Here is a 121,896-nt window from a genome sequence, read left to right on the forward strand (position 1 = left end):
CTTCTGGAAAGAACTCTTAGTAACAATAGATATTGTGGTGACTTCGTTCCATGTCAACTTAGCTCACTGACACTGTTTTCCAGAATCCCCTTTTCTGTATAGTTCTAGATATATTTGAGCCACAAAGATATTTTATAACAACCAGTCCAAACTCCTCTAGATACTGTCAGATCCCCGCCTTCAGTTTCTTCCCCTCCTAAGCTAGGTGCCTCTTTTGCTCTGTGATGAAGGGTGCCAACGGCCCTTACATAGGCCATCCTCCCCAACCAAGTTAGAGACTTGGAAGCAGTAAGAGGACCATGTGGGTTCCATTTCATCTACAAGTACTTTAGACCATTCCTGCAATTCCACTTTGTGCTTATCCTCACCTACTGCTTACCCCTCTTTCCTCCTAACTGCATAGTCTGCTGGATTCAAGCTGCAGCCTCCAACACAGGAGCCATAACTGCACACAAACTTTTTAACACGATCTCTCAATTGTCTGAGGTCAAATCCCTACAATTCTATTCTATACCATTAACTACTGCTTGTGTGCCAGGTATAACAACACTATAAATTATGTATTAGTATCCTTATTTTATAGTTGAGAAAACTGAGACTCAGGATGACTGATTCCACAAGGTCTTCCTTCCATTTAGTAAGTGGCAGACAGAGTCTAAACAAGATCCACCTCCTTTAAAAGCCTCTCTCCTTCTACCATACCACTGCAACGTTATCAGTTATTGGCTTTATTGAGGTAAGGAGGAGTAAAACTTTAATTTATTGACCTGACCTATTGATAAATGACCCCATATTGTATCCTAATAATGGTGTCAAATGAATAAAAGCCCTTTTCAAGATAGCATTTAATGATGTTTAGAGGTAGGAGGAAAAAAACTTAAAATTTGCTTGTTTTTCACAGATATAAAATAAAGAGTTTAACTTTTCTACTTTCTAGTACTTCATAATGTTTTTAAACTCTAACATTTAGTGGCAGCAGATGTCCTTGAAGTTTAGAAGGGACCTTAATCAACTTATCAACACTCAATTTAATCAGGACTAGGAGAGAATGATCAAGGGTTTTATAGTTATTGCTTGTGCCACAGTCAAAGTCCTGGCTCTCCCTTCCTGCCTCCCACCACCACAGATAGAGGTTTGAGCCTTTCCCTGCTCTCATTATACTCAGAGTAGCAAAGCAGCCATGTTTGCAGTATGCAAACTATGGCAATAGACCAACATAGACAAGACTTTTTTTTCCCTTGGGTGTTGTTCAAAGCAGCAGCACAAGTACCCAGGCATTGATGAAAATATAATAGGTTACCTGGGCGAACTCTTAGGTGTTCATATCTCTTATGTTCACTATAGAGAATAAAGTCCTAAGGTACAGGAATCAAATTTATGAATTAATTTCCAAATAGGGCTAGAATCATAGGATACCAACATTGGCAATGGATTTCGTTTGGCAGGTCACCTAATCCATTTTCATACCAATGGATAAATCTACTCTAAGACTAACCTAGTACTAGTCCACATTCTTCTTTTACACTCCAAAATCCTGGAGCAAAGGGAGCACATGGTATCCTCCCATAACTAGAAGCAAAGATACACTTCTATGCCTGTCCACAATTATGACTCATAGAAGAGTCACTTTTCATCATCCAGAGAATGAACCTAGAATATGCCAAATTTAGTGTTTTGTTTAATGCATGCTCTGTTATTATAATAAGAGCAATGGAAATAAAATTGATGCTAAAGCAGCTTATTCTAACAGTAAAATTTTTGTTAGATTGATTATTGGAAGCATAAATAATTATTGCATTTGCCATGGTTTTTTTTTTTCATTTTATACCACAGCAGCACTGTTGTGGACCACTCTGCCTGGTTCTAAGAATTGTAACTCTATCCCCTGTGGCTAAGGACCTCTGGAATTCGAGCAGCAGGAGACAAAGCTTGTCTCTGGTAGCAAATGCTGCCTCAGTTTCCTCCTGGCCCCAAAGCATGGTCTGACAGGTAAGACCCCTCAGAGGAGGGGCAACCTAAGCCAGACTTGATCACATGGGTGGCCATCATGGAAGGACTCGGTGTGGGGAGGGGTACAACAAAGAGAGAGCAATGGACTCTTGCCCCCCAGCTCTGACAAAGCCTGAGTCCCCATGTTCTCTGGGAGAAGCACTTCCTGGCTCTAATCCCCTTAAACCTAAATACCTGATGGGGAGGGGTGCAGCTCCTTGCCTTGCTAAGAGTGTCCTGGGGAACAATCTGTCATCACAAAGACTTCCTGATAAACCTGTGAAATCTGCTCTGCTAAGAGTGCTTTCATTCATATGATAAAGGTCCAAGAGGAAATGAGTATGTCTCCCCAAAGTTCTGCAACCCCCTTTCCTGATGACAGACACTGAGTCACACTAAGCCCTCAGATTTCTTTGAAATGTTATCTATTGTTTGATCCTTACCGCCCTGTATTCCTGTGTATTACAACCCAATAAAAGCTCTTGGAGGAAGGGGCTCAAGAGCCTTTTTCCCCTGAGAAACTGGCCACTGCTCATGGCCTGTTTCCTCTGGGAAACTGGATACCTCTCCTCCCCAAGCAGATCACATCATGCCTCTGTCATGTTTACTCTTATCCGTGGCACACGGGGGGACTTGCAAGGAAAGTCGCCCCTACACAGAACTCTAGTGATATGAGCACAAAAAAGGTAATAATTATTCTACTAGTCAGTTTGAAAAGCCTCTTTTCCATTTTAGGCACAGAAAAATATTCTCTTGAACAAAATTTTATTTTTACAGTTATAGTAAATGTAGATTATGGGTTTTTTTATCCTATAAAAATAAGCTTAGCATTCAAGCCCACTTTAAGATCCCAATTTTATTATCTGAGAACAAGCTACAATTTTAAAATAGAAAATCTTCATCAAAATTTAAGAACAATTTCTACAGAAATTATCAATTAACTCTTGCAAATTATCTTCAGATTTCTATCGGTGAAAGATGGATTTTTATACATGTCAAAGCCCTATCTGAAGAATTGGAGAAATCAAGTCACAAGAGCTCTTACTCTTTCTGAGATCTCATAGCCATCTGCCAAAAATAGAAGGAAGGGCTTCTGAAGGCCAGTCTTCTGCTTTGTATGTACCTAGAACATAGTCTCTCCAGGGATACCTTCTATTTCCCCTGATCAGAGTCTATCTCCACTAAAGGAAAAGAGATAGTGCAGAGATGGACAACATATATGAACTTAAGAATTAAAAAATTTACAGACATGGTCAACACATGTTAAAACAAAGATTTTAGGTGCTTTCCCTCTCCGGAGCACACCTTCACATTTCCCAATCCTGTTTCTTTCCCGCAGGCACCTTGCTTTTGCCTTTCCCTCTCCTAAGCTCCAAAGGCCCTTCTTTTGCTTCTATAACTTGTTTCCTGAACCTATGCAGCCAGCTGGCTCACTTCTACCTCTGCAACTTTCTAAATAAGCTTTCTCTTATAATTTGAGGAAAAAAAGACCTTATCAGGATTAAGAACTGATTCATCAGTTTAGTTTCTCAGTGACTGAATTAGTACCTGTCTTCTACATAAATCTACTGCTAGAATGACTGTGTTCTGATTAGTTATAGGTAAAAAGAAGTTTAATAAGAAAATTGAAGAGCAATTGCTTCCTTCAGATCAAAGAGCGAAAAGTCCTAGAGGGAAAAGGCTAGAAATAATAGCAAGCAAAGTCTGATGATTCAACACTATATGGCAATACTCTGTGAGAAAAAACACAATTTAGTAGAATTCAATAAATAGTTATTTTAAATTAAATTAATTGCTAAAATTAAGCTGTGCTCTGGGTTTTTTAATCAAAATGAATATACTGTAGTAATTGAGAATATGAGAAAAATAAATTAACACTACCTGGAACATAGTTAATGTGTCTGAATTTATGCCAATACCTGTTTGTGAGAAGAAACAATATTCTAGCAGATGAAAGTTGCAAATTATGTTTTAATAGGTTCATATACAGTGGTAGGCGAATTGTTATACTGATTTTCTTCTGAATACTCCAATTTACACTGTTTCCTCCAATAATTTCTTCTTCAATGATTGTATATTGATCTTCACTGTGTATTATTTTTCTTAAATAACTCTCTTTGTAAGTGGGTGGGGGAGGAGACCCACATAAAGACTAATCCCAATTCTGGTGAAGCCACCTGATCTTTTATTAATACACCATATCATTTTTTAAATAATTCCTGTGATTATTTTTGCCTTGAACATTTAGGAATTGGCTACCCATATGTATTTATGAATCTTACTTTTTCTTCATATTTGATCTTTGTATCTGCCTTGAGGTATTTCACAGCTAATTAATTTCTCTACCTTCCCAGTGAGAGGAAAGACATATCAATGTAAGCTATTTGAGTAGTGTCCATGGAGAAAAAATTGAAAGAGACTGAACTGTTGTTCTGAATGTCAGTGCCAGCTGACCCAGCTGTATCTACTTCCTTCAGCACTGCCCCTGGGCACGAAAAGCCCTTGACATGACGCTCTATTTCTGCCCTACTCAGAGACTGCCAATTCTGGGGAGCCTGATGTATACATGGACATAAACGTGCACCAGCACCATGCCTGTGAGGTTGCCAATAGTCTTGCTTCCCCCAATGCAAGAAAAGCCTGAATATAGCACACTTACTGAGCATTCCCTCCATCCCCTTCAAATCAATTTCTTCTAAGGGATACAGCTCTACCTTCTTTTCCTGACTGATATTCTGTCTTGCCTGGAAGTTCTAGAGTCCTCCTCACTCTTGTTCTCATGTGGATAGATTGTGAACAACCCACCCAGACAGCTCCTTCTTTCATCCTTGCCTGCTCCCTTCTCTTAGGGACCAGAATTTGTACCTGTAACATCCGCCACTGTTTCACAAAAGACACACCCCTGAGAAATCTGTTTGCACCATCCATTTACTACAAGTATTTCCACCACCTAGAGATCCGAACAAAGCAGCCCCATGGAGCACCATAGCTGGCTAGGACTCTGCTCTCTTCATCTTTTTCTTCATGTTTTGGAGACTTGGCTACTTAATTTGAAGACACTTCGACCTTCAGTCTGTCCATTAACTTCCCCTTTCCTTTTCGTTGTTCTCTCAGCAACCCCCACCAGCCAAGGTTCAGAGTCTTATAACAGATTATATCCATTGAGGTTGATTTAATGTCATTTTTTTTTGCCCTTGTTTCTTACTCCAGATAATCAAAATTTGTTAGCAGTTATAGTAATAGCTGAGAACCGATGTTAGGTTTCTCTACAGTAAGTTTCTTTTAAAGCAGGATTGATAGAATATGCAATAAAACTGGGTAAAATATTGAGTCAGCTTCCCTATAGGTCTGTGAATGCTTTGATGAATATAAAAAAGTCCTGGAGAGACACCAAGAAACTAAAAGAATTAGCCACACATTAATGCTTCACTTTACCCTGTGTTTAAAAACTTAGAGGTCAAAAAAATGCATATGGTCACTCTGTTATAATACTCCTACATCCCTAGTATCTATCATACTACATTGTCATAGTGGATTTCTAAAACATCAGTTGAATAAATAAGTGAATGGATAAATCTAGGGTCTTTTGCCTTAATTCAAGTCATCAAAAATAATAGACTAAGCCCTGGCTGGTGTGGTTTAGTGGACTGAATGTCAGTCTGTGAACCCAAAGGTCACCAGTTCCATTCCTGGTCAGTTTCCCATGCCTGGTATGCAGGCCAGGTCCCTGGTTGAGGGCATGTGAGAGGCAACCTTACTATTGATGTATCTCTCCCACATCAATGTTTCTCTCCCTCTCATCCTCCCTCCCCCTCTCTCTGAAAGTAAATAAATAAAATCTTTTAATAAAACTCAGTTATGAAGGAGTCATGCAAAAAATAGTGAGATGCGCCCTGGCTGGTGTAGCTCAGTGGATTGGGCGCAGGCCTGTGAAACAAAGGGTCGAAGGTTCAATTCCCGGTCAGGGTACATGCCTGGGTTGCGGGCCAGGTCCCCTGCTGGGGATGCATGAGAGGCAACCACACACTGATGTTTCTCTCCCACTCTCTCTCCTTCCCTTCCCCTCTCTCTAAAAATAAATAAATAAAATATTTTTTTAAAAAATAGTGAGATGCTGACTATATACAACTACTATAAAAGTTGAAAGGAAAGAGAGAATAGAATGTAGTGAAAAGTTGGAAAAGACTACATGGCAAATTTAGAACTAATTCAGCCTTGGTTTTGGGCAAGGTTTAGCACCAGGAAAGGAAAAAGGCATTCCTGGCACAGGGAACAGAATATATGAATACCTACAGGTGCATAAGAGCTTGGACCAATGAGGAGAGCAGCTCTATTAGAGTGGAGAGTATGCAGCAAATACAGTCAGATGGATGGACTTGGGCCAGAGCAGTGGGATCATTAAACCAGGCTGAGGATGACTTGGAAAAGCACCAGGAAAGCTTAATTCTGGTCAAGCAAGATGTTTTTTGGGTGCCAGGACTTTAACTTCCTCTCCATTCACTGAGTCTACTTTTCAAAAAGATGCATATTTCTTTCTCATGCTGTTTTAGACATAAGACCTGAGGACAGGCAGAGTAGTGAAGAAATAATCATTGTCCTCAAGAGTTCATAGTAAACTGAATCCTTGTATTTTATCAAATATAAGATAAAGTAACTTGGTCTATAATCTTGTCAAATACTAGTTCCCCAAACTATCATCAAGCTATCTGTTAATATAACAAAGCTCAGGCAATTGCTTACCAGGGTAAGGGTGAACACCAGGTCTATGGAATTTTAGTAATGTCCTGGAAAAGGAAGGACAAAGTTGGGATGTTTGTTGAGAATTCAAAGTCCGCTTTAAGACAGGTCCTTCAATGTAAAGGCTTGATTACTATTGGGTACGGATCAGGACATAGTAGTTTAGGATTAGTAGACATAGCAATGTAAGAATTTTCAGGAAAGAGGTTCAAAGACTCTGGTATAAACAGTCTATTGATGCTTTCTATAAATGAGGTGTTGGGACTCTCTAGAAGTCCTTAGAATAAAAAGGTGAGTAGGATACAACTTGTATCTTCCTGGGAAGGAGTCGCACAAAATACTAGAGTTATGTTGAAGACAATGGAATAATAAAATCATGTTAATGTAAATGGTAAGCTGCCGAGATGGTTTTGATTCTCAGTGTACATGCATGCAAAGACCAAAGGAAGCAGGACTAAAGGAAGAGGGCCTGAGATCTGCTAAGCAGATTTGAATTTAGAAGATGTGGCCTCTGTGCCAGAACTTGAAAAATAAGAAGGAATTTAACTTGTATACAAATAAAAGAAAGGACTTAAGGGATAATTTTGTATAACAAAAAGTGTGAAAGAATACGTCTGGTCTAGGGACTCAAAGTAGTTTCCATAAACAGAAGGCTTTTATGATGGTTCTAAAGTAGAAATAGATGCACTTCTACTTATTAATTTTAATGATTCAGAGTATGTTGTTGAATATGAACTTTTTTCTGAGTTAAGGTTGATCCTAAAAATTATTCCTGAAACCTCTTTTTTGCTTTAAGGTTAGTGAAAAACAAGTATGATTTGTGAAATAAATTTAAGATCATATGATCCTTGGCTGGTGTGGCTCAGTGGGTTTAGTGCCAGTCTGTAAACCAAAAGGTCTCTGGTTCAATTCCCAGTCAGAGCCCAGGCCTGAGCTGTGGGCCAAATCCCCAGTTAGGGGTGTGCAAGAGGCAGCTGATCAATGTTTCTCTCCCTTTCTTTCTACTTCTTTTCTCCTCACTCTAAAAATAAATAAAATATTTTTTAAAAATAAATACACACTTCCAGTCAAAATGGAGGTGTAGGTGGAAATACTGTACCTCCTCCCACAACCAAATTTAAGGACAACAAAGATTTAGAAACAAAAACACAACCAGAACAGACAGAAAGTTGAACTGTACCAAAGTCTGACAACATAGAACCATTCATCCAGACTGGTAAGAAGGGCAGAATCGGCAGCTGGTGGAGATGAGTCCTGGAAGGAAGAGGCAGTGCAGACCTGGGACCTGGGTGCAGGGAGGAAAAGAGCAAACTCAGTGAAGTGTGCAAGGCAGCTGGCGGACACACATGCATGTGCAGATAAACCAGGCAGGTTTAAAAATGGTCAGTGAGACAGACCGCAAAACCCAGGGCCCAGCAATGGGAAACAAAGCCTAAAAGCACTGATTGAAAAAATTTCTGGGGTTAAGGTACCGGGACAGGCTCCCAGCCTCACAGAAAAGTTCACTGGGGAGACCCACAGGGACCTAAAACACACACAAGCCCACACACCCGGGTGGTTCCAAAAGGGCCCAATTTGCTTGTGGGAAGAAGCAGAGGGGACCAAAATCTGAGAGAGAGCCCAACAAATGCCATTGCTCGCTCTCTGACCCCACCCCCAGTCACAACCCAGCAACTGGATTGCCCTGCCCTGGTGAACACCTAAGGCTCTGCCCCTCATACATAACAGGCGCAAACAGACCAAAACATTATGGCTCAAGCAGCAGAACAGCTCAAAGCCCCAGAGCCAATACGTCTAAGTGACCAAGAGATAGCCAACCTATCAGATGCACAGTTTAAAACACGGGTGATCAGGATGCTCACAGAACTGGTTGATTTTAATGGCAAATTAGATAAACAAATGAAGGCTACACTAAGTGAAATGAATGAAAGTGCACAGGAAACCAATAGTGATGGAAGGAAAACTGGGACTCAAATCAATGGAGTGGACCAGAAAGAAGAAAGAAACAACCAACTAGAAAACAATGAAGAAACAAGAATTCCAAAAAATGAAAAGAGGCTTAGGAACCTCCAGGACATCTTTAAATGTTCCATCATCTGAATTATAGGGGTACCAGAAGGGGAAGAGGAAGAGCAACAAGTGGAAAACTTATTTGAATAATAAAGGAGAACTTCCCCAATCTGGCAAAGGAAATAGACTTCCAGGAAATCCAAGAAGCTCAGAGAGTCCCAAAGAAGGTGAACCCAAGGAGGAATACATCAAGGCACATCATAATTACATTACACAAGATAAAAATGAAGGAGAGAATTCTAGAAGCAGCAAAAGATAAGGGGACAGTCACCTACAAAGGAGTTCCCATCAGACTGTCAGCTGATTTCTCAAAAGACACCTTACAGGAAAGAAGGGGCTGGAAAGAAGTATCCCAAGTCATGAAAGGCAAGGACCTACATCCAATATTGCTCTACCCAGCAAAGCTTTCATTTAGAATGGAAGGACAGATAAAGTGCTTCTCAGATAAGGTCAACTTCAAAGAGTTCATCATTACCAAGCCCTTATTATATGAAATGTTAAAGGGACTTATCTAAGAAAAAGAAGACTAAAAATATGAACAGTAAAATGACAAGAAACTCAGTTACTAACAACCACACCTGAAACAAAAGCAAAGCAAACTAAGCAGACAGCTAGATCAGGAGCGGAGCCACAGAAATGGAGAGCACATGGAGGGTTAGCAACAGGGGAGTGGATGGAGGAGAAGGGGAAAGAAGGTACAGAGAATAAGTAGCAAAGATAGTAGGTAGAAAATAGACAGGGGGAGGGCAAGAATAGCATAGGAAATGTAGAAGCTAAAGAACTTGTGACACATGAACTTGAACTAAAGGGGGGATATGGGAGGAGGGGTGTGCAGGGTGGAGGGGAATGAAGGGAGGAAATGGGACAACTGTAATAGCATAATCAATAAAATATATTTCTTTAATTAAATTAAAATAAATAAATAAATAAAATCATGTAGGGGGTTTTAATACACGTCTTTACGAACAAACTGTGGAGATACATAGAAACTCACTCCCACCTAGGGAGACTAAAAGAGAAAGGAAGCAGGGAGCTTCCAGCTGGGTTTATATTTTCTCTGAAGTGGTGCAATGGCATTCAAATCCTCCAGGAAAAGGAAGAAAATATTCTATACTACTGAAAGCCAGAGTCGAGACCATTTAGATCTCTCTCCCGCAGGTCAGAAAATTTTTGGTAAACTAACTTAGAAATAAATCCAAATGGATTACGATTGCCATGCTGTATAATAGAAGAGATGACCTTGAAGATTTAATCAGAAAATAAATTCCAAAGTCAGAAGCATGCTTTAGTGCAAGAACATCAAGAAACCAATCAACATTTCTTTAGAAGCCTCACCTAGAAAACTGCATCCTTATCCCTTTGGTGCTCTTGTCTGACAAGAGCCAGGGTACCTTCTATGAGTTGGTCAAACCCAAGTCCTCCAGTCGGTGATGAGCACAGCTCAGATTCAACAAGCTGCAAGCCTGCTAACCCACACCTGAAAGCCCAGACAGATTCAAAACAACCAGCTAATTAAACCTGGAGCACCAAGCTATCATCATCTGAGATTCATGGGCATCCAACAAGCAGAAGAACTAGCAACATGGCATTCAGCAACAGCTGTCACCTGCTATAATGTTCTTTAATTATCTTAAAATCTCTAAGAACTGACAAATGGGTGACAAAATGCAATTTTCTGTGTCAGGAAGCTAGAGACAAGCCTGTGTTACTTTGATGAGAGAAAATACTGTAAAATCATCTCTCTCAGCTCCTCTTATTGGGGAAGGGGGACTATTACCACTCAATTTTAGTCTGTAAACACACTCATTACAGGACTCCTAGAGGGACATGTTTCCTTCTTTATAAAGATTGAATATGAGAGGCTAGAATGAGCACTGGACTGTGCCAAGCTCTCTCTCACAGGCTCAGCACTTCTTTCAAATTCAGTTCCAGCTCTACTCCTAAGCCCTACCAGGGTAGTTTTTGCACCCCACAGAGATGCACTTATCGGGTGGGCCATTAACAAAGGCCCATTCAAGTTACCTGGAAATACATCATGACTCTTGTCATAGATTCTTCCAGGTGCCTGTCCAAATTATGACCTATTCCTAATCCTGATGTTTATTATGACCCCCATAAAGATTTCCATTAGTCCCTAATGTCTATTGGTCATTATATACTCTACTGAACATACACGATAATATCTTTTGTTCCTTTGGGGGCAAGTTTACTTCTATCATTTGCACAATTTTGCCAGTCTTTTGGGGTTAAAAATGTTCACCAGGACACACAATAAATTGCAGAAAAGTCACTGTTGTGGTAAACATCTCTTAACAACATCAGCTAGAAAATCACACCGTCTATATAAAATAGGAGGGCACCCATAAGCCAAGAGCATTGTATCACTCACAGACCCATAAAATAAGGAAAAATATGAGCTAGCTCACATTGTTGAGAGTGTATGATAGTCCTTAGAGCTTGAGGAAAACATATATTAACAGTGTGCTGCAACAGACTGCTATATACAATTAAAACTGACTGTCATTTTTGAGTTTTTTTTTACTATTTGGGAGATAAATAGCATAAACAATCAACATGTTAGTATCTCTTATCAGGCATTAACAATCTAAAAGGATCACTGATAATTCTCAAAATATACAATATCTGTGAATTATTCTTAAAATGTATATAAATATATTAACATACATAATAATGATTATAAACTCTGATTATATTTTGAGACATCAGAACAAAAATTTTTATATTAAGATTTAAATTAGAGTGTCAATAGCTGATCAGTGAATATCTGCCCACTAATTATAGCATAACCATTTAAATTTTGTATTTAAATAATATACAATTAGCACATTATTTTTAATGTCTCTTAAGAGTTAAATTAAGCTGTTTTTGTGATCTCTGAGATGTAAGTTCTCTGGGGACAAGGCCAAGATCTGTTGAGTGGTTTTGTTCATGGTATATTGATAATGTTAATATTATCAATATTTGGTTTTTGATAATAGGGATAAATCAACTGTTATCTCCAAAATCATATAGTCAATTTCATTCACTTTTTTCCTTTTCTCAATCTCATTAGCCATTCCATCAGCGCATCTCACCTTACCACTTCTGGGCCCGCAGGCCCAGGCATCTTAGTGTCCAGTACAAGATTACACCAGTTCATTGAAATGGCATCTGAAATGAACATGACACTAATCTAAAGAGATAAGAAAAGATAATATTTTCTCCAATCAGGTTTCACTGAAACTCCAGGGCAGTGTATGTGGAGTTGATCCAGAAGAAGGTCAGAACCAGAATGCTTCTTAAGCAATCACAAAATTTACATTCCTAATTTATCATTTTACTTAAGGAAGAAAAAATTTCTTTGTAATAAGCATACCAATTTGCTATATTTAATATAATTTGAGAATGTTAAAGCTAGGAGGAACCATTGTTTTCTGTTGGTCAGAAAAATAAGAGTTAAACTACAAAAACCCTGAGTTCCAGAAAAACAAAATTGATCTGAGTTCATAAAATGGATGAGGGACTCATACTAAATTCACTGGCATTTGCATTGAAACATTGCTTTGCATTGCAATTTGAAAACATGGAAATTTAAATTACATATCACAGCCCCTGTCCTCCTTACACCTTGGCTCCTTTAAAAATAGAGTAAATAAGAGGAATTTGACAGAGGTCACACTTCCCCTTCCCCCATCTCTGCAAGGGTGGCCTTCAGTGGAGTTTGGCCATGGACATAGATCCCAGACAATCCTGATAATCTAACAAGTTTGAAAAAAGATTAGGTGATGTATTATAGGTATTCTTTTACCATGTGTTAAGTCAGTCCCAATAAATTTATTTTCTACTTTAATTCATTTACATTTGTAAAATAACAATACCAAAAATTTGAAAAGCACTTCACAGCTTACCAAACACATCCATATACATTCTTTGGCACTGACAGTGACCGGACAAAGACTATGGGTTGACCAACAGAAATCTATGCTTCTTTTTCATGGTCTAAAGTTGTTGGTAGAAAGAGGTGCCCATAACAGGGACCATATGACTGGTTCTCACTGACAGAGTGTGAGCTAGTGTGCATCACTTCTGGGCTCAGATGTTTGTTAGGTACTAGATGTTCAATCCTCCGCTTCCTCCCCCTTCACCACATGGCCAATTAAACACAAAAGATCCAATGGAAGACACTAAGGAAGTCTTCAGAGATGGAAAGTCACAGCTTAAAGGAGATTCACATAAATATAGGGTATAAGTGAAAAACTACTGAGATCTGGGGACTTTTTTTTTGTCTCATTAGATAGTAGAAATAATACTGACCAAAAAAGTGACAACACATGTACCAATCAGTACCTAGCTCCCAAAAGGCATTCAGTTAATATGGATGGACAGATGGATGGGTGGGTAAATGGACAGACAGGTGGATGAACAAGTGGCAACAGCAGTATATCCTAACCTAATAAATATGGAAATCATAAAGCTCTGACACAAATGCAACACTACATAGTGATGTGAATTTCCAATGCATGTACATAGCCCAATAAGTAATCTGTAAAATAGTAATATACTACTGACAAACTTTCATAGAAGAATATCAGAAAAATTATAAAACGTACTAGTTAGAGACTAAGCAAGTTAAATAATGTGATAATATCAAAATGTTTGAAGACTTGTAAGCCTAACTTTCCCAAATCATTTAGCAGCATGAAGGCAGGGGTACTAGTACATAGGCTTAAGTTTAAGAACATTAGGCTTTGAAATTAGGAAGATATTAATTGAGGTCCAGGCCTTGGCACTTCCTAGCTGTGTGATGCCATATGGGCCACATATCCTCTCCACGCTTCATGCAGTGGAAGTAGAAAGCTCAGCACAGTGCTTGGCACATAGAAGACACTCAATACATATTAGGCTATCATTCTTGTTCTTGAGGGTGAAGCTATACATTATTATTGTTAATTAAAATACATTTAAGTTGCCCTGGCTGGTGTAGCTCAGTGGATTGAGCACAGGCCTGCAAACCAAAGGATTGCAGTTCGATTCCCTGTCAGGGCACATGCCTGGGTTGCAGGCCAGTTCCCAGCAGGGGATGCACAAGAGGCAACCATACATTTATATTTCTCTCCCTCTCTCCTTCCCTTCCCCTCCAAAGATAAATAAATAAAATCTTTAAAATACATTTAAGTTACTCTGCCACACTGGTGGATATTTCATAGATATTAAAGCATAGAAAATTTTAAAAGATTCCTCCAATATTCAAGCATGCTAATAAAGAGAATCAATAACTAACCCTCACACTGCAGAATCTGAAGCATTTCAAGGATGCAGTAATCAGTGGCTGCAGTATAATTTATGATTACTGAGCTATTCTTTCTAAACTACAATTTTAATCTGTCAATCCAGTGGTTGCTTACCATTGCTGGTTATCAAGGTCCATTCTCATCCTCACTGGTTTGCTTCTCCTCTGTCTAAATGGGCTTCCCAATGCTCCTACAAGTTATAATTTCTATTTTTGAGCAGTTTTTGGACCTTCTCAGTTCAATGAACCACTTTCCTCTTATTTTTAATCTCCTGGGCAAGTATTAGACCTAAGGTCACACAGATAAAGCCCCTTACACACTTTATACACTCAGCACATGCAAGGCTCTTACCTCTTTCCATTTCTACTGCAATGGATCTCTTCTCTCTTTGGATTGCTCTAGCTATATAATCCACATAAAAAGAGCACTTACTCCTCTACTCTTGCACATTACTATTTAATTATTTAAAGTTTTATTTTTTTAACCCTCTTAAATAAGATTGTAAATTTCTTGGGGCTTCAGTATCCTCATTTGTGACATGAGGGATTTGTCTTTGCTTCTTCTTGCTCTAAAATTCTCATATCTCTTTGGCCATCTGTCTGTGAACCCCAAAGTACTGAACACAAAGATGGCACATCTTAGCCACTAAAGAGGTAAGAGAAAATATGTCATCCCTACTACAATTCTATCAAGATCAAGTCTAAAGCAAAACTTCTCCGTATGCATCGGCATACAGAATCATGTTCACTGGGATTATCTCTTTACAGATTTAGGGCTAAGAAAATTTATAGGATAGATATGTTTTCCCTTATTTTTGTGCAATTGAGAAGCAAAAAAGGGTCAGGAAGCCTGGGAGAGCCCTTCTTGCTTCTCCAGGAACGAGCCTCTCTTTATTTTCAAAGGCTGTTCTCAAATGTTCCAGGATATCCGCTGCCCTCACTTAAAAAACTGACTCACACAGAATTCCATGTTCTTCCACTTTCCTCATCCTCAGAACTGATTTACCATGAAACTAATGACATCTATCTTTCAGGGCCACTTATTTGACAGGATGCCAGCAATTTGTCCATGTGGTGCAGTGTTACAATGTTTGCTCATGTAAATTATTTTATTCATCACTAAGTGACTTCTGTCTCTTTCCACTGATTTTCCTGCCTTTTACTTCCCTTTGTTAAAGTGCTGGTGGAGTGACCATGGGCACTTTTGAAATCTAGGTAAAAGGATATAAGGTTGTGGTAGCTGGGAACATATTTAGCTTTTGTTTAGTCAGATGTTTTCATGCAGTTCACCAACATGGTCATAAATTTAAGCTATTGCCCTGGCTGGTGTGGCTCAGTGGGTTGAGCGCCAACCTATGGACCTAAAGGTCACCAATTTAATTCTCAGTCAGGGAAGATACCTGGGTTGCAGGCCCAGTCCCCAGTTGGCAGCATATAAGAGGCAATGGATCCATGTTTCTCTGTTTCCCTTCTCCTCTCTCTAAAAAATAAATAAATAAATAAATTTAATCTGTTGCTTGTCCAGTAAGTGGCAAAGCTAGAATTCCAACCTAAGTTGTCTGATTCTACTGCTATCATATCATATCATCTACTGCCCATTATATTCTGGGGGATCCATGAACAATTCTTTGGTTTCTTAATTTAAATATGCAGCTCTATATTCTCTACTGGGCAACATTTGATACCTCTTCCCACCTCCCAACCTGATGCCACCCCACTTTCCTGGCCCTGATATCCACCACTCTCCCACCTGTACAAACAACTCTATCCAAATAGAACGAATGTCTTGCCTTTGTCAAACTGTGGTTTCATTCATGCTCTTTTCTGTATCTATAGTGGTCTTCATAATATGTAAATCGTATTAGTATCTTCGTAAACGGGCATAAAGCATTGACATAAATGAAAATAATATATAACTCATGATACACCTCTACAGCACGGGCATCAAGGAAAAACTGATGATTGCTGTCAAATAAATTTAAAAGTTCTCCAGTAAAAAAAAATCTAGAAACAAAGATCAACACAGTAACTCTAAACACCACTAGCACCCAGGTTTTGCTCTGTAAATATAAGTAAAGGTTATTTTTTACTTAAAAATTAAAGCACCTTGAAAAAATGGCTATATACAGAGAAGAAAGCCTTCCTGCTGAAATTAAAGATGCAGCCACTAACAGGGCACCATAGATGACAACTCAAGATAAAACTCAAATCACCAAATCACCAGAGTGGAGCTGAACCATAACATGTAGCAGGCTCTGAGAGCTTCAAGAAATATTTTCAGACTTCTGACAAGATGGGGGCATAGGTGGAAGCACTGTACCTTCTCGCACAACCAAGTTTAAAAACAACAAAGTTTTAGCAACAAAAATGCAGCCAAACCACAGAAAATTGAACTATACGGAAGTCTGACAACAACAAACCCTTCAGCCAAACCGGTAAGAGGGGCAAAGCCAGCAACAGACTGAGGTCGTGCAGGAAAGATCCACCAGACCAACCCAGGTGCGTGACCCAGGTGCGCCAATAGCCGTGGGTGGATCCCAGATGCGGAGTAGCGGGCAGACCCACCGAGGGCACAAGGTGGTGGACCCACTGAGGGCTGACCGAGGTCACAGATTCCTGCACAAATAAACTGGTGAAGGAGTGAGCAGTGAGATGGATCGGGCAGGCCCCAGAGGCGGGAAGTGGCAGGGGGAACCACCATTGTCCCTCTTTGACCCCACCCCCACATACATAATCACAAACCAGCGACCTGGGTGGCCCCACCCTGGTGAACACCTAAGGCTCTGCTCCTCATACTTAACGGGCTCGAACAGACCAAAAATGGCTCAAGAAGAACTCAGAGCCCCAGAGCCAATAAATCTAAGCGATGAAGAAATAGCCAAACTTTCAGATGCACAGTTCAAAACACTGGTGATCAGGATGCTCACAGAACTGGTTGATTTTGGTCACAAATTAGAGGAACATATGAAGGCCAAACTAATTGAAGTGAAGGGAAATGCACAGGAAACCAATAGTAATGGAAAGGAAACTGGGACTCAAATTAAAGGAGTGGACCAGAAGAAGGAAAAAAATGACCAAACAGAAAAGGATGAAAGAACAAGAATTCGATAAAGGGAGGAGAGGCTTAGGAACCTCCAGAACATCTTTCAGTGTTCCAACATCCTAATTATAGGGGTACCAGAAGGGGAAGAGGAACAGCCACAAGTGGAAAACTTATTTGAACAAATAACAAAGGAGAACTTCCCCAATCTGGCAAAGGAAATAGACTTCCAGGAAATCCGGGAAGCTCAGAGAGTCCCAAAGAAGTTGGACCCAAGAAGGAACACACCAAGTTACATCATAATTACATTACCCGATATTAAAATGAAGGAGAGAATCCTAGAAGCAGCAAGAGATAAGGGGACAGTCACCTACAAAGGAGTTCCCATCAGACTGTCAGCTGATTTCTCAAAAGACACCTTACAGGCAAGAAGGGGCTGGAAAGAGGTATTCCAAGTCATGAAAGGCAAGGACCTACATCCAAGATTGCTCTATCCAGCAAAGCTTTTATTTAGAATGGAAGGGCAGATAAAGTGCTTCTCAGATAAGATCAAATTCAAGGAGTTCATCATCACCAAGCCCTTATTATATGAAATGTTAAAGGGACTTACCTAAGAAAAAGAAGATAAAAAAGATGAACAGTGAAAAGACAGCAAAGTCACAGTTATTAACAACCACACCTAAAAGAAAAGCAAACTAAGAGGACAGCTAGATCAGGAGCAGAACCATAGAAATGAAGATCACATGGAGGGTTAGCAACAGGGGAGTGGGAGAAGGAGAAGGGGGGAGAAGGTACAGAAAATAAGTAACATTGATGGTAGGTAGAAAATAGATAGGGGAGAGGGCAAGAATAGTAGGGGAAATATAGAATCTAAAGAACTTGAGACACATGGTCATAAACTAAAGGGGAGGAATGGTGGGGGAGGGGTGTGCAGGGTGGAGGGGAATGAAGGGGGGAAATAGAATAACTCTAATGGCATAATCAATAAAATATACTTTAAAAAAATATTTTCAGCCATTAGTCAAAGGACACCTCCATTAAAATAGAAATACCTAAAAGAAAAATTATCAGTGATACTGGGGAAATAATTTTATAACATTTACCCAAAGAGAAACACTATTCTAGATGCTGCCTGGCCATGGGATGTGTCCATCCTGGACAGCACTGAACTCAAAGGGTTCATTCTCACATGTAGCTGTTCCTGCTTTAAAAAAAAACTCTAGAGGAACACTCATGTGTGTGGGTCTTCACATTTATAAAATTTATCAGGCAGTGGATGGCGAGACCTATCAAAATGAAAATGTATGTTATAACTTGGAATTTCAATTGAGAATTGAACAGAGATAATAACACAAATATATGAACCTATTTATAAGGGCTTTTTAATTAAATCAATACTCTTAATAGCACAAAACAAAAGGAAAGAACCAAACTAAATTGCATACATAGAGTATTGGCTAAATACATGGGGATAAAATATATCCATAAATAGAATCATAGACATCCACTGTGCAGAAGAAATGATGTTATACAGAACAAGCACTCATGGGTAAGCATAGAAAGGACATCACCAGAGATGTAAGTGGTTACTACTGTAAGCCACTTACATTCTAGACATATATGGAAACGTTTAGAAAGCTGAATAACAAATTGTTAATAGTCTTATCTCTGCAAGTGAGATTAAGTAACAAAGTCACTTTGGATTTTGTGAAATAATTATTTTATAAATCTAATTTTACATCACTTTTTTTACACTTTTACAACCAACAAAAAAATGAAGATGTTTTGAAAATATAAAAAGCAACATAACAAAAAACAAACTTAGTTTACTCACGATATTATTACCCTAACAGGGAGATTTTTCTCCTTGACAGAATTATTCACCAAAGGATAACTTAAACAACAAATTGTGTCTGTGCATTTAGTCACAGATTACAGTGTCTTAAGAACAGAGAAATTCAAGATTGAAGTCTTAAAGGCTACTTACTGTTATTTGAAGACCTAACAGTAATAAGAGAAAAGTCTGTACATTTATAATTCACTGCAAGTATTATAAATTGGAAAAAAGTTACAAACTTGTAAAACTCCCATTTAAATCTAACTTATACAAGCCTCTCTGTCTATGGGGTCTTAAAAATGTATTCGTGCCAGCCCAGCTTCCTGCAGGTCTCTTTGGAATCCAAGTCACTGCTAAACATCGTCAAGGTGAATTACACTCTAAAACACAGCAAAGAAACAGCACCAAAGAGCAAAGGCAATGGATCTGAGTCCTGAGGAAGGTGCACAGGAGGCATAGGCAAGATGTAGATAACCATCATGCACGTTGACTTATATTAGGGCCTTCTGTTTTTTCGTTCTATTAATTCTATTATTTAACTGTCTTTTGTATAACCAAAAAAGATATCTTTGTAAGCCTTTGGCACCCTCTTTTGGACAAATTGATTATTTCAAAACTAAATTTGTTTCAGCGAAATATTTCTGAGTATACGATAGGAAAACTGACATCAGACACATTATTTTTTATATTTTTGGTTTTTATAATTGAGTTTACTTTTAGAGCAGTTTTAGGTTTACAGGAAAATTGATCAGATAATACAAAGTTCTCAAATACTCCTCTTCTCCACAGTTTCCTCTATTACTAACTAACTAGTTGTATAAGGGGGGTGCATTTGTTAAATTTATGAAACAGTAGTATTATATTATTATTAACTAAATCCTGTGGTTTACAATAATGTTCTACATTTCTCTACAACCAATGGGTTTTGACAAATTTCACAAATCCACAATTAGAGTATCACAGAGAATAGTGTTGCTGCTCTAAAAATCCCTATGCTTTACATCTTCATCCTTTCTCCTTCCCCCAAACCCCTGTAACCGCTAATCATTTTTTACTGTCTGTATAGATTTTTATGTCTCTATAGTTTTCCAGAGTGACATGTAGTAGAATAATAAAATACAAATCTATTTCAGACTGGCTTTTCTCATTTACCAATACACATTTAAGAGTCTTCCATACCGTTTTGCGGTTTGATAATTCATTTATTTTTGTCACTGAATAATATTCCATTGTATAGATGTATGAGTTTGTTTATCCATTCCCTACTGATGAAGATCTTCATTGCTTCCAGTTTGGGCAATTATGAATAAAACTGGTATAAACATTTATGTGCATAAAAGATTTGTGTGTGTGTGTGTGTGTGTGTGTGGACATTTACAACCCATTTTATTAATTACCAAGGACTGTGATTGCTAGATCATATGGTAAAACTATGTTTAGCTTTTTAAGAAATTGTCAAACTTTCTTCCAAAATGATTGCACCATTTTGCATTCTCACCAACAATGAATAGAAGTTTGTGTTATTTCACATCTTCACCAGCTTTCGGTGTTGTAAGGTTGGGGTTTTTTTTAAGATTTTATTTATTTATCTTTAGAGGGGAAGGAAAGGAGAGAGGAAGAGAAATATTAATGTATGGTTGCCTCTCGTCCATACCCTTCCAGGAACTGACCCACAACCCAGGCATGAGCCCTGACTGGGAATCAAACTGCGATCCTCTGGTTCACAGGCCCGTGCTCCACCCACTGAGCCACACCAGCCAGGGCTGTAAGTTTTTTTTAATATTAGTCATGCATATGTGGAATAAATCTTACCTGGTCATGGTGAATAATTTTTTATTCAGTGTTAGATTCAATTTGCTAATATTTTGTTGAGGACTTTTGTGTGTATGTTCAGAAAATATATGGGTGTGATGTCTTCCTTTCTGATAATGTCTTTATATGGTTTTGGGTGTTAATGTAATGCTAGTCTCCTACAATGTGTCAGAAAGTGTCCCCTCTGATTTTTTTTTTTTGGAAAGGATTGTAGAGATTAGTATCATTTATTCCTTAAATGTGTGGTAAAAATCCATCAGTGAAATCACCTAGAACTGGTGTCTTTATTTTTGGAAATGTGTCAAAAATTGACTCAAAATCTTTAATAGATATAGTCCTATTCAGATTATCTGTTTCTTCTTATTTGGGCTTTGGTCATTTCTGTACAATTAGTTAATTTTATGTAAGTTATCAAATTTGTGAGCACAGAGTTCTATATAATACCCCTTTATTATCCTTTTATTGTTTATGAGAGGTGTAGTGATCAGTTCTATCAGTTTGTTACTTTGAATTTTTCTGCTCTATTATTAGGAACATGCATATCGGGGATTGTTAAGCATTCTTGCCCTGGCTGGTGTGGCTCAGTGGATTAAGTGCTGGCCTACAGATCCAACCAACAGATCACCAGTTTAATTCCCAGTTGGGGCACATGCCAGGGTTGCAGGCTGGGTCCCTGATTGGGAATGTGCAAAAGGGCAACCAATTGATGTGTCTCTTGCACATTGGTGTTTCTCTCCCTCTTTCTCTCTCCCTTCTCTCTCTAAAAATAAATAAAATCTTTTTTTTAAAGAATTCTTGGAGAGCCCTGACCAATGTGGCTCAGTTGGTTGAGAGTTGTCCTGCAAAGTGAAAGGTCGCCTGTTTGATTCCCAGTTAGGACACATGCTTGGGTTGTGGGTTTGGTGTGTATTCAAGAAGCAAACCAATCAGTGTTGCTCTCCCTCTGTTTCCCCTCTCTCTAAAAAGACATAAATAGAGTCTTTTAAAATTGTATTTGAAAAGAAGAATTCTTAAAGAATTGACTCTGTTTTTATGTAATATCTCTCTTTATCCCTGATCATTTTTCTTGTTCTGAAGTCTACTTTGCCTAAAACCAATATAGTTATTGAAGTTTTGTTTTGATTGATATTAGCATGGTATAACTTTCTACATCCCTTACTCTTTATCAACCTGTGTCTTTATATTTAAAGTGCTTTCTTTAGACAATATGTAGTTGGGCCCTCTTTTTTATCCACTCTGACAGTCATTTAATCTGTATATTTAGATCATTCACATTTAAAGTAATTATTGATAATTCAATTAAAATCTATCTGCTATAACTTTTTTTTGGTTGAACTTTTCTTGTTCCTTTGTTTTAATCTTCCCTTCTTTTTCTGCCTCTCTGATCCTAATTGAGCATTTTATATGATTCTATTCTCTCTGTCCTCTTAATATAACAATTACACTTAAATTTTTTTCCTGAGTGCTGCAGTATTTATTTACAACTAATTCAAATACACTTCCAAATACAATGCCACTTCATGAATAGTGCAGATATCTTATAACAGAATATTCAGTTTTTCCCCTTCCATTCCTTATAATAATGCTGTCTCTCATTTCATTTATCTATACTTATAATCATCTAATACATTGTTGCTACTACTTGAACAAAGTTATCTGTTAGATCAATTAAGAATAAGAAAAATGAAAGATCTTAATTCACCTTCATTTATTCCTTCTCTGATCCTCTTCCATTCTGTATATATAGCTGAGTTTCTGACCTATATCATTGTTATTCTCTAAAGAACTTTTTAGCATTTCTTATAAGTCAAGCCTACTGTCAATAATTTCCTCACTTTTTTTATTTGTTTGTTTGGTTTTGCCCAAGAGTGTCTTTATGTCTCTTTCACTTTTGAAGGATAATTTACCTGGCTACAAAATCCTAGGTTGGTGGTGTTTAAAAATATATATTTCACTATACTCTCTTCTTGTTTGCATGGTTTCTGAGAAGTCCAACGTAATTTTTATATAAGTTCCTCTACAGTTAAAATCCCCCACCCTCTTTACTTCTTTCTCTTTGTCTTTGATTTTCTGTAGTTTGAACATGACATATGTAGATGTAGATTTTTTGGTATCTATCCTGCTTGTGTTATCTAAGCTTCTTGGTTCTGTCACTTGGTGCCTGCCATCAATTTGGAAATTTTTCAGCATTGTTACTTCATTTCTTCTGCTCCTTGCTCACTTTTTTTTCTGTTATTCTGATTATTTGTATAGTGCCCCTTTTGTAACTGTCCCACATTTCTGGAAATTTCTGGGATATTCTGCTCCATTTTTTCATCCTTTTTTCCCTTTATATTTCAGTTTGGGAAGTTTCTGTTACTTCAAGCTCTGATTCTTTCCTCAGTCATATGCTCTTCAAAGGAATTCCATTTTCCATCTGTTGTTGCATGTGTCTTCTTTTTCAATCAGATCCCATAACATATTAATTATAGTTGTTTTTCATTTCCTATCTGATAATTCCAAAATATGTGTCATGTGTGAGTCTGGTTATGATCCTTGCTTTCTCCATTCAGGCTCTGATTTGTCTTGCCTTTTGGTATGCCTTGTAAATTTTTTTGTTGAGAGCAGAATATGATGTATTTGGTAATTAGAACTGAGGAATTCAGGCTTTTAGAGTGAGATATTAGATTAACCTGCCTAGGAGTTGTTCTGGGTTTAATGTTTGCTATAGCTGTATGTGTCAGAGGCTTCAGTTTCCTCGTTTTGTTCTGCTTTTTACTTCTCCTTCCTTACTATTTTGTATTTTCCTAAAAGCTCCTTCTTAAATGGGGTGTGTGTCTTGAAGCTCTATCAGTTGTAATCCACTGTTATCATACTGGAGCCCTGTTGATGTGGTGGTGTTGGGGAGAGGGAAAAATTCTATAATCTAATGAAAATTTTTTTCGTGCTTTGGGGGTCTAAGTTCCTGGGCTGAGACTGACAGAAGCATTTCTTAGCTTTTTTTCTCACTTTGTGTGTGATGAGAACACTACAGGAGCCTGGAGTTATCCAACTGCCTGCCCTCAAGACACACAGGGAAGGCTCTAGGTAAAGTAGTTTCCCTTCAGGACAAACCTTGTAGAAAAATGCTCTGGGTATATTTCAAAATGATAACTTTTACTCTCTTCCTTCATGACCCACCAGAGAACTTCTCTACAGTCTTCATTCACTGTGAGAACCTGGTTGGGTGCCAGGAGGTAAAACCCACAGAAGTGTGCCTAGCTCCCTGAGCTACTCCACACTCAGCCTCTAAGTAATTTATCAATTACTGTCTAAGTGTTCCTACCAGTTACTGGCTCCAATAGCTTCTACTTCCTTTAAGCTGATATTTGCTGTGATTCTCTGTATTCATCTGGTTATCCAGCTTTAGGGGGTTGTGATTTTCCTTGTGATCTCTATTCTCTGGTGGATCTAAGAAAAGTTATTGATTTTTAATTTGATTAATTTGCTTCTTGTAGTGAAGATGGGATGATGAATACAAACTCTTTACATATTGTATCTGGAACCAGAGTCTTCACATGTTATTTTTAATTTTTACATGAATATATTCTTTCTTTTTTATATTTCTATTTATTTTTAGAGAGAAGGGAAGTGAGGGAGAAAGAGAGGGAGAGAAATATCAATGTGAGAGAGAAACATTGATTGGTTGCCTCACACACATCTCCAACTGAGGACCTGGCCTGCAACCCAGACATTTGCCCTGACTGGGAATTGAACCAGCAACCTGTCGGTTTGCAGGCAGGCGCTCAATCCATTGAGCCACACCAGCCAGAACTAAATATATTCTTGCTACCAACTCACCGCAATCCTAGCTCTCATTCCTTCAGAAGAAGCTAGTTTATTTCTCAAGGTGATCTAATCTACAAAAATGTATATAGCATTCAAGCAGTGCTATATTTGAAAACCAGCTTTAAGCAGGAGGGTGGGTGATCAAAATCAGCAATATAGGTTTTGCTGATTTCCATGGTGCAACTACTCCAGTGATGGTCAATTTCAGGCTACCAACAATTTACCAACAGCCTTGCAAACTTCCTGAATATTTAACAATTGGCTCTAATAATATCTGTGACAAGTCTGAGTGGAGAGAGTATGTTATTTGCTTTACTAGTACCCTATTTATTTTTTATGAAAAAATGATTTATAGATTTCAAATTCATGTGCTGAAGTCCTAACCCCCAGAATCTCAGAATGTGGCTCTATTTGGAGACAGGGTCTTTAAAGAAGTAATTAAGTTAAAATGAGGTCATTATGGTAGACCAAAATCCAATACGACTGATGTCCTCATAAGAAGAGGAAATTAAGACACAGATGGTTACAAAAAGAAGACAATTGAAATACACAGGGAGAAGATGGTCATTTACAAGCAAAGGAAAGACCCCTTGGAAGAAACCAACACTTCCAACACCTTAATCTTAGAGTTTTAGGCTCCAGAATTCTGAGAAAATTAATTTCTGTTGTTTAAGTTTCTCAGTCTGTGGTACTTTGTATGGCAGCCCTAGAAAACTAATACAAACATTAATCAGAAAATAGTCCCGTAGGACCTTAAAAACAAGGGCGTCGAATGTATAGCATTTGTGTAACTACATTTCAGCACAAATTTTTATTTTGAAACCATTGTTTTCTCTTTGACTATACAGAAGCCAGTCTTGAGGCTGTCTGACTAAGCATGATGCAGTAAAGACCAGGGAAAGTTAGACAGAAATGTGTCTGCTATCACATAGGTTTCACACAGTTCAAACTCCTGGCTGCTTCTTGGAAACTAGGAATCTTTTTAATCCTCAAATCATACCAAAGTTAAAAGCAAATCCATAAGAATATATATGGGACTGTGAATGGGCCTTATGATATCTCATCATTTTCAAAGTCTCATAGGGACTGGCCCATCTGCCCAGGCCAAAAAAAGAAAGAAAGAAAATGATGTATAGAAGGCCAGGTGATAAAACTCAGGAAAATTGCAAACAAGAATTCATACTAGGTATTTCTGTTACAGCTCTAATCTACAGTCAGAAAACTTCCATTCCGCTCCAGGATCAACTACCAGCTAAAGGAAGAAGCCAAGCAATTTGCTTTACTTCACAAGGGGTACCAGTTTTCTCATGTGTGAATCAATCCATTAGCCAACTTATAAATTATAAAAGTAGAAGAGGATGATATCTAATGAGAAACTCTGTGACACTGGACTAAAAGGAAGCTTTCTACGACTGGACAAGGCTGCATGAAAAAAACCAAAGGCAAAGCAGTCATCTCACTGTAATACGATATGAAATTGAGGTGATATCAGTGAAAATGTCAGAATAAGAACCTCCAACAATTTACCTCCAAATAAAAGCAATGGAAAAAAACTGGCAAAAATTATCAGAGTCACCTTTGTCAGAGCTCCAGATATTAACCAAAGAAATGCAGTAATCAAAGGAGGATTTATTCAAGAAATAAAAAATGGCTTAAAATTCATAAAAGCAGCAAGGTCTGTGGTGTTTTAATTTACCCTAGTATCATTCGCCATCTCATCAGCAGCCTTGGACACTAACAGCCTGTATACCTGGTGCCAGAGAGGACAGAGAAATACAACCCACAGAATGGGAGAAGATATCTGCAAATCATAGAGCCAAATAAGAATATAGCACCCAAAATATATAAAGAACTATTACAGTTCAAAATAAAAAGATAAATAACACAAATTTAAAAATGGGAAGGAGTTCAGATAGACATTTCCATAGATAGATAGATAGACATGATAGATAGATAGATAGATAGATAGATAGATAGATAGATAGATAGATAAAATAAGCACATAAGAAGGTGCTCAGCATCATTCACTAAGGAAATGAAAATCAAAACCACATGAGCCCTAACTGGTTGGCTCAGTCAGTTGGGCATCATACTGCAAAGTGAAAGGTTACTGGTGTAATTCCCAGTCAGGGCACGTGTATGGATTGCAGGTTCAGTCCCCAGCTGGGGTGCAAGCAAGAGGAACCAATCGGTGTTTCTCACACTAATGTTTCTCTCCCTCTCTTTCTCCTTCCTTTCCCCTCTCTCTTAAATAAATAAATAAAATCTTTTTATAAAAAATCACATATGGTACCACTTCGCACCCACTAAAATGGCTATAATCTTAAAAAATTGAAAAGTAACAAGTGTTGACAAGGATGTGAAGAGACTGGAATCCTCATACATGGCTGATGAGGATGAAAAATTGCACAGCTGCTGTGGGAAGCAGTTCGGCTATTCCTCATAAAGTTAAACATAGTTATCATATGACTCAGCAATTTCATTCCTAGGTATGTACTCCAGAAATGAAAACATATGTTCACGCAAAAACTTGAACACAAGTGTTCATAGCAGCATTATTCATAATAGCCAAGAACTGGAAACAAAGCAAATTCTCGACTTGTAAATGGATAAATAAAATATGGTACAGCCATACAATGAGATATGACTCATCCATAAAAGAGAATGAACTACTAATACTTGCTGTAACATGGATGAATCCTGAAAAGTTTTGCTAAGTGAAAGTACTCAGACACAAAAGAGAAAAATTATATGACTCAGTTTATATGAAATTTCCGGAATAGGCAAATCCACAGAGATAGAAACTACATTAATAGTTTCAACTTTAGGGATTAATAAATGTACTCAAAACCACTTAAATGTATACTTTAAAATGATAGTTTTATGACATGCAAATTGTACCTCAACAACAACACAAAAGACGTGCATTTAAACTAACTACTGCCACTGATTGCAAAAGTTTGGCCTTTCCCATGGAAAAACAAGCCACGTCAATGAGAATGAACACCAGCACTGTGGCTTCTCTGATTTTGACACATATTCTCAATCTTTCAAAAGTCCAACCATGTTGCCAATAAAGCATTTTCCTTTTAAGCTTCATAATAAGCTGGTCTATTGTTGTCATCGTTCCTTGCCTAACATGTGATTATATTTTATTTCCACAACATAGTAAATTCTGATAGATCACAGTGATTTCAGTCCATGAGGATGTTTCAACTGTAGGCATGAATTAGAAAGATATTTTTATATTGCCTATTTGATATAATAAGTCCTAGCACCATGCTTCAGGCAAAATACATCAAAAGAATGAACTGAAGGTTAAGTTTCCTTTTAGATCTCAATTTTTATAACATTGCAAAAATTCTTGCCTAAAAGCAATCCAGACTATTCAACTGCAAGATATTCTATGTTCACCTCACTCAGCCTAAGGGAAAGAAGAAAACTCAGTAGCTGGAGACACTTCTAAGGTCAAAGCACAGTCATCTCATTATGCCCTCCCAAGTCACCAGTCCTTGAACAGAACACCAATACCCGTCACAGAGAAAATGCAAGTAAAAGCTTTTTGAAAAGCATTTTGTTATGTCATATTTGCAAATATACTTCCCATGTAAAAAGAAGCAATAAGAAATTTAGGTAATGAAATTTAAATACCACATCCAACAATTATTTCCATTTTATCCTACCCAAATCAGTCAATTAAATTTAACTATCTCTGTAAATTAGTGTTAGAGCGCACTTAATCCAAATTTGATTGAACAATGACTTTGTGTATATATTTGTTTCTATGAAAAAAAGTTGCTTACTGGGGTTATGAATCTTCGAGAATGAAAGGGCTACTGCGCTCTTTACCTGCAATGCTGTTTATCATAAAGCAGTGTTTGTACTAAGGACTCCACGGTAACTTCACCCTGAGAGGTTGTTTAGTGAATTACTCCAGGGACTCCAAATATACAGGAACCCACTGATGTATTACCTAGGAGCAACTCTGATGATGAGTTTACATTTACTCAGGGTCCCTCCTGGCTCAGTCTGTTTTGTGCAGGGCCTGATTTTTGACATATGCACAGAACCCACTGGGGTTGCACAACACTGTGGTCCTGCTTAACAAATCTTTCTTTTAAAAAAGAAAACCTAATTGAGATATAATTGATATATTTTTAAAACTGCACACATTTAACGTATACATTTTGATGAATTTGGATATGTGCATACATATACCTATGATACCATCACCACAACCAAGGCATTGAACATGTCCATTACCTGCAAAAGTTTCCTTTATGTTCTTTTGTGGGGTTTGTTTGTTGCTTTTTTTGGGGGGAGGGGTAAGAATACAATATGAGATCTACCCTTTTTACATATTTTAAACTGTTCATCTCTGTATTATTCACTCTGTGCTTCATGATATTGATGATGGTGACAATGGACATAGTATCAGGTACTATTACACATGTTCATCTATTCACATACATAATAAATGATTTTGTATTGATTATGCAAGTTCCGCCAGGCTCTGTCTTGGCACTGGTGACAGGATGATGAGCAAGAAAAACAAGGCTGCTGAACTCGTAGTTTTGCATTTTTGTGAAAAGAAAGAGGAAGCAAATGTACCATAAGAGAATAAGAGCACTTCAAATACCTATAAATACTATGGAGAAAATACGGTTAATTACGGATAGGAAGTGACAGGGCAGGACAATTTACTAACATGCACAAAGAGAGTAGGTCAGCTCATCAAGCCATCCAGAACCTGCGAAGATCAGTTAAGACCCTATATTGAGGACACCATGGGAACATGAAATATTCCAGTAACAGATGTTTGAGGCCACGTAAGAAATCAGCATGCCAATAAAAACACTCAACTCACAACAGGTTTCACTGGGGTCTGCTTTGATAAGACTCCCAATAGATTCAGGGACCTCACCTTTCTACACATGGTAGCTCCATCCTATTTCAGCTTATGAAAGGTATTCGCCTAAGCACTGGCCACAATTCTGATATTTTGCAATGGGAAAAGAAGCGTGCCTTCAACATTGTCTAGAAGATAGAATTCAAGAACTGTGAATCCTGAAATATCCCACTGAATTGCTGATAATCACCATCACACTTAGAAGTAAGAAAAAGGATGTGATTTTCCAATCAACAAATTAACTAGGCCAAAATGCAATTTGGGAAGGAAAAATTAGCTGCAAATGGTCTAAATATGTTATTTATAACCATTACATTAAAGATACCTATTTTAATACTTAATTTAATATTAGGAGACAAACCTTTGTTGAATTTATGTAATATCTTTCAATTAGTCAATGTAATTTAGAAATAGTAGTTTATAAATTCACACAATAGATATACCTGCAAAAGTGAAGCCAACCATTTGATACTCCAGGCTACACTTAGGCAACTCAGTATACTGAGTAAAGAAGGCACATTCATTTGAAGGACTAAGGGCTTAAAGTCTATTTCTTTAAGTTTACGGAGATTTACAGAGATGCTCACATTTCTTGAACAAGAACATACCAAGACTAAAATATTTTCTATTCCACTCAAATCAGCTCCATTATGACATAAAACAGTCATGTAATCAAACATGGCATATGATCTGCAAAAAATTCAAACTTGTCAACACTGTTTCTTTATATCCACAAACTCCATAGTTTTATATATTTTGTAATCTACATAATATATTTGAACAGTACTACATATGTATAATTAATGAATAACCAGATGTAAATATATTGGATAGTTACTAGGACAGCATTTTATTATAAAGCCTGTGTAGTCAAAATAGTTTTGAGACCCTAAAATATTTTAATCACATCAATTACTTAATTGAAAACACTCATTTAATCTTCACTGGCTACAAAGTATTGTCCAAATTCTTACTGTGGTGAATTTGGCCTGTTATAATGTGGCCCCAACCCCTTTCTGACCCTTGTTTCCTGCCATTCTTCTTATTCCTGGTAACCATACATTTTGGATACCTATTTGTCTCTTTCTACATATTTACACTGTTGGGGATGAGCTGTTATTGGTCCCTTCCTCGAGTGGAAAATTTCTACACATCTTTCAAATATTGATAAATCGCCACCTACTCTGTGAAGCTGCCCCCAAGACTCCCCCTGAACACCCCCAACAGGGTTACAGAAAATACTACTTGTGCTGTCACTGGGGGTCCACATCTGTCTCTCCCGGCAAGGACGGGAGCCCTCTGAGGCCGAGGACACATATTATCATTCTTCTCTGTATCGGTCTTATGTACCAGACATACATGAATATTAGTAAGCACCCTCATAAATACACTAAAATTCATTTAAAGATGGAAAAATTACCCTAATGACTGTATTATTCCTACTACAGGGTCCTAGGTTAGGAAAATGTCATAAATCACTTCAATCTATAGCATTACCATTTTAGGAAAAACATCTTCATAAATTTTACACTGAAGTAAAAATTCCGCAATAATATATATAGTGATAAAGTGGAACTCAACAAAATAGACCGATGTGCCCAAACTAATACCAAATATATTGTTTCTGTTGTTATTATCAGAAAAATAGAGCACAAAAAGATCTGCATTTATTTTCCTCAAAACTAAATGCTAGGACATACTTGTATTTAAAACTAATCAATGGCATCAGACATTCAATTTGATGGACAATTATCTACAATAGCCACATTTCACAAATCTCTATCTACATGAACAATCTAAACAGTTACCCCTAAAATCATGCTAGACAAAGCCTGCCTGCCTGGAATAGAGTCGGTGCAATGTACAGAAAGACATGTATACCCCTCTCTAGTACAAATTTTTTCAAAAAACACATGAAGAATATAATGATTTATAAAGAACCACTGTATATATGTACATAAACACTTTTACAAAGAACAAAACAAACTCAGAAAAAAGTAACTGGAGTATTACTTCTTACACATTAGGCAACTAATGCCCTAGTATCTCAAAATCCTTAACAAAAGAAGATAGCTTAGTAAGTTCTAGTTTGTCAAGGAGTGGGCAGTTTGTACATGTGTGTATTACTTGTTTTTTCTTTTCTTCTGCTTCCATTTTAAGCTTAGCTTCTTCAGCTTTAAGAGCTCCCAGTTTCTTACTCTTTGCTTTACTAATCATTTTCTTGATAGCAGCCATATCGATTTTAGTTTCAGCAGAAGATTCTTTAGATTCCTTTTTAGGAACCTAAAGAAGATTCCTTTAGGTGGAATAAAAGCTGTTTCTTCTTGTCTCTTAGTGAAAGCTTCTGCTTGTTTAGCCATTATTGCTTCCACTTTCTGTCACTACTTTTGACTTGTCTTCAGAAAGTAATCATGACTAGACATTTTTTTTTAATTATAAGAGAAAGTTTATTTAGAAAGTTATGGAGGTAGTAGAAATGAGCCAGCTGGACAGCACAGGCTCAGAAAAAAAGTTACAGAAGGAAAAGAAGGACCCTTGCAGCTTAGGAGACAGAAAGGCAAAGGTAACACACCTAGAGCGGGGAAGAGGGGGAAGGGAAAGGCTCAGATGTGCTCCCCCAAGGGAGGGCACGCTGAGCCAATATTTTATGTGTTATTCTGAGTTTATTAAAATTTAGAAATAGCCCTGGCTGGTGTGGCTCAGTGGATTAAGTGTGGGCCTGCAATCCAAAGAGTCACTGGTTTGATTCTCAGTTGTAGCACATGCCCAGGTTGTGGATTGGGTCCCCAGTAGGGGGCGCAAGAGAGGCAGCCACACAGATGTTTTTCTCCCTCTCTTCCTTTCCCCTCTCTCTAAAAATAAATAAATAAAATCTTTGAAATAGAAAAATAATAAGTAAAATTTAGAAATTAATTGCATTTCTTTTAGGGCCAGACTCATAGCATATGAAAAATGAAACATCATTTGATACATATTTTACTTATTTACTATTTACCGTTTTTTGGCTTTTTTCTCTTATTGAGTTTATTGGGGTGACATTGGTTAACAAAATTATATAGGTTCCAGGGGTACAATTCTATAACTCATCATCTGTATATCCTATTGTGTTCACCACCCCAACTTAGGCCTCCTTCTATCACCAATTTACTCCCCTTTATTTTCTCCTACCTCTCACTCTGGCAATCACCATTTTTTGCTTAATCTTTTCACCATTTTCACCCAGCCCCTCCACCCCCACCCTTCTGACAGCTGTTTGTTTCTGTATCTGTGAGTCTGTTTTTATCTTGTGTGTTCATTTATTTTGTTCATTAGATTCCAAATACAAGTGAAATCACATGACATTTGTCTTTCTCTGGCTTATTTCACTTAGTGTAATACCCTCTAGGTGCACTTATACTGTTGCAAAGGGTAAGATTTCCTTCCTTTTCAGCCAAGTAGTATTACATTGTGTAAACTTTTTTTAACTGCTCCTCTACTATTGGGCACTTGGGCTGCTTCCAAATCGTGGCTATTGTAAATAACACTGCAGAGAACATAAGGGTGCATACATTCTTTCAGATATAGTCTCAGAAGACTATGGAATCACTGAGGCATAAGGCAGATCCATTTTTAACTTTTTGAGGAAACTACATACTGCTTTCCACAGTGGCTACACCAGTCTGCATTCCCACCAACAGTGCACAAGGGGAGTATTTCATTTGAACAATATAAATTCTTCCAGATGATGTTACATGTGACATCATTAAAACAGGCTCTTTAGTAAGAAATAAAGACAATTTGTAAAAAGAAGACAATGGCTTACTGGTCCCAAAGGATCTACATTGAAAGCACTGGTACTCTGAACAAACTTACATTATGTTTCAGGGAAACACAGTTTCAGTCATTGGGCCTTTTAGAGGCTTAAACGAGGTTTGAAAAATAGTTCTAGATACTATGGAGACTATTCATCCAATTTATAATATTAAAATCTTAATGATTAGCCCTGGCTGATATAGCCTAATAGACTGAGCGTGGGCTGCGAACCAAAGGGTCTCCGGTTTGATTCCCAGTCAGAGGCAACCACACATTGATGTTTCTCTTCCTCTCTTTCTCCTTCCCTACCCTTCTCTCTAAAAATAATTAAAAATCTTTTTTTTAAAAACCTTAACAATTAAACAAGAGTTGAGAAAATACAATGATTAAGGTTTTAACGAACCTATTTTAATGATGTCACATACAAAATCATCCTGAAGATTCCATACTATTCAAATGAAACGCTCCTTATTAATAGTTTTGTTAGGTCTCTGGCCCAAATGATGACCCATGGATCAAAAGTCTTCTTTGTTGTATAGTCAGTCATGCTGCCCTCGATCAGGTCCAGGGTTGCATTAACATGCTCCGTTCTCCAGTTTCCCCTTCTGGTTATGAATCCACTTTTCCAAGCCTCTGTGGTAGCCCATTCAATTTGGGGGATGCCATCTTCCCCAAATATATAACTTCATATATCTTTTAAAAGCACCTAGAAATGCTTTGTGTGGTGCCTTTTCTAAACAGCATCTTTGCTGTCTCATACTGCCACCTAATGGTAGATCTCAAAATACAGTAACAAAATAATCCTGTTACGGAACAGGACCTTAACTTCTGGCCATGATGGAATAACAGGAACCAATTTTCCCACCCACCAGGGAAAAAAATGACAAAATAAGCACACAGTGGTGTGAAAGACAGTGGAAAACAAGCAACAAAGGACAGCGGTTTTGGGAAACAGAAAACAAACAAGGTCAGCCCTACAACTGTCTCCAGATTACTGCCCTCAAAGAGATCCCAGGCCACAGTGCAAGGAAAGGAATGTGGGGGAGCTAGTGGACTCTTATTGATCATGTGTCAATATCTGCTCATCATTTTTAAGAAATGTGCCATTCTAATGCAAGATGTCAATTATAGAGGAAACTGTATGTTATAAACTGTGTGTTTATAAAAACTCTTTGTACTTTATGCTCAATTTTTCCATAAACCTAAAACTGCTGTTCATAGCAAGGCATGCAGAGCACTGGGGGTCCACCTGGGCCAGCTGGGGGTGGGATCTGCAGTGAGGTGTTCCTAGCAGCTCATGGTCAGGCCTGTTGATGGAGTCTGGTATGTAGTTATAAGATCTGCATCCCTTTAATGCCCTCTGAGAGTCCCATCTCTCTCTCTCCCAGATTCTTTCCACCTCCCAGTCACTTGGCTTATGATTTTGTCCTCTAGATGGGGAAGGAGAAAATGAGCCTCTCTGGCAACATCTCACACAGCTGAAGAAGCAGGTGCTCACTCCTATACCCTCCTTTTCCTCCATGGGAGAAATCACAGGCCTAAAAAATATCTCTTGGCCCTAAACTGTGCTGCCTTGGGGAAGGAGTGATATGAGTAAAGTCAAGCTATTCTTATCCACTCCAGTGCATCCAAACTTGTAATTTTTTAATCTTTTGTTCCAATGGTGTGCTGGAACTTCTGTTCTGGAACCTTGGACTTCCACAAAGGCTCTCTCATCAGTGTTTGCAGAGGCGCCTGGACTACAGCCCAGAGGGACTGGGGCTGGTTCACAGGCCACTGCAATGTCCACAACCAGGACCACAGTCAGTCTGCCTATTACCTGATGCACAGTTGTGTGAGACTTCTCCTGAGTCCCTTAGCATATGGTGCTGGATCCCACAAAGGCACTTTTGCCCATGGATGTGCACCAAATTTTTATTGTTTGGAAGGACTAAAACAAGGGACATCTTATACAGCCATGATGCTGACATTCTAGAGACATTTTTCATTGTAATGGTAGGGAAGGATGCTACTGGCACCTACCAGACAGAGAAGAAGATGCTGCTAAACATCCTACATGGTCTAGATAGCTCCCATAGAAGGTGACCCTGTACAGATATCAACAGAGACAAGGTTGAGAAATGCCTGTTTTATATCCAACTGGTTTTGAAAAGGAAGAACAAAGTTGGAGAACTTAACCTATTTGATTTCAAGACTTAATACAAAGTCACAGTGACCAAAACAATACAATTGGTATAAAGATAAATAAATAGATCAACAGAACAGAATACAGAAATAGACTCATACATATAAATTGATTTTCCACCAAGAATGTTTGATGGGGAAAAGATAACCTTTCAACAAATGGTACTGAGACAATAAAATATATGTATACAACATATACAAAATTCAATTCAAGTTATATCATAGACCAATTTTAGGAGCTAAATTTATAGAAGGTATAGGCAGAGGACATCTAAAGTCAAGTAGCTGCTACTGGTGCTGATTCTTCAAAATCCATCAAGAAAATGAGTAGAAAAGACAAGAGACTTCCAGCCAAGATGGAGGCATAGATAGACACACTGTGCCTCCTCACATAACCAAAAGAGGGACAACAACAATTTAAAAATAAAAAAACAACCAGAACTGACAGAAAACTGAACTGTGTGGAAGTCCGACAACCAAGGAGGTAAAGAAGACACATTCATCCAGACCAATAGGAGGGGTGGAGATGGGCGGCCGGGTGGAGAGGACTGATGCCAAGGCAACTGTTAGAGGACTGGGGCAGGTGAGGTAGCAGCGGTGGACCCAGTGATGTGACAGATAGTGGAGCGGGGCACACAAGGTTGCAGCTGGCTGGCAAGGCAGCAGCGGGTGGACACAGCCACACGGCCCACTGCAGACTGGGCAGTCCCCCAATCACGTGCAGATAAACCAAGAGAAACAACTGAGGAGCCAGACAGACCACACAACCCAGGGTCCTAGCTCGAGGAACTAAAGCCTCAAACCACTGATTGAAAACACCTGTGGGGGTTGAGGCAGCGGGAGAGACTCCCAGCCTCACAGGAGAATTTGTTGGACAGACCCACAGGGTCCTAGAATGTACACAAACCCACCCACATGGGAATCAGAGCCAGAAGGGCTCAATTTGCTTGTGGGAAGCAGGGGAAGTAACTGAAATCCAGCACAGAGCAGAGCAAGTGCCATTGCTCTCTCTCAGACTCCTCCCCTACAGACAGTGTCACAACACAGCAACGTGGATTGCCCCGCCCCAGTGAATACCCAAAGCTCTGCCCCTTAATATGTAACCGGTACAGCAAGACAAAAAAAATGGCCCAAATGAAAGAACAGATCAAAGCTCCAGAAAAAATACAACTAAGCAATGAAGAGACAGCCAACCTATCAGATGCACAGTTCAAGACACTGGTGATCAGGAAGCTCACAGAATTGATTGATTTTGGTCGCAAATTAGATGAAAAAGTGAAGGCTACACTAAGTGAAATAAAGGAAAATGTACAGGAAACCAATAGTGATGGGAAGGAAATTGGACTCAAATCAACAGTGTGGACCAGAAGGAAAAAAGAAACATCCAACCAGAAAAGAATGAAGAAACAAGAATTCAAAAAAAAATGAGAGGCTTAGAAACCTCCAGGATATCTTTAAACGTTCCAATATCCAAATTATAGGGGTACCAGAAGCAGAAGAGGAAGAGCAACAAGTGGAAAACTTAGTTGAACAAATAATAAAGGAGAACTTCCCCAATATGGCAAAGGAAATAGACTTCCAGGAAGCCCAGGAAACCCTGAGAGTCCCAAAAAAGGTAGAACCAAGGAGAAACACACCAAGGCACATCATAATTACATTAGCCAAGATTAAAATGAAGGAGAGAATCCTAGAAGCAGCAAGAGATAAGGGGACAGTCACCTACAAAGGAGTTCCCATTACGCTGTCAGCTGATTTCTGAAAAGAGACCTTACAGGCAAGAAGGGGCTGGAAAGAAGTATTCCAAGTCATGAAATCCAAAGACCTACAACCAAGATTGCTTTATCCAGCAAAGCTATCATTTAGAATGGAAGGACAGAGAAAGTGCTTCTCAGATAAGGTCAGGTTAAAGGAGTTCATCATCACCAAGCCCTTATTATATGAAATGTTAAAGGGACTTGTCTAAGAAAAAGATTAAAAATATGAACAGTAAAATGACAACAAACTCAGTTATTAACAACCACACCTAAAACAAAAATAAAAGCAAACTAAGCAAATAACTAGAACAGGAAGAGAAGCACAGAAATGGAGATCACATGAAGAGTTAACAACAGGGGAGTGGGAGAGGGGAAAAAGGTACAGAGAATAAGTAGCATAGAAAGTAGGTAGAAAATAGAAAGGGGGAGGGTAAGAATAATATAGGAAATGTAGAAGCCAAAGAAATTGTATGTACAACCCATGGACATGAACTAAAGTGGCAGGAATGTGGGTGGGAGAGGGTGTGCAGGGTGGAGAGGAGTAAAGGGGGGAAATGGGACAACTGGAATAGTATAATTAATATATTTTAAAATTGAAAAAGAAAAAGAAAATGAGTAAACAAGAGGGAATACATTTACATACATAATAAAAGAATATTACAAAACTCCAAGAAAAAAGCCAGATCAAACTTTTGGATTAACATTGTGGAATACGAAAGATCAGACTTCTGCTCCTGGAGAAAACATGGGTGGTGAGAATTGGATGTAATAAATTCACCAAAAAACAGAGACCATGTGGAAGATGAAACAAAGGGAGTTTTAAAGACAATGACTGATGTGGCTAAGTTAAGTACTTACTTAAAAATTCTTGAAGAAAGAAAGAAACCAATCTCATAGGAACTGAAAGGAGGAATCTGAAGCATCTTCAAACTGGGCAAGTTTCACTGCAGTCAGATAAAAGCATAGTTAGAAAGGGAGGCGCCGCAGCTTCAGTGGAGACATCAAGTCCTCCTTGAACTATATAAGAAAAAATAATAATTTTCACCAGATACCTGATTTATAGAAAAATAATAATTTTCACCAAATACCTGATTTTCTTAGATACCTTCAAAGAAAGGTATGGGAGAATTCTTCAAAACAAGACATGGCCCTGGTTGATGTAGCTCAGTGGATTGAATGCCAGCCTGTGAATCAAAGGGTTGCCAGTTTAACTCCCAGTCAGGGCACATGCCTGGGTTGTGGGCCAGGTCCCCAGTAAGAGGCACACGAGAGGCAACCCTCTCCCTCTCCCAGACTGATGTTTCCCTCCCTCTCTTCTTCCCTCCCTTTCCCTCTCTCAAAATAAGTAAAATCTTTAAAAAAAAAAGAAAGAAAACAGACATGAAGACCAGGAGAAATGCAAAGGATTAGATACCTACGAAATATAATAGAAGCCAAAATTCTTTCTGGAAAATGCGAAAGAATCCCATGTTATTATCAAAGCCTATTTAGAGAAAAGCTCATAGCAATAAGCTCAGAGATCTCCTGGCTGAGAGACATCTCCATAGCTTAAGAAAAAAAAAAATCAAGCCCTGGCTGGTATAGCTCAGTGGATTGAGCAGGAGCCTATGAACCAGAGGATCGCGGTTCAATTCCCAGTCAGGGCATATGCCTGGGTTGCAGGCCAGTTCCCAGCAGGGGACACACGAGGGGCAACCATACATTGATATTTCTCTCCCTCTCTAAAGATAAATAAATAAAATCTTAAAAAAAAAAAAAGACAAAGAAAAAATCAAGGAACAAGTATAAAGGACACATGGACAATAACAAGGCAGGGTGAAAACAGGAGGGAGGTGGGGAGGGCTGGAGGGTGGGCTGGGATGGGTGTAAAAGGCAGAAAACTGTACCTGAACAATTAAAATAGAATTAAATTTGAAAAAATCATACCTGAGATAAGAAAAAATGAGGACGAATGTAAGGGTTTGAAAAATATCTTTATGTCCCTGATGTTGCCAATAGAAGTATGGTCAGCCTTATCTTCTCAATTTCAGTTTCCAGTTCAAATGTGAAAACTGTCCTAGAAGCTTCCTTTTGTCCCTGTGTTATTCTTTGGAATACTTACCAAAAGAAGCCAGATAAAACCAGACACCCATCAGAAGGTCTCAATCAAACATCGTAGTTCAAGCCACAGACAGGAACCAATTCCCTGATACTGCAACCAGGAAAGTACTGGCTAAACAAACAGGCATTCTGGAATTAAGAATTCAAGTAAGTTCTGTCTATGGCACTAAATATCTATGATATTGCCCCCTCAAAGGCTTCTGGAAAAGAGTTGATCTAACTTGAATTATCAGTCATCAAGGGGCAAAGGCACAGGATGGTAAAGACAAAAGGAAGAATTTTCACATCAGATTGTCAGTGGTGTGTCCATTTAAAATCACCAGCAGCAAAAATGTGGGAAAATGTGAAAGTAGATACCTATTTTTAAAACACTGTCAGATTTTTTGTTGTCATGTTGGGTCAGAGAATTCTACTATATCGGGCAATCCTGTGCCTAGTAGAATATTTTCCAGCATTTCTGGCCTCTACCAACCAGATACGCTGTCCACTTACCCTCCCACCATTTGTGACTTCCCCCCAAAATCTATAAACGTGTCAAATGTCTTCAGTTGAGAAACAAAATCACCCCCATTGAGCTCCTTCTACCTAAATTATGGGAATAGTGGTTTAATTAATATATGTTAAATGCACATACTAGAAAGCACATTCATAGGTTTATCAGCATAGAAACCCTCAAAGACTTACTAACCCTTGTTCAGATTTATACAGGTATATATGAGATTCTTATATTCTATTCTTATGCATAGATCATCAAAGAAGAGGAAAATGTCACCCTGATCAAGAGAACTTGTTTGTTAACCCATTATTGTAATTAAAAGTATTCTGAAACATGCACTTTTAAGCCAGTTTCAATTAATCTATTGCTGAGTATGATATGACCTCAATTGTTTTGAATGTTCATATGTATATAACCATGCTGATATTAAGGCCTAATTAATACTCCCTTTGTTTTACACAGTATGAGAAACAGCCAGAATTGCTTGTCTTATGATGTCCATGTCTCCCCCTTTTCCTCTCATACATGTGGTTTCAGAACCAAAGATCTCTATACCCACGGTACGGCAGAAGTAAGCCTGTGATTTCCTTGGTAGATGGCCCAAATGGGACACCAGATCTGACAATTCAGGGGCACCAAAGCAACCTGTCCACTCTCCCAGGCTGGTCTCATAATTTTCCTTCCTCCTATACCACGTGTCCTTTGTCCCTGTATCAGCCAAGGACAAGTGTCATGATGGTGCAGCCCATGCAGGCTGTGCAGGGAGGACAGAACTCTCCCTTTACTCTGACACTTGCAAACTACTCGCCACTATCTCCAGGAGGGGGCTCCTCAATATTCACACTACTCTCTGACCCCAAAGCCAAGACCAATGCCAGAATCACAAAGAACAGACTGCCACAGAAGTACTACAGCTGAAAGACTATTTTCAGCATCATCCTGAACACACACACACACAAAAAACCACCAATCACAGGATCTGGATCAGATGGATATATCTTACATTATGCAATAATGGGATGAGTGCTGCCAGGTTCTGATTGCCAATGAGACCCTCAGAAAGAGATACACTGAGTCACACACCATACAAGGTCAGCTGGAGAACCATCTCATCTCCTTGAAGAAACCTCAGCCTTTATTTTTTTATCTTTTATTATCGTTCAATTACAATTGTCCCCATTTTTCCACCATTACTTTCCCTGCCCTGCCCACTCACTCCCACATTCAATCCTCCCGCCACCACTATCTTTGTCCCTGGGTCCTTTATACATGTTCCTTCACTAGACCCTTCCCCTTTTTCCCCTATTATCCCCCTCCTCCCTCCCCTCTGGTCACTGTCAATTAGAAACCCCAAGCCTTCAGGCCAACTCCTACAGTCCCTAAAATTTTCAGGAAAAGGTACAACCTTCTCTGAGTCCTAATCACAGGAAAAGGACACTTCAGGATCCCAGATGTGCCTCATTGAAGATTTTTGGCTCTGCTCCACATGATGCAAAGCTCACTTTCAGAAGGAAGATGACATCATTCTCACAGAACTGGGTACAGACCTCTTTTCTTTAGAGGCAGGTTCAGTGCAATTTAAAGGATGAGAAATAATGAAGTCATCCTCTTCAGGACAAGACTATTGCAGGGGGGAGGAGAGACCACTTGGAAACCCAAATAAAGGTTTTACCCCGTGTTATGGGCAGTGGTTATTTTCTGCACTCACTTCACTGAGTAAAGGATTATTTCCAAGCACCATACTGACTCTGGAAGCACCTCGGGCATTAGGCAGTGGACACGTCTGCTGAACCCTATTGAACAAAAGCATTTTACTGACAAATATGACCTCTTCTGTGTAATCACTATGTCCTCCAGCATCTGGAAAATCTACAAACTAGAGTCAAAGTCAAGTGAGAACAGGTCTACAAGGGACACATTGGCACTTCTTTCCCTTCTGGCAAGATGAGAAGGCAAACTTAAAACTAGTTTGTCACGTAGAAAATGAAGGAATGCTATATTTCCTAATGTCTTAAGTTCATAAAATTGAGCTTTTTCCTGAAGCTCTGAGGGTTCGATTGGGAACTAAAAACTACCTCAGTATCCATGAAAAAGGAATGATTACATGATAGGATAGGTCCATAATACTGAGTATTTTTCATGCATATTTTTCCTTTCACTAATTAAATATGCCAAATTACAAGGAAATATATACAAATACCACATAATCATTGATGTAGTCTAATGCTCATATTTGAGTTTTTAGGTTTTCCATGTATATATACACATATCCATAAAATTTACTTTATTATAAACAGGTTAATCTAAAAACTGGGAAACCATTCTGTTTTTTATTATATTTGTTAATTATGCTATTACAGTTACCCCAATTTTTTCCCTTTTGCCCTCCTCAACCCAGCACCCTCCACTCCTTCAGGCAATCCCTACACCTTTGTTCATGTCCATGGGTCACGCACGTAAGTTTTTTGGCTACTCCATTTCCTATGCTGTATTTTACATCACCATGGCTATTCTGTAACTACTTATTTGTACTTCTTAATACCCTCCATCTCTTCACTCATTCCCCTATCCCACCCTGATCTGGCAATTATCAAAATGTTCTCTGTATCCATAATTCTGTCTCTATTCTTCTTGTTTGCTTAGTTTGTTTTTCAGATTCAGTTGTTGATAGATATGTATTTATTGCCATTTTAATGTTCATAGTTTTGATCTTCCTCTTTTTCTTAAATTAAGTCCCTTTAACATTTCATATAATAATGGTTGTGATGATAAACTCCCTTAGTTTTTTTCTTGTCTGGGAAGCTCTTTATCTGCCCTTCAATTCTAAATAATATCTTTTCTGCATAAAGCAATCTTGGCTGTAGGTCTTCACTTTTCATGACTTTGAATATTTCTTGCCAATCCCTTCTAGCCTGCAAGATTTCTTTTGAGAAATCAGCTGACAGTCTTATGGGAACTCCCCTGTAAGTAACTAACTTTTTTTCTCTAGCTACTTTTCAGATTATTTATCTTTAACCTTTGGCATTTTAATTATATCTTGGAGTGGGTCTCTTTGCATCCATCTTGTTTGGGACTCTGTGCTTCCTGGATTTGCATGTTTATTTCCTTCACCAAACTAAGAAAGTTTTCTTTCATTATTTTTTTCAAATAGATTTCCAATTTCTTGATCTTTTTCTTCTCCTTCTGGCACCCCTATGATGTGTATATTGGAGCTCTTGAAGTTGTCTCAGAGGCTGCTTACATTATATGTGGGGTTTTTGGAGAAGGGGTTTTTTGGTATTCTTTTTTTTTTTAAGATTTTATTTATGCCCTGGCTGGTGTAGCTCAGTGGATTGAGCGCGGGCCTGCGAACCAGACAATCGCGGTTCGATTCCCAGTCAGGGCACATGCCAGGGTTGCAGGCCGGTTCCCTGCAGGCCAGTTCCCAGCAGGGGATGCACGAAAGGCAACCATACATTGATGTTTCTCTCCCTCTCTCCTTCCCTTCCCCTCTAAAGATAAATAAATAAAATCTTTTTAAAAAATTTTAAAAAAAGATTTTATTTATTTATCTTTAGAGGGGAAGAGAAGGAAAGAAATATCAGTGTATGGTTACCTCTCATGGGTCCTGCTGGGAACTGGCCTGCAACCCAGGCATGTGCCCTGACTGAGAATCGAACCACGATCCTTTGGTATGCAGGCCCACACTCAATCCACTGAGCTACACCAGCCAGGGCATGGATTCTTTTTTATTCTTGTTGTTCTGATGTTTGTTTTTGCTTCCTTATGTTCCAAATCATTGATTTGACTCTTAGCATCATCCATCGTACTGTTGTTTCCATGTAAATTGTTCTTGATTTCAGTTAGTGTATACTTCTTTTCTGACTAGATCTTTTCTACGCTGTTGAGGTCCTCACTAATCTCCTTGAGCATCCTTAAAACCAATGTTATGAACTCTGCACCTGATAGATTGCTTATCTCCATTTTGTTTAGATCTTTTCTGAAATTTTTCATCTGGTCTTTCATTTGGGCTTTGTTTGTCTCCTCATTTTGGCAGCCTCCCTGTATTTGTTTCTATGTATTAGGTAGAGCTGCTATGACTCCGTCTTGGTAGCATGGTCTAATGTAGTAGGTGTCCTGTAGGGTCCAGTGACACAGCCTGCCCTATCACTGAAGCTGGGTACTTGAGGTATACCCTCTGTGCAGGTTGAGCACACCCTCTTGTAGTTGAGCCTTGATTGCTATTGGCAGGTCAATAGGAGGGGTTTACCCAGGCCAGTCAGCTCCAAGGACTGACTGTGACCACTGACCACCAACCTCCCCTCTGGAGGATCAGGTGTGCAGGGGCAGGGTGGTGGTGTTCCAACATGGTCTGTAGCTGTCCACTGGGTATGCAGGATCTGGGGTTTCCTGGGTAGTACAGGCCAAGTTCAGCCCCCACCCAAGTTCTGCCCAGGGCCACCCTGCATGAGCTACAGAGCAATCTGAAGGTGGCTGCTGCTTGTGTTGGGCTTGGCAGTTCCCAGGCAAAGCCAAGCTGTAAACCTAGGCTGGCTGCTGCTAGTTAGCCAGACCTGAGACCATTAACAAGAGGTACGAGGCCTGTGGGCTGGCTGATGCTGGCTGTTGCTTCAGAGAATTTAAGTTGTAAAGCATGAGCCAAGACAGGCCATTTATGTGGAAAAGCCACTTAACAGCTTGGGTGGACCCATAAGTTGGGAGGGGCAGAGCTTCAGGGTTCTGCAGGGTGGGGCAAACAATGTTAGCCAGGTTGATGGAGTCTCAGATATAACACCTGGGGATTCTAGGCTATGGAGGGAAGGCTCAGGAAAAGTACAATGGCCCCCTGCCTGCCTTTCTGTCTGGGAGAAAGCTATACCCCAGCTCTCACTTCAATGCCAGACACTCCAGTTCCTCCCCATATGGCACTGGTGCCTTTCAAGCTGCTACCCTGGTGCTGGAGCTGAGGGCATGAATCTAAGTCTGTGTGTTGGTTCTGAGGAACTGCTTCGGACCTCGTCCACTGACTCAATCTCCACTGGTTTTTCCATCCAGAAGTTATGAGGGCTTATCTTCCTGGCACTGGAACTCTGGCCTGGGGCAGGCGGCAGAGAGGGCTGGGACTCCTCAATCCCAAAGTATCCCTCCCAAGTTTTATCCACATGTGGATGTGGGACTGGCTTGTTCCATGTCTCCACATCTCTGCCCCTCCTACTGGTCTGGATGGATGTAGTTTCTTTAATTCTGTAGTTGTTGAACTTCCATTCAACTCAATTTGTGATGATTCCGAGTGATGGTGACTTTGTAGTTTAGCTGTAATTTTGATGATTGTGTGAGGCGACAACCCATATTTACCTATGCCTCCATCCTGACTGGAAGTCCTCACTCTTTTTCCTTCTTTTGAAATAGTAACTTCCAAAAATAGATTTTGATGTATGAAGGTGTATTTGGATTTACTTTGGTACAATAAGTATCTTTGAAAAATACTTCTTCTTTGTTCATTTTATCAATTTGCATTGTTTTGTCTTATTGTTTACCTTCGACATGATGGTATGGAATGAGTTCAATACACACACATGTGAATATCCTTACTAGTGCATTATGTGCAAGAGCGTCTCCAGGTGTTTATACATTGAAGCACAAGTGCCAGAATATTCCAACATCAATACCTGTGGTCAAATTACACTCAGCATAAGTTATTTTTCCTAATATTAGCTGTACTTTCATTATCACCTAGGGAATTAAAACTCACATGCATATGTACAGACACATATAGTTGCACAAATCTCCCGCCCCAAAAAATACCTATAATTACTTGACAGTATTGATTTGATACCATGCACAGTTGGGCAACTTAAACAGAAACTTATTTTCTCTCACTTCTCAAGAATGGAATTCCAAGCTCCAAATGTCTGCAGGTTTGGTTTCTCCTGAAGCCTCTCTTTGCTATGCTGATGACCATCTTCTCCTTGTGCCCTTAAATGGTCTTTCCTCTGAGTGCATGTCCCTAGTGTGCCTGTTGGGGTATCTGAATTTCCTTTTCTTAGATTCAAGCGCATTGGCTTTGGTTTAGGTTTTGGTTTGTTTACGAAGGTACCAAAGCCACCCCAGTCTAATGGCTTCCTTGTTTAACTACTGTAACACATATTAAGAAACTATTTTCAAAAAGTTTCCACTATCCACTTACTTATTTGAGAGAAAGGAAAACATCAATCTGTTGTTCCACTTATTTATGCATTCATTGGTTGCTTCTTGTATGTGCCCTGATTGGAGATTGAACCCACAACCTTGGTGTATTGGAACAACACTCTAATCAATTGAGATACCCAGCCAGGGCCTCCCTGCCTACTTTAAAATGTTAGAAGATAATATGGCTTACTTAATTCTGCACTGTGGACAACAGCTTTCAATTAAATACATAAACCATCATATAGAATAGTCATCAGCAAGCTTCTCTGCAGAGCCCAGATGAGCTCTTCAAATCTTTGTGCACAAACTTACAACTTTAGGCCTGAAGCAGCCCCAGGTGGCAGGTGATAAGCTCAGAAAACAACTTGATATATTCCCCAGAAAGATCCTAGTGCCAGTAAATTATCAAAACTGAAAGATGCAGGTAGAAAAATTAAAAGAACTAGGGAAAACTCTCCTTATTGACAGACACAACTATAGTCGTAGCTGCAGACCCTAAATGGAAAAGACCAGGAAGATGAGCAGAGTAAGTTTCAAGGTGATGATTATTATTGACAGAGAGGCATAAATTGTATTTGCTGTAAGAAAATATGCTTAGGAAACAAAATAAAAACCCCAATCCCCTGACTGTTTTGGGTACTCACCCTCCCCTTTCAGGCCACATTCCCAGGAAAGGTTACACAATTAGCCCAAGGAGGACAGACCTTGATTAATCTACATCCATCAAGTCGACTTCATTTAGGAAGAGTTAGGAAGGGGCATGTACCATAATTCTAGCCAATGAGAAGTCTGGGCGGGCTTCTGGGAAAGGCTGCCCACCAACATAAGAAAATACCTGGAGGAAATCCTGTTCTGCTGTTGGAATTGTAGCAGCCACCTTTCAACTGCAAAGGGGCGCAACCCACAGGATAAGCTAAAAATGGCAAAGTAGAAAAAAACAGAACCCCAAAGCCACCCTACCCCAGGACTTCTTGTTATATACACAAGATATAAATCCCCTTATTGTTTAAAGTCCTTTGGGTTGTTTTCTGTTACATGGAACTAAATACATTTTATTCACATAAGCAGGTGGGCATATGATCCAGCAAATAACATTAGACCAAAAATGAGCATCAGAACAGTTCGAACAGCAGCTTAAACTTGTTTTTTAATTTATTGATTTTAGAAAGAGAGCAAGGGAGAAAGAGAGAAACATCAGTTTGTTGGTCCACTCCTTTATGCATTCATTGGTTGGCTCTTGTATGTTTCCTGACCGGAATCAAACCTGCAGGTTTGACATACAGGGACAATGCTCAAACTAACAGAGCTACCGGGCCAGAGCTGCAGCTTTAAAACTCAACTGCTTCTGCTTAAAAGGAATAGGGGAGAAAAAAAAGAGGAAAACTACCAGGAGCAAAACCCACTGCTTCAGGGAAAAGGAGGGCAAAAAGGAAATGCTTCTGCCACTAATAAAGTTGTATAAGTTATTTAAGGCCTAGAAAATTTCAAAAGCTGAAGTATGGGGTCAGATGGTGGGATGGTGGGAGAGGAACAGTAAGGCCCAAAATTTAAGGGCTACAATAAGTAAGAAATGATGTCTCCCAGGGCACAAGCAGAAAAGTGAGGCCAGGTTCATGAAGTCGAGAAAAGAAAACCCTATTCAAGGGAGAGATATCCCAACTTCAGGACTTGAACAGCTTACCTTTGGAGTCAATGCATCTATAGCTCAATGCCATTAACCATTAAGATCCAACGAAGTTTCCTTGCTTAGATCTGTGCTGCTAAAAATACTTCTCATAACTTGTTTCCCCACATGTATCTCCCAGTCCAAGAAATGAAACGACCAGAGAAATTGTAAAACCAGATATTTTGAAAGTTAGCAGTTTATTAGAAGCACTGTAAGTTGGTATGTGTTTGGTTCAAACATGTCTCTTGGGAGTGTGGTTATAATAAACCAGAGTCTTTTTCGCCTTTGACAAAACTAGAATTGCTAGTCCTGTAAAGTCAACAAGCTGTGGTAGCTTTACTACAGTATAGATATCCTAGATGACATCAAATGCCCACCACCCAACCCCTCCCAATCCCTATTTAAGAATTACCACTGTAGCGAGCTAGTTACTACTGGGAGTGGTTAACCTTCCAACATACCAAGGAACAGGGAAAGGTTAAGCATTTTGATTTAGGCTGAGTTCCCCCAGAAGCAGACTCTAGAGATAGAATTTGTGTGCTTTGAGGATGTACTAGGAGGAAGGAGGGATGTGAAACAAGATACAAGAAACTATGTATTTCTACTGGGGACCTTTGAAAGACGGCATGAAAACCATTATCCAACTCATGGGGTAGTTCTCAAATATGTATTCAGTTGTGTCATTTTCCTGGTCGGCAAGGAAGCTGGGTGCGTATACATCCTTTAATTCCTACATACCACTAGCTGAAAGCCAGCTGATCCACAGCACTTCAAGCAGAGAGAGAGCCTCAAGCAGGTGCCTGCAGGACTCCTGTTGGTGGCATGTGTGGGAATGGTGACCGACTAGGGGATATGGATGGCACACTGACACCTCCTGTTATACACCTGACGGTTCCTGATTATTCCTGATTGGCCTCTCTCCCTTTTAGCTCTCAGCAATTTACCTTATTTTGCCATCTTTCACAGTCCTTGACACAGGTCTTCTTGTTGCTCCATCCAGAAGAATTAGCATCTTTCTAATGGCCTATCAGTTCCAAAATAGAAGCACTTCATTGATTACTCATTTAATAATAAGCAAAAATGTCGGTTCCTTTAAAGTTTTTGTGAATACAATCAAACACTTATTGGAGACTCAAATACAAAGTTCCATTTATTTTCAATAACAAAAGCAACAAAACAAAAGGGAATTAGTCCACTAATTTTAAAATCTAACATAGCCTTAGCATAAAACTACCCTCAGTAAATAAAAACTTATTACTAATATCCAAGCAAGACTATTCTTGAGACTCTGTTTTGTAATCTAAACAAAACTGGGTAGTAAGTGAAGAAACACAAGCTAGATACTTGACTGATAGGACTCAAAAAAAAGAACTGTCAAGGAACAGGGTCCCCAAGTATTGTTAGCAAAAGAAGCATGGGGTTTTCAAAGCAGTTTAGAAACCCAAGGTCACTAAAAGATGCAAGGGTATGGGATGGCCCATGTTCAAGGCCTGGTAATGAAATCTTTCCATATTTCTAGGTTCTTGATTTAGAATCTATCACAATCTAGAAGAGCATCTGCCAAAAGATAGGAGGCTCTTTATTCACATTTTCAGAAAAGACCTGTCTCCTTATTCTCCTTTGACTTGGTCACTAGCTCCTGTCACCAATATAATACAGGTTCTATTCAAAAAAAAAAAGATTACTATGTAGACCAGCCCCTCTGGTTTATATTTTCCTTTCAGAAACACACCAATACTGCCAAGGACAGCTCTAAATATATCCAGTATCTTTTATTTTTAATCCTCCTACACAACTCTGTTTAGCTACAAAATCTAGGACTCACAGAGTAATGATAGCATTGGTCAGAAAACAAGTGTCAGTTCCAACATAAAAACCTCTAAAAATCAATGGTCACAAAATTTTTTTTTACCACCTCATCTGGCACATCTATTCTCTTTTCTCATTGTCTTGTGAATTATTTCTTTCGGAATTCAATCCTCCGAGCTACATTCTGAGCACCAAATTTTTTCACCAATGCATTTCGGACATCCTCATCATCTTTTTGCAAATCTAAATCATCCTGTCGGGACCAAATAGGATACCCATCAGCTCTCTGACCAGACTCTAAAAAAGAGGTTGTAGCCTCCAGCTCACCACTATTTTTTAGGAAGGCCTGTGTTACTGTTGATAGATCCAAGTTAAACTTTTCCATTAACTGACGGATAACCTTAATGGCAGCTCCCACCTCTGGTGGAGAAACTTTTTCTTCTTCTTCTTCTTCATCAGGCTGTGTTTCTGAGTCTTCCTCAGGTGTTGGCGGATCATCATCACACATTGTTATGTGTATTTCAAAATCAGGGCTTTCCTCCACCTAGAGAAAGTGATGAACAAAACCAATCTAACTACCCAGTTACAAACACTCATGCAATATCTGGTCTCTCCCAATTACCGCCTCCATGCCCTGTGCACTCCAATCACACTGGACTTCCTTCAGTTCCTCTAACATGCCATGTTCCTTTTTATGTTTAATTATCTTGGACGTATGCGTATGTATGTATGCACGCATGTGATAGGGTAAGGAAGAATGTGTGTGCAGGTTGGATGCATATGTGCATTTTTGCGTATGTATGTTTATAATTAACTATAAATTATAGTTTATAATTTATAAACTATACGCTCTGTTCCAACAGAGCGTTAGAAGCTACACTGAATATGAAAAAAATATGTATATGCATATACATGGGTACATATGTCTGTATTAGATTATTAAAAGTATGACTTCATTCCTGGATTGTAAGCTCTATAAGGACAGAAATTGTATGTTTTGCTTATCATTACATCCCCAGTGCCTACCAATAGTTCCACATACTAAGTACTCAAAAAGCATGCCGCACTGGGGCCTCCAAGCGATACTACATTTAGGCACATTACAAAGCATGTTATGTGAGAAGAGACCTATGTAGGCCCTGTTTGAAAGCTGTTGAGCATTTGGAAGTTTATGAAAAATGAACCTAGATCAAATAATAAAGCAAAACTCAGATTACAAATCCCTGAATTCTGCCAATGTTTGTGCATTCCTTCTTTCACCAATTACAGAAATTTAAATTATTTTCCTGAGTTACAGTGAGGCCTAACCATTTTTCTTGGCATTAATAAAAAAATTTAAAAGATCTTTTTTCTTGGAGAAGATATGCACATTTAATTTGGCTTTTTTTCCAATTACTCATTATTTTACTCAAGGCTCCTGCCTTTCTCTATAACAGTGGTTAAATGTGGGATTCCAACGGAGTATTAGAAGCTAGACTGAATACGGAAGAGCTAAAATTTTCCCACAAAGCTCTAAATACACAAAAAGCTAAATTTGCTTGGTTAAAAAAAAAATTACTCTTTTAAAAGAAGCATAAAAACATTTTTAAAAGATAAATCCATTCTTAACTTTGAAAAACTTATACTGAGATCAAAGTACTCAAAATGAGATGGTTTATATTGTTTAAGAATCCTCCTTCCCAACTTTCCTAACTCTCCCCCTCGATTTTTCTTGCCAAAAACTAAAATCTACATGCCTAGAACCTAGGTCAGTCCCAATTTCCACTTTCTTATTCCATCTTGAACTTCTCTTACCTTTCAGGACTTGGGTGTATAAAAAAGGTAGATTGGATAAACAATTTCAAAGGAAAAGAATGGAGTACAGAAAAAATGAGTTAAATATACTTAACGTACCACAACCTCCTCAAACTCTCGAGTGGCTTCTACAAGCATCTTTTTGACTGCTTGTTCACTCTCCTTAATCTCTTCCTTTACAGATTCTTCTTCAGGCAAATCTGGAGTTCTCTTATTCTGTGGTTCTATTACAGAGAAGAATAGCACTAGATTAGAATGGGCCTCTTTTACAGAAAACAAACATATAGTGCATGCTTTGTGAGCTTTGGACCAAAAGCGAGCCTGTACTTTTTTCCCCATTAGAAGACATGTTTTTTGATCAAAAAGATAAGAAAAACATAATATATGCATGATCGATAATTTCTACTCTTGCTTCTGAAAAGTTGCACTATCCCGTGATAATTTTTCCAGGTTCTGATATGTAAAGTAAAAATATTCTTCAAGCTTAATTCATTTTTGCCTTATATTAATGAATTTGCAAAATAACTGTGGAATAAATTGGGTTCTCTGGGAAGCAGATCCCAAGGCGAAGGTTACTATGTAAGGTGTTTACTAGGGAGTGTACCTGGGAAGACCCCCACTAAAGAGAAGAAAGCAGAATGGGCAGAGAAAAGTTGAGCTCTGAAAGAATACCAAGGCCTCAACTGAAGCTAGGACAGTCCTTCCAAGTGGACCAGCTGGGGCAAGGAAGGCAAGATTTTACAAATGTATATAGATCAGTCACTGGATGCTAGTCACCCTGAAATGATAAGACTTTGGGCAAGGCAGCTCTCCCAGCCACTGAAGACAGAGCTGAACAGAAAGGGTATACCACAATCTACCACACCATCAACACAAAGGAGAGCCCCCTAAAGTTAAACATCCTCTTGATTCACCTTCTTTGTTCTCCAAGGATTTTACCTAGCTCTTTTCCACTTAACAAAAATACTAAGGAGCAGAATGAAGGAGGTTTTTGTAATGGAACAGTTCTGTATCCTGATTTTTTCATACAAATCTACACATGTATTAAAACACATAATACATGTGTTTTAATACATGAAAAATAGTATGGTAGTTCCCCCAAATATTAAACAAAATTACCATATAAATCAGCAATCCCACTTCTGGGTTTTTACCCCCAAAATTGAAAGCAGGGCCACAAACAAATACTACTATACTCATATTCATAGCAACATTATTCACAATGGCCAAAAGACAGAAATAAACCCAACTGTCCATCCATGAATGAACAGATAAACGAAAAGTGGTATAGATATACAATGGAATATTTGTCTTAAAAAGGAATGAAATTCTGACACATTATGTTAAATGAAATAAGCCAGACACAAAAGGACAAATGTTATTTGATTCCACTTATATAAGGTACCTAGAGAGATCGAATTCATAGACAAAAAGTAGAATGCTATTTGTCAGGGGCTGGGAAGAGGAAGAAACAGAAAGTAATGGATACAGAGTTTCAGTTATGGAAAATCAAAAAGTTCTGTATATGGATGGTGGTGATGGCTACCTGGCAATATGAATGTACTTAGTGCCACTGAACACCTAAAACTGGCTAAATGGTTTTATGTAATGTATATTTTATCGCAATAAAAAGTAAAATAAATTTTTAAATGTATAAACTCTACACAAAAATAAGTCAATTTTATATAAATTTTAAAATAGTAATTAAAAAACAAAGGCTTATCTTTTAGAGCTATATGCCGCAATATATAAAATAGTATACTGCCTGGCATTTCCTTCAGAATAATCCCAAAAGTCTAGATTGAAAGAAATAAATATTTTTTAAAAACCTGATCATCAGCTATAATCAGGTGAAGTCAGGTAATGGGAACATACAGTTTGTTATACTACTTTTGTAAATGTTTGAAATTTTCTATAATAAATGAACAAATTATGGTTCGTTCACATAACGTAATGCAATCAATATGAAAAGAATAAGTCAAAACAATGCACAGACACAAAGACTTCAAGATCTACCATTAAGTTAAAAAAAGCAGCCCTGGCTGGTATAGCTCAGTGGATTGAGCGCAGGCCTGCAAACCAAAGGGTTGCTGGTTCAATTACAGTCAGGGCACATGCAAGGCAACCACACACTGATATTTCTCTCCCTCTCTTTCTCCTTCCCTTCCATCTAAAAAATAAATTTTAAAAACTTAAGGAAAAAGCAATTGAAGAACTGACTTCTAGTGTATTAGCACTATTACGAGCAAAAAGGACACAAAACAAGGACAGTAGCGGTGGTTGCCTTTGGGAGGGGAACCAGGGGAAAGGGTATGTAGCAGGGAGACTTACTTTTCACTGTGTACACTCTTCTATGTACAGAGTATACCTGTAGGACAAATTCCTAGAAGCAATATTGCCACATTTAAGGGAACATACAATTTAAATGTCATTAGATGTTTTCAAAATGCCCTCCAAAGAAACAGTACCAATTTCCTTCTATTACTGTATGTGTGTACTTGTTTTCATATACCTCACTAACTTTGAATATTACCCATTCTGTTAATTTTTGCCAATTTGATTTATAAAATATGACATTTCCTTGTCCTGGTTTACTTTTGTTTTTTCAAAAAGACAAAAACAAGATACATTTATTATTTCACGATTTCCATGGGTCAGAAGTCCAGGCATCGTTATCTGATCCTCTGTTCAGGGTCTAGTTTACTTCTATTTAATAACAACATTTCTGTATTTGTTTATTGGTGTTTACTTATTTCCTTTTCTGGAAACTTCTTGTTCTATTTCCTTAGCTCATTTTTCTATTTTTTTCTTTTAGTTATTAACTTCTGCTCTTTAGACATTAAGAAACTAACTCTGTTGTAATGTATTGGGACTATTTTTCCAGTTTGTCCTCTGACTTTATCATGAGAAGCTTTTAATTTTAAATAATTAATAGAAAGCATTTTCTTAGACTTCTTGGTTTCAGGATTATCACTATGCTAATATTAAGAAGTAAATTCACTTACTTAGTCATCTTAGGATTTTAATTTTTACATTTACATATCTGATCAACAACACACCACTGAGTTGGGTAGATCCAGGCTAATTTTGTCCCAAGTCACAAATGGCTTGCCAGTAGTCCCTACATGATCTACTTCACCCATACACCTAGCCCTGTCCTCTCCTAGAATTCCCCCTCTTGCTTACTTCATTCCAGCCACACTGATCTCTTTGTTTCTCCAAGCACCTATATCCACCTCAGGACCTTTGCACTTATTCACTTTATCTGGACCACTTTCTCAGATAACCACCTGGCTTACTTTCATTTCCTCAAATATCTTTGCTCAAGTAACAGCTTATAGTGAACTTCCCTAACACCCTATAGAAAGTGACCTCCTCCCCAACCTTTACCCTGATTTTTCTCTATAGCACTTACCACTTCCCAGCTAGCATGTTAAGCTCCATGACCACAGGGACTTTTACTTATTGTTACATCCCAGCAGGATAACAGTGTCTGGCACTCAAATATCTGTTGAATGAATAAATCTGAAATGTCACTTTTACCAAAAACAAAATTCCTACGAAGCATACTGAATAGGAGAAACAGACTTTACATCCCAACAGTTGTTCAACTGTTACAAAGAATAGTAAGGAAGAGAAGGGAAGTGGGGGGGAAAAGCATGCCTGTTTAAAAAAAGGGGGGTTGTCAATTTGAGATGTCAACAGCCATAATTACATACAAGAAAGCATCTTCAAAGCTTTGCTCTGAGTACAAACCACACCTGAACCTTAACATTCTCAACTGTGTTAAAAGCTCACTTTACCCAGGAGACCAGGAAGCAACTTCCAATTAACCAGAACCCTCTTGTGTGAACACGCAATTAAAACAAAAACATGAAAATAAACTGATCTGGCATGCCTTTAAAATGGTTTATACTGAATCTGACCATAAGAGAAATATTTTTTAAACTGGTGGTTGCCAGAGAGGAGTGGAATGGGAGACACAGGCAAAAAAGCAAGGGAGATCGAGAGGTTGGAAAGTCAGTCACCAGGATGTGATGTACAGCACAGGGCAACAATTTTCAACCGTTTTCATCTCATGGCATATGTAAACTAATTACTAAAATTCTGCAGCACGCCAAAAAATGTATTTCTTGCCAATCTGACAAAAATAGGTATAATTTTTATTTATTCACGCCCACTGGCTATCGCAGTATTGGCTATTGTCATTTTTTAATTTCACAATTTTAGGAAAAAGATGTGTGTTCCTGACTAAGGAGTCACAAATTGTTTTAAAAATTCTTGCAGCACACCGGTATGCCCACAAGGGTTGAAAATCGCTAGCACAGACAATATAAGTCAATAATAAAACTTTGGCCAATGTGGCTCAGTTGGCTGGAGCGGGCAGATGGTTGCAGTTAAGGTCACAGGTTAGATTCCCCATCAGGGCACAAGCCTAGGTTGCAGGTTCAATCCCCCCACTCAATGCGTGGGAGAGGCAACCCTTCCATGTTTCTCTCCCTCTGTTCTGTTCTCTAGAAGTAATAATAATTTTGTATGATGACTAGACTTACTAAAACAAAACAGGACCAGTCTTTGAAATATCTGTTAAAACATATCTGTTAAAACATACCCAAGAAGCTGGTTCCCCACATTGCCTCTGAGAAGGAAAACTGGATAGCTAAATGGTGGTTAGAAGGGGAGAACTTTCCAATAACTGGGATATTGCCATGGTATCATTTGACTATCAGACCACGGCAATATCCCAGTTATTGGAAAAGGAAACTGCAGTTAGGAAACAGTGCACTTTTACCCCGATGTCAAAGGGGGAAGGGGCCGGAGGGTGATACCAAAGGAGCCTAAATGGACGCCAGACAGGAAGGGTTCGAGACGACCCGCCACCACCAGCACAGGCACAGGCGCAGGCAGCGGGGCCGCCCGTTCGCAGCAGCAGCAGGCCTCACCCCCGCTATCTGCAGCCTCCGGGTCTTCCTCAGCTTTCCGCTTGAGTTTCTGGGAGGACGGGCTCACGGGGGCGTCCCCCAACATGTACTTATGCTCCTGGCCCCGCAGGTGCTTTAAGTAGCGGTCCTTCAGGGACTGCCACGAGTGCTGAGTGAGCGCGCTTTTCTCCATCGCTTTCCACAGGGCGTTGCCCGTGACAGAGCTGCTCGAGCGGGCATTCTCCTTCACGTAGGTCAAGATGGCCACGTCGTCCGCATCCGTGAAGGCGATACGCCCCGTGGGCAGCTGCCGCTCCGACTCGGCGGCAGCGCCCTCAGCCTGAGCGCCGGGCTTCGTTTCTGGGGCCTTGTCGGCTCCCGGGGCCTGGCCCAGCCGGTAGGCCTCCAACTCGAGCCTCTCGTTGCGCTCCACGCAGTCTAGAATGTACTGCGTGGAGATGAAGTCGCCCGAGGCCTCGGCAGCCGCCTCCCCGGGCTGGGCCAGCAGCACGGCCCCGGGCTCCTGCACCCGGCACAGGGTACCGCCGCCGTGCAGGATGAGCGTAGAGAGCCGCCGTTTCGCCGGGCTGGGACGCACATAGAAGGACATGGAGGTGCCATCTTCCCTCACAAACAGAGTCGAGGAATGAGTGGGCCCGTTGAGGTCTTTGCCCAGATCCAATGCCTCCGCCATAGCTGACGCCAGGAGCCAGGAAAACTAGCACTTAGCTTCCTAAGAACTCACTGACCTAAAGTACCACCCCGGAGCGGCGGCAGCGGCGAAACGCTCCACCGCCCGCGCGTGGCGGCAGCGCGCGAAGCACCGCCCCAATCTCCGCGGAAAAGGCGGGGCTTCCGGTTCCGACCCGGAAACTGCACTTTACGCCTTGTTCTTTTCAGCTTGGGCCGGCGGAGGCATGGCTACGTTGCAGGGGTCTGAAGTGAATGTGGACCGCGGCGAGGAAAAACTGAGCAAAAAGTAAGTATCGCTACGGCCACTAAGGCCTTTGCAGCCCGAACGTCCGGACTAGGAAGTGCCTCTAGGCTCCAGCCGAGGCGGTGTTGCCTGGGGCCTTCTTGCTGGTTCTCGTGGGCGCGGACCCGCCCGCCGGGAACTTAGCTAGTACGCCCCGAAACTACATGCCCCAGCTTGCTATGGGACTTGGGGCTGGTGGGATCCCCACCTGTTGGACTCCTGGAATAAGAAAAGGCTGATGGGGAGGAAATGGGTACAACTGTAATTGAACAACAATAAAAAAAAAAGAAGGCGGAGAAAACTCCAGAGAAATGCTTTTAATGTTGAGCCACGCTCCAGTAAGAAGGCTGGAGAAATGTTGACTTAAATAAATACACTAGCTTTCCCCTTTTTTAAAAATTTTATTTACTTTTAGAAAGGGGAAGGGAGGGAGGGAGGAAGACACCGAGAGAAACCACTATGTGGTTGCCTCTAGCGCCCATCCCACCCCCCCACCCCATCCCCACCACCTCCACTCCATCCCCACCACCCCCATGCTGGGGACCCAGTCCTCAACCCAGGCTTGTGGAGACCGGGAATCGAGCAATCCTTTAGTTCGCAGGAGAGCGCTCCATCCAACTGAGCCACACCAACCAGGGCTAATTACACTCACCTTTTCAGAAAGACCTTAATTTTCCTTGGCCTGACTAGGCCATTCTGAACCATATGTCAGCCAAAAACTCCATTTAGTTTTTTCTGTAAAATAAATGACATTGTTCATTTTCATCAGTAACTTTATTGGATATTTGAGTCTGGGCTTCCTGTTCTTAGCTTCTAGTGGGTAGAGGACAGTGGTGCTGCTAAACATCTTCCAATGCATAAGACTGCAAAGAATTATTTGGCCAGAATGTCAATAATACCTAAAAACTTTGCAAACCACTTTTGACATGTTGCATCAGTCACAGCACCTTCTGCATACACTGCATAATTTTTTTGGTGTTTCAGTGGGTTTTTACCTTTCTTGAAGTAATAAAGCGTAATATGCTGAAAATGTTGCTTATTTTCTTCCATCTTCAATATTAAAATGGCTGCCAAAAAATTGACCAATTTTTTTAATGCACGCTGATACCGAAGCTGTCACAATACAGAAAATTGTTTCAAATAAAATTAAAGACAACTAAGTACTAGTAGAACCATTGTATGGAAAAAACTAAACAAACTTTCTAGCTAACTCAATGTTAAAGCAATTTGTTCTGTCCTACCGACATGGGTTATTCAAAGGGCCAGGTTATTAAGGCAATATACCCTGTGAGTATTGAGGGAATGACCAATGTCTAGCAGTAGGGACTGTGTTACTCAACCAGACACCCCAAGCTGCTGAGTATAACTCTGTTAATCACTCCAAATCCTTGGAGTGTAAAGGTAAACATAAGTAAATCAAAATTAGCCAACCTTTTTAACTGTCTTATATTCTCTGCATACTACACTCCCTCTTAACCAGGGTTCTTTACAGAACATAGATAATGATTTGAGTGACTTTCCTGGATATTCCCAAGGATGGTACATAAAATAAATAGAACCATTCCAGCCCTGGCTGGTGTGGCTCAGTGAATTGAGTACTGGCCTGCAAACCAAAGTGTCACCAGTTCAATTCCCAGTCAGGCATATGCCTGGGTTGCAGGCCAAGTCCTCAGTAGCAGGTACATGAGAGGCAACCACACATTAATGTTTCTTTCCCTCTCTTTCTCCCTCCCTACCCCTCTCTAAAAATAAAATAGAACCTTCCAGAAGCATTAGGAGAGAAGCAGTCTCTCCTAATACATTACATGTAAACCATTCATTACATATAATGGTTGCTTTAGTGCATTAAGGCTCAGTTCTCTTCCTGAGCCCTGATGGAATTGCACTCAACTAGTAAAAATTGATGGTTTTGTGTGTGTGTGTGTGTGTGTGTGTGTGTGTGTGTCTTTGGGGTTTATTTAAAAGGAAATACCTAAGTTTATGGTCTGATAACACCAGTACGTTGTCCTGATGTTCGGAACCTGGTCTTGGACTTCTGTCTTTGGGAAGATTGACTGGACTTTGATCTGTTACTTCAGCAATTGAACTTTAGGGTTGTAAATCACAGATACTTCCTAAGCAAAGTCTCCAGTTGATAGTATGATTTAAAGTAAATTGAGGAAACTGGCCAGTTCCTTTCTACTGACTTTTCTTAGATTAGTCATAGCTACCACTTTTTAAAGCAGCTTTTATGTGTCAAGCACTGTGCTAGAACTATACAACTTTTTAAAATTCATACTCTTTTTGGAACTTCCTTGGTTTGAATCTTTAGTGAGCATCATTCTGTGCCAGTTGCTTTCTCCGAGTTTAAAAACAGATGGGTTACCTGACAGGTGACTCATTTCCAAATAAATGGCCAAATTTGTTTGAATGCAGTTATAAACATGATCCCTGTAATTCTGTTGCCTTCCAGTATTAACATATAAACATAATGCAGTTTAAGTTCCTTCTTGAAATTCTCCCTTCCTCATTATTCCTAGAGCTCCAAACAAGTCTTATCCTTGACTCAGGTACTTTTGTGTGGCTTGCTTTTAGCTTCATCTAGAATTTGTGATTGACAGTGACATTTTATGTGCTCCCACTGCCAAGAGAGAAACCACGTCAGGGGCTCCAGAAACACTGCTTTAGATCCTGTCTCCCATTTTCTAGAATGTTGTGATCATTTATACTTGTAAGTCATTGATTTACTTGCTGTTGACTTTTGACCCCAGATATGCCTCTTTTTACGATAGCCAGGACTGAGAACACTGTCAGTTCCAATAGCAGCCAAGTGTTAGAGGCTGCTGTCACTTAAGTAAAATGGGACACAAAAAAGTTTTGCAGCCTCCCCCTCCCCCAACCCATAAGAGTAGGAAGCACGGTTGGATTTATGTATATTGTCTGTCCCATCTGACACCACATCTCTGTGTTTCCTGTTAGGTGGTGATAATCATTAGTTCCAAGGTGTTCTGCCATGTTGATGCAAGCTGCTATAAGGCTTGTTAGGGGGTCCCTGCGCCAAACCTCCTGGGCACAGTGGGGGCAGAGGGAGCTGCGACTGGGTCCACTTGCTCCTTTAACAGCGCTTCACAAGGACAAGTCACTTTCTAATAAAAGAAGGTTGGTGCCCATTACCTTCTTTATTGCTCTGGGAGCAAAAGTCCTCCCCTTACTTAGGTCCTTTTATGTTAAGCCTCTGGCTAAGTCTTTGGTCTTTATTACTTATTACTTTAGCTAAGGAAACAAAAAGCCTTACTACCAGAAAATAGTCTTTTCTCATTTTCTCTTCAATAAATTCACATTTTCTGTCCTTAAACTCTTGAGATGACTTGTGTTTCTTATTCTAGAACAGTGCTGGAACAAAACCCTTGTATGAATAAAGAGTTTCTAGTTCAAGTCGTTTTCCCTTTCCTGTCTCTCTGGAATTTGTTTGCTGCTGAGATTAATTTGGTTTCCAGTCTTATTTTTATCCTCAGGACCTTTTTGGATTATCCTTAGGATTGATTCAATTTAAAGAGCAACACAGTTGCTCTTTACATAGTTGAATGAGTTTATTATATTAATGCTGGAAAGAACTAGGACTGCCTGGTCCCTGACGGAATTTTATAGTCCAATAGGCTCAACGCACTATTATCATTGGTGGTTTAAAATAAGGATCAATTTTATTTGAATAATGAGGGGGTCCCTCTCTACTCAAATCTACTTGGTTTCTGAGTTCACATAGCAAGGTGTCAGATCATAAGAAATACCAAGTTATGTTAATTGCTTTACTTTTTGAGTCTCAGATGACAAGTACCGAGAGTTTGACCAAATCTGTAAGGTTTTTGTCTTACATACAGAGAGTAAAGGGTTAAGATAGTGAGGGATACCTGTAATAGGTCACTTTTGCATGCTTATTTATTATATGCTAGGGACAGGGTCATCTCTTTACATACATATGTCAATCCTCACATAACATTTGGGGAGTAGGGGTTGTCTATTATCCATTTTACAAGATGGAGGGAAGTTAAGTCACTTGTCCAAGGTCACATAATTGATAGGTAGGTGTGTCAGAATTTAGTTTCAGGAAGTCTGACTCTAAAGATAGTATATTACCCTCTATGCTCTGCCACTTTCTATACTGTTCTATCTGGTCTCTTGTCAGAGCCAGGCTTCAGTGGGCAGAGTGAGACTAACGAATACTGAAGGCCATTGTCAATGGCCTAACCTCTCCTTCAGTTCTGAGGGAGAGATTATCAGTGGAGTGGCTCCTTGAACTCTGAAAAGCCACCCTTTCCCACTCCAAACTAGCCCACTCCTTGGAGTGGTAGGGAGGAGTGGCAAACTGGAGATGTTGCCTTATCATATCAGGTCTGGTATTCAAGGAACTTCATATTCTACAAAGGATAGATACCAGACAACTAAAATGCCTTCTACCACTGACTTGGGGGATGACCTGGCTTTGTAGCCTTTGAAGCGGCTCTGTAGCCTAATTCAATTATAAACTAATATGTAGGAGGGGTTTTTTTTGCCATGGACCTCAGACTGGAAAGTAGATTCTCTCTCTCATGTATAGAGTTTAGTAACCAAGAGACTAGTAACCAAGAAGTGGGGTTGGAAAACTGGGCAAGAGCATTTCCCCCAGGCTGTTCATATTTTCAACAAGTGGCTATAGGGCAGAACATAGTAGAGGGCTCTTCAGGCAACTATCACATTGAACATTTTCATCTTCCCAACAGTGAGCTAAAGAGACGCCTGAAAGCTGAAAAGAAAATAGCGGAGAAGGAGGCCAAGCAGAAGGAGCTCAGCGAGAAACAACTAAGTCAGGCCAATGCTGCTGCTACCAACCACACCACTGACAATGATGTGGGTGCTGAGGAGGAGGGCCTGGACCCAAATGTGAGTCCCCTGGACCACCCCCCTGACAGGCACAGGGAGGCTTTTGATGGGACTTCTGCAAATCCCTGGGAACCAATGACTAAGAAGATAAAATAGGGACTGGGATAAGCACTGAACCATAAGTCACTGCAAAAGGATCAGAGAGCCTGCCCATCTGATTGAAAACACAGGCCCTTTCTCATCAGATGTCAGCAAGCATTTAGGAGAATCTGGTACTTCAGAGTGACTGATCAATCTTCCCCTCGGAATCTGCTGGGCCTCAATGCAGCCCCAGAGAAAGTGTCTCCCTAAAGATGGGCTAGGGTGTACTTTAGACCAGAGATTGGTAAACTGGTCTGCAGGCCTGATCCACTCCCCCTCATTTCTCCTCCCTGGTGTTGTAAATAAAATTGTGTTAGAATACAGCCATGCCTATTTTTTAACAAATGTCTGAAGTTGCAGAGTTGAAGAGCTGCATCAGAAAAAGTTTGCTGACCCCTGGTACATAATATTCTTTTTCTACAATCCTCCAGGCCCTATGGGCCTGCCTTAGGGGAAAGTCTGATATGAGTGGGAAAGAAGTGACTCACATGCAGATATGTCTACAAAACTGGTAACTAAGTCCACCTGTACCAATCAGGCTTATTACTTTAGATAGAACTCCACTTTTTCTGTTTGTTGAATCTTGCTTTTAAGTGCAAATCTTACTCCATGTCCAATCCTGTGATTTCAAGTTTATTGGGGTGGGGCAGTTAAAGAAACCTTAGTGCATTGGGGGTACTCTAGAGGCAGAATGTAGTACTCTACCAGATGGTCCACTGGTCTGACCAGGTTCAGCTTCTCGGAGGCATTTTCATTTTTGTTTTTGTATTTAAATAGCAATACTACAAGATCCGCAGCCAAGCAGTCCACCAACTAAAGGCCAATGGTGAAGACCCATACCCACACAAGTTCCATGTAGACATCTCGCTGACTCACTTCATCCAAGAATACAGTCACCTGCAGCCTGGCGACCACCTAAGTGACATTACCTTAAAGGTGGCAGGTAAGAAGACTCCAACTTCACTGACCTCTCTCTTTTGTTGTTTTAGTGAAATGTTCAGAAATATAGCAGCTTGCTTTCTGAGATTTCCAGGTTCTCTTTCCCCTTCATTTTTGCTGGATCTTCTCTTTCCTTTGTATGTTTCCCTGGCTTTATTCAATTTTGTGGGGCTTTGTCCTAGAAGGGATCCTTGGCTGTTAAACATAGAGAGTTCCTGCAGGCTACGCTGAAGGGCTTCATCCCCTCAACCTTAAATGCAGCCCGTTATACTCACTCATAGGCAGTAGGCAGATCCCCTCCCAGTACTGGCTGCTGTCTTCCTGCCACATTTCCCAGTGAATACCTACGGGCATTTGGGAGATTTCCAGTTCTCAGACCCACTGGACACCCCATTGCTCCCACATAGAGATGTGGGGACTCTTTTGCTACATCAGGAGTGATTTGCCCCATTGCTTATATTTTGGGATTCTTGGAAATATTTTTCCACACGATTTTGTTATAAATTCTGTCGGTGGCTTTTTGGCCTTACCTATCTAGTTATACTTTCTATTTTTATGTGAGAATTCAGGGAGATCCAAAAATATCCATGCTGCCACCACACTGTCATCTTGTCAGAATCCAATGAACATCTTTAACTGGTTGGAATGGGGATCCAACATTGTCGTGAAGACAAAGGCAGGGCTTAGGCCTCTGGCTTAAATCAAATAGTTCTGGTTTATGTTGTGCCCAGACACACAAAAACATGTAGAGGGAACCTTTTTGGCACTGACATCAGTCAGTATTTTTGCTGATCTTTTTCCAGGTAGGATCCATGCCAAAAGAGCATCCGGGGGAAAGCTCATCTTCTATGATCTTCGGGGAGAGGGGGTCAAGTTGCAAGTCATGGCCAATTCCAGGTATACAGAAGTATCCAGTTATACAGTTTCTGGGTTGGACCAGAACCACAAAGTTGAGGAGAAAGTCCCGTGTGGTCTTCTTTTCCTCTTGGTATTTAAGGTTAGAAGAAGTGGGATATGGTTGGGTAAAGCTGAGGAGAGAGAAGGCCATGTGGTCACCTGGAGAATAATGACTGCTTTTGTCTTGTGTAGCAATTAAAAATGAAAGGTACTACTTTTTTATAAGATTTTATTTATTTTTAGAGAGGGGACAGGAGGGAGAAAGAGAGGGAGAAAAATATCAATGTATAGTTGCCTCTACATGGCCCCCACTGGGGACCTGGCCTGCAACCCAGGCATGTGCCCTGACCGGGAATCGAATCAGCAACCCTTTGGTTCGCAGCCCATGCTCAGTCCACTGAGCTACACCAGCCAGCTACATCAACTACGCCAACTACTACTTTTTAATAGTTGATTTTGAATCTGAGGTTTTTCTTGAGCTCACATTAACTAGGCACTAACAGTTTAGTGAAGGATTCAGAGTAAATCAGTGGTCAGTTTTAATTTAGAATGTTGTATCCTGAACTACATTTTTCTTTTACTCAGGAATTATAAATCAGAGGAAGAATTCATTCACATCAATAACAAACTGCGTCGGGGAGACATAATTGGAGTTCAGGGGAATCCTGGGAAAACCAAGAAGGGTGAGCTGAGCATCATACCCTATGAGATCACCCTGCTGTCTCCTTGCTTGCATATGTTACCTCATCTTCACTTTGGCCTCAAAGACAAGGTAAGCTCTCATGACCTTCCGGCTGTGGTTTATCATACCATTAAATCAGATGTGTTAGTGATCTCTGTTGCTTCTGGTTTAGGAAACACGATACCGTCAGAGATACTTGGACTTGATCCTGAATGACTTTGTGAGGCAGAAATTTATCATCCGCTCAAAGATCATCACGTATATAAGAAGTTTCTTGGATGAATTGGGATTCCTAGAGGTGATGGAGAGTTCTTGACATGATAGGCTGCCTTGCTGTGCTTGCCTCTTACTCTTCCTTCCCTTCCCTTTTTTAAGGCATGTCCTGCGTCAGTATCCTTCATGCTCAATGAAGAGTCCCCTTTCTTGCCAGCATTGGATACCACCTTGTTTATTTAGTACCCTGATTAGGAAGGCAGAACCTGACTTCTAAGATAAAGTCAGCATAAGGCCATCCACACAGTAATGATACCACATTCAATGTGTAATCAACTCATTTTGCTTTCCTGTAGCATTAAAAATTTTTGAATTTATTTAAACTAAAAAATAAATTTTTTAGGAAAATGGTTTTTTGTTTTGGGGTTGTTTTTTTTTTTCCTTTCTTGAATATCAGTGTGAGAGAGAAACATCAATTAGTTGCCTCTCGCATGCCCCCAACTGGGGACCTGGCCCACAACCCAGGCATGTGCCCTGACTGAGAATCGAACCTGACTGGTGGCCTTTCAGGTCGCAGGCTGATGCTCAATCCACTGAGCCGTGCTAGCCAAGGCAGAAAAAACATTTTAAAAACATTTTTTAATTGTATAAGAAAGATGAATGTATGTTACTATCAAACAAATTCAAAAAATAAAGAAATAAATAGAACCAAAACTGTAAGTCCCCTTTTATTTCTCCCAGCCTTGCACTTGATATGTATCCTTCCTCTCCATTTACTGTGCATATTTACATATATACCAATGAATGTTGTGGATGGGGTACACATTTTGGAAGGGTTTTATTTTCTTTAAATATAAATGAAGTCATGGCCCTGGCCAGGTAGATTAGTTGGTTAGAACATTGTCCTGATACACCAGGATTGCAGGTTCAATCCCTGGTCAAGGCACATACAAGAAGTAATGAATACATAAAAAATGGAAGAACATACTGGGGGGGGGTGTCTTTCCCTCTCTCCCCCGCTCCTTCCCTCTTTCTTTCTCTCTCTGTCCCCCAACCTGTCTTTCTCTCTTCTCTTTCTAAAATCAATAAATTTTTTAAAAATACTAAACATAAATTAAGTCACATATATGTATTATGATGGACCTGTTGGGGTTTTTTTCCCCACCTATAATATATTCTGAACCATGTGCACGTGTCTCTCTAGGCTGCTGATTTTCTGATAATATTTTAATGAACATCTTTGTGCCCGTGTGCAAGTGTTTCTGTAGGACAGATTTCTAGAAGTAGAGTAAGTCAAAGGATATAAGCAGTTAAATTTTTAATAAATACTGAAAATGTAATAAGTTGCACTCAAGATAAGCTTTTCCCCATTAAGATTCCCACTTAGAGCTAATGAAAGTTTATGGTACAGTAAATCCTCTTAATGTCATCAATAGATTCTGCACCTTCCAGGGAAACAACATGTAATGAGATCAGTTCTCCCACAAGCTAATTGATAAAAACAAGAGTGAAGTTCCTATGGCATCTCAGTGTTATAACTAACATTAACAAAACGTTATTCGAGGAACTGTGGTACTATGGTAATGGTGTTTGGTCTTAATAGAAATTGAAACTATTTTGGAAAATCAAGCTGTCTCTACTTTTTTGTCAAGCACTTGCACATTACTATGGAACTTAACTTTTACTTGGGAGTATAACATGAGCTTTCCTCAAGGCCTCTGGTATGAGCACCTCTGAGAAATGTTTCTCCCTGTCCTTTAGATTGAAACTCCCATGATGAACATCATCCCGGGAGGAGCTGTGGCCAGGCCGTTCATCACTTACCACAATGAGCTGGACATGAATTTGTATATGAGAATTGCTCCAGAACTCTACCACAAGGTAATCAAGAAGATGCCCTGTTCCCTTAGAACAGCAGAAAGCTGGGAAACCATTGGTTAGACAGGTGCAGTCAGCAGTGAGAGGAATAGTGAGGATAGAACAGCCAGGAGAATGTTCTACTTTGTCGGGCTTGTGAGTGTTAACACTGACAGAATTTCTCTACAAGATCAGTAGAGTGTCGCAGGTCAGAGGGCAAAGGGAGTATCTTTCCTAGGTGTACAGATTCTTCTAACATGCTTTAGTTTCCATTATACTTTATAGTTCTTGAATAATCTCTCTCTAGAAGTCCAAAATAACTACCTTCACATTACCAGAGTGAATATTAAAGACTATCGTTCAAGATTCTTAGTTGCAGGCAACAAAATCTATTATAGCTAGTTTAAGCAAAAGAAAAATATTAAAATATATGAGGAAGTTCAGTTTCCAGGAGGATCAAACAGTCAGGCTTGGAGATCTTGAGGGTTCTGAGTCCACTCTGAGATTATCCCATGGGGAACCCAATGTCTTTTCCACTAGGCACAGGTCACTGCCCTTAGGACCTCTGTAGTTACTACCTCTAAAAGCTCGATTTCTCTGGGCCCCTTGGCCAGAAGGAATTCTTTGCAAAGCCTACATCTTTCAGTAGCTTCCTACTGAAGTCACACAGTTGTGTCTGATTGGTGGGGAGCTTTGGTCGTGTGTCTGTGTCCTACCCCCAATAGACACATCTTTCTGGGGGAGTCTCACTCACAAGATGGGAACACACCAGACAAAGGAACAGCATTCAGAGGTCCTGGGCAACCAAAATAAGTGATGACTATCCACCGCAAAGGTCTAAAGAGAGTAGGGTACTCTGCATTTAGGTAAGGACTCGATATCGTGCCTGAGCTGTAAAAACCAACTCGTAGTTTTTATAGACAAAAGCTCTCTAGAGCCATTAAGATTAGCCACCATGACCACGCCCTGTGTTGTTATTAGATGCTGGTGGTTGGTGGTATTGACCGGGTTTATGAAATTGGGCGCCAGTTCCGGAATGAAGGAATTGACATGACTCACAATCCTGAGTTTACCACCTGTGAGTTCTACATGGCCTATGCAGACTATCATGATCTCATGGAAATCACGGAGAAGATGATTTCAGGTGACCCCTCCTGCTTCCTTTGTCTTTCGAGGGAGTCTCAAGGGCTGGTATGCTTCTTTCAGGACTTCCTGTGGTTCCTATTTAAATGATATGTCTTTCCCAGGAATGGTAAAGCACATTACAGGCAGCTATAAGGTCACCTACCATCCAGATGGCCCAGAGGGCCAAGCCTACGAGATTGACTTCACCCCACCCTTCCGGAAAATCAGCATGGTAGAAGAGCTTGAGAAAGCCCTGGGGGTGAAGCTGCCAGAAACCAACCTCTTCGAAACTGAAGGTAAAGGGATACGCTCCTCGTTGTATGCTCCCCCTTCCCTGTTTAGCTCTGAATTAGATTGTGTCAGGGCTAGCATTTCCCACAGTTATCTTTGTGTGCTTTTTTTTTTTGCTGGCATCATGTAATGTCTTCTCTTGTAACCTGTACATTTGTATTACAGAAACTCGCAAAATTCTTGATGATATCTGTGTGGCAAAAGCTGTTGAATGCCCTCCACCTAGAACCACAGCCAGGCTCCTTGATAAGGTATAAGGCCATGCACTTTAGTACATGCCCCCATCCGATGGTAACCAGCCCCCTGCTCCTTATGAAGGTGAACTTGAGATAAGAGAATAAACAAGTTTTGCTGTACAAAATAGTTACGGACATTACCTCATACAGTCCTGAGGAGTTTAAGATAAATCCCCCTAGCTTCAGGTTTGGGGGGAAGCTGATTCTCTTCCACCTGGACTGAAACAGTCAAACCTGCTGTTCAGAAAGGATCTCCAGCTCTCTTTTTCTTTCTCACTAAGCTTGTTGGGGACTTCCTGGAAGTGACGTGCATCAATCCTACATTCATCTGTGATCACCCGCAGATAATGAGCCCTTTGGCAAAATGGTAAGATAAAGCATGGTGTATCAGATGCCTATTGCTGCATAACCACCCCAGAAGTTGGGAGCATAAAAGTAGTCTCTCTGCTGTGTGTAGTGTTGGCAAGGTTAACTCAGGCGACTTCTTTCAGCTGGGAACTCTGCCAGGGCACCTTCTCCTCCACATGTGCCTCTCTGACAGCATAGCCTGGGCTTTCTTACATAGCAGCTGGGTTCTAGGAGGAAGCATTCCACAAGGATAAACCCTAGTGTGCAAACATGTCAAGCCTCTGCTGATGTCCCATTGTCTAGAGCAAGTCACATGAGCAACTCAGGGTATGTGTGACGGAGACTACGGAAGGCGTGACTGCAGGAGGTGTGGTTCGGTGTAACAGTCTACCACACAGGTTCCTTGTCTCTCTGTCTAACCCTCCTCACTGTTGTACTAAATACTTTGGTGCTGAGAATGCATGCAGGCTTCAGTAACACTTTCAAGTCAACTGGAATTTAGGAACTCTTATGTTTTCACCAGATGTTAGATTATTAGTGAACCTCCCCTTTACTCTCTTGCCCCCAGGCACCGCTCTAAAGAGGGTCTGACTGAGCGCTTTGAGCTTTTTGTCATGAAGAAGGAAATATGCAATGCCTACACTGAGCTGAATGACCCCATGAGGCAGCGCCAGCTTTTCGAAGAACAGGCCAAGGTAAGGAAGGAGAGTGAGCGAAGGCACGTATTTCGTCATTGTGTGTACTCACTGGCTTGAACCCTGGCCTGTGTCATTGTCTGCATCTCTTGGTGACTTCAACAGAAATGAAGGATAGACTTCCGCCAAGATGGAGGTATAGGTGGATGTGCCGTGCCTTCTCACACAACCAAGTTTAGGGACAACTAAATATTAGCATCAGAAAACACAACCAGAACACGGAAAATTGAACTTTTCGGAAGTCTGTTAACAACAAATTCTTCAGCCCGACCGGTAAGGGGCGAAACCAGCGTCTCGTGAGGGGTTGCACAGGAGGACTCGGTCGACCCGGGCGCGGAATCCAGACGCGCGAATCCAGACGCACGGGTTCCAACGCAGGATTGGACCTAGTGAGTGACCGAGCAACCCACCGGGTGAGCGACTGCAGAGGACACAGTGGGGAGGCGGTGCCGCGTGTTGACTGTGGTTGCCTATTTGCGCGCGCGAGCGGACGGGCGAGGGAGTGGGCGGTTGGACCAGGCCCGGCGTCCCCGCGGCGAGCGGCAGTAGAGGGCGCCGCCATTTCCCCGCTCTGACCACGCCCCCACATACAGCGTCACAACCCAGCGACCTGGGAGTCCAAGGCGCCGCTTCTCACATTTAAAGGGCCAGAACAGACAAAAAAATGTCGCAGGAAGACCTCAAAGCCCCAGAGATAAATATAAGCGACGAAGAAATAGCAAAACTCTCAGACGCACAGTTTAAAACACTGGTCATCAGGATCCTCACAGATCTGGTTGATTATAGCCACAAATTAGAGAAACATATGAAGGCTAAACTAATGGAAATGAATGGAATTCCACAGGAAACCCATAGCGATGAAAAGGAAACTGGGACTCAAATCAATGGAGTGGACCAGAAGAAAGCAAATAATGGCCAAACAGAAAAGAGTCAAGGAGCAAGAATTCAAAGAAATTAGGAGAGTCTTAGGAACCTCCAGGACATCTTTAAACGCTCCAATATCCGAATTATAGGGGTACCAGAAGGGGGGAAAGGCACAGCCACCAGTGGAAAACTTATTTGAACAAATAATAAAAGAAAATTTCCCCAATCTGGCAAAGGAAATAGACTTCCAAGAAATCCAAGAAGCTCAGAGAGTACCAAAAAAGTTGGACTCAAGAAGAAACACACCAAGGCACATCATAATTACATTAGCCAAAATTAAAATGAAGGAGAGAATCCTGGAAGCAGCAAGAGCTAAGGGGACAATCACCTACAAAGGAGTCCCCATCAGACTGTCAGCAGATTTCTCAAAAGAGACCTTACAGGCAAGAAGGGGCTGGAAAGAAATATTCCAAGTCATGAAATCTAAAGACCTACAACCAAGATTGCTCTATCCAGCAAAACTTTCATTTAGAAAGGACAGATAAGGTGCTTCTCAGATAAGACCAAATTCAAGGAGTTCATCATCACCAAGCCCTTATTATATGAAATGTTAAAGGGACTTATCTAAGAAAAAGAAGTTAAAGAAACATGAACAGTGAAAAGAACAACAAGCTCACAGTTATTAACAACCACACCTAAAACGAAAGCAAACTAAAAGGACAGCTAGATCAGGAGTGGAAACATAGAAATGAAGATCTCAAGGAGGGTTAGCAACAGGGGAGTGGGAGGAGGAGATGGGGGGAGATAAGTAGCATAGACAGTAGATAGAAAATAGATGGGGGGGGGCAAGAATAGCATGGGAAATATAGAACCTAAAGGACTTGAGGCACATGGACATAAACTAAAGGGGGGTAATGGTGGGGATGGGGGGGCAGGGTGGAGGGGAATGAAGGGGGGAATAGAACAACTGTAACAGCATAATCAATTAAAAAAAAAACACCAAAAAAAAAAAAAAAAAGAAATGAAGGATAAAGCCACTGGCTTCCCTGGAGGAATTCCCATTTCAGGATTGAGAACTGGACTGGTTTTGCCCTAGAATTTCCACATAAAAAGAAGTTCAGGCTTGATTATCTCTGTAGGGAGTGCGACACTTGTCTTGAAAATACATTTGCCTAACAAAAACATAATTTTTCTCAGATGGTACATTTATTGAAGTGGCTTTGGAGGCAGGGGTGAGAGGCAGATAAAGATTAATGAAGACAGCCCTGGCTGCTGTGGCTCAGTGGTTTGAGTGCTGGCCTGGGAATCAAAGGATCGCTGGTTCGATTCTCAGTCTAGGGCACATGCCTGGGTTATGAGTCAGGTCCCTGGTGGGGGGTGTGCAAAAGGCAGCCACACATTGATGTTTCTCTCCTTCTCTCTCTCCGTACTTTCTCCTGTAAAAAATATATAAATAAAATCTAAAAAAAAAATTAATGAAGACAAAGCCCCATAGACATCATACACTAACACCATCACTGACGGGTATTTCAGGAAATGAGCAGGACACTTGAGAATCATCAGAGTCTGAAATCAGTCTCACTGGCCTCACAGAGCCCCACTCAGTGGAGCTGTTTTGGTTTCAGAGAAATTTGCATGTGTCCTGAGGCAGATTTCATCAGTCCTAATCTCCAGGCTCCGACCTGCAGTTATAGGAAACCCAATTCCCAGCAGGTGCTGGGTGTCCAGAGCACGGGTCATCCCTCTGAGTGTTTTAATGTGGTGACTCAGACCCAGAGAGACGACTCAGCCCAGAATCATGTCACTGTTTGGTCCTTCTCTTCTAGGCCAAGGCCGCTGGTGATGATGAGGCCATGTTCATAGACGAAAACTTCTGCACTGCCCTGGAATACGGGCTGCCCCCCACAGCTGGCTGGGGCATGGGCATTGACCGAGTCACCATGTTTCTCACTGACTCCAATAACATCAAGGTACAGCAGCCCTGCATGCACCGCCCTGAAGAGTCCCACTGTGCTGAATGTGGGACTTGGTGGGTCTGGACAAAGAGTGGGCTTTGGGCTGGAGGGAGTAGTGGCAAAGGAGTTTATATGCAACGCCATGGGCAGAAGACCAGACCATCTAACTTTATAGGATTTGTGGCAGAAGGAATACTAAGTGCTTGCATTTCTTGAGGATTCAAGAAATATGTTAAGTTCTCTATATGCATTATCTCATTTAAGCTCACCCTTTGAGGTGTACAGACAGTTGTTAATCCCAGTTTTATAGATGAGGAAGCCAAATTTTCAGAGTACCCCTATGTTTATTGATTGTTTTGACATTCTGCCCTGGGCAGCACTGTGCATGTGTTCTTTTCCATCCTCTAATTGAAAGGAACTGAGTTGAATTAAAGAACACATCTGTCTTTGCAGCTGGGATGTACACATCTCTGGGTTTTTGTTGTGACAATAACCAGGGGCCAAAGGAATGGATGGATAACTGCAAAAATGGTGTTTCTTAGCTTCAAAATGCATTTATTTTATCTTTTACAGGAAGTACTTCTGTTTCCTGCCATGAAACCTGAGGACAAGAAGGAAAATGTAGCCACTGCTAATACACTGGAAAGCACAACAGCTGGCAATTCTGTCTAGAAAACATTAATTACAAGTCACATCACTCAGGCACCTTTGCACTTCTGCAAAAGATCAAGGACTGTAAGGGATTTCTTGTATGTTGCTATCCTTTTGACTATCGGTGTTCAGTCACCAGAGAGAAAAAGGGAATTAAGGATTCTTTTGTTCCTTGTTACCAAATAAACCATTTATCTCTACTCCTGCCTCTTCATTCTTTTACCTTTGTGAAATGTCAGCTTTTTTCTCAGGTTCCTGGCCTAATGAAGGTTTAGGATTATACCGTTTTATTCAGCAAATTTACATTAATGCCTTGCATTGTTCTAAGAGATTAGAGACTCAGCAATGAACAAAAGCCAAATCCCTGCTTTCACAGAATTTACATTATTGGGGGGGGGGGGGTTCAGATGAGCAGACAAATGAGACAAGTAAGTACATATTACTTCTGGTAGTGGTATATACTTGGAAAACTAGAGCAAGGAGATGGGGTGCTATTTTAGAAAGAGGTGTATGGGGGCACTGCTGACCCAAAAATGTGATCAAGCAAGGACCTCTTGTAGGTAACTAAGAATCTGGCAATAAGAGATCTAAGAAAAAGGGCAATCCAAACTAGAGGACCACGTTTTTCAGGAAGCACAAAGGTTTTATTTTTTTTTAATATATTTTATTGATTATGCCATTCCAGTTGTCCCATTCCCCCCCATGCTGCACCTCCCCTCCCCTCCACTCCCCCCCTTTAGTTCATGTCCATGAGTCACACGTTCTTTAGCTTCTACATTTCCCATATTATTCTTGTTCTCCCCCCTATTTTCTCCCCACTATCTGTGCTACTTACTCTCTGTACCTCCTCCCACTCCCCTGTTGCTAACCCTCCACGTGATCTCCATTTCTGTGGTTCCGCTCCTGATCTAGCTGTCCTCAGTTTGCTTTTGTTTTAGGTGTGGTGGTTAATAACTGAGTTTGCTGTCCTTTCACTGTTCATATTTTTATCTTCTTAGATAAGTCCCTTTAACATTTCATATAATAAGGGTTTGGTGATGATGAACTCCTTGAACCTGACCTTATCTGAGAAGCACTTTATCTGTTCTTCCATTCTAAATGAAAGCTTTGTTGGATAGAGCAATCTTGGATGTAAGTCCTTGGATTTCATGACTTGGAATACTTCTTTCAAAGGTTCTGGTGTGACAGGAGTGAATGAAAATCAGTGAAAGGCCAGATCACACAGATCCCTGTAAGTCATGCAAATGAGTATTTTATTATTAATGAGATGGAGAACCATTAGGTTTTGAGCGAAGGAGTGTTCTAGTTAGCATGCAAAAGGCAAGAGTGAAAGCAGGGAGACCACTCAGGCTATTGCAGTGAGTTTGGAGACTTGCTGGCTTAGACTTGGGTGGTTTAAGGTAACAGTTACAAGTCATTGGGCTCTGCCAGTGTTCCTACCATCAGCAAAATCTGCTGAAGGTAAGTGGCTTGTGAGAAGGAGCCTAAGGTGATTTCAAGGTTTGGGGCCTAAACAACTGGAAACTATAGAACTGCCCTAAGTTTACAGAGATGGAAAAAACTGAGGAAGGCCAGGTTTGAAAAGGAAGGTTGAGCATTTGGTTAAAGTTGACATGCCTGGTAGACATCAAATGGGAATAGTACGTTAAATAGTCCATCTAGACTTTTATTTTTTAATTTTCCTTAATCCTCACCAGAGGACATGTTTCCCTTGATTTTTAGAGAAACATCAATTGGTCTGTCTCCTACATGTGCCCTAACTAGGGACTGTACATGCTCCAACTGGGGATTGAACCCACAATCTAGTCATGTGCCCTGACTGAGAATCCAGCCGGCAACCCCTCAGTGCGTGGAACAACACTCCACCTGAGCCACGTGGCCAGTGCTAGGATTTCCTTGTTTTCAGCTCAATTCAAGAAGGACGAGAGTATGGCTGAGAGACTACTGTTTAATGGAGTCCAGGATCCCTGGTAGGGAGGCAGCCAGCAGGATTTTTTTCCAGTGAGTCATATAACAGTGGACTTGTCTTCTGTACGACAGCAAAACAGCAAGCAAGCATCCTGGTGTGGAAGGTGCCACTCTACTTCCACAGGTTTCTCTTAGCTGATAAAATGATGTAAGCATGCAGAATTACCTGAGGGGTACTTCAGAGAGAGGTGACCACCTGGCCCTCTGGCTGTTATTTAAGCATAGGCTCCAGGAGAACTTGGCACTGATAGTAGATAACCAGGTGGCACTCCAGAGGAAACACTTCCACCTGACACATCCTTCGGCAAGGTGGTGGTAAGTAAAATGAAAATAATCATCTCACCAAGGGAGGTGCAGGGTCAAGATAAGGGCCTGGACTTCAGGCAACATTGTACTATCGATGTGCACCTTTGGAAAAGGCAGTAAGGATCAATGAGGTCACAAGTGTGAAAAAGCTTTTTTGTAGTAGGCTGTGGGCAGAAGCCAGCTCTCTGGCCTCAAGGAGGCTGGGGACAGAGCTGAAGCAGTAGTAGACAACTACTACTGCTTGTAGGGTCAGGAAAAATGACAAATAGGATGAAGCTAGAAGGATTATGAAGTCATTACCTCCTTAAACAGTTGAAGGCCTACAATTTGCTAACTGCCATCCTGGGGTGAATATAAAGGCATGGTCGCAAGCTTCATCAAGCTTCTAGAGGTATAAGGAAAGTTTACATGTAATAAACCATTACAAATGTATAAAATGGCAACTATAGTAAATGCTTTGAAGGATAGGTCCATGGGGTATTGAGAAACTAACAGACCTAGTTAAGGAAGGTTTCCCTGAGAACATTAGATCAGAGATCTGAGGAAAGATAATCAAAGAAGGAGAGTAAGGGTTTTCCATGGCACAGCAACTAGTGCAAAAACCCTGAAGGCAATGACAGCAGAATACAGACGCCCAAAGAAATACTCCACCAGATGAGGGGGCTGGTCATGCAGGACTGTGAGCCCTGCTGTGGAATTTTGTATTTTAAGAGTGCTAGATAGTGGTGACCACTTCATAAGGTATGTAATTGTCTAATCACTGTGTTGTGCACCTGAAACTAACATAACATATGTCAACTATAATTGAAAAATGGATTTTTTTAAGTGCTGGGAAGCCACTGAAGTACTTAAACAAGGGAGTGACATTACATTCGAATTTTGGCTTCTCTGAAAAAGAACTGAAGTTGGGCGAGAAAAGGCAAAAGTTGGGGTTAAGAGAAGGGAAATAACAAGGAGGGTGACTCACTTTTTAACTTATGGGACTAAATTGATGGTGGTAGCAGTCCCTGAGACAAAGAACCCTAGAAGATGGTTCCCCCACCACGAGCAGCTCTCTTTTAAAGATGGAAGGGGGTGTCTGTTGCAGACTAAAGATGATGGAGAGACAGAAAGAGGATCAGGGTCCATAGGCTTGGAGGAGGCCTGTGGAACTTGTCCTCTGAGCTAGAGAGAAGGATGGGATCAAGTAACTTGAACTTCTGTCTAATTTTTGAGGGCTAACAAGAAGAAAAGTGAATTCTCTCATCTTCAGAAATTGAGATACACAACTGTGGGATTGTATAGGCTCCTGAATGACCCAGACAGCTTATTCTGCCCATCTCTGGCATTCTGAAGGCTTTAGACCTGTGCTAACCAATACAGTAGCCACTAGTGACATGGGGCAATTGAGCATTTAAATGTGGCTGGTTTGAATTGAGATGTACTGTTAAGTGTAAAATCCACACCAGCTTCCTTAAACCTGTATACAAAAATAATGTAAAATACGTCAATATTTTTTAAAGATTTTATTTATTTATTTTTTTAGAGAGGAGAAGGGAGGGAGAAAGAGAGAAATATCAATGTATGGTCACCTCTCACATGGCCCCCACTGGGGACCTAGCCCACAACTCAGGCATGTACCCTGACTGGGAATTTAACCAGCAATCCTTTGGTTTTCAGTCCAAGCTCAATCCACTGAGCTATACCAGCCAGGCAAAATACCTCAATATTTTTTTTTTAATTTTTTAAAGAGAGACTCTTTTTTAAAAAAATTTTTTTATCATTAGAAGGAGAGAAATATTAATGTATGGTCACCTCTCGTGCATCCCCTGCTGGGAACTGGCTGCAACCCAGGCATGTGCCCTGATGGGGAATCAAACAGCGATCTTTTGGTTCGCAGGCCCGTACTCAATCCACTGAGCTACACCAGCAAGGGTCAAAATACCTCAATATTTTTAACATATTGATTACATGTTGCAATAATATTTGGATTTAGTGGGTTAAATAAAATATGCTATTAACATTAGTTTTACCTATTTCATTTGATTTTTAAAAAATGTATCTACTGTCTACAGCCATACCACCTTGAACGCACTGTCTAAAATATATCCACTAAAACATTTTAAATTACATACCTGACTCAAATTATATTTCTACTGGGCAGCAATGTTTTATACAAAAATTTAGGCTAGTGCTCCAAGGCACGATATCATTCTGCTACTTGAACCATGTCTTACCACGGCAGTCCACGTCCTTCAGCTCATTTCACAGGTATGCCGCACAGTTCTGCAAGCCATGGGACTGAAGGCACCAAGCGCCGCTCCCGCCGTCTCTCCCAGCCAAGGACTACAGGAGCCAGCGTTCACCGCGCACTACTGGGGGCGGGGCCTGGGGGGGGCAGCCTCTTTGTGACGTCACGTTCCCTACGCAACCTGGGCTCCGTTCCTTTCCTCCAGCGTGCGCGTCCTAAAGGTGGGCGGGGAGCTACTGTGACGTGATGGGTTTTGCTCCGGAGGGACCTGGAATGAGGTTGGGGGACTCTGGAGCTTCTGGAGTCGGTGGAGTTGAGGACCCTGCCACCCACCAAGCACAGCACGAAAAGTGCCGCTGCTTTCACGGAAGTGCTAAGTTACGCCACGTGTAGAGCGAGCACGGGGCTTTGTGCACTTGCAGCCGCCCGCCGCAAGACGCGAGAGGCAGGTGCGCACCTTATCCCTGCCCTCTGGGCCGGAGTCTATCTTGTAACCTTGAGTCACTCTTGTAACTAGCTGAATGGGCCCAAGCCTGGGCCTCTAGAGCCAGTCGAGAAGAGAGCCAGCCTCCCAGGGTACTGAGGAGGGGGCCTGAGGGAAGTAGGCTTATGGTCCTCCCAGCACCGCTTAAACCCTTCCCCCCAGTCCCCCACCCCCGCCCCGCTGGAAGCCGATCTACCTTAATTTTTATTTGGAAAGGAAGTGGGTTCTTAAGCCTTTTGTTATTGTTCTAACAAGTGGTTGTGGGGGGCGGGGGGGAAGGCCTGTTTAACCGAGTTGTTGTTGCACTGAAAGAAGCTATTCAAGAGCTAAGAGAGAGAGAGTGGATTTGAATTTTAGTGGATTCAGTATATCAAAGACATTCAACCATTGTGCACACTCAAGCAGACTAACTATGTGAATGAGGTGATGGTATAGTTCTGGGAGGCTTCATCTCTGGGAGTCAACGTTTCTTCTAGCAAGTTCCGTCTTCCTTGGCTGCTATTAATGGTTGTTAATGGGGGCTGGAGAAAGATAAGCAGGGAAATCTCTGGGATTGTGATGTATCTAGTTTCATTACAGGTCGGTTTTCTGAGTATCTGCCTTCATAAAATATACTACCTTGTGATAGCCACCTTCCACCCCTCTCAGAAACGAGGGGGAAATCCAAATGGAGGAGTTTAGAATCACCCAAACTTTTCTTTTGTTCCAATATATGGAAGATTTATGTTGGTTTTCTGACTTTAAAATAACAACCTATGTCAGTTCCTGACAGATCCTTGTTTAAATCACTATGGTCCGATTTTCCATAACCAATTATTGCAATACCAGATCTGCACATGTAAACTGTTAAAAAATAAATAGGCATATTAATATTTTCAAGAGTTTATTTGAGCAAAAATCAATACCAATCTGCCAGCACCAAACCAAAAGCACTCTGCAGGTACAGCTAGAGGAAAGACAGAAAGTGCCTAAACCAGAAAGGAAATTATTTGCACCCTGGCTTGTGTAGCTTAGTGGATTGACTGTGGGTCTATGCACCAAAGGGTCGCAGGTTCAATTCCCAGTCTAGGGCACATGTCTGGCTTCTGGGCCAGGTCCTCAGCAAGGGGCTCACAAGACACAACCACACATTGATGTTTCCCTCTCTTTCTCCTTCCCTTCCCTTCCCTTCTAAAAATAAATAAAATCTTTTTAAAAAGAAAGGAAATAATTTGTTTGGCTCTAGTTTAAAGCCTAATTGGCTGTTTGTGATTAATTGTCCTTAGTGTTTTGATATAAGCTTTGTTCAGGTAAGAAATGTCCAAACCTAGGGAGAATTTTTATGAGTTTATTTGAGCCAAACTGACAATTGCCAGGAAACACAATCATGATGGGTTGAAAAAATAGTCTGGAGAATGGCTGTTCTGCAGTTCATTTTATATATTAGAATAAAAGGAAATGTAAGGAGGGTTACATGAAATCCATGTAGATTAAGGGGGCTGGGGAGAAAGCTAAGCAGGGAAATCTCTGGGATTGGATAAAAAAGGCAAAAGAAACACAGTTTTTACATTGGTGGGTACAGGATAGTTAATAGTTAACATAGCACATAGAGTTGGTATATGGGAAACAAGGTAACAATAAGGGGTTCTGGAAAAGATTACTCTGATATTTCAAAAGTATGTTATCTTAGATGCAAAAGACAATAGACATTTTCACTTAAGGTAAAGTTTGAACTTTGTCGAGGAAGCTACAGGCCTAGGATGTTACTACCCACCATAACTCGCTTTTAGTTAGGATTTCTTTAAACTTTTTTTCTTAAGTTTTTTTAGATTTATTTTTAGAGAGAGGGAGAAGAAAAAAGAGAAGGAGAAAAAACATCAATGTGAGAGAGAAACTTTAATCAGTTGCCTCTTATATTCACCCTGACCAGGGTCAGAACCAGCAACCCAGGCATGCACCCTGACCAAGAATCAAACCGGCAACATTTTGCTTTGCAGAGCGATGTCCAGTGGACCCACATCATTAGGAATTTTTGTGTGCAGACCATCCATGTAGGTACTTTTGGTCTCTGAGTTTGTAAGCCTGCCATGCAGGCCTCCCCTAAGCTTGTCAGGTTTAATATGTGGCCCCCTTTTCCTCCACACCTTGAAGCATTTGCAGGCTTAGATCTTGGTTTGCTTACCTAGTCCACCATGGCCATTAGAGCCACACTGGTCTAAGGTCCTCCTTAAGAAGTTAATTTAGCACAAGATAAGGAGCTTATTGGAGAACATCAGGTTTCAGAAGGGTGGATGCATTGGGGCTCAGTAACGTCTTTTTTCTTTTTAAACGTTTAGCTTTGTCCTGGTTACTATATGTTCCCGTTTTCTACAAAGAAGATTTCATATATATGAGTCCAAATGACATCATTGATAAAGTCAATAGTCAAGAGTGGGAGAGTTTCTAGCAAAGTAACCTAGGCCTCTTTCAGGTCTGATCTAATGAATGGTTTTTATTCGTGGCTTTATGTTCCCACTTACAGCTCCCCTCCCTTTCAAGGAGCTCAAGGCAAATCAATCAGAGAAATTGAAGTTTCTTTTTAATAATATTAAAAAGAAATATTTTAATCAGTTGACAGTAAGTAAAAACTGCTCAATATTATAGCATTTTTTAATTTTTTAAATTGAATTTAGAGAAAAAATAAAACAAAAAATTGGTTTGAGAGAGAGAGGAAGAGAGAAATACTGATTTGTTATTCCACTGATCTCTGCATTTAATGGTTGATTCTTGTATGTACCCTGACCGGGGATCGAACCCAAAATTCTGACCTATTGGGGCGATGCTCTAATCAACTGAGCTTCCCATCCAAGGCAGCAGTTACTTTTTACAAATATTATTTAATCCTCACAATAACCCCATAGATTAAATACTAATGTTTGTTATTCCTATTTTAGCAGATGAAGAAACAGACGTAGGTTCATCTGTCCAATTCCACACAGTTAATATAAGCAAAGCCACAATCGGAACCCAGGAAGGGTGGCTCCAAAGCCCACATTCTTCAAAATTTCCTGTGAGAACACTTGACTGTTGAGAAACCACTGAGCTCGTCACTTGAAAGTGACGAGCCCAGTGGTTTCTTTTCTCTGAAAAAGCATTATCAGAGAAATTAAAGGGTTGCTTTCCTGAAAGGGGCATCAGTGGGAGATTTTTACAGGGAGGTGAAGAACCAATGTGTGGGGGAAAAAAGAAAAATAAAATTCCTAAAAAAGAGGATTGAAAAACACCTTAAAGAAATAGGGTATCTTGTGGTGGTGGGATTTGAGACTATGCTTTTTCCTTAAAGATTAAAAGCGGCAGGAAGTGGGGGAAAATGACCCATGGAGTAATTTTCAGCTAGAGAACCGAAGTATGAATGTGGTTGGGCTGCATCTGAAAGCCCGTTGAAGCACACTGATGCCGGGGTGTAGCATTGTGCATTGACCTTCCTTTCTGTATTTTTTTTTAATTTGAGAGTACATTTACTAAGGGAAAGAAGTGAGCCAAGGCAGGGCTGCTGTCAGCTCACTGGAGAGTCGGAGAAAAGGGGGCCTTGGAGACAGGTTCAGAGGTTTAGCCCTGGACGAGATACCACTGCCCATTGCTCCCTGATTGCAAGTCTTACACCTTAGAGTGTAGGTGATGCACATCTTTGGGGGAAGGAGAGGGGGAAGGGAAAGGCTCCTGTGCTTCTGATGGTTGTGGTTTTTGGTTAGGGTCTCAGCACCAGCGCAGACCATGTGGACCCCGGATGAGATTGCGAGCCTGTGTTATGAACACTATCGGACTAGGCTGCCCAAGCAGGGGAAGCCAGAGCCCAACCGTGAATGGACGTTACTAGCAGCCGTAGTGAAGATACAGCCTATAACTGACCAGGCCTGTGACTGCCCTGACAAACAGGTGCAAGGTGAGACTTTTTCTCCTTGAAACTCTTCCTTTCCTTGTCAGAGATGGTAGAATATACAGGGCTCTACAGGGGCCGTTGTTGTCGCCAGGTATAAACTGTGCTGTTGGGCATGTTCTCCCAGCTCTCCACCAGGTGGCGCAGTGATGTAAGTCGTAGGAGAGAGCCCTGCTGGAAGGGCAGTGGTCTTTGCAGGTGGGTCAGCCTCTGGGGAATGCTCCAGTCTAGAGGAATGTGCACATTTATTAAACCTGAGGACTGGGGACCATTCAGTTTCTGAAAGCTCACTTAACAATTTATGTTTTTCCCCCTCAGTGACAAAGGAAGTTGTCTCAATGGGAACAGGAACGAAATGCATTGGCCAGTCCAAAATGAGGAAGAGCGGTAAGCCCACATGGGATCTAACTAGTGCCTGTCTAGGGAGCTTTGGAAACTGTCCATGTTGCTCTTTCCTGTCCTCTTCATAGCAAAGGGGTCATGTTACTGAGGTGGCTGCCATTTCAGTTCACACTTGCTGTTGCTCCATTTGGAAGGCCAGAGCTCACGTGAAAATAAACAACAGAAGCAGAGGCTGCCAGGAAACAGGCTTTCTGAATGGGTTGAAAGTTGGCCAGTATTTTCACACTCAAACCAGAAGTTTCCTGAGTTTAGCTAATCCACATTATCTTACCGAAGAAAGCAATCTGGAATTAAATGGTGACTTTGGCACCAAAAAGAATATGGAAATTCCTTAGAGATCTGGCATCTTCACCTTCTGCTTCCAGTTAGCAGAGGCCTCTGGAGTTTGCTTCCCCCATTTTCCTAGCTTGTCCTCCTGTATATGAGGAGGCTACTCCAGGACCACTATGGACTGAATTCCATGAGGTGGTTTCTTTATGAACACCAGTGTGATAACAGGGCACAACAGCTCTGGACCCCTGTCCTCCAGATAAAGATTTCCCTATAGATTAGTAGTACTCAGCTGGGGGAGATTTTGCACTTCAAGGGGCATTTGGCAATGTCTGGAGACATTTTTGGTTGTCACAAGACTGGAAGGAAAATATGCTGGCTTGCCAGCAGTGTTGCTCAACATCCTACAGTGCACAAGACAGACCCCACAACAAAGAATTTTCCCATCCAAAATGTCAGTAAGTGCCAAGTTGAGGAACCCATCTGTAAATGCATTGCCATTAGTGATTGTGATAATTTCTGGCAAAGCCCTCCAGAGCTACATGGCCATCCTGGGTGCTGGAGGAGGGAAATTACTGTGTTCTGCTTCTAAATACCAGAGCTTCTCCAGGTTCCATCTGTCTTCACTACTGTCCCGTCTTTGCCACAGGAGACATCCTCAACGATAGCCATGCCGAGGTCATTGCCAGAAGGAGTTTCCAAAGGTAAAGTCACATCCCCAGAGAGTCTGATTTGGCCAGGTTTGGGAGCCTCAGAATTTGCATTTCTAGTAAGCTCCTGAGTTAAATTGATTTTGTTAGGCTATGAACTAAACTTTGAATAGCACTACTCTATACAGTGGTTCTCAAGCTTGAGGGTACATCAGAATCACGTAAAGGGTATGCTAAAATCCAGACTGCTGGGCCCACCCCCAGAGATTCTGATTCAGCAGGTCAAGGGAGGAGCCTGAGAAGTTGCATTTCTATCAAATTCCATATGATGCTTACACTGCCGGTATAAGGACCACACTTCGAGAATCACTGGTCTGGATTATTCTCATAATTCTAAGACCATTGTCCATCCCATTGGTCTTTAGATCTTTCTTTCTTAGTAATCACCCAGCCAGAATCTTCTCCTTTACCACAGAGACTGGTGTTCATTCTGATAACATCCCGCACCCATTAGGTACCTTCTCCATCAACTTAACTTGGTGGCCGCCCTGAAGGAGGATAGCATCTTTGTGCCAGGAACTCAGAGAGGACTGTGGAAACTCAAACCAGACCTGTCATTTATATTTTTCTCCAGCCATACGCCCTGTAAGTACATTTTAAGCTTGTGGATTAATGTCGTATCATCTTCTTCCTTTTATTTGTCATATCCATAGATATGTTCCTCAAAAAAGCACTTCTGGCTGAAGTGTAGCTACAGCCAGCAATAGTGCCTCTTTGTGAACAGACCAGTATGCCTGATCATTTCTCTGCCAAGAAAAGGCAGGGTTGGGGATGTTGTGGGGGGGAACTCACTCAGTTTTCAGTTACCAGTCAGGACTGGGAAGCCTAAAGCTGAAACCCCACCAGGTCCGAAACCAGCAGTAAGGTTAGAAGGCCAAACTCATTTTACTCATTCATTCATTAAACAGGTATCTTCTACTACTTGTCAGGGACAGTGTGACATAGTGGGTACATAGCAGGGAATAAGACTAGTCCCTTGCTGACTCTCATAGAGTCTTTTAGAGAATGTTGACGTTAAGGTAGACGTTCATGAATTTTAAGGGGATGCTCAGACGCTGTGGTTGCATTAAGCGGGAAGACCAGACCTAGCCTACAGAGTCAGTTCGGTCCCCTGTTTTCCTGTCTTGAAAATTAAGAATCATTTCTGCCCTTTGTAGACAACAACTCAGGGACAGCAGTAAAATTTCCTCACCCAAAATACTTTGAAATGAGGATATAAAATTACCCTCTGACTATTAAACTTTAAGAGTAATACATGCTATTAGAGCAGAGATAGGTAATCACTTTAAGAGACAGAATTGCTGTCAAGACTTGATCATAAATCAAAAATATAATACAGCTCAAGAAACAATAAGTCTATTGAAAAAGAGTTACAGAGGTAGGCAGGGGTCATCCACAGTGTTCTCACTAGTGAGTGCTCTGGTCCAGGGGCCAAAGGATGTTTCCTAACTCTGTGCTTCTCAAACTGTAGTATGCTGTATGAATCACCCAGGGATCTTGCTAAAATGCAGATTCAGATTCTGGGGTGGAGCCTGAGGTTGCACATTTCTAATTAACTCATGGTTGGTGCCAGTGGTGTCGGCCTGTGGACCACACTTTGAGTAGCCAGGGCCTGGCTGATTCAGTAGTCCTATGTGGAGACAGATACAATCTGGGGATCAAACTAGCCTGACCGCTGCCTAATCAGCCAGTATATCCACAGGCTGGTACTTCTCTGTGAGAGGGTACTTACTGATCTACAAGAAAATAAGTGTTATGTAGTGAGTTTTTTAAAAAGCTACTTTCTTTCCATTTAAGGTTTATGAGAGTTTCATCATTTCTAATAATTACAGCTGGGATTTTTAAAGATCTTACTTTATGGAATAAAAAGTTGGCCACCTTCTGGAAAATCTTCTGGAAGTTTTACTTGTCTATGAAATCAAAGTCTAGAACCACTGATGTAACTTCCCTGGATCATTTAAAAAATTTTTAAACATGCTGTCCACCCATGGTTTGTGTGCAGAAAGAAAGACCACCACATAGAGAGTGTGATTTTCTGGTGTTCCCGACATTTATTCCTCATTACTAATTGATAATTTTGTGCATAGGTTAGCTATTTCAGACTCTTACTTATGAGTTTTATTAGCTTGAGTCAGCCTCTCAAGTTCAGGCATCTGTCAAAATCAAATCTCTGAGCCTGCAGAGTAGGAGGTGAGCCCTGGTGAATTCTCCAAAGTCACTGTCACCTTGTGAGGTCTCTGGAAGTCTGCCAGCCGGCCTCTCTGGCAACTCTCCCACTGCTACATCTCTTGCCTTTCCCACTCTTGGGTTATAAGGCTACAGATGTATTATTCACACATTGTAGAAAAGCAGCACACATTAGGTTAGTGTTCAAAGAAGTAGCTCTCTTCTCAACAGAAAGCTGTGCTTTTTATTAACCTCTGGGGTGGTTTTTTTTTGTTTGTTTGTTTGATTCCCTGTAAGCACAGAATAGGTCAGAAATCCCTCAACCAGCACAGGGAAACACCAGCTGTGTAAGTTACTGCAGAGTTTAAGGATATACACATACATCTCTAAGATGGGGAAGTTGCAAGCTTTGTTTGCCAAACTTATTGGGTTGGCCAAAAAGTCTGTATGGTGCTTTTCTGTAAAGCAAAAGACACATTTTTTTTATTTTCACCAATAACTTTATTGATTTGGATATTTTGAGAATGCACATTGATTGTTCTCAATTAATGTCTCAATTTGGTTGCTATCAACTTCAACTGCTCTACCTGACTGTGGAGCATCATCATCCAGTGAAAAATCTCCAGCACAAAACTTCACAAACCACTTTTGACATGTTCAATCAGTCCCAGCACCTTCTCCATACACAGCACAAATCTTACTTTGCGTTTCAGTTGCATTTTTACCTTTCTTGAAATAATAAAGCATATGCTGGAAGTGTTGTTTGTCTTCTTCCATCTTCAATGTTAAAATGGCTATACAAAAAGTTCACCAATTTTGATACTTTTTTTAAAATGCACACTGAAGCTTTGCACAGTGGCAGTATCGTAGGCGATGAGGTTTATCCAAGGTGTGATTATTGCTTATGAAAAATGCACTCTGATATGACAGTTGCCAAAATACAATCAAGCAAAATTGTTTTGAATGAAGTTAAAGACAACTAAGTGCTACTAGAGCCATCCTACAGAAATTTTGGCCAACCCAATATTTAACCATGAAATCAGCTACTCACTTTTGTTTTCCAGTACATCTCATGGGATAACACTCCACAAAATGCACATGGGAACTGCTCGTTCTAAACCAGCAGTTCTCAATTTAGGACTGTTTGTTCCCTAGGGGACATTTGGCAACATCTGGAGACATTTTTGATGGTGAGACTAGAGATTGCTATTAATCTAGTAAGCAGAGACCAGGAAGGTTGCTAAACATCCTACGATGTATAGGACAGACCCCACAGCAAGGAACTGTATGGCCCAAAATGTCGATAACATGGAGGTTGAGAAACTCTGGTCTAAACTAGTGTTTCCAAAACTTCCTGTGTTAGGAATTACCTGGGATCTTAATTAAGATATTCCATTTTCCAGACCCCTCCCCTCCAGAAATTCTAAGTCACTGAGTCTAGGAGAAGGTCAGGAGTCGTCATCAAGATGATTTATATTAGGCAGTTTGGGCGAGTGTTCTTGATTCATCTCATGTCAGCAGGGAGAATAATATTAAGCTTTGTTTAGATGAGACCAAGCACATTCAGAGTGGTATGGCCATAGACATATTAAGCTTTGTTTAAAGCAGTGGCTCTCAAACTTGAGCTTGCATCAGAGCCTGGAAAGTTGATTAGTACACAAACTGCTGGATACCACCTCCAGAGTTTCTGATGCAGCTAAGAATCTGCATTTCTAACAAGTTCCTAAGGGCTGCTGCTGTGGCTGGTCTCACTCCTGAGAACCACTGGTTTAAGGGGTTTCTTCTCCTGTAGGCGGGGATGCCTCTATCATTCCAATGCTGGAGTTCGAAGACCAGCCTTGCTGTCCTGTCAGTGAAGACTGGGCCCATAACCCATCAGTAGAAGCCAGTGGTAACCTGGAAGCTACTGAAGGTAAAAGAAGATGCGAAGACCCGGACAGTCCTGTGGCCAAAAAAATGAGGCTTGAGCCCAAGATTCCTGCCAGAAAAGTTGCCAACGGTGAGGCTCACCATCAGAGTTTTGGCAATCAGGAAAATGGCCCAGTCCCACCAAAAGTCGGCAGCTCCAATCTCAGCTCAGAAGAACTGGCCACTGGACTGGCCCCCAGTGGTGCCAAAGTGGTGGATGTTTATAGAACTGGAGCTAAGTGTGTGCCTGGGGAAGCTGGAGACTCAGGAAAGCCTGGTGCCGCGTACCACCAGGTGGGGCTGCTCCGAGTGAAGCCAGGCCGGGGAGACAGGACTTGCTCCATGTCCTGCAGTGACAAGTTGGCACGGTGGAACGTCCTCGGCTGCCAGGGGTCACTGTTGATGCACTTCCTAGAAGAGCCCATCTACCTGTCAGCTGTGGTCATCGGGAAGTGCCCGTACAGCCAGGAAGCCATGCGGAGAGCACTCATTGAGAGGTGAGAGGACAGGGAGGGAGGGCTCCATTGGAACCGCCTTTCCAAGAAGCAGTCTGAGAATATGTCCAAAGAGCCCTAGAAATATCTATGCATTTTGCTCCAGCAGTTCCACTGCTAGGAATTTGCCCTAAATAAATAATTAAGGAAAGGTTCAAACATTTAGCTTCGTATGTAGTCATTTTTAAAAAAGGAAACCAGTAAAATGGCCAGCAATAGATCAAGTGATTTTTGTTAAGACTCCTGTGGAAGAAATTTAATATGGTAAGATGCTTATTATGTTTAAAGAGCAATTCATTTTTTATTTTTCTTTTATTTTTTCCATCACCATTTATCTCCCTTATACCCCCTTTCCCTTGTAGTCACCACACTGTTGTCCATGTCCACGAGTCCTTTTTCCTTTTTGCTCAGTCCCTCCACCACCTAACCCCCCACCATAGCGCCATTCTTCTCTCTGTCTATGAGTCTAAAGGGCAATTTAGAAGATAAAATAAGTTCATGTTGGTCTTCAAGTATATAAGCATATAGAAAAATTATAAGAGGATGTACACAAAGGTATTAATGTTATTACCTCTGAGATGTGGTATTATGGGTAGTTTTTTCTTCTTTGTGATTACTGTTTTCTAATTTTCTGCAGTGTACAAATATTGCTGTTAAAAATTTAAAAAACCTTCAATCATTAGTGTTAATATTTGAAAAGCTAAGTGACAAAGGATGACCACTCAAGTGTGGTCTTTCTAAAGAAGGCAGCCAGACCCAATGAATGCTGTGATAGCTGCAGGCAGGATGAATGCTCACAGGGGCAGCCTGTGAGCCTATGTCAAATGACCATTCCTGAAACCAACTCCGGGACGCAGCCCCAGGATATGGCCTGCTAATTCCACTTCTGGGTACATACCCCAGAGAAATGAAAACACATGTCCACGTAAAAACTTGCACATGAATGTTCACAGCAGAATTCATCATAATAGACCCAAAGTAAAACAACCCAAATGTATACCAGCTGATGAATGGATAGATATGGTATGTCCACACAGTAGAATACTACTCAGCCACAAAAAATGGACTGATACATGTTGCAACATGGATAAACCTTGAAAACCTTATGGCAAGTGAAAGAAGCCACATAGTATATGATTTTACATAATGAATATCCAAAATAGGCAATCTAAAGAGACAGAAAGTAGATTTGTGGGTGCCAGAAGCTGGAGAAGGGGATGGGGAATGACTGCCAAATGGTGCAGGGTCTCCTATTGGCCTGATGAGAATACTATAAACTCAGAATGTGGTGATATTTGCACCATTCCGTGAACGCACTAAAAAACTTTGAATTGTATACTACAAAGGGGCAATTTTTTTGGTATATAAACTATATCCCAATAAACATGTTTAAAAAAAATAAAAATGACCCTAACCACTCTGCCCAAGATGTTTTCTGTGTTTTCCATGTTTTCCCTACCCTGAGACTTTTAAATTGCTGTCTGCTCAGGTCTAAACCAACGTCTTGTTGGCACTGAGTTTATGTGAAAGAGAAACAAAGGAAGTTTTATATTATAGGGTAACTTTGATTTCTGGTGTGTTTGAAGGATTCCCTAGGAAGTAGATGCCAACAAATTAATGTTTCCTCGTACGATTTTCAAATCTTTGAAAACCAATATGGGGAATGGAGTTTGGTGTTACCAAAATCAGTGAGGGGTGGTGACTCAAATAGTTACCCTTCAGAGTGGTGGGAGGGGGTCTTCCTGCAGCCCTGAGTTTCATGTGCTTTAGATTGCCTTCTCCCACACCCTCCTGTACTTGCCTCCCCATAAACAAACAAACCCACACACCTCCTGAGGCCTTTGCCTCCCACTGAGACACAGTGGCAGCAATGGGGTCCACAATCCTATTCTCTTTTTCAAGGAATGTGCCTAAACTGAGTGATTTTCCCCTCACATTTAGGTGTCAGAATATCTCAGCTTTACCCAAAGGCTTCGGAGTTCAGGAAGTGAAAATACAGCAGTCAGATTTACTGTTTGAGCAGAGCCGCTGCGCCCTGCGGACCAAAAGGGCTGACACCCCAGGCCGACTTGTTCCTTGCGGAGCAGGTAAGGGATCCAGGTTCCACTTGCCCTGGAGTAACCTGTCCCCAGACCACCGAGTGCCTTGGGGTTGGCCACATCCTCCCAGCCTGGGGAGGCCGTTTACCACCCAAACGGTCAATAGCGTGGGCTTTGGAGACACCCACACTCCGTCAAGGTCATGTTCTCTGTGACCCTGGGCAACCTGCTTCGTCTCTCTCACCCTCAATCTTTATTCATCTCCAGATAAAAGTATCATTTATTTATCAGGATCGTTATGAGAATTAAATAAGAAATTCTGTTTCATAAATGCTCAGTGATTGTCAGTTGTTATGATAATGATGATTAATCATGAACAAACCTCTTGTACTCTGTGTCCGAGTGACAGTCATCGTGTATGACATTCTGTCCATCTCTCATGGGTCTGCAAAAGGAGGGAGAAATTTTCATTGAAACATCTCTGGAACTTATAAAAGACCGAATAGTTTTCACTCTAGAATCTTATCTTTTTATAGCCATCAGCTGGACCGCAGTTCCTGAGCAGCCTTTGGATGTCACTGCCAATGGCTTTCCACAGGGAACAACGAAGAAGGGAATCGGAAGCCTCCAGGCCAGGTACAGCGGACGGGGGCAGAAGGAGGTGGTGGCTGTGTGCTCACGACTCACCACTAATTCCAGATCATTTTCATCACCCCAAAGAAAACCTTATACCCATTAACACTCACTCCCCACCCTTCCCTTTCCCCACCCCGGGCAACCCTAATTTATATTCTGTCTGCATGGATTTATCTATTATGGACATACCATGTAAATGGAGTATATATTATGTGGCCTTTTATGTCTAACTGCATTACTCAGCATGTTTTCAGGGTTCACTCATGTTGTAGCATTTATCAGTCTTTCATTCTGTTTTATGGCTAAATAATATTCTATTGTACAGATATATCACCGTTTGTTTATCTGCTCATCCATTGATGGATGTTTGGGTTATTTACTTTTTGGCTTTTATGAATAATGCTGCTATGAACATTTGTATACAAGATTTGAGGTGGACATTTTCTTTTTATTTTAAGGTTACATTTATTAAAGCCAGGGACCGTGTAACAAGGAAGGGCCTGGGAGGGAAGAAGCAACGGGAGAGAGCCCAGGTGGGGTGCTTTGGCTCCCTAGAAATGTCATGGGGAAGAAGGGAGCCGAGGCGGGGCTGCGGTCAGCTCACTGGAGAGTTGGAGAAAAGGGGCCTTGGACACAGGTTCAGGGGGTTTACCTGGGATGAGCTGCTGCTGCCCATTGTTTCCTTGGTTGCAAGTCCGACCCCTTAGAGTTTAGGAGATGCACGCCTGTCGGGGAAGAAGAGGGGGAAGGGAAAGGCGCAGGAGTGCTCCCAGGAGGGGGAGCACCTGGGCACATATTCAGTTCTCTTGCGTATGCGTAGGAATGGGATTCCTAGGCCATGTGATAACCTTGGGTTTCACTTTTGAGGAAATGCTAAACTGTCTTCCATAACAGCAACACCATTTTTTTAAAGATTTTATTTATTTATCTTTAGAGGGGAAGGGAAGGAGAGAGGGAGAGAAACATTAATGCATGGCTGCCTCTCATGTGTCCCCTACTGGGAACTGGCCCGCAACCCAGGCATGTGCCCTGACTGGGAACCAAACCGCGAGCATCTGGTTTGCAGGCCCGCGCTCAATCCACTGAACCACACCAGCCAGGGCACAGCAACACCATTTTAAAACTTCCCCCAGCAATGTATGAGAGTTTCAATTACCCTGCATAATTTACGATACTTGTTATTGTCTGTTTTTTTCCTTATTGAAGCCATTCTAGTGGGTGCGAAGTGCTGTCTCACTGGGGTTTCCATTCGCACAGTCCTTGTAATTAATGATGTGGAGTATCTTTTCACATACTCGGTAGCCATTTGTATATCTTTGAAGAAATATCTATTCAGATTTTAGCCCATTTAGAAAATTATTTATTGATTTGAGAGAGAAAGAGAGAAAAACATCAATTTGCTCTTTCAGTTATTTATGCATTCATTGGTTGCTGCTTGTTTGTTCCCTGACTAGAGATTGAACCTACAACCTTGGCATATTGGGATGCTGCTCTGACCAGCTGAGCTACCCAGCCAGGGCCTTAGCCCATTTTTAAAATTGTTTTATTTATCTTTTATGGTTGAGTTGTAAGATTTCTTTCTACATTCTAGACACTAGTCCTTTATTAGATACACATTTACAAATATTTTCTCCCATTCTGTGTGCTGTCTTCACTTTTTGAGAGTGTTTTAAAAGTTTAAAATGTTGATGTCTATTTTATCTTTTTTTTTCAATTTGTGCTTTTGGTGTCCTATCTAAGAAACCATTGCCTAATTCTAGGTCCCAAAGATTTACTGTGTTTTCTCTTGGTAGTTTTATAGTTTTAGCTCTTATGTTTTGACTGATCCATTTTGAGTTACTTTTTCTATAAGGTGTGAGATGGGGTCCAACTTCATTCTTCAGCATCCAGTTGTCCCCGTACTATTTTTTGGAAACACTGTTCTTTCCCCTGGGAGTTTTTGAAAGGAACACTTGCTTGGGCTTTTCCACTAGGGATTCTGGTTTAGTAGGCCAAGGTTGGAACCCAAGATTCGCTTATAAAGCTCCATGGTGATTGCATTGGCAAAAAGGGCACCGTGGGAGTAGGGTCTTATTTCTTGGCTTTTGGCTTTTGCTGAAGTGTAGAGCTCAAGAGCTGCTGGACACGACACAGTTTTCACTGTTGTGTGTTTGGAGGTTCATGCATCTGTCATGCTGGTTCCCCTTTTGCTAAATGCTCAGCTGGTCTCATCCACCCTGTTTTTCCCTCCTACGGACCCACAGGTGTTCTGCGATAGCCTGAGGGTGGGAGGGGCTGTGGGGGGTGGCCCCTGCACCAAAGGTTTTTCATCTCAGGCTGGTTTGAGCCGTGCTGAGCGACTCTTGTAGGACTCCCACAATTTACAGGTAGTCTTTTTCACTCTAAGTGGATTTTCCATTTTTTTGTATTATGCCTTTGTAGAGTTATAATTAAATTTCACAGGTGGGTTTTTTTACATGCTTATTTGCCTGATTCAACACAAACAATAACAACTTACATCTTATTAGATTAAAAAAAAAAAGTTGTTCTTTGTAGCCATTAACCAGCTGTGAAACAGCCTAGATGGCAGACTTCGCCTGCCTCCTGGTGACCTAGCATATGGACTTGAGCAGTATTTACAAACTGTTGTGGGTAGAGACTTTTGGACGTTTTTCCCCATGTGCCTTCCTGGCTTCACAACACCCTTAGCCCCTCTCAGGGGACCAAGGCTGTGTGAGCAGAGCAGGTCACTAGGGACAGGGCCGGGAGTCACGTGTTTCCTGCTGAGCCGTGTTGGCAGGTTAGAGCAACTCAAAGGTATGGGCCCTGCCCACCCGACTGGTTTCGGTTTGCTGCTTTGCTTAAGTCTAAAATGCTCTTCTTCACTGTGAATCCACAGTTTTAGAAACTCAGCTCAGCCACTGCTGCCTTCTGGGTCAAAATTACTATCTTTTCTTTAAATTCCCATAGTATTGTTCTCCAGCTTCTCCCAGTACCACACTGCTCTCCTGTTCTCGCCCTTCCTCTGTCTCCAACTGTCCAGGTGACTTTGAACAAGTCCAGTTGCTCTCTGGGCTTCGATGTGTTCATATCTGTAAGACAAGGATGTTGGAATAGATGATCTGAGATCTCACACGTTGTGGCTGCCTTTCCGTTTAGAAGGCAGACTCCATACAGGGAGGAAGTATATGGTGGAAAGAGTAGATGCTTTGTGGTTTCTGGTTCCCTTTCTCCCTGGACGTGTGGACCTGGGAAAATTATCTCTCTGCACTTTGTTTTCCCAGCAATAAAGCAAGGGTAACTCAGAGTTCCTATTGCACAGGAATGTTGTAAGAATTGAATGAGAGAGCCTCTAATGTGGTGCAGGGGTTGCAGGAGAGATCTGGTTAAGATGGATTTTCCCTTCATTTGTCAAATAAAGCTTCATATTATTTACAAGTCTGTTACTTTTATTCTAAAGACCAGCAACTGCTGGGGAGAAAGAAGGTTTTCTCATGGCTCATTCCCGAGTGCCGGCGTCCCGGGACCACCTTCTTTAGAACTACAGGGAATATGAGCTCAGACTGGGGTGTTACAGACATTTAATATACTAGCGTAGCACTAAAGGAACTATTTTATATAAATCCTGTGTGTGTGTGTTTTACCAACAATGAGATATCAGGACCCTTATTTTTAACAACCTTAATTTTGCTCTGCCTGTTACAGGCAAATTCCTTTGCCCTAAGTAGAAAATTGTCTTTGTCTTCCCCTCCCTGTCCAGATACCAAACAACCTAGAGAATGACTATATGGTCCATTGGATTATAAAAAATGAAGGGATTAAAAAATAAATTGAAGTATACCTAAGTATGTTAGAGTAAAGATAGTGCTAGATTGAAAATACCAATGTGACTGTGTAATGTTTAAAAAAACTACAGCCCTGACTTATGTGGTTCAGCTGGTTGGGCGTCATTCCACAAAGCAAAAGGTCACCAGTTCAATTCCTGGTCAGGGCACATGCCTGGGTTCTGGGTTGGTCCCCCATCAGGGCACGGACGAGAAGTAACTAATTAATGTTTCTTTCTCACATCGAGTTCTTGCTCTCTTTCTCCCTGCCTTCTTTCTCTCTAAAAATAAATAAGTAAATAAAATATTTTTAATTACATATATATGTATAGCTTTCCTAGGTATATGTGTGTGTGTGTGTGTGTGTGTGTGTGTATATATTTTTTCTAGTAAAGTTCAATTTTCTTCATATAAATATTTCACATCTTTTATTAGAGTTATTTCTTAAATGTTATACTAGTTATCTCTTACTATATAACAAGTTATCCCCCCCAAACTTAGGGGCTTAAAACAACAATTATCACTTATTATTTCATAGTTTCTGTGTGTTAGGAATTTGGGAGGAGCTTAGTGATAATTCTGGCTCAGGGACTCAGGAGGTTACAGGCCATTATGTCAGCCAGTGCTGCAGTCACCTGAAGGCTTGACCATGTCTGGAGGATCCAATTCCGAAATGTCTCACTCACGATGCTGACAGGTCAGTGCTGGCTGTTTGCAGGAGGCCTCAGTTCCTCACAACTTAGATCTCTCCATAAGGCTACCAGTGTTCATCTTCACAACACAGTGTCTGGCTTTCCCAGAACATGTGATCCAAGAAAGCAAGGCAGTAGCCACAGTATCTTTTATGATCTAGCCTCAGAAGTCACACTGCACTTGCAACCTCCCAATGGTTATACAGCTCAGCCCTATTCAGTGTGGGGGCACAAGGGGATTGCACAGGGGAAATTGCAGAAGGCAAGAATCAACACCTCACAGGCTGGCTACTATCAATGCTATTTTAAGTAATTTTTATTTCATTTTCTGGGCATTGCTATTGCAACCAGTTTTTTGTTTCTCTCTGCTGCAGCCAGTGTTTGTATCCAGCAACTTCGTTAATGCTTATTACTCTGCTGATTTATATGGGAATTCTTTTGAAAGTTTTTAATATAGATAATCTTTTGCAAGTAGAATTTCCTTTCTAATCCTCCATTCCATTCATTTCTTGACTTACTCTGCTGCCTAGAACTGACAATACTACACTCATCTGTGAATAATGGCTTTGGTTTTTGCTTTTCCATCCTTATTCCTTTTATTTCTTGTCTTACTGGCCAGAACCTATTGTATAATGTTAGATAAAAGCAGTAAAAGCAAGACCCTTCTCTTCTTTCTGATTTTAAGGACGTGTATTTGCTGTAGGTTTTTATAGACACCCTCTATGAATTTAAATACCTTACTTAGTCCTCATTTGTAAAAGGTTTTAAATCATTTGATGTTGAATTCTAACATGATTTTTCTCTATACATTTTCCATAGTTCTGTTACTTTTCTCCTTTAATCTGGTAATGAGTTCCTTTAGTTTTTTTGGCTTTGGAGGGTTTTAAATGTTAAAGCAGCTTTGTGTTCCTGAGTGCAAACAGCCACTTACCACAATTCAGGCCCAAGAAGAGCAGCCTGTGAGGGCTTAGAGTTCTGCTTTAAGCAGTGATTCCTTCAGAAGGCTAGGCTCCCTCCAGGAAAGGTAGGTTCTTAATAGACTCTGCAATCCCCTATATCATAGGTACCAGAATGGCCACTGTATCCAAGCTGGTGGTACAGTTTGTGAAGACAGTGAAAGGTATGGTGTGTAAACATGAGACTACACATTGTGGGCACTCACAGTGGTCCCCAACTTCTAGATCAGTTCATGAATTGTGTATATGAGGGAAGGAAGGAGGCACATACAATCCAGGCCACAGCCAAACTGGAGTAGCCAAACCAAGAAGGCCCAGGTGGGCTGGTAAGGAATCCACACTCACTTCCTTCCCTGCTCCAAATTGCAACTTTTATGAAGCTTGATGATTGAAGCAATAGGTTGGCCTTCAAAAGCCCTTAATGCTCAAAGGGACAATCTGGAGATTCTGCCTCAGGTGGCTCATGGAAGTAGACTTCAAACAGGTAGAAGCATTCAAGTTTCTGAAATAAAATTTCCATTTCTTGTAAGTAGTATTACCCAAGGGGCCAGTTCCCTTGAAAGGAGGTAGCCAATGTGGCTGATAGGTACCCTGGGGGCAATTTAGTAACTTCACCTCTGCCTTTATCCCCTTTGAACCTGTCACCTTGATTTCATGCTGATGACATTTTTTTTAAAAGATTGTATTTGTTTGTTTGTTTGAGAGGGGAGGGGTGAGATGGAAACATTAACGTGCAGTTGCCTCTCTAGCACCCCCTACTGGAGACCTGGCCCACAACCCAGGCCAGGGTCTGACTGGAAATCGAACCAGTGACCCTTTGGTTTGAAGACCAGCACTCAGTCCACTGAGCCACACCAGTCAGGGCCTGATGACATTTCTTAAGATGAGATTCCTTTTTTTGCCTCCACCTAATCAGACCCTTGGGTCTAAATTTTCTCCTTAACCAGTTCAGGTGAAAATGGGGGCTCAGGCACATCCAATACCATTTGAAGCTTGGTAACTTTGATAGGGATCTGGTACATAGCAAACAATAAATCCTCTTCATCTTTTTCCAAACAGATCTCGAATCAGCAAAGTGGAACTCTTTAGATCATTCCAGAAGCTGCTAAGCAGTATTTCAGAGGACAAGTGGCCAGACTCCCTCAGGTGATGCTGTTGACCCATGTTTTTCATATTTTGGAAAACTTCTGGTTTATTTCTGGCTTATGAATAGCAGGAAGCTTCAGCAGGAGTGGTGTTTCAGGAGGCCAGTGGGCACTGACCACTGACCACGCGCTCTTCCCTCCCCATGGCTCTGCTTGCAGATACGTGTAGGATCTGAGGTATGGAGGATGGGTAGTTTGGTACAAAGTCACAAGAGACTAAGAGTGGAATTGGGTCTAGGACCATTCCAGGCCCTCCTTTCATTTCACCTTCAGGTGGAACACATTGTGAAAATAGGAGTGCTTGGAGAGCAATATAATTAAGAGTTTTTCTCTTAATTATTTTCTTTTTCTTTTTTACTTTTTAAAAAAAGATTTTATTAATTATTTATTTTTAGAGAGTGGGAAAGGGAGGGAGGAAGAGAGGGAAAGAAACACCATTGGTTGCCTGTTGCACACCCCCAGATGGGGACCGGACCCACAACCCAGGCATGAGCTCTGACCAGGAGCCAAACCGGTGACTTTTCAGTTCACAGGCTGACGCTCAAACCACTGAGCCACTCCAGCCAGGGCTCAAGTCTCTTTTTCTTTTGTTCACATCATTGGTTATGAACTGCAACTCCATGATTGAAATCACTCTCCAAACAGGAATGTAGAGAACTATAAAACCACTTCAGGTGAGTGTGTTCAATTCAGACACTTAACTACCCAGAGTTGAGCCAAATTTTACAAAATAGAGGGCAGAGTCCTTAGAAACTGCCCTCATTTCCGATGCTAGCCACAAGCTTGGGGGCTCCCAGCCACCCACACTTCTGACCAATTGACCACAAACTCAGGATTTCCACTACCTACTCAGGTTCAGCAATTCACTAGAAAAACTGACAGAATTCAGGAAAGCAGCTGTAGTTACAATTACCTTTGACTGTAAAGAATACAAGTTAGGACCAGCTAAAAGAAGGGACAGGTAGGATGAGGTCTGGGAAGGTCCCAAACTCAGAGTCTCCCTGTTCTCAGGATGCATCACCCTTTCAGCACCAACCAGAAAGCTGACTTGAGCTTCAGAGTTTTGGGGGACGGGTTATTAAAAGAATGACTGATCAAATTGTAGTTCACATGATGCGATTGAACTTAATCTTACATGCCCCTCCCACCCCATGATGTAATAGTGCTATCAGGTGGCTCAGTGCTCCAAGTCTCCAGTCTCATGGTTGGTGTTTCTGGCATGGCCAGCCCCATCCTGCAACTCTCCAGGGCTCACCATGAGTCACCTTGTTAAACATGAGCTTAAGTGTGATCTGAGGGGTCCATCATGAATAATAAAGACAGTCCTATCCCCTGGGAAATTCTAAGGGTGTAGAGGTTCCCTCCCAGGAACTGGCAACAAAGACCAGCCAAAATCTTTATTGTACACAGTAGGGAAGCAGAGGAGTATCCAGAAACTATTATATGAAGAGACTAGCCACTGTTATCACCATCATATATGCTGTGGTTAGTATCAATGCCCTCCAGTCATTCGTGGTTGGTTTGCTTGTTTCTTGTCCAGAAAAATGAATCAAATTGGAACTGGGTGGGTTTCTGTACATTCTGTGTATTAAAAACAATTCTGGACTTAGTTAAGGAAAGAACTTCACTCAACAGGACTATTGTAGTAAGAGAAGGAGTCTATTACAATAGGAGAGGACTAATACAATAGCAACAACACTCCAATCATAAGCTTTGCAAGCTTCCCAAAGGGCACATGGAAAGGAGTCTTCTTTTATACAGAGAGGTTATCAAGGCTCAACAGCACCTTGATGGGGGAGTGGGATGAGCAGGTGATGTGATAGGACAATTGAACCAACAGGGAAATGTCTTTTCTTGCTGCCAGTTGATCCTCAGGAGGGGCTGTTCAGGGGATGTTACACATTCTGAGGCTGGATCAGAGTTCTGGGGCCTGGGATAAGGAGAGAAGCGCACCTGATATTTGGTCAAGTTAGCAGGTATTTTGTCAAGATTGGTCAGTGGATTCAGTTCATTGTTATGGGACAAAGAATGGGAATTTAGAGGGTCTCTGTCTGGCTTTGTGATAGGTGAACGGTAGGGGCATCCAAGAGTCTTATTTGAGTCACGGGGAAGGGCAATTCTTTGCAGTCAGCCACGTCCCAGAACATAGAAGGGTGGCAGGGAGATTCCTTACCCATAGCTGTTTTTCAGGAACTTGGGGCTCGGGTAAAGTTTAACATTGTCATATGAATAGGTCCCACCCATTAACCAACAAAAAGCTATAGGAAATGGATCAAACAACTGAAATCAATTTTTGCTGCAAACAGCAACTTTGCTGAAGTGAGCTAAGAAGCGGGATAAAATTGGATCAATAAGACATGAGTGTCAGTTTCTTCAACCATAAGGTACAAAGATGGAGCTCAAGGTCCAAGTGGAGAAGAGAGCTGTGAGGAGCTTGACTCAAGTTTGGCCAACAGAGTCTTTGTTACAATGAAAACCTTTTAAAACTAGATATAAGTATTACAAATATTATTCAATATATCAGCTATTTATTAGCAGTCAGAACTAAGGGATGGGAGGAGTGTTGGCTGTCGGTATGTAGGAGGTGAGTATGGATGAAATGGAACGTGCTTTGCTTTGTGAGGGAAAATGCAGCCAAGGAGTTTCTAATGGCTGTATCCTCTGGTGGAAATTATGTGCACTTAGAAAACTTTCAACCAAAAAAAATGATAGTTATTTTTGTTTTTATCTGATTTCACCAGGACCAGACAAAACTAGCATTCTTTTCATTCTTGCCTGTTTTAATCCATGTTATTTTGTAGTGAATTCCCCACAAAGGAGATAGATAGAGTCTGTCTAGGAAAGCAAGCATGCCAAAATTCTCCTGTTCCTAAGTCTCTCATAATGAATCTGTCCAGTTGATTGTTCAGGTGTCCTGTTGGCCATGGTGGTGAGCTGTTCAATGAGAAACTGTTTGGTGGTGTTGTGTGCATTAGGGTGCGGAAGCTAGAGACATATCAAGAGTACAAGGAGGCTGCATCTGCCTACCAGGAAGCCTGGAGCACACTCCGAAAGCATGCATTTGGATCCTGGATCAGAAACCCACCAGATTATCACCAATTTAAATGAGAAGGGAAAGCTTGCAAAGAGCAAACTTACTGGTAGCAAGGTGTATTCCAGCCCTTCCTGCTAGACCACCTTCTTCCTTTGTGCTGGACAAGCGTTAGCTTTTCCTGTAGCTGAATCAGGACAAAAAGTCTGCCATCTACCAAAGCAACATATCTCTTCTGTGTAAGAGGGATGGAATTTCGGAACATGGAACAGTCTATACTTGACTGAAGTAGCTCTCTGCTAAAATGGCATCTCACTAATGACCTTGGCATCTGTCCTAACCTGTGTTTTATTCTTAAAATTATGGAATAAGAATTTTAAATATGATACTTTAAAAGTGATGCTCTGTTTTGTGTGTTCCTACATTAATTCAGCAAGTATATCTTGGGCTGAAATGATGTTTAAATCTTTGTACGTTCTAGAGCTTTACCTGTCATAGTGGACGTATATTTTGCACACCCAGTCTTTCTTTTGGAGAGCCACTCTGTCCTGCTCAGTGGGAAACCATGCAACCATAAGACTTGGTTGAACCAAACCTTATTCCTGGCTCCAGGAATGTGAACTATTGAGCCCTGGACAGTCCTGGAACTATTGCAAGACCTATCAGGAAAGCTTCTCTCTCCTCTTGTATCAGGAGTTGGGAGGGCCACATATTCTTGGAACTTTGCCTACCACATAGAGACAACCAGCTTTACAATGAAGGCAGCAACGAATGAAACAGATGCCTGAAGCCAGTGCCCACCCTGGACTTCAATTACAGGAACATAAATTCCTACCGTTTTGAGTAAGCCTGTTTGAGATGGTTTTCTGTGACTTTCAATGGAAAGTGTTCTGTCTAAAAGACCAAAAGTCCATAGAGTAGCCCTGGCTGGTGTAGCTCAGTGGATTGAGCGCAGGCCTATGAACCAGAGGATCCCAGTTCGATTCCCAGTCAGGGCACATGCCTGGGTTGCAGGCCAGTTCCCAGCAGGGGACGCACCAAAGGCAACCATACATTGATGTTTCTCCTCCTCTCTCCTTCCCCTCTAAAGATAAATAAAATCTTTAAAAAAAAAAAAAAAAAAGTCCATAGAGTAAATCAGCAACAGACTTAGCAACAAGCCTAACTAACATCTGATATTTAACTCTTCACCCCTTCACACCTTAAATTATTATCTGACAATTGAAGCTCTCTATGTTGAGATTACTCAAGGCCCTTGTCAGTTCTTCAGCATTTTTTATGGCTTTAAATATGTTTTAATAAAAAGTTTTATTGAGTTATAACTCATATACCATAAAATTAACCCACACAAAGTATACATTTTAGTGGTTTTGGTGTATCCAAAAAGTTGTGCAAACATCACCACAATCAACTTTGAAACTCTTTTGTGTTGTAAATGTCCGGGGACAATGTTCAGCTCCATGCGGACACTAGCAGTACCTTCCCATTTCCCTTCAAGCCCTTTAGCCCCAGGGCTGGCAGTAGTCCACTTTCTGTCTCCAAATGTGCCTGTTCTGAGTATTTCATGTAATGGAATCATACAATACATGGACTGGCTTCTTTCATTTAACACAGTGTTTTGTGATTCATGATGTTGTAACATGAATTGGTACTGTGAAATAAAAAATAATATTCAGTTGTATGCGTAAATTGCATTTTGTTTATCCAGTCATTAGGTTTTGGACATTTGTTTCACTTTTTGGCTATTGTGCATAGTACTGCTGTGAACATTCACGTACAAGTTTGTGTGTGTGTGTTGTTACTTTTTTTTTTAATTACAGAAGTGCCCTGGCCAGTGTGGCTTAGTGGATTGAGTGCCGGCCTGCAAACCAAAGGATTGCTAGTTTGATTCCCAATCAGGGCACATGCCTGGGTTGCAGGCCAAGTCCCCAACTGGGTGCATGTGAGAGGCAACCAATGGATATTTCTCTCACATATCAATGTTTCTCTCCATTTCTTTCTCCCTCCCTACCCCTCTCTCTAAAAATAAAAAAATGAAATCTAAAAAATTTATTGAAAAAATAAAATTACAGAAAATACGTTTGTCGTAACAAGTTATCCTTGATTTTTTTTCCCTAAATTCTGTTACATAGCAGGAGAGAAAGGTAAAAACACCCTACCTGAAGGCCAGGCTCTGACATGATGTTTTAATCAGAGAGATCCTTTGCTGGACCCCAAATCCCATATTATAATAGCAGTTAGGAAACCTCGCCTGGCAGGAACTTTTATCCACAAAAGGTTATGCATCTCTATTATGAGATTCTATTTCAAAGGATAATGATTAATAGGAGAATGGAAGGGGGTGATTTTTATTCCTAAATTTTATGGTAAGTTTGTCAGATTTGCACCAAAAAATCTAAAAATAAACCCCTAAATTTAGACTTTAGAGCAGAGGCTGGGAAAATGCTGAAAGCTAGCGATGAAAGACAGCTTCACTGTGGGCTCTGCCTGTTTTATCAGGAGCTGAGAGTGGTTATTAAACACCAAATTTCTTCATTTTAATTTGACTTTAATTTTTTAAAACCTAAGTTTAGAATCTTACCTGTGCCTTAAAATCACATCTCTGCAATATTGGCAGGTTCTAAAATTTCATGTGTTCAGTTAGATCATGGGTTTTTACTGATAACTACTTCTAATTTTTAAACACTTTTTTAAAAAAACTTGTAGCCTTGGCTGGTGTGGCTCCGTGGATTGAGTTCCAGTATGCAAACCAAAGGGTTGCCAGTTTGATTCCCAGTCAAGGCACATGCCTTGCTTGTGGGCCAGGTCCCCGATAGGGGACACACTAGAGACAACCACACATTGATGTTTCTCTCCCTTTTTCCTTCCCTTCCCATCTCTAAAAATAAATTAAAATCTTTATTTAAAAAACTCGTAATAAAAATTTTTAATGGACACTAAAAATAGTAGACCTGCATGTACCCATCACCCAGATTACCATCAGCTTTATGCTGTTTTCTGATCTATTCCCCACCTCCCCTTCAATTTTTTTTCTTGGAGCATTTTAAAGCAAACCCTAATCATCATATTTCACCTGAAAAATTAATAAGTTTTTAATATCTAATATGCAATTTGTTTCAGTTTTCCTCTGTTGTCTCAAAAATGTCTTTCAACAAGAAGCTTCTTGAGGATGGGAGCTTTGTCTTATTTACAGCTTATCTGCATGCCGAAAACAGCCCTAGGTGTGTAGTAGGTCATCAAAAAATATTTGTCAGTTAACTTATATTATTAATTTGATGCCCATCACAGCCCTTTTTTTATGCCCATCCCTGCACCCTCTCCTTTTTGGCAGTATCAGCCTGTTCTTTATATCTGTGGAGCTGTTTCTGTTTTGTTTTTGTCTATTTATTTTGTTTTGGTAGATTCCACATTTAAGTGAGATCATATGGTATTTGTCTTTTTCTGTCTGAATTTTTTCACTTAGCATAATATCCTCTATATCCTGTCCATCCATGTTGTCACAAATGGGGCAATTTCATTCTTTTTTACAGCTGAAAATATTGCTCTGTGTGTGTGTGTGTATCTTTTGCATCCATTCACCTATTTATGGACATCTAGGTTGATTGCATCTTAGCTATTACTAGTAGTGCTACAGTGAACAGAGAGGTGTATATATCTTTTCAAATTAGTGTTTTTGTTTACTACCCAGATAAATAACTAGAAGTGGAGTTGCTGGATCATATAGCAGCTCTATTTGTAGTTTTTTGAGTGATCTCCATACTGTTTTTCATAGTGGCTGCACCGATTTACAATCTCACCAACAGTATACAAGCGTTCCCTTTTCTTCACATCCTCGCCAACACTTGTTATTTGCTGATTTATTGGTGATTCTGCTGGGGTGGGTTTGAATTTTCATTTCCCTGTTGATTAGTGACATTAGGCATCTTTCCATACAACTGTGGACCATCTGTATGTCTTCTTGGGAGAAATGTCTTCTGACCATTTTTTAGTCAGATTTTTCCTTTGTTTTTGATGTTGTATGAGTTCCTTCTATATTCTGGATATTAACCCCTATCCAGCGTCTCATTTGTGGATACAATTCAGTTGGTTGTCTTTTTATTTTGTTGGTGGTTTCCTTCACTGTGCAAAAACATTTTAGTTTGTTGTAGTCTCATTTGCTTATTTTTTCTTTTGCTTCCTTGTTTGGCAAAATATATCCAAAAAGATTGCAACCTCTAAGAGTTTACTGCTGTGTTTTCTGCTAGGGATTTTATGATTTCAGGTCTAATATTTAAGTCTTTACTCCATTTTTAATTCTTTTTGTATATGGTGTAAGAACATGATCTAATTTAATTTTTTGAATGTGTCTGTTCAGTTTTGAACCAGTTATTGAAGAGACTGTCTTTACCCCATTGTACATCCTTGCCTCCTTTCTCATAGATTAATTGACCATATAAGCAAGGATTTCTTTCTGGGCTCTGTATTTTATTCTACATATTCATTTATGCGTCACTTAATTTTAGCACAGCATACACATATAGAAGGTACTCAACAAGCATTTGCTCACTGCCTGACTGGAAGATCTACACAGTCCTTGAAATCGATGAGCTTCTGTAAGGTATTGGTTTCAGTGACCCCAAAACAGCTTGTACACACTCCTTTCCGGTATTTGGAAGAATCAACATTTAGATAGGATGTTTCACCAGACTGGGTTCTCTTCCAATCCTCTTGCTTGAGGAGGAGTGCAGAGAGCAGTTTATGAGATGTTTCTAAGAATGCAATGCTTGGGTCTCACCATGACAAGATTAGTAGAAGGTTCTTCCATAAAAGAATGATTTGAGCAATGGAAAAAAACACTCTTAAGATGAGCTAGAAATCATGTCTAGAATGGAAACTTCCATTCCATCCATCAAAAAATGTTTTTAACGTCTTGACTATTGATTTGTTTAAATTAGGATCCAAAGTTCACACAATGCATTTGAATGATTTGTCTTCTGTCTCATTAAATCTGTGACCATTCACTCTCCTTTTATGAGCTGAACAAATACATCAATTGTTCTGTGAAATCTCCCCCATCCTGGGTTTAGCTGTATATTTCCTCCCGTGTTGTTAATGGGTTCCTTAGTTCCCCATATTTCTTATAAATTTGCAGTTATATGGAGAGGCCTGATTAGATTTATATTTGGATTCAGTTCATTTGACATGAATACTTCTTAGGTGATTCTGCATACTTCTGTTGTATCATGTCGAGAAGAACATAATATCTGGTAGTCCCGCTTTCCGTTGCTAAGTGATGGTATCAGCCTAATCTATCCCATTAGGAAGTTCCCCATCACCCTTTCACCTAATGATTTTAGCAGCTGGGTTGGAGTCTCTAAGACTCTGCACAGGCTCTGTGATTCATTAGGCTCACAGAACTCACAAAAGATGTTATAATTACCATTTATTACAGGAAACAATTAAATTCAGCAAAAGGGGAAGATACATGGGTAAAGTCCTGGAGAAAGCAGGTACAAGCTTCTACTTGTCCTCTCTGTGTTCACCATGTGTTTCTGATGCTTTTGACACCAGAGGCCTTTCCAGCCAGGGAGGGACTGCCCCTCCAAGGACTAGCCCAACCCTAGAGATTGTAAATGATTCACTTGTGAGCACATCTTTTATATGCAAACCAACCAACCCAGAGCCCATACTCCAACCATCTTCTTTCTGGGGTTTCACACCCTGGGCCACCTTTCATCTGCCCTAGTCACCCCAGGGCCAGGTACTAGAAAACTAGGAACAACTCCTGTGTCTCAAGGCACAGAAATTAGTCAAATTGAAATTAGTCAAACTAACCAATGTCAGCCTGGTTTCCCCCTTCCTTCCCCCTCACATTAATGGCTCTTACTCCCTGTGCTCCCCTGTGTCGCCCATGTGCCACAGTGTGCCCCCTCCTCCTGTATTTTACAACCCTCCAGTGGAGTTGGCACACCCAGCACTTAATTCTATCAGCAACGAAGTATAACAGTACATTCAAAGTGTTGCCAACCAAGGAAGCCCACCCGATTTTGGGTACTAAATGCCCTATGATGCACAGGGCAGCCCCCCAAAACAAAGAGTCATCTGACCCAAAATGTCAACAGTGCTGTGGTTGAGAAGCCCTGGTCTAAGGATTGTGTTTTAAGTCACTTGAAATAGTTCCTCTCTTTTATTGCTCCAAATCTACACACAGTTAATTTTGTTTCATTTTGTTTTCAGTTATTAGGTGAGAAAAAGAAAAATAATACATTTAGAAAGGTCTTCCATCCTACTTTCTCCCCTCTGTTTTTCCTTCCCCTAGCATAACTATTCTTAGTAGTTGGTGGTGGACATTTCACTCTCTTGGAAAGGCACTGTGAGTAACCTACATAAAATGTTCTTTATTTTTGCTAATGTATCTTTTGGATAGATTTAGAAGTGGGATATGCTGTGTCCAGAGATCACTGAACATTTAATTTTGCTTTATTTAAATATATCTTCAAAGTTCTGTTTCTTAATACAAGTGCAGAAAAAGCAAAATGCAGGACAGCATTATAACACTTCAGTTCTATAAAAAAGAACAATGAACCTTAGTGGGTGTGGCTCAGTTGGTTGAAGCATCATCCCTTAACTGAAGAGTTATGGGTTTGATTTCTGCACAGAGCATGTACCTAGGTTGTGGGTTTGATCCCTGGATTGATTGCATTTGATCCCTAGTCTTGACACATACAATCCCCAGTCCAAGTGCATCAGAGAGGCAATTAATTGATGCTTCTCTCTTACATCAATGTTTCTGTCCTTCCCGTCCTCTCTCCCTTTGTCTTTCTCTAAAAAGCAATGAAAAAAAAGTCCTTGGGTGAGTATTAAAAAAAGACAATGAAAACACATTTACCAATGATACCTTGGACAAGGGTTTGATCTCCAGTACATATAAAGAATTCACACAAATCCACTCCAGGAAGATAAACAACCCAATTAAAAAATGGGCAAAAGACTTGAACAGACACTTTCCCAAGGAGGACATACAGAGGGACCACAGACATATGAAAAGATTCTCAGCACCACTAGCCATCAGAGAGATGCAGACTAAAACTACAATGAAATACCACTTCACACAGGTGAGAATGGCCATCATAAACAAATCAACAAATAATAAGTGCTGGCGAAGATGTGGAGAAAAGGGAACCCAGTGCACTGTTGGTGGGAATGCAGACTGGTGCAGCCACTGTGGAAAACAGTATGGAATTTCCTCAGAAAACTAAAAATGGATCTGCCTTTTGACTTGCAGTTCCACTGCTGGGAATATACCCTAAGAATCCTGAAACACCAACCCAAAAGAACCTGTGCACCCCGACATTCATAGCCACACAATTTACAATAGCCAAGTGCTGGAAGCAACCTAAGTGCCCATCAGTAAATGAATGGATCAAAAAACTATGGTACATTTATACAATGGAATACTACACAGCAGAGAGAAAGAAGAAGCTCCTACCCTTTGCAACACCATGGATGGAACTGGAGAGCGTTACACTAAGTGAAATAAGCCAGGCGGTGAAGGACAAATACCATATGATCTCATTTTTAACTGACCTAATCAACAAAAGAAAAAGCAAGCAAATATAACCAGGCACATTGAAATTAAGAACAATCTGACAGTAACCAGAGCAGATGGGGAAGGGGATAATGGGGGGAAGGGTTTTCAGGAAGTACTATAAAGGACACATGTATGAAACCAAGGTGGCAGGGTGGAAGCAATGGAGGAAGGTGGGTTTGGCTGGGGTGGGGGTGAGTGGTGGGAGGAAAAGCAGACAACTGTAACTGAACAACAATAAAACAAAAATAAAAATACAATGAAAGGTATACCCAGGCCTGTCTGGAAAAAGTCCAGCCATTGTTACTATAACAAGAATAGTTTGCATGACATCAGTGTAACCTGGCAGCCAAGGAGAATGGACTGTAATGCACATGTGTAAACAATGACAACTTCATTGTACTAGTCAGTTGAGGTTGGTAGACAGCATTGAGTGAGCACATGCACTGTGTGGCCAGTGCATTCAAAATGACTGAGGGAGTAGAACAACTAATCTGCATCAAATTTTGTGTTAAGCTTAAACATTCCTCACAGAAATTATTCAGATGATTCAGAAGGTTGCAGCTATGGGCAACTGGTAATTGGCAGCTTCACCACAACAATGTGCCCGCTCATACATTGCATCTCATGAAGAGTATTTTGGCAAAACATCAAACCACCCAGGTGACTCAGCTCCCCTACAGCCCAGATTTGGCATCTTGTGACTCTGGCTTTTCCCAAAACTAAAATCATCTTTGAAAAGGAATAGATTTCAGGAAGATGATATTTCACTGTCGATGAGATTCAGGAAAATATGATGGGGCATCTGATGGCGAATGGGAGAACTGTGTGAGATCTCAAGGTACCTATCTTGAAGGAGACTGAGGTGTCATTGTCCTATGTACGTTTCTTGTACCTTGTATCTTCTTCAATAAATATCTCTATTTTCCACAGTGCAGAGCTGAATACCTTCTGGACAGACCTCTATGATTTGTTTATATGTGCTCAACTATCTCTGAAGAGATAGACACCAAGAAGCCACTAACACAGGTCTATGGGGAAGAAAAGGGAATGGCTAGGGCCCAGGAATGGGAGGGACACTTGTCCCTGAAGACCCTTTATATTTCATTTTTTTAATTGTTTATTCTGTTACAGTCATCTCAGTTTTTTCCCTTTTGCCACCCTCCACCCAGCCCACCCCTCTAGCCCACAGTCAGTGCTCTCCGTTGTCCATGTCCATCCATGAGTCATTCATACATGTTCTTTGATTGGTCCCCACCCCTTCCTTCCACCATTCCCCTTGCCCTCCTCCCTGCCTACAGCTATCAGTCTGTTCCATGTTTCCATGTCTCTGGTTCTATTTTTCTTTTCTTTTTTTTTAAAGATTTTATTTATTCATCTTTAGAGGGAAGGGAAGAAAGGGAAAGAAATATCAATGTATGGTTGCCTCTTGTGCGTTCCCTGCTGGGAACTGGCCTGCAACCCAGGCATGTGCCCTGATTGGGAATCGAACTGTGGTTGTTTGGTTCGCAGGCCCGAGCTCAATCCTTGTTTCTGCTGCATAGTATTTCATTGTGTAAATGTACCAGGTTTTTAATCCACTCATTTACTGATGGGCACTCGGGCTATTTCCAACACTTAGCTATTATAGATAACGCTGCTGTGGCTATAGGGGTACATAAGTTCTTTTGAATAGGTGTTTCAGGATTCTTAGGGTATATTCCCAGCAGTGGAATCACTGGGTCATAAAGCAGTTTCATTTTTTATTTGTTGAGGAAATTCCATACTATTTTCCACAGTGGCTAGGGTCCCCTTTCCTTCACATCCTCACCAACATTTGTTTTTTGCTGATTAATTGATGATAGCTATTCTGACAGGTGTGAAGTGATATCTCACTGTACTTTTTTTGTGTATATATATATATATTTTTTATATTTTATTGATTATGCCATTAGTTGTCCCATTTCCCACCCCCCTTCATTTCCCTCCATCCTGCACACCCCCTACCACCCATATTCTTCCCTTTAGATCATGTCCATGTGTCATAAATTCTTTAGCTTCTACATTTCCCACACTGTTCTTTTTTTTTAATATAAATTTTATTTAGTTACTTTTCAAGTACATTTTTTTTTAATCTATTTCTCCCATCCCACCCCACCCCCCCACCCGGTCTCCCCCCTCCCTCCCATTTCCCCCCCCCCCAGTCCTCATCTCTGTGTCTTTCATACTTGTTCCTCTCCCACACTGTTCTTGCTCTCCCCCCTATTTTCTCCCCACCATCTATGCTACTTATTCTCTCTACCTTCTCCCCCGACCTCCTCCTCACACTCCCCTGTTGCTAACCCTCCATGTGATCTCCATTTCTGTGGCTTCGCTCCTGATCTAGCTGTCCACTTAGTTTGCTTTTGTTTTAGGTGTGGTTGTTAATAACTGTGAGTTTGCTGTCCTTTCACTGTTCGTATTTTTTATCTTCTTTTTCTTAGATCAGTCCCTTTAACATTTCGTATAATAAAGGCTTGGCGATTATGAACTCCTTGACCTTGACCTTATCTGAGAAGCACTTTATCTGCCCTTCCATTCTAAATAAAAGCTTTGCTGGATAGAGCAATCTTGGATGTATGTCCTTGCATTTCATGACTCAGAATACTTCTTTCCAGCCCCTTCTTGCCTGTAAGGTCCCTTTTGAGAAATCAGCTGACAGTCTGATGGGAACTCCTTTGTAGGTGACTGTCCCCTTATCTCTTGCTGCTTCTAGAATTCTCTCCTTCATTTTAATCTTGGGTAATGTAATTATGATGTGCCTTGGTGTGTTCCTCCTTGGGTCCACCTTCTTTGGGACTCTCTGAGCTTCCTGGAAGTCTATTTCCTTTGCCAGATTGGGGAAGTTCTCCTTTATTATTTGTTCCAATAAGTTTTCCACTTGTTGCTCTTCCTCTTCCCCTTCTGGTACCCCTCTAATTCGGATGTTGGAACGTTTAAAGATGTTCTTGAAGTTCCTAAGCCTCTCCTCATATTTTGGAATTCTTGTTTCTTCATTGTTTTCTGTTTGGTTGTTTCTTTCTTCTTTCTGGTCCATTCCATTGATTTGAGTCCCAGTTTTCTTTCCATTACTATTGGTTCCCTGTGCCTTTTCCTTCATTTCACTTAGCGTAGCCTTTATTTTTTCATCGAATTTGTGACCAAAATCAACCAGTTCTGTGAGCATCCTGATCACCAGTGTTTTGAAATGTGCATCTGATAGATTGGCTATCTCTTGGTTACTTAGAAGTATTGGCTCTGGGGCTTTGAGCTGTTCTTCTGTTTGAGCCATAATGCTTTAGTTTGTTCGCGCCTGTTATGTATGAGGGGCAGAGCCTTAGGTGTTCACCAGGGTGGGGCAACCCAGTTGCTGTGTTGTGATGCTGCATATGGGGGTGGGGTCAGAGAGGGAACAATGGCGCTTGCTCCGCTAGTATTTCAGTCCCTTCTGCCACTTCCCACAAGCAAATTGGGCCCTTCTGGTTCTAGTTCCCAGGTGGGTAGGTTTGTGTACATTCTAAGACCCTGTGGGTCTCTCCAACAAACTCTCCTGTGAGGCTGGGAGTCTCTCCCGGCACCTCAATGCCCAAAAGGATTTTCAATCAGTGCTTTTAGGCTTTATTTCCTGGCACTGGAGCCCTGGGTTGCGTGGTCTGTCTCACTGCCTGTTTTTGCCTTGTTTATCTGTGGTGAATGTGTGACCATGGTTAGCCAGTAGCCTTGCAAGCCTCACTGGGTCTGCTTGTTTCTTCCCCGCGCCCGGGTCTGCTAGCCCCACACCACCTGCATGCCCACATGCATTCCTGAGTCTGCCAGCCACTGCTTTTTACTGCCGAGACCCCTGTCCATTGGCCACCAACTCCGCCCCTCTTACCAGTCTGGATGAATGGTTGTTGGACTTCCATACAGTTCAATTTTCTGTCCGTTCTAGTTGTGTTTTTGTTTCTAAATATTTGTTGTCCTTAATTTTGGTTGTGGGAGGAGACACAATGTTTCCACCTACACCTCCATCTTGGCTGGAAGTCTCCTTATTGTACTTTTAATTTGCATCTTTCTGATGGCTAGTGATATTTGTTGGGAATTGCCCTGCGTGGTTTCAGAAGCTGTAACCCCCCCCCCCCGCCATGGCTAAGGCTGAATAAAAGATCTTGGAACCATAAGCCACTAAGGAGACAAAGCTTATCTTCCCAGCAAGGGTGCCACCTCTGCCCCCTTTTACCTTACCCTGCTTAGCCCCTGGGTAGATGACTGGTTAGCCAATGATGGGTAAGATTTCTCAAGGAAGGGATGACCTAAGACAGGCACGGTTGTGAAGAGGCTCTCGGAGAAGGTCTTGGGGAGTTATAGAAAAAGGGGCTGATGGACCCTCACCCCTCAGCTTTAACATAACATGAGTCCTCATTCTGTCTGCAAGATATCTCCTAATCTCTTGGCTGTCTTACTTCCCCTGCCTGACTTAAGCCTGAAACAAAGCCGGAGGGCTGTGCAGCCCTGGGCAGGAACAGGCGGTTCCCCAGGGCGATCAGGCCTAAGAAAGAATACATAAGAGCCTATGAAACCTGCTTTGCTAAGAATGTCCTCAATTTTCTGATAAGGGTCCAAGCATGAAATGAGTTTGTTTCCCAAAGCTTTATTGCCCCTTAGCTAACTGACTCTGACTCAGAATAAGCCCCCATAGTTCTTTCAGTGTTATCTATTGGTTGATGATTAGTGCCTGACAATGAGTGATGAACTTTACCTGTATTCCTGTGTGAATTGAACCCAATAAAAGCCCATTGAGGAAAAGGCTCAGGGCCCTTCTCCTCTGAGAGATTGGCCACCTCTCCTCCCCAAGCAGATCATGTCTTGGTAGACTTATTCTCATCCATGGCAGCTGGTGGGGCTCTGCTGGGCAAAGCTCCCCAACAGATGTTGAGCACTTTTTCATCTGTCTATGGGCCATCTGTATGTCCTCCTTAGAAAAGTGTCTATTCAGGTCCTTTGCCCATTTTTTAAATTGGGTTATAGTTCATTAAAAAAAATTTTTTTAACTGCTCTGACCAGTGTGGCTCAGGTTGGGCATCTCTGCACAAAGCAAAAAGTCACCAGTTCAATTCCTGGTCAGGGCACATGCCTCAGTTGTGGATATTTCTCTCTCATGTTGACATTTCTCCCCCTCTCTTTCTCCCTTCCCATCTCTCTAAAAATAAATAATATAAAATCTTTAAAAAATAAAAATTTCTGAACCATGTTAATATAATCCTATTTTAAAAATACACTCTAGAAATTAAAAAATGGGAGAACATTTCCCGTTTTTAAACTGTAGAAACACCAGACAATATCCAGAAGTGACATTGTATCGGGAAGGAGGACTCACCACATGCTTTCAGCAGCTTTGCTTATAATTCCACAGAATTTTCTCTTTACCAACAAAATGTCATCTGGAATCTGGCTCTTTTGGGGAAGTTTACACTTTCAGCATTGCTTCTTTGTTCTGTGTTCACAAGTAGGTTCTAAAGTAGTGACCGTGTGCTTCACATCATTTTTATTCTTTTTCTTTAGAATTTTTACAACTTGGCTTGTTTAAATTTTGTATATATATTCCATGTAGTCATTTGTTCCTCAGAGCTTGGAGTTAAAAGCCTTTTTTTAATGGAGTTTGCCAGTGCCAAGCATTAGCTCACTGTCTGGGGAGCCGAATCTTCTGTGGAGAAAATGACCCAGTCTGGCTGCCAGCACTCCAGTTAGAAGAGAAGCAAACCCCATCTGATTTGGTTGTGTCTGTGGCTAGTGGAAGGCTGCCTTCACCTGGACCTTGGCAACATTTTTTGGCTTTAAGACAATGTTCTGAGCAAGCTTTACTCAAAGTTTTCCAGTTTGCAGAACCCAGTTTCCAGTTTTTCAGTTCCCTTGCTGGCTATTATGTTTTCAGCTGCCACTGTCCTGTTGTGATGATGTCTGGGGAATTCAGAGCTGGTAAAAGGAGTCCCACTGCCACAGGAAGGTTGTTGACACCAGGAAACAGCTTCCAAGTGGAAAGATGTGTGCACATGTGCTTACTTTCAAGGGCTCCAGCGATTCTTGCATAGAAACAAGGTAGTTATCCCGAAGGAGTGGTTGGATACAGAAGGAGGCCAGAAGGCAGATGTGTTTGGAGAAAGCAACTGTATTGTCCAGAAAGAATTCTTTTTCTACCACATATTGAGAAATCACAATTGGCCTTCAAAACCTATAAATGTGAATTCCTTTAAACCTAAATGGGTCTATACTGGGACTAAGACTGACTTTCTGGAAGGCTTTGCAGATGGAGCTAAAACAAAACTTAAGTAGTACTTGTCCAAAATTGGGAGGGAAATTCTGCAAAGAGACACTTCAGGGCTGCAGGAAAAGTTGCATGAATTCAACTTTCATTTCTTTTTTAAAAGATTTTATTTATTTACTTTTAGACAAAGAGGAAGGAAGGATGAAAGAGTGGGATAGAAACATCAATGTGTGGTTGCCTCTCACATGCCCCCTACCAGGGACCTGGCCTGCAACCCAGGCCAGCCAGGGCCAATTTTCATTTCTTAAATGTGAGGCCCCAAAACTAATAAAAGGGGATAGAAACCAGCCCTTACAGTCTGGATATTCAAGTAATTATATTCTAAAATCAACTCTGCCACTACCTATGTAGGTGTAGGGAAAGTAATCTCTGACTTCTAACCTGTCACCTGTTCTACAAAATAAGGCTCCAGCTATTAGGATGCTCAATTTTTTTTTCAACTGTGAAGTAAGATTTCTCATAAAAATTCTTAATGGGGTAAATAAGACAAAGAGAAATTTTCTCCAGGAAACTGAGCCCATTGACGCTTTGAGACACATACGGCCTCAGTAATGTCTGCAACAAGGAAGGAATGGAAATAATTCATAGTTTAGTAACCTGGCTTCTGTATTTGGGTGTGGATTTTCGGTCTCACTTCCCAATGAGCCAGCAGGATTAGGAACCAGCTTTTAGAACTAAGCGTGTTTAGCACTGCTTTTCAACCTCCAAATGCAGGAAAAGTGTCTTGATGGGAAAAAGGCAAAGGCAGAAATTCACTCCAAGTGAGGAGCCAGGCTGCCAAATGGTATTCTCAAACACATGTTCCCTGAACTTTGGCTGGGCTCCAGAAGGAGAAGAGCTCACAATGGAAACAGTGATGGCTGTTTGCTCAGGCAGCCCAGAGAATGAAAAGCACATTGAAACCCACAGTGTCTCCATGGGGAGAGGCACGGTGGGCCCCTTGGTGGTGAAACCATCCTGACTACAGCCCCTTCCCAGCATCTCCAGTTCAACAACGAAACCTTTATGTGCAACCTCTCAGGAAATCTCTGAGAAATTATACTGCTGACAACCCAAGCTTTGCCCAACAATAGATGCACACGATCTAGTTTGCCCATTTTCATTGAATTAGATGCTGATAATTGGGAGAAAGAAGAGCTCTTTTCAATGTGTATTCCAGCAGCCACCCCAAGATTTCAACTTCCTTTTTCATTGCTGCCACTTGTAACTGTCCTGACCTCCAGTGCGTGCCTTTCCAGCTGATATTTTCATGCTTTACTTTTGTTCCTCACTTATCTAGAGCCATCGTGAATGCCCTCTATTCTAGCATAGCAGTGCCTACTGGGCTGAGAAATCAGCCGGCAGGGGGAGAAACAAGGTCTCTGGGCGGTAGAGTGGGCTGCACACTCCCAGGCAACTCCAGACGACACTGTGCACTCACTGGCGCTGACACAGGCAGATCATGCAGCCCAGCTGTTTGCTCCTTTCATGAATGATGAGGCTCAGCTTGGCTTAGCATTTTGTTTGCATGTAATTTGGAGAAATTCTGTTATAAAATAAAGGAGGGCACATAAACTGTGGTGCAAAGGTTGCAGACGCAAATATTTCTAGGAGCAAGAAACTTGAAGAAAGGAGGCAGAACAAACTGAGAAATGTATTCCTTATCCAATGAGGAGCCATTATTTTGTTACATCTGATACTGTCAGATCTTCCAAATTTTTTCAGGACAAATGAGAAAATTGGATTTTGATGTACATGTCTAGGGGCCACTTACAGATAAACCTTCAGTTCGTAACTGCTAGTCTAGCAGAACAAGGGTGACTTTTGGCTGTAGAGCTGTGTGGGTGATTGGGTGGAATGTGGGACCATGTATCAGGAAAGGGGAGAGGGGAAGAGGAGCTGGTCTTGAGGGTTAGAAAATGCAGGTAGGGGACGAATCGGTGTTTCAGACTTTGGGATTTCTGTGATACTATGGGATAAGGACCTAGAGTGAGCATTTGGAGATACTCGGTTTGGGGTTCAGGAGAGAGGTGGGCTGGAAAAACAGATTTTGGATTCTCTATTTATAGGAAGTCTTTGAAGACATGGACTAGAGTAAAATCATACAGAGAAAATATGTATAGAGTGAAAAGAAAAAGGGACTCTGGACAGAACCCTAGGGAGTATAGAGAGTTTAGGAGCAGGTAGAGAAGCAGAGGAAAGAGTGTGATCAGGAAAGAGGCCCAAGGAAAATCCAGAAAAAGGCAGATAGGAGCATTAAGGAGGGAGTAATCTAAAGTGTAGAATACATTAAAAAAGAGAGAAATAAGGAAGGTAAGAATAAAGAACCTTGTCATCCCTCTGCTCCTCTATTTGGGGACAAGGATATTTTTGGTAACCTCAGCACATGCAGGGTCAGGGAAGTGGAAGCTAGCCTCTCCCTGGCTGAGGAGTTAAGGAAAGAGAAATGGAGGCACCATGGGCTCTTCTTTGAGAAGGACCCAATCTCTATTATCTCTGTGTAATGTAAAAGTAAAAAGTTATGAAATATTTCAAATACAACAATAGAAAAAATAACAGCCACCAAAAATAACAGTAAACATTTTACTATATTTGCTTCAGGTTGTTACTTCTGGAGAAATAAAACATACTAGTTGTATTTGAAATCCCACATTTACCCCTCCCTGTTACTATTCCCCTCCAGAGGGAGGTAACCATCATTCTGAATTGCATGGCTTATACTTTTATTACATAAGTTTGTTTCTGTAAGCAATACATACCATTGTTTTGCATGGTTTTAAACTTTATGGGAATGATATGCTGAGTGTATTTCTGCATCTTGCTTTTTTCTTTCATCAGCACGATTTTGGAGATTTATTTATGTTGATATGTGTAGCACCAGGGCATTCCTTTTAACTGCTGTATAGTATTCCTTTGCATGAATATGCCATATATTTAATCTCCATTCTACTGTTAATGGACACTTAGTTGGTTTCCAATTTTTGCCCATACAAACCAGGATGCAGTGATCATTCTTATACATGTTTTGTACATGGGTAGGGATATTTCTAGGTGTATACCTAAGCAAGGAATTTCCTAGGACATGGGTTATCTGGATCTCAACTTTACTGGATATAGTTAAACTGCCTTCCAGCGAAATGATACTAGTTTACACTCACAGCAGCTGTTTATGAGTGGTCCGCATGCTTCACATACTTCCTAATGTTTCATAGGTTGAAACTTTTAATTCAACCAGTTTGATAGATATGAAATGATATCCCATAGTTTACTTTCCTTTGCATTTTCACAGGGCCACCAACAATATAGTGTAAGTTTGTATATTTTAATGTAGAGTTTGTACAATGTACAACTCTAGGGGACACTGTTCACATTGTAGTGTTTGTGAAAGACATACTCTAAAGTCGGTGCAATGTACAATACATTCAGGGCCTTGAGTGAAGTTAAGAATTTTATGTTATCTTTAATTGGAAGTTTTTAAAAATCTATTTTGGGTATTAATTCTTTTTTGGTTGGTGTCTGTTACATTCTCACTCGATTTATGGCTTCCATTAATTTTGTTTATAGTACCTTTTTTATAAACAAAAGCTTTTTTACTTTAAGATCTTTAATTTTAATGTACTTGAATTTATCAGTCTTTTCCTTAATCTTTGTATTTTTGTCTAAGAGCAATCCCCTCCTCCAAGGTCACAGATATTCTAATCTTTTCTATATTTTTAAGATTTTGACAGTATGTTTATTAAAGCCAGGGACCGTGTAACAAGGAAGGGCCTGGGAGAGAAGAAGCAACAGGAGAGAGCCCAGGTGGGGTGCTTTGGCTCCCTAGAAATGTCATGGGGAAGAAGGGAGCCGAGGCGGGGCTGCGGTCAGCTCACTGGAGAGTCAGAGGAAAGGGGGCCTTGGACACAGGTTCAGGGGGTTAGGCAGGGGACCAGCTGCTGCTGCCCATCGCTCCCCCCGTAGTTGCAAGTCTCATAGGGTTCCTTAGGATTTAGGAGAAAAAAATTCACTCAAAAAAGAGATTTGACTGGGTATGCCCCAAGGAGGGCATGCCTTTCTAGATTTTTTTTTTAAACATTTAGATATTTTCTTTTTATTAAATTTTATTTATTTATCTTTAGAAGAGAAGGAGAGAAATATCAATGTATGGTTGCTTCTGGTGCATCCCCTGCTGGGAACTGGCCCCTGCTGGGAACGGGCCTGCAACCCAGGCATGTGCCCTGACAGGGAACTGAACCGCGATCTTTTGGTTCACAGGCCCATGCTCAATCCACTGAGCTACACCAGCCAGGGTCTAGATTTTTTAAGTTTTGATTTTCTACATTTAGATCTTTAATTCACCTTGAATTTACTTTAGGCATGATATAATATAGGAATTTATTTTTCATATATATATATCCAATTATGGAATCATGAATTAACTAGTTCATCATTTCCCCTTTGAATTTTCACACCATCAATGTTATATTTTAAGCATGGGTCTGTTTCTGGGTTTCTGTTGTGTTCCCTGGTCTCTTTATCTCTTGTGCTATATGGCAGTGGTCCCCAACTCTTTTGGCACCAGGAGAGGTTTTGTAGAAGAAATTTTTCCATGGATCAGGGTGGAGGGTAGTTTAGGGATGATTCAAATGCATCCCATTGATTATGCACTTTATTTCTATTATTATTACATTGTAATGTAAAATAAAATAACTACACAACTCACCATAATGCAGAATCAGTGGGAGCCCTTATAGGGAACCAGTCTGCATGGTAGTGGCAAATGTAGCTCAGCCCTGGTTCAGAAAACCTACAGGTGCGAGGTGGCACACAGGAGCCAGGCCCACAAATTGTCTTTCCCATGAGGAACCAGGCCTGTATTATACCTAGGCTGCTTGGAGGCTTGCTTTTGCTAAAACTCCCTCACCGTGAATTGAAGCAGAAAATGTTTAATGCATATCTTTAAAGTAACTTCCTAAAGTCTGTGCTAATCCTCTCAAGGAACGTCATGTAACCAGTTTGACCATTTTTCCCCTTGCATTTGCAACATCCTTTTCTCTGAAGTAATCAGCAACATCTTTTCCTTTGTTATCTGTAAAAGGTAATCACCTAAAGCAAACCTGTGCATAATAAATGAGAACCATCCTTGATGTAATGTGTCTGAAAAAGCAATAAACATCTGTCCAGGCAGGGGTCAGGGCGCTCTCTCACTCAGAGAGTGGCCATGCCATCCCTTTTTCTCCATAAGACTTCTGAAATCCATGTGAATTTGTTCGTTGCAGCCACAACACATGGACACTGCTGGTCAGAGTTCACATCAAGCCCCGAGCTTGTGTTCCTGCAAGCTCCACCTAGATGGTCCCATCTGGGGGTGATGGCAGACAGTGACACCCGAAGTGTGTTGCTGATGTCCAGTCTACTCCATAATCTGGTTTTGGTTGCTGTCACTGCAGAAAACCTGCTTCACAAAGATAAGTTGTTGGAAATGGAAGCAGGCATTTCAGTGCTTTTGTGGCAATGTGAGGATATTCCGCCTTGACTTTAATCCAGAACGTAAGGAGATTTGAAGTTGTCTCAGACATACTTTTAAAGTCACCATCATTTGTGATATCAAGCAGTTGATCCTCTTCTAGCACAGACAAAATCGATTCACCTGGCTTATTCACAAATGGGTCACGGATCCATTCCTTCCCAGTTTGGGGGTCTTTAGTGGTTGGAAAGTAGTGCTCAAACTCTTGAAAGCTGAGATGGGTGATCACTCAACAACAGGGAGAGATAGGTGATCACTCACCAACTGGGAGAGAGAAGACCCTGGCTCAGTCTCTTTCAAAATTTCTGCTTATGTTTGAAACATGTCAAAAATCCCAATGTTCATTCATCACCCTCATAATTCCAGTTTGGCTCTGAATGCAGTCACTTTATCTGCTGACTTGAACACACTTGTCATTCTCTGCTGAAGTGACAGATTGAGTTTGCTGGGCAGGTTGAGTATACCACACAAGTAAGCAACTTTTGTGTCCCATTCTGTGTCACTGAAATGCACTTCCAGTGGTGACTCTTTTCCTAAAAGAAATCTGGAGCAGCTCTCGTAACCCAGAATCTCTGGCCAGTGATCTACCTTTAGAAAGCCATATTATCTCACTTCCGTGTATAAGAAAAGATGTGTGTGTTCTGCATCTACCTCTTAACAGAGCTGCGTGAATGGACGTGAGTTAAGGGCATCTACTTTAATGTGGTTGATAGTTTTAATCACATCCTGCAAAACGTTGTTAAATTCAGGTGACATTTTTCGGTTAGCCATCATTTCTCTATCAATGACAGAGTGTGAAGGCTCATATTCAGAAGTGACTTCTTTGACCTAAGTAGGGAAACCAGGAAGACATTCAGTCATAGCAGCCACTCTGTACATATACCGACATAAAATGACCAATTTGGTTTTCCTGATACGTAATCATGCAGACTTGAATAGTTCTGCAGCTGAGATGTTGGTTGGCAACAAAAGTGCACAACACATATCCTCATGCACACCCTCCTGAAAAATATATCGCATAAAAATAAGCATTGTTGCCTTGTTGTCAACATGGGTAGACTCATCAACCTGGATTATGTACCACAGTGACTCATTAATCCTAACAGTTGCGCCTCAATATCCTCTGCCGTTTCATCAATTTGTCTAGTTATGATGCTAGCTGAAAGAGGAGCATGTGCCACCTTTTGAACTGCAGCCTCTCTGAACAGTTCATGACAAATGTCCTTAGCAGCAGGTAGGATCAACTCTTCACCAATAGTTAAAGCCTGCTTAGCTTTAACAATGCAGTCAGCCACTAAGAATGATGCTCTCAGTGCAGACACATTTGATGAAGTGGTGACCTTCAATAATTTCTTCTGTTCCTTGTGTCCACATTTCTATTCTTTTGAAAAACCCAAAGGCTTGTCTTTTAATGCAGACCTCCACGTGGTAAAGCAGTTTTGAAGGTTTCATGGCTTCACCAGATAGCCAGTCACCACATTTTTATACCAAGTGGGCATGGAGAATGTGAATCACCTGTTGCAATAAACCTGTAATTTAAGTAGGAGTCGGTATTTTCTTTTAAGTGTAGCTTTCTTTTTGTTGGCGGTCTTAGAGTCTTCTGCTGTCTCATTGTTGGGTCTCTCCCCCTTTTCGAAGAAGGAAAAGTGACGTTTGTTTTTTACTCATTTTGGCTAGGGCTAGCTTATGGGCTTACCAAACTGTGACTGGGACAAGTGTGCAGTACAGGAGAGAGATGCTGATGGAAGTGGTAAATCAAATAATGGGCAGGTCACACGCATACTAAAATAAGTATCGGATTCTGACTTAAAACCTGCCAACAGATGCATCTGTACAATTGAAGTACATCAACACACTTGCCACTGTAAAGCCTGCCACCAGATGCAGCTTAATTGTCACTTGCTACTCACTGGGTTTTGATATAAATTTGCAAACAATTGACTTATTATGGTCTCTGTGCAGTCAAACCTCTCCACTAATGATAATCTGTATTTGCAGCCACTCTCCAGTGTTAGCATCGCCGCCTCAGCTCCACCTCGGATCAAGCATTAGGTTCTCATAAGGAGCATGAAACCTAGATCCCTCACATACACAGTTCACAGTAGGGTTCATGCTCCTATGAGAAACTAATGCTGCCGCTGATCTGACAGGAGGCAGAGCTCAGGCAGTAATGCAAGCGATGAGGGGCGGCTATAAATTCAGATGAAGTTTTGCTTGCTCACCCACTGCTCGCCTGCTGTGCAGTCCGGTTCCTCAGGCACAGATGGGTGCTGGTCTGGGGCCGGGGTTTGGGGGCCCCTGTTACATGGCAGTCTTAATTACTGCAAATACACGTCTCCCTAGCTCGTTTTCCTTGACACTCCCTGGTTATTCTTGGCCTTTTGCTCCTCTGGATGGCTTTTAGCATCATCAGATTCTTGCATTAAACTCGGGTTAACCTGAGGCAATACGCATCTTTACAATATTGGTTGTTCTCATCCTTAAATGTGGCATATTAGTATATCTCTCCTCTTATTTAGGTCTTTTATG

General features: G+C 40.9%; 3 protein-coding genes across 8 annotated transcripts; 2 read left to right on the plus strand and 1 right to left on the minus strand.

The window, feature by feature from the left end:
* Window positions 1-48,788: 48,788 nt before the first annotated feature.
* TERF2IP (TERF2 interacting protein) lies at window positions 48,789-56,991 on the minus strand. Its single transcript, XM_037144738.2, has 3 exons — window positions 56,198-56,991; window positions 51,354-51,478; window positions 48,789-50,004 (listed from the first exon to the last, which is right to left on the minus strand). The coding sequence occupies exons 1-3, from the start codon at window positions 56,868-56,870 to the stop codon at window positions 49,609-49,611; spliced, it is 1,194 nt and encodes a 397-aa protein (XP_037000633.1). The 5' UTR covers window positions 56,871-56,991; the 3' UTR covers window positions 48,789-49,608.
* A 56-nt stretch (window positions 56,992-57,047) lies between these two features.
* On the plus strand, window positions 57,048-73,082 carry KARS1 (lysyl-tRNA synthetase 1). 2 transcript variants are annotated; one of them, XM_037144736.2, is made up of 15 exons: window positions 57,069-57,155; window positions 60,111-60,290; window positions 61,889-62,048; window positions 62,907-63,072; window positions 63,872-63,965; window positions 64,551-64,737; window positions 64,820-64,945; window positions 66,622-66,741; window positions 67,699-67,861; window positions 67,965-68,138; window positions 68,299-68,384; window positions 68,651-68,736; window positions 69,286-69,412; window positions 72,103-72,246; window positions 72,805-73,082. In XM_037144736.2, exons 2-15 carry the CDS (start codon window positions 60,145-60,147, stop codon window positions 72,901-72,903), a joined length of 1,878 nt encoding a protein of 625 aa, XP_037000631.1. In that variant the 5' UTR covers window positions 57,069-57,155; window positions 60,111-60,144; the 3' UTR covers window positions 72,904-73,082. The 2 variants fall into 2 exon arrangements, with proteins under 2 accessions (XP_037000632.1, XP_037000631.1); XM_037144737.2 differs by lacking the exon at window positions 60,111-60,290 and having other exon boundaries at window positions 57,048-57,155.
* Window positions 73,083-77,548: 4,466 nt separating this feature from the next.
* On the plus strand, window positions 77,549-101,988 carry ADAT1 (adenosine deaminase tRNA specific 1). Of its 5 annotated transcripts, none has more exons than XM_053666759.1 (10): window positions 77,549-77,607; window positions 81,581-81,771; window positions 82,084-82,152; window positions 83,087-83,141; window positions 83,602-83,732; window positions 87,106-87,718; window positions 89,657-89,802; window positions 90,291-90,390; window positions 96,901-96,987; window positions 99,962-101,988. In XM_053666759.1, exons 2-10 carry the CDS (start codon window positions 81,603-81,605, stop codon window positions 100,092-100,094), a joined length of 1,503 nt encoding a protein of 500 aa, XP_053522734.1. In that variant the 5' UTR covers window positions 77,549-77,607; window positions 81,581-81,602; the 3' UTR covers window positions 100,095-101,988. The 5 variants fall into 5 exon arrangements, with proteins under 5 accessions (XP_053522734.1, XP_037000634.2, XP_053522733.1 ...); XM_037144739.2 differs by lacking the exon at window positions 77,549-77,607 and adding an exon at window positions 77,615-77,835; XM_053666758.1 differs by lacking the exon at window positions 77,549-77,607 and adding an exon at window positions 79,803-79,900.
* The last annotated feature ends 19,908 nt before the right edge of the window (window positions 101,989-121,896 follow it).

This window comes from Artibeus jamaicensis, unplaced genomic scaffold, assembly GCF_021234435.1.
Source record: "Artibeus jamaicensis isolate MK-2021 breed Jamaican fruit bat unplaced genomic scaffold, CSHL_Jam_final contig_464, whole genome shotgun sequence".
Taxonomy (NCBI): domain Eukaryota; kingdom Metazoa; phylum Chordata; class Mammalia; order Chiroptera; family Phyllostomidae; genus Artibeus; species Artibeus jamaicensis.

Coding starts and splice junctions, on each gene's coding strand:
- TERF2IP (XM_037144738.2), bottom strand. CDS start 56,870: ATGGCGGAGGCATTGGATCTGGGCAAAGACCTCAACGGGCCCACTCAT. Junction 51,479..56,197: donor GGAGGCTGCAGATAGCGGGG/GTGAGGCCTGCT, acceptor TCTCTGTAATAG/AACCACAGAATAAGAGAACT. Junction 50,005..51,353: donor GAGAGTTTGAGGAGGTTGTG/GTACGTTAAGTA, acceptor CACTTTCTCTAG/GTGGAGGAAAGCCCTGATTT.
- ADAT1 (XM_053666758.1), top strand. CDS start 79,851: ATGTCCAGTGGACCCACATCATTAGGAATTTTTGTGTGCAGACCATCC. Junction 82,153..83,086: donor GTCCAAAATGAGGAAGAGCG/GTAAGCCCACAT, acceptor TCTTTGCCACAG/GAGACATCCTCAACGATAGC. Junction 87,719..89,656: donor CGGAGAGCACTCATTGAGAG/GTGAGAGGACAG, acceptor CCTCACATTTAG/GTGTCAGAATATCTCAGCTT.
- KARS1 (XM_037144736.2), top strand. CDS start 60,145: ATGTTGATGCAAGCTGCTATAAGGCTTGTTAGGGGGTCCCTGCGCCAA. Junction 66,742..67,698: donor CTCCAGAACTCTACCACAAG/GTAATCAAGAAG, acceptor TGTTGTTATTAG/ATGCTGGTGGTTGGTGGTAT. Junction 69,413..72,102: donor TTTTCGAAGAACAGGCCAAG/GTAAGGAAGGAG, acceptor CTTCTCTTCTAG/GCCAAGGCCGCTGGTGATGA.